General features: G+C 43.0%; 4 protein-coding genes across 4 annotated transcripts; 3 read left to right on the top strand and 1 right to left on the bottom strand.

Moving 5' to 3' along the window:
- Positions 1-4,452: 4,452 nt before the first annotated feature.
- LOC106568512 (uncharacterized protein DKFZp434B061-like) lies at positions 4,453-6,015 on the bottom strand. Its single transcript, XM_045692789.1, has one exon. The coding sequence runs from the start codon at positions 6,013-6,015 to the stop codon at positions 4,453-4,455; it is 1,563 nt and encodes a 520-aa protein (XP_045548745.1).
- A 17,061-nt stretch (positions 6,016-23,076) lies between these two features.
- sdad1 (SDA1 domain containing 1) lies at positions 23,077-43,845 on the top strand. The gene is given in 19 exon segments (NM_001140453.1): positions 23,077-23,253; positions 29,487-29,591; positions 29,903-30,001; positions 30,105-30,215; positions 30,339-30,511; positions 30,605-30,737; positions 30,838-30,939; positions 31,054-31,123; positions 31,236-31,339; positions 31,436-31,493; positions 32,734-32,869; positions 33,071-33,168; positions 33,341-33,417; positions 36,140-36,269; positions 36,469-36,566; positions 37,642-37,829; positions 43,168-43,252; positions 43,340-43,504; positions 43,612-43,845. Coding segments are annotated over 19 exon segments (2,082 nt in total). The 5' UTR covers positions 23,077-23,151; the 3' UTR covers positions 43,660-43,845.
- Positions 43,846-76,307: 32,462 nt separating this feature from the next.
- klhl8 (kelch-like family member 8) lies at positions 76,308-94,130 on the top strand. Its single transcript, XM_014138929.2, has 10 exons — positions 76,308-76,445; positions 82,832-83,072; positions 84,300-84,848; positions 85,792-85,978; positions 86,222-86,365; positions 88,782-88,893; positions 89,039-89,207; positions 90,166-90,325; positions 91,193-91,394; positions 91,653-94,130. The coding sequence occupies exons 2-10, from the start codon at positions 82,854-82,856 to the stop codon at positions 91,774-91,776; spliced, it is 1,866 nt and encodes a 621-aa protein (XP_013994404.1). The 5' UTR covers positions 76,308-76,445; positions 82,832-82,853; the 3' UTR covers positions 91,777-94,130.
- A 4,657-nt stretch (positions 94,131-98,787) lies between these two features.
- LOC106568508 (macrophage mannose receptor 1) lies at positions 98,788-133,748 on the top strand. The gene is made up of 49 exons (XM_014138928.2): positions 98,788-99,088; positions 100,725-100,870; positions 100,964-101,076; positions 101,357-101,490; positions 101,600-101,823; positions 112,859-112,974; positions 113,083-113,201; positions 115,411-115,546; positions 115,633-115,715; positions 115,928-116,047; positions 116,157-116,258; positions 116,401-116,559; positions 116,682-116,764; positions 116,881-117,025; positions 118,337-118,381; positions 118,618-118,785; positions 118,916-119,035; positions 119,626-119,736; positions 119,820-119,852; positions 120,394-120,528; positions 120,676-120,822; positions 122,070-122,204; positions 122,323-122,477; positions 122,683-122,827; positions 122,924-122,978; positions 123,186-123,252; positions 123,364-123,497; positions 123,609-123,652; positions 123,998-124,171; positions 124,316-124,470; positions 124,598-124,711; positions 124,899-125,014; positions 125,253-125,404; positions 125,497-125,702; positions 126,107-126,506; positions 126,638-126,807; positions 126,932-127,002; positions 127,104-127,204; positions 128,226-128,345; positions 128,439-128,576; positions 128,678-128,832; positions 129,003-129,102; positions 129,224-129,459; positions 129,589-129,775; positions 131,508-131,756; positions 132,720-132,902; positions 132,993-133,049; positions 133,158-133,303; positions 133,574-133,748. The coding sequence occupies exons 1-49, from the start codon at positions 99,046-99,048 to the stop codon at positions 133,616-133,618; spliced, it is 6,492 nt and encodes a 2,163-aa protein (XP_013994403.2). The 5' UTR covers positions 98,788-99,045; the 3' UTR covers positions 133,619-133,748.
- The last annotated feature ends 10,431 nt before the right edge of the window (positions 133,749-144,179 follow it).

Below are 144,179 nucleotides of genomic sequence, written 5' to 3'. Positions count from 1 at the left end.
TTAAAAAAATATATTTTTGCTTGGAGTATTATTATATTAATGATCGATTGACCTTTTAAAATCACCCAGCAGTATTATTTGCAGTGGGGGACATAACTTGGCAGGGGGTCTGGGGACCCTCTGCCATTGACGTGGGTGTAGGTGGCATGGAAGTCAGGCGCAGGAGAAACCAACTTGATGTAATTGGAGTGGTTTAATGAGATAAAAACAAACTCCAAAAAACAAGCGTACAAAAATAACATGGGTAACATAACCCGTCGCACACCTGTACATAATCCACGAAACACAATAACACCAAACAATCTCGGACAAGGACATGAGGGAAAACAGAGGGTTAAATACACAACGTCTAATGAATGGGATTGGAACCAGGTGTGTAGGAAAACAAGACAAAACCAATGGAACATGAAAAATGGATCAGTGATGGCTAGAAGACCGGTGACGTCGACCGCCGAGCACCACCCGAACGAGGAGGGGCATCGACCTCGGCAGAAGTCGTGACACCCTCCCATTTTTGGGGGCATCTAAAGAAAATGTTCAATAAGTATGGATTACCCATTTATTTGTCTCTGCCTGCAATTCGTCCTCCTTAAAGGTAGGCTATATCCTATAGGACTATGCTAAATGTAGCAAGTGTCGCTGTCATCATTCTTGCTGCTTCCAGTTCAATAGCCATACCTGTGAAATCAGGTGTGTGTGTGGTCTCAATCAAATAGAGTAGACTATGGCCTATGTATGCATAGGCGAAGAAGCACGGGGCAGTTGTCTTTCCAAGGAAATGAACTTCCTAAATAGGCCTATGATTAGGCTATAGATTACTACATTGCCCATAAATAGGCCTCCGTATTGATCACCCATATATCTTCCCACTCCTAAAACGAAAGGCTATAAAAATAGCTCAAGAGAAAGTGCAAGTCTCTCCAACTTTGCTCTCTTCAATCTACATCTAGCATATTGGCTGATATAGACCAGTAATACAATGTAAGGGCCATGTGAGAATCTCTACAAATTGAACCTATTATTTTTACGCATTTGATATTGCCCATAGGGGCGCAAAATTGCTGTGACCATGGCTGGCAAGTGAGCTACGTCACATACGCCTAAATTAACATTGCGGGACTGCGGTTGGTTTTGGGACCAGTTCTTGTGGGACTGCGGTTGGGTTTGGGACCAGTTCTTGCAGTAGCGGGTGGGAGTCGGACAGAAAGCCAGCAGGTGCTGGCAGGAGTGGGATGAAGAAATCGGTCCCGCGCAGACCTCTACTGTGCACCATGACAGTGACGCCTGTAACCTTAGAGCTGTTTATTACTGTGTCAGTGTGAAAGTAGGGAATTGGCTTAGGAAACTGACAGATCAATAATGTTACATTGCCATACTGACTAATACAACTGACATTGCACTGAAAAAAACCATCAGAATATCAATCTTCAATCGTTTGGCCGATGGTTTCATCGTTTGATTCAGGTCTAGTTTGATTGAGGCAAAGATAATAGCTATTGTAAGCCAACTTTTGGTCAGCTCTCTCTCTCTAATGGTACATCAACTGGTGAAAGCTTGCCAAGTTCATTTACTTCTGAAACTTAAAAAAAAACAAAGGCTACAAAACATGTCCATACAAACAACTGCTGTTAGATAGTAATAATAGCCGCCTCATATCGCTATCTGACAGATAACTAGAGGCTAGAGCTGACCTGGCTGTGATAGCTACTCACTAACGTACATTCACTAACGTACCATTCACCTCAGTCGAGGGGGATGAAACATTGGCTAACGTTACACGTCAGTTACAATATTAGTTCAGCACTGCGAATAAACACTCGTTTTTTTTCTTCTGTTAAGTGAAACAGCAGTTACCTTGCCAGCTACATCAGTCAACTAAAGAGTAGCCAGTTTCTGTTCTGCTTTCTTTTACAATTCGGTGAAAGAGTGCAACACATCCACACTATGCTCAACTCTCCCGTGCTGGTCCAGTTAGCCTTCCAGAAGCTTTGCCTTCACACAGCCTGTCAGCCCACTCTGTGGCGTCCGTATCGTCCTAAAACCAGTCGGATAAACACTCCAAACAGCCTATCCGACCGCTCGGAGACGTCCACATGGTCCTGAAGCACACCGTTGCCATGTTTTGTATCACATTACAATGATAAAACTGTGGGGGACAAAAATACAATTTCAGAATGTGGGGGGGGGGCATGTTCCCCCCCATCCCCAGTAAAATGTGCTCCCCTGGTCATAATGTACAGCTACTGTATACAGTGTTCATGTGCCTATGAACCTGACTTATACTGTTAGCACTGAGGCGGTGTGCCCTAGTAGGAAGTCCACTGTGTGCAGCAGCTCACCCTGCACTATCAGCTCCAATATAAATATCACTGTCATGTCTACTTCTGATAAGCCGCTCAGTAAAACAATGAAAACAATAAAGAATGACAAAAAAGTGCTAAAAATAGCCCACATTAACATATGTATTCTAAGAAACAAGGTTCATGAAATCGATAACTTAGTCAGTATGTAAATGTTCTGTTATTACTATCTCTGAAACTCACTTAGACATGATACAGTGTTGCAATGCATGGTTACAACATCTTCAGAAGAGACAGGAATGCCTTTGGTGGAGGTGTTGCCGTTTATTTTTAGAGTCATATTCCTTTAAAGCTTAGAGAGGATCTAATGTCAAATGCTGTTAAATTAATATGGCTAAAGGCTCACCTGGCTCACTCACCTGAAGCCCATTCTGGTGGGAAGCTGCTATAGACCACCAAGTGCTAACAGTCAGTACATGGATAATAAGGGTGAAATGCTTGATAATGTAGTTGATATTAACAGAGAGGTATATTTTCTGGATGACCTATATATTACCTGGTTTTAATCAAGCTGCACACTGAAAAAAAGCTTCAAACTGTAACCAGTGTCTGCAACCTGGTTCAGGCTTATAGTGGCCTGAGGGCACACACTTAATGTGTTGTGAAATCTGTTGTGAAATGTATTGTAATGTTTTTCAAATTGTATATACAGTAACTGCCTTAATTGTGCTGGACCCCAGGAAGAGTAGCTGCTTCCTTGGCAGGAACTAATGGAGATCCATAATAAATACAAACAGTTCAGCTAATCTGTCAGAGGAGGAATAGAGGGGGAGTGAGAGAATGAGAAAGGAGCAACCTGGAGTGGTGCCAATCCAGAAGCTAGGGTAGGACCAAACGAGGCCAACAAGCTATTGGCCAATAGCCCTAACATCTCATGTATGTAAGATTATGGAACGTTTGATCACAGAGAGACTAACCTACTTCCTGGATAGCAGGGGGTTAGTATCGCCACATCAGAGTGGGTTCAGGAAGGGGAGAGGAACTATATAGACCCAGTGTAGAAGAAGAGGTCAGGAAGGCCCTGGTGAACAAGGAGAAGGATGTGGCTGTCTTTTTTTATGTGGACAAGGTGTACGATATGATGTGGACGGAGGGGTTGCTAATCAACCCCATTACAATACAATACATACAATACACAATACATGTTTTGGGGGTAGGAGGAAGAATGTACAACTGGATGACTTCCTGTTTGGAAGGTCTTTCCAGGTGAGGGTGGGGAAGTCTATCAGGCAGTTACTTGCTGGATAACGGTACACCACAGGGGTGCGTGATTAGTCCTCTTTTGTTCTCAATCATGATAAATGATGTTTACTCTCAGGTACGGACGTAAATTGGAAGATCTCTATTTGCAGACAATGGTGTCTTATGGAAGACAAGAAGAAATGTACCATTAATGTCGTTATGCGTTCATGTCCAGAGGCTGTCCTGTTCCTGTTCCATGTCTGTTGCCTATTAAATGTTCACTCCCTGTACTTGCTTCTCGTCTACCAGCGCCAATCCTTACATAACTAAGGTGTACATCGTTTTTTTACGATCTAAAACCAGTCAGGATATTGACATAAGCATGTGTGTTTTTTGACAGTCATGATCATTTAGAAACTACTTACATTTTGCGTTGGCGGCTAGCTAACATTTGATGTGCATTTCTCTGCTTCAAAATGGATTTGAATCAAATTTTATTGGTCACATACACATGGTTAGCAGATGTTATTGCGAGTGTAGCGAAATGCTTGTGCTTCTAGTTCCGACAGTGCAGCAATATCAACAAGTAATCTAACAATTCCACAACAACTACCTTATACACACAAATCTAAGTAAAGGGATGGAATAAGAATATATACATATAAATATATGGATTAGCAATGACCGAGCGGCATAGGCAAGATGCAATAGATGGTATAAAATACAGTATATACATATGGGATGAGTAATGCAAGATATGTCAACATCATTATTAAAGTGGCATTAACAAAGTGACTAGTGATCCATTTGTTAGAGTTGCCAATGATTTCAAGTCTGTATGTAGGCAGCAGCCTCTCTGTGTTAGTGATGGCTGTTTAGCAGTTGGATGGCCTTGAGATAGAGTTATTTATCAGTCTCTCGTGATGGTTGGGGAACCCTGCATTAGGGTGATGGTTGGGGAACCCTGCATTAGGGTGATGGTTGGGGAACCCTGCATTAGGGTGATGGTTGGGGAACCCTGCATTAGGGTGATGGTTGAGGAACCCTGCATTAGGGTGATGGTTAGAGAACCCTGCATTAGGGTGATGGTTGAGGAACCCTGCATTAGGGTGATGGTTGAGGAACCCTGCATTAGGGTGATGGTTGGGGAACCCTGCATTAGGGTGATGGTTGGGGAACCCTGCATTAGGGTGATGGTTGAGGAACCCTGCATTAGGGTGATGGTTAGAGAACCCTGCATTAGGGTGATGGTTGAGGAACCCTGCATTAGGGTGATGGTTAGAGAACCCTGCATTAGGGTGATGGTTGAGGAACCCTGCATTAGGGTGATGGTTGGGGAACCCTGCATTAGGGTGATGGTTGGGGAACCCTGCATTAGGGTGATGGTTGGGGAACCCTGCATTAGGGTGATGGTTGGGGAACCCTGCATTAGGGTGATGGTTGGGGAACCCTGCATTAGGGTGATGGTTGGGGAACCCTGCATTAGGGTGATGGTTAGAGAACCCTGCATTAGGGTGATGGTTGGGGAACCCTGCATTAGGGTGATGGTTAGAGAACCCTGCATTAGGGTGATGGTTGGGGAACCCTGCATTAGGGTGATGGTTGGGGAACCCTGCATTAGGGTGATGGTTGGGGAACCCTGCATTAGGGTGATGGTTAGAGAACCCTGCATTAGGGTGATGGTTGGGGAACCCTGCATTAGGGTGATGGTTGGGGAACCCTGCATTAGGGTGATGGTTGGGGAACCCTGCATTAGGGTGATGGTTGGGGAACCCTGCATTAGGGTGATGGTTAGAGAACCCTGCATTAGGGTGATGGTTGGGGAACCCTGCATTAGGGTGATGGTTGGGGAACCCTGCATTAGGGTGATGGTTGGGGAACCCTGCATTAGGGTGATGGTTGAGGAACCCTGCATTAGGGTGATGGTTAGAGAACCCTGCATTAGGGTGATGGTTGGGGAACCCTGCATTAGGGTGATGGTTGGGGAACCCTGCATTAGGGTGATGGTTGGGGAACCCTGCATTAGGGTGATGGTTGAGGAACCCTGCATTAGGGTGATGGTTAGAGAACCCTGCATTAGGGTGATGGTTGGGGAACCCTGCATTAGGGTGATGGTTGGGGAACCCTGCATTAGGGTGATGGTTAGAGAACCCTGCATTAGGGTGATGGTTGAGGAACCCTGCATTAGGGTGATGGTTAGAGAATCCTGCATTAGGGTGATGGTTGGGGAACCCTGCATTAGGGTGATGGTTGGGGAACCCTGCATTAGGGTGATGGTTGGGGAACCCTGCATTAGGGTGATGGTTGGGGAACCCTGCATTAGGGTGATGGTTGGGGAACCCTGCATTAGGGTGATGGTTGGGGAACCCTGCATTAGGGTGATGGTTGGGGAACCCTGCATTAGGGTGATGGTTAGGGAACCCTGCATTAGGGTGATGGTTGAGGAACCCTGCATAAGGGTGATGGTTGACATGCACACAGCCAAATGAGGATTTGTTTAGTTGATTTCTTGACTCATTCATTTATGACTTGTCTTTTTTTTTTTACATCAACAGCTGATCTTGAGTCCTAGCAGAACCATATTCTGATGTACACCAGCAAGCGTTTTTCTTTTTCACCACCAGTCAATGAGGCCAGAACACTGCTGGCGGCACTAGATTACAACTTCCACAAGGACAGACCAGCCAGGCAGAACACAGGCGGAACCAAGATGTCAGCCCCCACTCTATTCGAAGTCAATAGGCTAGAGAAGGAAGTTTTGAACAACAGAACTTCAAGTCTGCCCCACGCATCTGTTTTTTAACTCACACATTGACGAAACACATGGTCTTTCTAAGTGAATATTTCCTGAATTGCTTACATTCTCTCTCCTTGCCTCCTTTTCAAAACCTATTGGAGAAGAGGGTCAGAGGGGTGTGACTCTGGACCTTCTTCTACCATAGGATTGAGGAGTAGGCAAGGACGTGGGATGCAATAAATATTTAGTTATTGAATATAAACAGGAACTTCTATGTGTATTTGCAGCGTACAGTATTGTAAACCGTCCAATCTCCTTTCTCTAAACCATTGAGGGAGATGATGCACAACCTTATTTTGTTCTGTTGTACTCTGAATGCAAGATCTGTGACCTTACAAATTGTCCTTGAATGTACATTTTTTTTGTATTTTATAACAACAACGCATACTCTCAAATGTTGTTCGTTTATAGCTGAAAAAGACTGTATTAAAAAAAAGCTAAATGTTTGAGTATCGACTCATTCAAGACTAAGAAGACATCTGGACCTCCAATGCAAGATTTTGAGGAAGCGGTTGGCATCTGATGACGGGATGCCAAGGAGAAGAACCCTAATTTAACGGCCGTCTGAATGAGTAGACCAAGGTGTAGCATGGAATATGTTCATCTTGTAGGTTTAATGAAAGAAGAATGAACACTTAAAAGTTTCAACCAAAAAAATGACAGCAGACAGTTCCGTCAGGTACATTACAACTAAACGGAAATTAACCACCCACAAAACCCAAAAGAAAACAGGCTACCTAGGTATGGCTCCCAATCAGCGACAACGATGTACAGCTGTCCCTGATTGAGAGCCATACCAGGCCAAAACAAAGAAATACAAAAACATAGAAAAAAGGACATAGAATGCCCACCCTAGTCACACCCTGGCCTAACCAACATAGAGAATAAAACCCTCTCTATGGCCACCCTCTCCTACCCACCTATTCCTCCACCAACAATTGAAGAACTTGTGCAATCACAAGTGAGAAGAGGCCTAGGTAAGTAAAAAAAAACTGATGGCAGGAATATCAGGTAGACCTGCATCCAACCTCGGAGTGAGTTATAACAAAGTCTGTAGGAGATGGATCCTATGCAGTCAATGAATAGTTGTCTTTTTATAATTTCACGTTATCAGTACACTAAACCTCCACATTCCTCATTCTTTCCCTCCCCCCAAGCGTTGGGTGAACCTCGAGACCATGCAGGAGCTCCAGAAACCTCCTACAGCTCAGCAACCTGGTGAGAAACCCAGGTAACAACCCATATACATACAAACCGCTTTACACCAAGTACATTACAATGACAGAATTTGAAAGAAACTGTTTCATTTAGTTTTTGCACTACATAATTCTTTGCCCCTCATAGTAACAATTACATTTATCTGTCGAAATACATCTCACGATTGACAGTAAATGCCCTGATGGGCCAAGACCCTGTGGCTGGACCTCTCTAAAGACCCTTCAATGTAAATAGTCTGGGTAACCATTTGATTAGCTGTTCAGGAGTCTTATGGCTTTGGGGGGTAGAAGCTGTTAAGGAGTCTTTTGGACCTAGACTTGGCGCTCCAGTGCCGCTTGCCGTGAGGTAGCAGAGAACAGTCAATGACTTTTTTGGGCTTTCCTCTGACACCGTCTAATATATAAGTCCTGGATAGCAGAAAGCTTTGCCCCAATGAGGTACTTTGTTATGAAGTATATGATTGTGATGTTTATATTGCAGTTTGTCTTCTTTTTAGAAGAATGTTAATTGTCAACTAGAAGGTCATTTTCCACAAAGACAAATTGTGGGACAGTGATTTTGTCTTTTTGCTTTATCCAAACCCCTCCGAGACACACAGACACAGAGAGTTTGGAACAACATGGTCAGATGTCTGGGATTTGAACCAGCAACCCACCTCTCTAACCTCTAGGCTACCTGCGACCCCTTGGTGGTTTGGTTTGATGTATACTTTTGTGATGTAATCTTGCAGTTTGACTCTCTATGTAGTGTTGAGAAGGGCTTCTATGACGGTGTCTTCCTGGCAAAAGACGATGATGTCATCTTTCGTCAAACATTTGTCCATACAAATACCAATCATGTAATTATTCTCTAAAGGAGAAGCTTTTAAAGGAGCTTCTAAAAATGCACCCCTCTCTTCTCCGTTATGCAGAAAGGATATTGTAATGCTTTTTTAAATAATACAATTAATACATTCAAAAAAATAATAATTCATTATGGCATTATAGCTCAAATGGGGAGGCCGCAGTCAGCCTGGTGCCGGCAATACTACCGAAGAGGAAGTAGAAGCAGGTAAATAGTTTTATATCCAGAGCTACTGTCATGACAAAGTACATGTCCAAGGCTGTGTATTATGATGTCATAACTAACGCTGAAGAAGGTTGAGGATTGGAACATAATTCCCTTAATAATGTTGAACTATTAAGTGGTCCTTTATATTTGAGCTCCAGCACATTTCAGTTAATAAGATAAACCTAATTACTCCTCTCCTTGACTGTCACTTTGCCACGGTGGAGAGGCTTGCAACCAAGCCGGCCAGGTCAAAGGGTAGGAGGCAGACAAAGCAGTCCATGGTCCTCCATGTTGGGCGTGGGGCTAACTACCCTACCCTGGAAGAAAAAAAACAGAAACATTGACCAATGGAAACCAAGTGAATTGCCCCAAAGCAGGACATTGTCTTGGACACATGTTACTGCTGAAGGGGGAGGCTGACGGTGAAGGACATTTACCTTTTGGGGCTCAACTGATGATATTATGTTATGTTATGTCTTTATGTTGATTGGTTAGACACACAGTAGAAACGTTATTAATGTGACGTATATGCAGGCAGTCAGGAAGCAGGTGCAGAAGGTCAGTTTAATAATGAAGAATGCAGATTAACAAACCACGAGCAGCGTATAGTAAGTGAACGAACACAAACCAATACTACCTGATGACTGAGGCTACTGAGGGCTAAATAAAGGGAAGGTAATCAAAGTGATGATGAAGTCCAGGTGTGTCCATAATGATTGGGAGCAGGTGTGTAATAATGGTTGCCAGGGACGGTGGTTAGCAGACTGACGACGCCGACCACTGAAGAGGGGGAGTGGGAGTAAGTGTGACAAATAGCTGACTGAAGATGTTTTTCCCAACAGTACTGACAGACATTATCACACTACTGGCAATGGGCTGGAATAAGAGGAAGTTTTCCAACATGTATTGCATGTTGGCAAAGAGATATGTGAAGGCATTTTTGGGGGAGGGGGGCTTTCATAATATATATTTTTTTTTATTAACCTGTATCTGCTTTATCATTCTTCTTTATCTATTTCTACATGTTTGATCGTCTGTCTGCAATCCTGGCTCAGCTTTTTTATAATTTTTACTAAGCATCTTGATGTAGGAAAACATTGAATTGTATTTTTTTCAGAATGACAAAAGACTGAAGGAGGAGACCAGCCTCCTTGAAGAAAAGCGGGCAGAGCTGGACATTAACGACGCTGTGCTTCAAGAGTGGGTTGCTGAGGTCCAGCAGTGGCCTGAAGGTATGTTAGGTTCTGAACAAATAGAGCAGAAACTCCAAACGGACAATCAGAAAAAGCTCAAACTAAGTTTATTCAACACACAACGCATATATTTATGTATTCCGACTCGGCAGAATCACCGCCTTGCATGTCTAAGTTAAACAATCCTCCTCTGTTGTTAGGCAGAAACACAGTATGTTCCTCTCACTGGTATTGTCATGGCCCCTCACCTTCTGAACCCATCCAGGGAAATGTAATTTACCTGATGACACGCTAGTGGAAAAGGAATGTCTCATTTCAGCGCATTTGTTGCCATGTTTCCTCTCCTCACCGCCTCTCCTCCGTTTCTTTCCGGTCCTCGACTATGGCGACATCATTAACAACTCAGAATGTTGGTTGAGGACCTCTTTACTGAGGAATGTGGTTGTTGTAGTTATAGTTTTTTGGTTTTTTTTGTATTTTCATGTAGTATTTTCTATGCTGCCGGGATTGTGGTTTTTGTGTTATTGTGATTTGCAAAAGATACCTTGGCCTCAATGGGACTGCTAATATAAATAAAGTTCTTATTAAATAAATGAATTACGCATTAACAGCTCTGTGTGTGTGTGTGTGTGTGTGTGTGTGTGTGTGTGTGTGTGTGTGTGTGTGTGTGTGTGTGTGTGTGTGTGTGTGTGTGTGTGTGTGTGTGTGTGTGTGTGTGTGTGTTTCAATTGATTATATAGTATGAAATTAATATTTGTATATGCAATAGTGTTGTTGCAGCACGCTATAAGCCATTACTGCCCCTTGCAACACTGTAAGTACAACAGCACCTTTCTAGAATGTCACTCGCCTAATCTAACAGTAGCCTATCACTCGTTTTTTTATGTTGGCCTTTAAATCAGTTAACAGTGTATGGAGGAAAATCTGATATTGAGTGGAATGTACTGTTGCCAACCCATATATTTCAGCAGTGCATTGTACCCCTACACCATCATTTCAAATGGTAGGACATAGGGACTCTTTCCATGTGTCCTACTGAAGCATACTGGCTGATGAAGGACAAAAACGTAGTATGATATTTACAGCAGAATATGATTTAATAGTTGCTTTACCAAAATTAATTGTCAATTGATATATACAAAAATATAGAATTTTACAGTACACAGTTCACAAACTATAGCCTACTAAGATAATCAGCATTGTGCCAGGTGCCTATCTATTAGTTGTGAGCAGTGGATTGGTCTGAACATGATTTTTTTCATTAAATCACAAGAAAATCAATCAAAAGGGAATATTACATTTTGAAAAGCAACTACTATAGCGAATATGTAGGCAAATTCCCACATCAGTGGACCTGCGTGAGGGGTATCAGGAAGAATGAGAGCGTTTTGAAGGGGCTGATACAGGGTTGTGCAGGGCTCCTGATACCGTTTGTTACAGGGATCAACATATTATATCGTTTATATTGCCGACGGACCTTCAAAATAAGGCTATGGGGCTATATGAGAAGTGCATCTTCATAGAGGAGTTTATTATAGGCCTATAATTGGCTAGGTGTAGCTATAGATTCAAATAGATATAGTCCTACGTGTATATCATCATAGTTTATATGTTGTGTATATATAGCCTGCCATGCTGTTATGTTTATTACGTACATTCGTTCTGTAGACTACTACTGTATCATATTGACATGCTGCTTGGGTTCTGTAGACTACTACTGTATCATATTGACATGCTGCTTGGGTTCTGTAGACTACTACTGTATCATATTGACATGCTGCTTGGGTTCTGTAGACTACTACTGTATCATATTGACATGCTGCTTGGGTTCTGTAGACTACTACTGTATCATATTGACATGCTGCTTGGGTTCTGTAGACTACTGCTGTATCATATTGACATGCTGCTTGGGTTCTGTAGACTACTACTGTGTCATATTGACATGCTGCTTGGGTTCTGTAGACTACTACTGTGTCATATTGACATGCTGCTTGGGTTCTGTAGACTACTACTGTATCATATTGACATGCTGCTTGGGTTCTGTAGACTACTACTGTGTCATATTGACATGCTGCTTGGGTTCTGTGGGCTACTACTGTATCATATTGACATGCTGCTTGGGTTCTGTAGGCTACTACTGTATCATATTGACATGCTGCTTGGGTTCTGTAGGCTACTACTGTATCATATTGACATGCTGCTTGGGTTCTGTAGGCTACTACTGTATCATGTATCATTCATATGTGGCATGTTTTGCGACAGGTGTGTTTATCTGCTTGGGTTCTGTGGGCTACTTAACAGAGGGATGTATTGTCTGAAGGTGAAAGCCAAATCATGGCCCAGCTGCTCTGTTTGGATAGGCAGAGAGAATTCAGTACATAATTATCTTTCTCATCAGAAATATGCTGTGCTGAACACCATGGTAAAAGAGGTGTGGTTATGTCCATTATGTGAATAATGGGTATAGGGGTTACGTGGCCATATAACAGGTTCAGAATGTTTAAATAATATATTTACGAGGTTCCCAAGGCTCCAATACCAATATAAAATAGTTTTTATAAACATTTATATGCATACACTTGTTTATGCCTTGAAGCTCTATACACCCCTAGAAAACCTTATATTTTAATAAGCCATGTCTCTTCATGGAATCCAAAATTATATATATTTTTTTGTTTTTTTTGTAGCTGAGACTTGTGGCTTGGCACAAAATATATTTGGGATGAATCAGACATTTTACGATCCCATACCCATTTTGTGGCCATTGGGTGCTCAGTAGCGCCCTCCAAAGGTACAATTTCTCCAAACTTTAATGATTTGTAAGTCAAGAACACATGAACATATCCCAACATTATTTGACAAGGGACCCTAATTAAACAATGAGGCTCCCACATTTCAAGATTAAATATTACGGACTGAAAAACACATTTTTAAAAGTGAAACACTTTAAACAGTGCTTCTACATCTGCATTGCTTGCTGTTTGGGGTTTTAGGCTGGTTTTCTGTACAGCACTTTGTGACATCAGCTGATGTAAGAAGGGCTGTATAAATACATTTGATTGATTGATTGAGTTGACATGTGCTGATGCAGCACAGCGTAATGTGGGCTCTATTGATCATAACCTGTAAAATGTACAATTTATTTCCTCTAATTGTAATAATAAGACAAGAGATTGTGAGCTTTACTAGCAAATGTCCCTGTTGCCAAAAATACGGGACATGTTCAGCAGGCCTCAACATTACAGAACGGTCACGTAGAAATGGTGTGTGTAGAGGCAATGGTGTCAGCGGTACAATCAAACTATAACACTTCATAATTGACCAGGAACATACCGATTTAAGTATGAATTTTATTGCCAACTAATGAATGTATCCTCTGTACATGCTGTAGTAGTTTATTGACCTGAGAATTGTTCATGTTATGGGACAAAATCTTAATATCTTAATTTAACTCTGGAGTTCCCTTTGGTCTCCACAGAATTGGGAAAATCTGGCTAGTTTTTTTTTGTCCCTTATGTGTGGAACAATAAACAGCATTCCTTGCAGTTTGATATTCTAGTGTCTTTCAGACATTTCACATTATTGATTGGAGACTTTTATAATACAGAATGCGATTGCTTTTCTTAAATATGTTTAATGTTGTGTATTTATGTGTATTATAGTGTGTTTTATTTGTATTAGTTATGTAGGGCTGTTGTGTTTTATTATAGTGTGTATTATTATAGTGTGTATTATTATAGTGTGTTTTATTTGTATTGGTTATGCAGGGCTGTTGTGTATTATTATAGTGTGTTTTATTTGTATTGGTTATGTAGGGCTGTTGTGTATTATTATTATTATACTGTGTTTTATTTGTAATGGTTATGCAGGGCTGTTGTGTATTATTATAGTGTGTTTTATTTGTATTGGTTATGTAGGGCTGTTGTGTATTATTATTATTATTATACTGTGTTTTATTTGTAATGGTTATGCAGGGATGTTGTGTATTATTATAGTATGTTTTATTTGTATTGGTTATGCAGGGATGTTGTGTATTATTATTATACTGTGTTTTATTTGTAATGGTTATGCAGGGATGTTGTGTATTATTATACTGTGTTTTATTTGTAATGGTTATGTAGGGCTGTTGTGTATTATTATAGTGTGTTTTATTTGTAATGGTTATGCAAGGATGTTGTATTTATGTACTGGGTTTTATTTGTAAACGTACACAGGGCTCTCTTGTAAATTTGTTTTCTCAATGTGACTCTCTGTTTAAATAAAGGTTAATAAAAGAATATAAGTAAATTCTACTAGGCCTAACCCTGATTGCAGACTAGCTTTGATATTAGATCTACACATGTAATAATATTGATAAACCAATATTAATTGGGTAGATTAGAACAATTGTAGTGTCATGGAGGAACATTTGGTTGTCCTCCCTGGTCCCATTCCATATTGACAGACTACATGTATGACATCTACCATTGTGTCCTCCTGGCTGTGCTGACTGCTGTTTCTGCTGCTTTCCTGATTCATTGAACAACTTGTAGATCTGTCATACTGCATGTTTATGCCATTAAACAATAATATAGGATTATATTGAATCCTAATAATTCTTAACAAATGTCTTCATAAAAGCACAGACCACACATTGGAAACTGAAGAGGAGAGAGCTCCTTCACAGGTATAGGGACAGGACTGGGCTTTAGGAGATGGTAGGTAGATGGACCCAGGTGCTCTGTCATTTTCTGCCACTGCAATGAAACCACCAACAACAATATTAACAAACCACATCAAGATAGGTCAAATGGAAGAATTCAAGAAATAACTTATGTTTAAAAAAAAAAAAAACCTGACTTACATAACTTACATACTTCTCTGTTTTGGGACACTTGTGCATATGGCAGAGGCTCATGCACAAATGGAGGTGTGAGGGGAAGAGACTAATTTGGGATTAAGGAAGAATCGAATAGTGGTTTTAGGTGCAGCACTTGACTTGGACTAAACAGAATTTAAAAAAATGTAGTATTTGCAACCGCTTGCTTTGTGGTTTTGTGTAAATGATGGAGTTTACTATACTGACTTTACTTCCTTGAAAATAACTAGGCGCAGTCAAATAGAGGTGACATACAGTTGAAGTCGGAAGTTTACATACACTTAGGTTGGAGTCGTTTAAAAACTAGTTTTTCAACCACTCCACACATTTTTGGTTAACAAACTATAGTTTTGGCAAGTCGGTTAGGACATCTACTTTGTGCATGACACAAGTAATTTTTGCATAAATTGTTTACAGACAGATTATTTCACTTATAATTCACTGTATCACAATTCCAGTGGGTCAGAAGTTTACATACACTAAGTTAACTGTGCCTTTAAACAGCTTGGAAAATTCCAGAAAATGATGTCATGGCTTTAGAAGCTTCTGATAGGCTAATTGACATCATTTGAGTCAATTGGAGGTGTACCTGTGGATGCATTTCAAGGCCTACCTTCAAACTCAGTGCCTCTTTTCTTGACATCATGGGAAAATCAAAATAAATCAGCCAAGACCTCATAAAAAGAACTGTAGACCTCCACAAGACTGGTTCATCCTTGGAAGCAATTTCCAAATGCCTGAAGGTACCACGTTCATCTGTACAAACAAGAGTACGCAAGTATAAACACCATGGGACCATGCAGCCGTCATACCGCTCAGGAAGGAGACGCGTTCTGTCTCCTAGAGATGAATGTACTTTGGTGCGAAAAGTGCAAATCAATCCCAGAACAACAGAAAAGGACCTTGTGAGGAAACAGGTACAAAAGTATCTATATCCACAGTAAAACAAGTCCTATATCGATATAACCTGAAATGCCGCTCAGCAAGGAAGAAGCCACTGCTCCAAAACCGCCATACAAAAGCCAGACTACAGTTTACAACTGCACATGGGGACAAAGATCGTACTTTTTGGAGAAATGTCCTATGGTCTGATGAAACAAAAATAGAACTGTTTGGCCTTAATGACCATCGTTATGTTTGGAGGAAAAAGGGGTATCTTGCAAGCCGAAGAACACCATCCCAACCGTGAAGCACGGGTGTGGCAGCATCATGCTGTGGGGGTGCTTTGCTGCAGGAGATACTGGTGCACTTCACAAAATAGATGGCATAATGAGAAGGAAAATTATGTGGATATATTGAAGCAACATCTCAAGACATCAGTCAGGAAGTTAAAGCTTGGTCGCAAATGGGTCTTCCAAATGGACAATGACCCCAAGCAAACTTCCAAAGTTGTGGCAAAATGGCTTAAGGACAACAAAGTCAAGGTATGGAGTGGCCATCACAAAGCCCTGACCTCAATCCTATAGAAAATTTGTGGGCAGAACTGAAAAAGCGTGTGCAAGCAAGGAGGCCTACAAACCTGACTCAGTTACACCAGCTTTGTCAAGAGGAATTGCCCAGAATTCACCCAAGTTATTGTGGGAAGCTCGTGGAAGGCTACCCGAAACATTTGACAAAGTTAAACAATTTAAAGGCAATGCTACCAAATACTAATTGAGTGTATGTAAACTTCTGACCTACTTGGAATGTGATGGAAAATATAGAAGCTGAAATAAATCATTTTCTCTACTATTATTCTGACATTTCACATTCTGAAAATAAAGTGGTGATCCTAACTGACCTAAAACAGGGAATTTTTACTCGGATTAAATGTCAGGAATTGTGAAAAACTGAGTTTAAATGTATTTGGCTAAGGTGTATGTACGACTTACGACTTCAACTGTATATTCTTACTGTTTACAGAAAATCAAAGAATTTCACCTGTTTATTACAGGTCCACATTCTCTCCCTACCCCTCTTCCTTAGCCTTGACCTAACCCTTAGATTTCTCTGAAGGGTCTGGATAGGTATAATCAGGAAAGTGGTGGAGCTTACACCGTATTGCTTACATCTTACACATAATACATACATTGAAGGGTTAGGGCCAAGGGAACGAGTTAGGGAGTGAAATGGGAATGGCTGATTCACAATGGGTAAAGCCCAAATTACACTGGGAGCTTTTTTTATACGTGTGTGAACAAGCATGCTTACGCTGGAAATAGAATGCATGGGAGTCAATGAAAGAAAACAGACAGGCTGTGAGTGTCAATGACATCATAAGTATATAGAAAGCGCAAATTAAAAAGCTATTTTTCTCACGATGCACTGCTGATAAAATGAGCTGATAAATTCTCTGAAAACAACTTTGTACATTGTTACCGAATCTGGAATTGTGAAGTGCAGGTTAACGTTAGCAGGCACAGCCACAAAGTCATAAAATCTGATTTAAACCTAACCCTAACCACACTGCTAACCCTAACCACACTGCTAACCCTAACCACACTGCTAACCCTAACCTTAAAATTGTCATGAATTTTTACAAAATAGCCAGCTGGCCTAGCTAAGATTAAATTGCTCAGTTCTGCCTCCAAGACAAGATTGATGACAATAAATGTCAACATGCTTGTGAAGTTCCAGTTAAAAAGTGTCTATTTAGCGTAAATAAGTTTAACTGCAAGCCAAAATTATATATAGTCGAGTGCTTATGAGGCAATGTATGAACGCAACGTTATTCTACATTTATAATCTGGATTGTGTTTTCGGAATGATATATCACATTTTCAATGTCATTTTCTTGACCTTATCACAGTTGTTATCACAGTTGTTGCTTACAGCTGAGGAATGGGGTAATTTCGGTAACTTGAGGTAACTTCGATTTCAAAAGAGAATACAACTCTTTATAAATGGCTTTTCCTGACAATTACGCTGACATACATTACGCTGTACATGTGAATTAACGCTTACTAATGTCGCACGTGGTTGACGCCTCTCAAGTGTTATTTCTGGTTAAGATTCAGCTTTCTCACTTGCCTGCCCTGATTGGATGATTCTTATATGGCATCATCTGTCATCACGGGCTCCTCCTCAGCTGCTTCCTCTATGGTGACCACGGTGTCGTGTCTTTAGTATCATTAAATGTGAAGACTGTTATTTTATCAAATCAATTCTCTGTAATTATTATTACGTGATTAAGCTAATCATGTAAAAATGTAATTAACTAGAATGTCGGGGCACCACGGAAAATCTTCAGATTACAAAGTTATAATTTTCCGAATATAACTCTTCAGGTATTTTAATATCTGATCAATTAGTCTTCTATTAATGAATTATTCTTTACCTCACGTTAGTCTCATTTCAAATGTCATAGAATTCTTGGTTACCTGCACGAACTCAGACTAAACCATGAATCATCCATACACCAATTGGCTTAATCATTTATTTACTAACTAACTAAATAATCACAGAAATGCATAAACAAACAAACAGTAGATATTGGTTACTAACAATGATAGGGAAAATCCCCAAGTGGGCTAAACCGATATGATGGCTTGGTGGACAAAGGGAAGGGGGTGTGTACTGAGAAAGGAGTGGGAAAGACAAAAGCTTCACCACACAGTGGATAATTATATTAATTTTAATGCTAATCCTTTGCAACACTCGCTCATTCGGGAATAATTGCAATCAATATATTTATTCCCATATGTCATTGCTGTCTTCTCTGTTGGAATCGTCGGTCTGTCTGCTGGAGAGTCAGTTCATCAGAGAATGGTTGTAGGTCTATCGGCGGCTCCTGATAGTGTCTGTTGTAATGGATACGTCAGGCGTCCATTGTTCTTAGAATAGATGTTTCGGCGGTTGTCGGTATTCGCATCCCAGGTTTACATAATTTCTAGCTGCAGACTAGTAATTAGGATCTAAGATTTGCTCTTATTCTGTAGGGATCGATAGTCTCAGAGTTGAACCATTTCCAGCCGTGTAATCAATGCTCCACGTGGTATGGATTTCTAGTCTTGGTACTCAAACCTGTGCCACCTCAGCTTACACCGAGGTATGCGTGGTCTGGTGAGGATTTCCTCAGGAGGGGGTTTTATTCGTAACAGTAGAAAAGGTGGTTCCATGACGCCAGATCATGTCTGTGCTCATGGGGGCATGGCCGCTAACTAGTTAAACTTTACGGGAATACAATTCTCTCAAAATTAAAGGTTAACATCACATTACATCATTTCACAAAGAGTTTCATCTTTACTCATTCATTTTATACAAAAATTAGATACAAACACCATAATTGAGAAATGTACACATTCAGAGATATAGTTATGTGTGTTTCCTGTCCTTCGTGAGGTCACCAAATGAAACACACTCAACATAACTGTCCCTTAAGTGTCCACGGACCCTTCCCACATTCTCACAAGTGGACATATAGTTTCATTTTCTCATTTTGGGGATTTAGGAGTTTGGCCACGTGAAATCCTTTGTTTACTCTGTGGTTTCTCTCTCTGCCTGAAAAGGGGAAGAGAGTCTCCGCCAGGAATTTAGGACCTGAGATAACAGAACCTGGGTGTAGGAGAGAGTGAGAGAGAGGGAAGCCACGATCTACACCCAGAAAGGGCCAGGTCATGACAATGGTCACCTGCTCCGCCATCACCACAGGCCCCTCAGCTGCTTCCTCCTCGTTAGCTGCTTCCTCCTCGTTAGCTGCTTCCTCCTCGTTAGCTGCTTCCTCCTCGTTAGCTGCTTCCTCCTCGTTAGCTGCTTCCTCCTCGTTTAGCTGCCTCCTCCTCGTTAGCTGCCTCACATGCCGATACTGAAACCATGCATACTATAAAGTAATACACTTTAGTGGTGGAAACAAATGTCATATTTCATTATCATACAATTACACATATAGCAAAAATTACGGTTACTGGCTCAACGTTCTAACCACTAGGATATATACAGGCAATCAATATATCGTTTTTTTATTAAGCCCTTTTTACATCAGCAGTTGTCAAAGTGCTTATACATATACCCAGCCTAAAACCCCAAAGAGCAAGCAATGGAGATGTAGAAGCACATTGGCTAGGAAAGATATCCTAGGATGGCAGGAACCTAGGAAGAAGAGAGAGGAGCCAGGCTCAGAGGGGTGGCCAGTCCTCTTCTGGCTGTGCCGGTGGAGATTAGAGTACAGCCATTTAGGCCAGATCATTCTTCAAGAAGTTTAAAAGTTCATCGATGACTGCCTTGTTGATAGTGTTGTTAAGAAGGCAGAGCAGCGCTTTATGGACAGAGTTCTCCCCATTTTAGTTACTGTTGTATCATGTTTTGACCATGACAGTTTATAATCCTGGGTTACTCCAAGCAGTTTAGTCACCTCAACTTGTTCAGGTAATTCAGAATTATATTACATATACATACACTCACACCAACATGTTGTTGAGCTGTATACTCACGGTCACTTTGTGCATCTCTCTTTCAGATCTGCCTTGCACTCCAACACTGCCCGGCAACCTCACCCAGAAGTGTATACACTTGGCCTATCAAGACTGACAAAGCAGAGATGGGAAGGAAAAATAAAACACAACAGTCTGTCTGTCTGTCTGTCTGTCTGTCTGTCTGTCTGTCTGTCTGTCTGTCTGTCTGTCTGTCTGTCTGTCTGTCTGTCTGTCTGTCTGTCTGTCTGTCTGTCTGTCTGTCTGTCTGTCTGTCTGTCTGTCTGTCTGTCTGTCTAGCCCAAATGAAAATAAAATGTAATTTCTTGTTTATTTTATGCATGCTCCATTTTATTTTAAGATTGGAGATATCTAGGCCTACATATCCATTATAAATATATACATAACTATTATTCTAAATATCTATCCAATGAAAATGTTATTTGATAATATTGTAATACAGTATTGTTTAATGTGAACAGTTTGAGGAAGAGAAAAATATGAGTTTAAAAACATGCTCCCCTCCCCCCAAACACACACAGTGGTGGAAAAAGTACCTACTTATCATACTTGAGTAAAAGTAAAGATATCTTAATAGAAAATGACTAAACACAAACAAAGCATTTGTGTTTAGTGAATTCACCAGATCAGAGGCAGTAGGGATTACCAGGGATGTTCTCTGTTTAGTGAATTCACCAGATCAGAGGCAGTAGGGATGACCAGGGATGTTCTCTGTTTAGTGAGTCCACCAGATCAGAGGCAGTAGGGATGATCTCTTGATAAGTGTGTGAATTGGACCGTTTTCTGTCCTGCTAAGCATTCAAAATGTAACGAGTAGTTTTGGGTGTCAGGGAAAATGTATGGAGTAAAAAGTACATCATTTTCTTTGGGAATGTAATGAAGTAACAGTTGTTAAAAAATATAAATAGTAAAGTAAAGATACCCAAATAAACTACTTAAGTAGTACTTTAAAGTATTTTTACTTAAGTACACACTAGACTCAATGTAAATAAATGTTAATAACTCGTTTATTTTATGTATGCTCCATTTTCTTAGAGGATTGTGTGAAATAAAGTACACTCACAGATAAAGCAAAGTCTTTGGTTTATTGGATTTTGCTCTGATTAAAATGAGTGACCAAAAGGAAGTCGGCAGACCTGCAACCCTCTGGGCGTGTGTGCAGGTTTGGTCATCTAGAGTTGAAACAGGGCCCCAACAGCCCTCACATATTTACAGGATTCCCAGGAGTGGCAGGCAAATATGTTTATTGTCCTGCAAAAATATTTTTTATGTACCAAGGCCATTCCCTGGCTACCCATCCACATTGCTCCAGCCAAACGGGGACATTTCTTCCCCACAATTAATTTATGTAGCGATTGATAGAGCAGAGGTATTCAATTCAGGGTAAGTCTTCAGGCAACCAAGGCCAATGAATAGAGAGAGGGATGACCTGGAGGGAATTCCAGACCTCAACTTTTTGTGAAGCAGAAAAGCAGAGATGGGTGACTGACGAGGAAAAATTAAACAACACGCACACACACACAGTATGTAACTAAATTGTAATTGTTTATTTTATATATGCTTTTAGGATTGGAGATATCTAGGCCTACAACGCTAGAGTGAAAATAAACATGAATAAACTGACAATTCTATAATGAATACATATTAGAATAATAATCCATAATAGTGACCAATAGTTCATGTATTGTGATTGTTTAGAGTTTTAATTAGTGAAGAAGTAGTGCCCCGGGGTTGTGATTGAACCATGTCTCAAAAGCAGCAGAAAAGGTCAAATAAGGTTACAGAAATCTCCGTTATGGCTATAGACGTCTGGCTGGCGCAAGGAGCTGGACAAAAGCAACACTTAAGTGTGTATTTTGATGTGATATGAAAGTAGAAGGCTTTATGTTTCTTTATGTTTCTAGGACCATATCGTAATTGAGAATTGATTCCACTACCTACATGTACAAATTACCTCGACTAACCTGTAACCCCACACATTGACTCGGTACCGGTACCCCCAGCATACAGCCTCGTTATTGATATTTTCTGCTTTAGTGTATTGTAGTAAATATTTTCTTAACTATTTCTTGAACTGCATGAGTACTGAGTACTGTTGGTTAAGGGCTTGTAATTCATGTTAGCAAATTATGTTATTCTTCAATAACACAAACTCCAAAGCAAATCAGGGGGAGTAAAATAGGTTTATTTGAGAAGGACAAATCAAGATGCTATGCTGGGAGGTAGATGTTCAGTCTCCCCTGTCCTCAGCTTTTCTCCACTGAACAAAGGAACAGGATTCCATTTAACCCCCCACCCTAGCCTGGGGTCGACCAATCACAAGTCCTTGCAGTACAACTGGCCAACGGCCAAATAACAAGTATCCTGCTCCCGACTCAATGTACAGAGCATAGCACACATCGCTCTGAGTTCAGGAGTCACATTCCACAGATTCTAAACAGATGTTGAACTGAAACCCAACACCTATTTACAATTACCTATTGACCATTACTACTCTAGTTTTCAGTCCTCTCATCCTCTCAGTTGTGTATTTATCTTCAAAATATTCTTATAGTATTCGGCGCATGTAACAAATAAAATTAGATTAGATTTGATCAACCTATTCAAATGACCTTGCGTGTACACCACCGACCACAATCCAAATCTAAATAAGGTTCAGGTGTGCAGCAGGGGGGTTTGGGGAGGGGGTGGTCTGCTCTGTCTGTTTCAATAGGCTAGAATCTGATGTATGCCATTAGCAATCGGTCGTAAATTTCATTTGGGTGTGGCTTATGATGATTTCCTATCTAGATGTTCAAAACAGTACTGTATTGCATATGGTTCTATATCATAATGTAACATTTTTTAAGTGGGTTATGTAAGGACCTTGATTTCAATATTCTTCTTTGTGCAACACGAGTGCCTACTGTTGGCAATATTTGATTTCCTCCGAATTCACTGGGTTTTGGCAACGCGTTTCATTGCCACTTCGTTTGTCCTTCGTTACGTTCCGTTGTGAGTCTGGAAAAAATGGCGATACACCAGTGAGCCACGTTGGTATTTTGATAACATTTTTATAATATAGATATTGCTTTTAACACCGAAAATGAATAAAATATTGTCGGGTCGACACAGCAACAAATTGCCAACCAATCTGCCGCAATTGCAGAACCTGATCAAGAGAGATCCACAGTCGTACACGGAAGAAGTGAGTGTATAAAACGTAGCTAGGTAACGCATGCCAACTAGCTAACGTTAGTTTGACTAATAAACAAACTTGTTGGCTAACTTGCTAGTTATCTGCTTTACATTTAACTAACATTAGAAAGCGAGCTATGTTGTGGGATCAATTAATGATGTCATGAATCATATAACTATATTGCTAACGTTAATTAGCTATACATTACTATATTGGATTGCATTACTATATAGCTAACGCTAGCTAGCCAGCTAGCTAAACTAGCTAACTAGTTATATCTTAGGCCAATTTTAGACACCATTTATTAATTATCTAATGTATTAATAAACTGTGTCTGATGGCTGTCAATAGCGACACAGCTTGCGAGATATCGCCCAACCCGTTGTTGTACATCTTTTAGCAGCATGTGTCCCGCGTTGGGCCGTATGTTTTCCGTAGACGGTTTTGACGTAGCCTCTGGATCTGCATGTCTTTGATTGATGTGCATTCCGGATAATATACTCGTGTCCCCCATGAACCGGCTCGTACATATAACGCATCCTCCATTCAGGCTTTAAAGGCATAGCTTTAATGGCGAGCCCCCGGGGGACGACGACAGGGAAAATGTGCACAATCTTAATAAAACACAATTTTCCATCACATTTTCGGAAAACTTAAGTTAAACACCCTTGGCTGAATGCGGCAATAGTGTGCAACTGCAGTCCGCAATTCGGGGTGTTCCTACAGTCGTGACCAAAAGTTATGAGAATGACACAAATATTAATTTTCACAAAGTCTGCTTCCTCAGTGTCTTTAGATATTTTTGGCTGATGTTACTATGGAATATGGAAGTATAATTACAAGCATTTCATAAGTGTCAAAGGCTTTTATTGACAATTACATGAAGTTGATGCAAAGAGTCAATATTTGCAGTGTTGACCCTTCTTTTTCAAGACCTCTGCAATCCGCCCTGGCATGCTGTCAATTAACTTCCTGACTGATGGCAGCCCATTCTTGCGTAATCAATGCTTGGAGTTTGTCAGAATTTGTGGGTTTTTGTTTGTCCACCTGCCTCTTGAGGATTGACCACAAGTTCTCAATGGGATTAAGGTCTGGGGAGTTTCCTGGCCATGGACCCAAAATATCAATGTTTTGTTCCCCGAGCCACTTAGTTATCACTTTTGCCTTATGGCAAGGTGCTCCATCATGCTGGAAAAGGCATTGTTCGTCACCAAACTGTTCCTGGATGGTTGGGAGAAGTTGCTCTCGGAGGATGTGTTGGTACCATTCTTTATTCATGGCTGTGTTCTTAGGCAAAATTGTGAGTGAGCCCACTCCCTTGGCTGAGAAGCAACCCCACACATGAATGGTCTCAGGATGCTTTACTGTTGGCATGACACAGGACTGATGGTAGCGCTCACCATGTCTTCTCTGGACAAGCTTTTTTCCAGATGCCCCAAACAATCAGAAAGGGGATTCATCAGAGAAAATGACTTTACCCCAGTAGTCCAATCCCTGTACCTTTTGCAGAATATCAGTCTGTCCCTGATGTTTTTCCTGGAGAGAAGTGGCTTCTTTGCTGCCCTTCTTGACACAAGGCCATCATCCAAAAGTCTTTGCCTCACTGTGTGTGCAGATGCACTCACACCTGCCTGTTGCCATTCCTGAGCAAGCGCTGTACTGGTGGTGCCCTGATCCTGCAGCTGAATTTTAAGAGATTTTATTTTACCAGGGAAGTTGACTGAGAACACATTCTCATTTACAGCAACAACCTGGGGAATAGTTACAGGGGAGAGGAGGGGGATGAATGAGCCAATTGTAAGCTGGGGATGATTAGGTGGCCGTGATGAGGAAAGGGTGCATCCTACTGGCCCTCCAACACCACTTCCAGCAGCATCTGGTCTCCCATCCAGGGACTGACCAGGACCAACCCTGCTTAGCTTCAGAAGCAAGCCAGCAGTGGGATGCAGGGTGGTTTGCTGCTGGCTGATAGATGGTCCTGGCGCTTGCTGGACCTTCTTGGGTGCCCTGAAGCCTTCTTCACAACAATTGAACCGCTCTCCTTGAAGTTCTAGATGATCCGATAAATGGTTGATTTAGGTGCAATCTTACTGGCAGCAACATCCTTGCATGTGAAGCCCTTTTTCTGCAAAGCAATGATGACGCACGTGTTTCCTTGCAGGTAACCATGCTTGACAGAGGAAGAACAATGATTCCAAGCACCACCCTCCTTTTGAAGCTTCCAGTCTGTTATTCGAACTCAATCAGCATGACAGAATGATCTCCAGCCTTGTCCTCGTCAACACTCACACCTGTGTTAACGAGAGAATCACTGACATGATGTCAGCTGGTCCTTTTGTGGCAGGGCTGAAATGCAGTGGAAATGTTTTTGGGGGATTCAGTTCATTTGCATGGCAAAGAGGGACTTTGCTATTAATTGCAATTCATCGGATCACTCTTCATAACATTCTGGAGTATATGCAAATTGCCATCATACAAATCTTATCAAATCTTTTGGCCACGACTGTACATGTGGACATTCCAGGAACACCCCCTCAAAAGTAGAGGTTGACCGATTATGATTTTTCAACACCGATACCGATTATTGGAGAACCCCCCCAAAAAAACCCGATGCCGATTAATCGGCCGATTTTTGTTATTTTTTTCCTTTTTATTTGTAATAATGACAATTACAACAATACTGAGTGAACACTTATTTTAACTTAATATAATACATCAATAAAATCAATTAAGCCTCAAATAAATAATGAAACATGTTCAATTTGGTTTCAATAATGCAAAAATAAAGTGTTGGAGAAGAAAGTAAAAGTGCATTATGTGCCATGTAAGAAAGCTAACATTTAAGTTCCTTGCTCAGAACATGAGAACATATGAAAGCTGGTGGTTCCTTTTAACATGAGTCTTCAATATTCCCAGGTAAGAAGTTTTAGGTTGTAGTTATTATAGGAATTATAGGACTATTTCTCTCTATACGATTTGTATTTCATATACCTTTGACTATTGGATGTTCTTATAGGCATTTTAGTATTGCCAGTGTAACAGTATAGCTTCTGTCCCTCTCCTCGCTCCTACCTGGGCTCAAACCAGGAACACACCGACAACAGCCACCCTCAAAGCAGCGTTACCCATGCAGAGCAAGGGGAAAAATTACTCCAAGTCTCAGAGCGAGTGATGTTTGAAAAGCTATTAGCGCGCACCCACTAACTAGCTAGCCATTTCACATCAGTTACACCAGCCTCACCTTGGGAGTTGACAGGCTTGAAGTCATAAACAGCGCAATTCATTGCGAAGAGCTGCTGGCAAAACGCAGTAAAGTGGTGTTTGAATGAATGCTTACGAGCCTGCTGCTGCCTACCATCGCTCAGTCAGACTGCTCTATCAAATCATAGACTAAATTATAACATAATAACACACAGAAATACGATCCTTAGGTCATTAATATGGTCGAATCCGGAAACTATCACGTTTATTCTTTCAGTGAAATACGGAACCGTTCTGTATTTTATTTAATGGGGGGCATCCATAAGTCTAAATATTCCTGTTACATCGCACAACCTACAATGTTATTTCATAGTTACGTAAAATTCTGGCAAATTAGTTCGCAACGAGCCAGGCGGCCCAAACTGTTGCATATACCCTGACTCTGCGTGCAATGAACGGAAGAGAAGTGACACAATTTCACCTGGTTAATATTGCCTGCTAACCTGGATTTCTTTTAGCTAAATATGCAGGTTTAAAAATATATACTTCTGTGTATTGATTTTAAGAAAGGCATTGATGTTTATGGTTAGGTACAGTCGTGCAATGATTGTGCTTTTTTTCGCAAATCGCTTTTATTAAATCATCCCCCGTTTGGCGAAGTCGGCTGTCTTTGTTAGGAAGAAATAGTCTTCACACAGTTTGCAACAAGCCAGGCGGCCCAAACTGCTGCATATACCCTGAATCTGTTTGCAAGAGGTGACACATTTTCCCTAGTTAAAATAAATTCATGTTAGCAGGCAATATTAACTAAATATGCAGGTTTAAAAATATATACTTGTATATTGATTTTAAGAAAGACATTGATGTTTATGGTTAGGTACACATCGGAGCAAAGACAGTCCTTTTTCGCGAATGCGAACCACATCGATTATATGCAACGCGTGACAGGCTAGATAAACTAGTAATATCATCAACCATGTGTAGTTAACCAGTGATTATGATTGATTTATTGTTTTTTAATGCTAGCTAGCAACTTACCTTGGCTTCTTACTGCATTCGCGTAACAGGCAGGCTCCTCGTGGAGTGCAATGTAAAGCAGGTGGTTAGAGCGTTGGACTAGTTAACCGTAAGGTTGCAAGATTGAATCCCCAAGCTGACAAGGTAAAAATCTGTCGTTCTGCCCCTGAACAAGGCAGTTAACCCACCGTTCCTAGGCCGTCATTGAAAATAAGAATGTGTTCTTAACTGACTTGCCTAGTTAAATAAAGGTCTAAAAAATATATATATAAAAAACTAATTCGGCAAATCGGTGGGCAAAAATACCAATTACCGATTGTTATGAAAACTTGAAATCGGCCCTAATTAATCGGCCATTCCGATTAATCGGTCGACCTCTACTCAAAAGACACTGTAATTTGCTCCCGCCTGCGGAACACATGCCCTCCGTTTATAACAGAATTGTGGGAAAACCGTTCCCTGCAGGCGGGCAAAGGACACTGTCTACTGGTCGCCCCCGCTAGCACAGCAGGCCAAGGCAACACCGTGTACTAGCTAGGTTGATCGTTGGGCTCCCAAGTGGCGCAGTGGTTTAAGACACTGCATGTCACTGCAGTACCTGGTTTGAATCTGCATCACATCTGGTCCCATAGGGTGGCGCACAATTGGCCCAGCGTCGTCCGGGTTTGGCCGTCATTGTAAATAAGAATTTGTTCTTAACTGACTTGCCTAGTTTAAATAAAGGTTAATTCAATTCAAATGTAATTAATTAAATATAAATAGTTAGCTAGCACACTGTCGCTCCCGGTTGCTGTGTACCAGAGTCCTCCTTAGAACTAGCTGGCTACGCTAGCACACAGTCCCTCGCTGTCGCCTGCCGAACACGCACAGTGCCCGACAGGCGGGGGGGAAGGACACTGTCTACTGGTGTAAGGCTACCGTTGTTGCTCCTGCCCCTCCTTCTGTGGTGGTTGTAACATGTAGGCTCAGCTTCCCCGAACAGTCCCATGTTGAACAAACTTCATGTCTACTTTACCTGTTGTCTGCTGATTTTGCCCCTATGTCAGAGGTAATCTGATACAAAATATCCACAGGGAAGCGTTATCAACATAACCTTCCATATGCTGGTCTGTATGTTGTTTTTATTTTCAATACTGACACAATTCGCACATGACAAACACTTAGACGAAATGGCAGAGCCTAACCGAACCACAGAGGCTAGTTCTGATGGAAACGTTATCATTTGCATCGCCAAGCAGTGCCCAAGAAAATATTAAATCCAATTATTTAATGCTACCACCCCCTCCAAATCAAAACAAACAGATTCTAATCACACACCTGTTGGTGTTTCACACCTGCTTGTCTGTCTAATCAGCCTCGCAATACATTCAGCAACATGCTGCTGCAGACAGGAAGTAGAATGGAGCGTGTGAGCGCAAACATTGACATCCATGTTTGGTTTTTATTTGGAGGGGGTGATGTTGGCATCAAACACTTGGATTTAATGCTGTCTTGGGAACTGCTCGTCGACGCAAACGACAATGTTTCCATCAGAACTATCTACCAATTACGGATACCTTCCAACGTGGGACACATGCTGACAAAACGGGTACAGCAACGAGTCGGGCAAAATACTCACAAGCTATCGCTATGGAATAAGCGAAGACTGAACATTACTGTTAAAATAACTGAACATACTGTATACGTGATGAAGACTTTCGTAGGCCTGGTTACATATTTTATACAGTCAGTGACTATTTAGCTAGCTATGTCATTGCTTAGTAGTAATACATCAGACTGTAATACCGCGCTGGTTATAAGGACGAAATCAGCGGACAACAAGTGGAGTAAATTCAGATTAAGTTTACTCAACATTCTTCTGATTTATAAAGGGACTGTTCAGAATTTTGGACCCTATATATTAGAGACGAGAGTGGACGCGTATCTAGTCCAAACTCTGAATCGGGAGAGGCTCGCTATGTCAGTTCCTGCTGATTTTGATTACGTATTTTTCACGAAGATCGTCTTTAATTTCTCATCTACAGTTCCTGCAACAATATCGACACTACCAGTCCAATGTCCAGATCTTCCAACTCCAGCCAGACAAACCCAACAAGGAGCTGTCAGACCTGGTCATGTTCCTCGCTCAGGTACGATCATCACTCTCAAATCTAGTCCTATAAATACTATGCCAAATTCATTATATTAATAATCATTTGTGTGTGTGTATATATATATATATATATATATTAAAACAGAAACGTAAATATAAATGTCACATGAGTACCGTTGCTATCTCAAATCAGGAAATGTCTGTAGGCCTGCTGTATTTCTGGATCTTATTGGAAAACCATAAGCTGTCCATTTATTTATAGATCGCCAACTGTAGACACAAGTACCCTGCTAAACGTTAATCCTGATGGGAAGCTATGAAGCTAAATCCACTATTGTCCTGTTCCAGGTTGGACACTGCTATCTGCAGCAACTTGCCTCCTTCCCTCAGGAGTTGTCGGAGCTCCTTATGAATCATCACACAGTCCTCGAGCCTGATCTACGGATGGTAAGAGAACATATCATCAACAGATATTTTCTCACCCTTGTCAGCTGTTAAAAATAGGTGTATTTAATGTGTTGTTTTTGTTGTGTGTTTGTCACTCGCTCAGACATTCTGCAAAGCCCTGATTCTGCTGAGGAACAAAGATCTGATTAACCCCACCGGTCTTCTCGAGCTGTTCTTTGAGTTGCTGCGCTGTCACGACAAGCTCCTCAGGAAGGTGAGCCCGGAGTGTGTCTGTCTCTCTGCACCCCGGTATTGTTATTCCATTTCTATGGTCTGTCTGTCTGCAGTGTGAGTCACGGTCTGCCTCTCGCTTAGTCTCCTGTTCATCTCTTCCCAGACGCTGTACTCGCACATTGTCCATGACATCAAAAACATCAACTCCAAACACAAGAACAACAAAGTCAACACAACATTACAGAACTTCATGTACACCATGCTGAGAGACAGCAATCCTCTAGCAGCCAAGATCTCGCTAGATGTCATGATTGAGTTGTACAAGAGGAACATCTGGTAAGTTACATGCCTTGGCTCTGTGCCTTGGTATCTTCAAAAACACGTCACCTGATATATATATCATTTTTGCTCCTTGTTTTCCGTTTACAGGAATGATGCCAAAACTGTTAACGTGATCACAACAGCATGTTTCTCCAAAGTCACAAAGATCCTCGTGGCAGGCATGAAGTTCTTCCTGGGCAAAGATGAAGATGAGAAGAGGGAGAGTGATTCTGAATCGGAGGCATGTGTACACCACATAGTGGAGGGGGGTGAACATTTTGATTTGATTGGAGGAGAGACTTCCTTGCTCTGTCAGGTCTAAGCCAGTCTCTTCTCTCCAGGAGGAAGGTCCGTCGGCTAGAGACCTGATGGTGAGGTACTCTACAGGGAGGAAGACATCGAAGAACAAGAAGAAGATGGAGAAGGCCATGAAGGTCCTTAAGGTACGCTGAGAGTCCTGTGTTTTGTATTATTTTACTGATAAGATAAGACTTTACCTGGCAATTGTTTTTGTTGGTTGGTTGTTCGTTAATGAATCTTAACTTGATGATTCACAGAAACATAAGAAGAAGAAGAAGGTAGAGGTTTTCAATTTCTCTGCCATCCACTTGATTCATGATCCTCAAGGTATGTATGGTCACCCTCAAAAGCACACGCTGATAAACTAAACTATATCTGGAACTTATTTTATGTCGCTCTACTCTGGTTTTCCTAAGAAATATGACATTGCTTTGCACAGATTTTTCAGAGAAGCTACTAAAGCAGTTGGAAGACTCTAACGAGCGTTTTGAGGTGAAGATCATGATGATGGAACTAATATCCCGACTGGTTGGGATTCATGAGGTAAGAAAATGATATGAAATTGTATGAACAGTGCAATTATTCTACAATGTAAAAACAAAATGGACATTCACGTTGTTATTTCTATTCTTCCCACAGCTCTTTCTCTTCAACTACTACCCCTTCGTTCAGCGGTTTATTCAGCCCCATCAAAGAGGTGAGCTCTAAGCAAGGGCACCTCTTGTAATTAAAACCTGCAAATCAAATTATGTCACATGCGCTGAATACAACCGCTGTAGGCCTTATCGTGAAATGCTTACTTACAAGCCCTTAACCAACAATGCAGTTTTAAGAAAATAGAGTTTAGAAAATATTTACTAAATAAACTAAAATAAAAAAATATATAAAGTAACACAATAAAATAACAATAATGGGGCTATATACCGGGGGTACTGGTGCTGAGTCAATGTGGGGGGTACAGGTTAGTCGAGTGAAGAGTGACTATGCATGGATAATAAACAGCGAATAGCAGAAGTGTAAAACAATGGGGGGTGGCCACCAAGGAACTTGAAACTGTTCAGCCCTCCTTTTCCAGTAGTCCACGATCATCATCTTTGTTTACGTTGAGGGGGAGGTTGTTGTCCTGGCAACACACTGCCAGGTCTCTGACCTCCTCCCTATAGGCTGTCTCGTTGTTGTCTGTGATCAGGCCTACCACTGTTGGGTCATCAGCAAATTGAATGATGGTGTTGGAGTCGTGCCTGGCCATGCAGTCATGGGTGAACAGGGAGTACAGGAGGGGACTGAGCACGCACCGCTGAGGGGCCCCTGTGTTGAGGATCAGCATGGCGGCTGTGTTGTTACCTACCCTTCACCACCTGGGGCCGGCCCGTCAGGAAGTCCAGGATCCAGTTGCAGAGGGAGGTGTTTAGTCCCAGGGTTCTTAGCTTAGTGATGAGCTTTGTGGGCACTGAGCTGTAGTCAATGAACATCATTCTCACATGGGTGTTCCTTTTGTCCATGTGGGAAAGGGCAGTGTGGAGTGTGATTGAGATTGCGTCATCCTTGGATCTATTGCGGCGGTATGCTAATTGGAGTGGGTCTAGTGTTTCCGGGATGATGGTGTTAATGTGAGCCATGACCAGCCTTTCAAAGCACTTCATGGCTACTGATGTGAGTGCTACTGGGCGGTAATCATTTAGGCAGGTTACCTTCACTTTCTTGGGCATAGGGACTATGGTGGTCTGCTTGAAACGTGTAGGTATTACCGACTCGGTCAGGGAGAGGTTGAAAATGTCAGTGAAGACTGTACAGCGGTTTTTTTCAGGCCCATCAAAGAGATATGTTCTAAGAAAGGGCTCAGCTTGTCATTAAAAACAAGCGTGCAATTAGTCATGTTGCGTTTTTAATAGAACTTGAGTTGAAAATAATATTTGTGTTATTTTTTTCTTCTCCAGAGGTCACCAAGATTCTCCTGTGTGCTGCCCAGTCCTCCCATCAACTAGTTCCACCTGAGATCATCCAGCCTGTCATCATGACCATAGCCAATAACTTTGTGACAGACAGAAACTCGGGAGAGGTGATGTGTGTTGGGTAAGGGAGTCACTCACACCTATGATTCCTCTGTAACCTGGTTGGATGGCCATTGTAAAGTCATTCACCTTCTGCATTGTGATTGTTACCATGGATACTGTATATAACACTGTTATATACAGTTGAGATTTGTACAGCATCAGTTATTGGTTAATAACATGGATATATAGAGTAACAGAGTGTGGGACTTGCTTTGTACAGCATCAATGCCATCAAGGAGGTGGCAGCTCGTTGTCCCCTAGCCATCACAGAAGAGCTGCTCCAGGACCTGGCTCAGTACAAGATGCACAAAGACAAGAGTAAGTAGTCTGTCCTTACAGGAAGCAGTCTGTCCTTACAGTAGTAGGCTAACATGTCTGTTTTGAATCTTTTTTCTCTTTAACCATGTGGCTACAAGAGATTATTCATCACGTGTCATAATTAAAACAATTCAAAGGGTTTCAATGAGGGTTATTAAAATGTCATTTTTAGATGTGATGATGTCTGCCAGAGGACTCATTCAGCTCTTCAGAAGCCTGGATCCAAAGATGCTGCATAAGAGAGACAGGGTATGTTGCTGAGACCAATGTAACACACATTTAAAATGATCTCAACATCGTCATGTTTTTCCCTCCCTCGTTCTAAGGCCCATAAACTGGGTGGTTCCTCTATGTGGAAGTCCTCTCAGGGCTGAGGTATGCTAGGCTCCTCCTCTATGTGGAAGTCCCCTCAGGGCTGAGGTATGCTAGGCTCCTCCTCTATGTGGAAGTCCTCTCAGGGCTGAGGTATGCTAGGCTCCTCCTCTATGTGGAAGTCCTCTCAGGGCTGAGGTATGCTAGGCTCCTCCTCTATGTGGAAGTCCCCTCAGGGCTGAGGTATGCTAGGCTCCTCCTCTATGTGGAAGTCCTCTCAGGGCTGAGGTATGCTAGGCTCCTCCTCTATGTGGAAGTCCCCTCAGGGCTGAGGTATGCTAGGCTCCTCCTCTATGTGGAAGTCCCCTCAGGGCTGAGGTATGCTAGGCTCCTCCTCTATGTGGAAGTCCCCTCAGGGCTGAGGTATGCTAGGCTCCTCCTCTATGTGGAAGTCCCCTCAGGGCTGAGGTATGCTAGGCTCCTCCTCTATGTGGAAGTCCCCTCAGGGCTGAGGTATGCTAGGCTCCTCTATGTGGAAGTCCCCTCAGGGCTGAGGTATGCTAGGCTCCTCCTCTATGTGGAAGTCCCCTCAGGGCTGAGGTATGCTAGGCTCCTCCTCTATGTGGAAGTCCCCTCAGGGCTGAGGTATGCTAGGCTCCTCCTCTATGTGGAAGTCCTCTCAGGGCTGAGGTATGCTAGGCTCCTCTATGTGGAAGTCCCCTCAGGGCTGAGGTATGCTAGGCTCCTCCTCTATGTGGAAGTCCCCTCAGGGCTGGGGTATGCTAGGCTCCTCCTCTATGTGGAAGTCCCCTCAGGGCTGAGGTATGCTAGGCTCCTCCTCTATGTGGAAGTCCCCTCAGGGCTGAGGTATGCTAGGCTCCTCCTCTATGTGGAAGTCCCCTCAGGGCTGAGGTATGCTAGGCTCCTCCTCTATGTGGAAGTCCTCTCAGGGCTGAGGTATGCTAGGCTCCTCCTCTATGTGGAAGTCCCCTCAGGGCTGAGGTATGCTAGGCTCCTCCTCTGTGTGGAAGTCCCCTCAGGGCTGAGGTATGCTAGGCTCCTCCTCTATGTGGAAGTCCCCTCAGGGCTGAGGTATGCTAGGCTCCTCCTCTATGTGGAAGTCCCCTCAGGGCTGAGGTATGCTAGGCTCCTCCTCTGTGTGGAAGTCCCCTCAGGGCTGAGGTATGCTAGGCTCCTCCTCTGTGTGGAAGTCCCCTCAGGGCTGAGGTATGCTAGGCTCCTCCTATGTGGAAGTCCCCTCAGGGCTGAGGTATGCTAGGCTCCTCCTCTATGTGGAAGTCCCCTCAGGGCTGAGGTATGCTAGGCTCCTCCTCTATGTGGAAGTCCCCTCAGGGCTGAGGTATGCTAGGCTCCTCCTCTATGTGGAAGTCCCCTCAGGGCTGAGGTATGCTAGGCTCCTCCTCTATGTGGAAGTCCCCTCAGGGCTGAGGTATGCTAGGCTCCTCCTCTATGTGGAAGTCCTCTCAGGGCTGAGGTATGCTAGGCTCCTCCTCTATGTGGAAGTCCCCTCTTGGCTGAGGTATGCTAGGCTCCTCCTCTATGTGGAAGTCCTCTCTGGGCTGAGGTATGCTAGGCTCCTCCTCTGTGTGGAAGTCCCCTCAGGGCTGAGGTATGCTAGGCTCCTCCTCTGTGTGGAAGTCCTCTCAGGGCTGAGGTATGCTAGGCTCCTCCTCAATGTGGAAGTCCTCTCAGGGCTGAGGTATGCTAGGCTCCTCCTCCTCTATGTGGAAGTCCTCTCAGGGCCGAGGTATGCTAGGCTCCTCCTCTATGTGGAAGTCCCCTCAGGGCTGAGGTATGCTAGGCTCCTCCTCTGTGTGGAAGTCCCCTCAGGGCTGAGGTATGCTACGCTCCTCCTCTGTGTGGAAGTCCCCTCAGGGCTGAGGTATGCTAGGCTCCTCCTCAATGTGGAAGTCCCCTCAGGGCTGAGGTATGCTAGGCTCCTCCTCTATGTGGAAGTCCCCTCAGGGCTGAGGTATGCTAGGCTCCTCCTCTATGTGGAGGTCATCTCAGGGCTGAGGTATGCTAGGCTCCTCCTCTATATGGAAGTCCTCTCAGGGCTGAGGTATGCTAGGCTCCACCTCCTCCTCAATGTGGAAGTCCTCTCAGGGCTGAGGTATGCTAGGCTCCTCCTCTGTGTGGAAGTCCCCTCAGGGCTGAGGTATGCTAGGCTCCTCCTCTGTGTGGAAGTCCCCTCAGGGCTGAGGTATGCTAGGCTCCTGCTCCTCTGTGTGGAAGTCCTCTCAGGGCTGAGGTATGCTAGGCTCCTCCTCCTCTGTGTGGAAGTCCCCTCAGGGCTGAGGTATGCTAGGCTCCTCCTCCTCTGTGTGGAAGTCCCCTCAGGGCTGAGGTATGCTAGGCTCCTCCTCCTCTGTGTGGAAGTCCCCTCAGGGCTGAGGTATGCTAGGCTCCTCCTCTGTGTGGAAGTCCCCTCAGGGCTGAGGTATGCTAGGTGGTTCCTCTGTGTGGAAGTCCCCTCAGGGCTGAGGTATGCTAGGTGGTTCCTCTGTGTGGAAGTCCCCTCAGGGCTGAGGTATGCTAGGCTCCTCCTCTATGTGGAAGTCCCCTCAGGGCTGAGGTGCTGTGAAATGTCATGGAGGCTGTGCTAACTGATAACTTAACCATTGCGTTGTTTTACTAGGGTCGACCCACAGAGTTGTCTACCGAGGCTAAGATCCAGGACTATGGCGAGATGGAGGCCAAGACCTACATCCCTGGAGCAGAGGTTCTGGAGGTGGAGGAGAAAGAGGAGGGAGAAGATGGGGATGGTGGTAAGGATTGGATCGTGTATAGTCATTATTATAGAACTGGAAACATCTACTTGTTTAGTTTTTGCTGCAAGGACCCTCATTTTGGATTTATCAAGGACTGTATTTCCAAGATAAAATAGATGATATTCTGTGTGGGAAAATAGGTTTAAATATCGATTGTTTGATCATTTCTTCCTCTGCATTTCCTCTTCATCTCTAGATGGCTGGGAGAGTGCCAGCAGTATCAGTGGTGATGATGATGATGACGGAGAATGGATCAATGTTCACCACTCCTCTGATGAAGACACCGCAGAAATGGTATGGTTCTGCATCAACCCCATGTCCATTAGGTCTTCTGGGATGGTGACCTGATTTTGAAAAGCTGGGCTGGCTCGTGTTCAATTGAGCAACACTGTAGCAAAACAATTTGAATCAGAAAACTAAAATGAGCACTTCTTATTGGACAGGTTCAGGTTGTCCCTCCCTGTTTCTGTCCGTTTTCTGCCATTTGGTGCTGAATGAACACTTCCCTGGTGCTTAGTGTTTCTGATTGGTGAAATAAGGTGTTTTTATTGGTGAATAACATGTTCTGATTGGTGAAATAAGGTGTTCTTATTGGTGAATAACATGTTCTGATTGGTGAATAAGGTGTTCTTATTGGTGAATAAGGTGTTCTTATTGGTGAATAACGTGTTCTTATTGGTGAATAAGGTGTTCTTATTGGTGAATAAGGTGTTCTTATTGGTGAATAAGGTGTTCTTATTGGTGAATAAGGTGTTCTTATTGGTGAATAACATGTTCTTATTGGTGAATAACATGTTCTTATTGGTGAATAAGGTGTTCTTATTGGTGAATAAGGTGTTCTTATTGGTGAATAAGGTGTTCTTATTGGTGAATAAGGTGTTCTTATTGGTGAATAAGGTGTTCTTATTGGTGAATAAGGTGTTCTTATTGGTGAATAAGGTGTTCTGATTGGTGAATAAGGTGTTCTTATTGGTGAATAAGGTGTTCTGATTGGTGAATAAGGTGTTCTTATTGGTGAATAAGGTGTTCTGATTGGTGAATAAGGTGTTCTGATTGGTGAATAAGGTGTTCTTATTGGTGAATAACGTGTTCTGATTGGTGAATAACATGTTCTGATTGGTGAATAACGTGTTCTGATTGGTGAATAAGGTGTTCTGATTGGTGAATAAGGTGTTCTTATTGGTGAATAACGTGTTCTGATTGGTGAATAAGGTGTTCTGATTGGTGAATAAGGTGTTCTGATTGGTGAATAAGGTGTTCTGATTGGTGAATAAGGTGTTCTGATTGGTGAATAACGTGTTCTTATTGGTGAATAACGTGTTCTGATTGGTGAATAACGTCTCCTCATTGGTAATTGTGTATCACCCAGGCTGAGAAGCTGAAGAGTATGGATCCAGAGGAGAGGAAGGCCAAGGCATCAGCGGTCAGCTCCAGTCGACTCCTCACTCAGGACGACTTCAAAAAGATCCGTCTGGCTCAGATGGCTAAAGAGGTCAACGCTGCCCCGGGCAAGGGACAGAAGAGGAAGATGGTTGAAGATGATGATGATGGTGAAAGGTCAGTCTTGTTTTTCTTGTTATTTTACCTCCAGCTCCTATGATTCATATAATTCAAAACAGGGCTGACTTTTTGTTACAGTGATGGTTGTGGATCCATGTTTTTCCTGATGGGAATATCTTATTTAAAATGCATTGATGCTGCATTTAGACGAAAGGCGCAAAAACCGTCATACCAGTTGGTATAACGGGACAGAAACCGTCATACCAGTTGGTATAACGGGACAGAAACCGTCATACCAGTTGGTATAACGGGACAAGAAGGCAAGGAAGGAGGGTGACGACAAAAGCAAGCCAGCACGACGGTATGCGTTGCTATGGTGATATCCGTAAACAAACAGTGCAAATGAACATCCGGTAGAAAACAACGCTACGGCAAAAGTTGTAATATTTTAACTCTGGCGGCAAGTCCCGTATACCGTGACGGCTAGGGCTAACCCCATTTAGTCGACCGGTCGATTGTTTGGTCGATAGTTGGTCGACCAAGATTTTTTGGAGTCGAGTAGTAGCAACAAAAAATGAAAACCGTGGTGACCAAGACACCTGTCTGAGTGGACTGATCCAGGCCGTGGGGATGGCACTGTCCATCACTCAGACATTTGCTACTGAAATTGTACATGGTTATATTACATAAGATCAATGGTGCAACACTAATAAAAATACTAATATTTTATAGCAAATGAGCTTTCTCCCGCGTTGGATAGCGGTTGCTGTCCGTGGTTCTGAAACATCAATAAGCTGTGGATTTGGTGCCTTTTTCCTAGACCATGTTGCTATGTGCATAATAGCAAAGTTACCTAGCATATTGGTGTTGAGAACAATGGGGTGGAGGCAGCAGCGGAGTTAGGAGATGAGAAAATAGCCTTGGCCTTAATTGTCTAAGAAAAGAGAGGAGAGGGGAAACCCCAACTTAATTAGGCCTATAATCAATAGCCTATAATCAATAGCCTATAATCAATAGCCTATTATCAATAGCCTAACTGTTAGGTGTGCCTGGCTTTATAAAGTGCATTCTGAAAGTATTCAGACCACTTCACTTTTCCCACATTTTGTTACGTAACAGCCTTATTCTAACATTGATCAAATAAATGTCTCATCAATCTACACACAATACCCCATAATAACAAAGTAAAATCAGGTTTTTAGACATTTTTGCAAATGTATTAAAAATAAATTACCTATCATATTTACATAAGTATTTACTCCCTTTACTCAGTACTTTGTTGAAGCACCTTTGGCAGCGATTACAGCCTTGGGTATGAAGCTACAAGCTTGGCACACCTGTATTTGGGGAGTTTCTCCCATTCTTCTCTACAGAGCCTCTCAAGCTCTGTCAGGTTGGATGGGGAGCGTCCCTGCACAGCTATTTTCAGGTCTCTCCAGAGATGTTCGATCGGGTTCAAGTCCGGGCTCTGGCTAGGCCACTTGAGGACATTCAGACTTGTCCTGAAGCCACTCATGCGTTGTCTTGGCTGTGTGCTTAGGGTTGTTGTCCTGTTGGAAGGTAAAGCTCCTGAGGTCCTGAGCACTCTGGAGCAGTTTTTCATCAAGGATCTCTGCTCTGTTCATCTTTCCGTCAATCCTGACTACTCTCCCTGCCGCTGAAAAACATCCCCACAACATGATGCTGCCACCACTATGCTTCACTGTATGGATGGTGGTCAGGTGATGAGCGGTGCCTGGTTTCCTCCAGACGTGACGAGTTAAATCTTGGTTTCATCAGACCAGAGAATCTTATTTCTCATGGTCAGAGTCCTTTAGCTGCCTTTTGCCAAACTCTAAGCGGGCTTTCATGTGCCTTTTACTGAGAAGTGGCTTCTACCATTAATGCCTGATTGGTGGAGTGCTGCAGAGATGGTTGTCCTTCTGGAAGGTTCTCCCATCTCCACAGAGGAACTCTGGAGCTCTGTCAGAGTGACCATCGGGTTCTTGGTCACCTCCCTGACCAAGGCCCTTCTCCCCCAATTGCTCAGTTTGGCCGGGCAGCCAGCTCTAGGAAGAGTCTTGGTGGTTCCAAACTTCTTCCATTTAAGAATGATGGAGGCCACTGTGTTCTTGAATACTGCAGAAATTTTTTGGTACCTTTCCCCAGATCTGTGCCTCGACACACAGTCATGTCTCAAAGCTCTATGGACAATTCCTTTGACCTCATGGTTTGGTTTTTGCTCTGACGTGCACTGTAATCTGTGAGACCTTATGGTGTACCTTTCCAAATCATGTCCAATCAGTAGAATTTACCACAGGTGGACTCCAATCAAGTTGTAGAAACATCTCAAGGATGATCAATGGAAACAGGATGCACCTGAGCTCAATTTAGAGTCTCATAGCAAAAGGTCTGAATACTTATGTAAATAAGGTATTTGTTTACATATATTTGCAAACATTTCTAAAAAAAACAGTTTTTGCTTCGTTATTATGGGGTATTGTGTGTAGATTGAGACATTTATTTTATCCATTTTTAGAACAAGGCTGTTACGTAACAAAACGTGTGAAAAGTGAAGGGGTCTGAATACTTTCCGAATGCACTGTATCTACAGAAATAAGACTGATCCTGCCTGTGTTGCCGGTGTTTGTTTAATAGCCTACTGATCCTGTGAGCTCCAAGCCTCACACAACCACAACATGTCAGATAAACAATTCCACAAATGTGTCTGTTTGTAATCTTTGCTTTGCTGGAACAGCCTCTCTGGAATTACTTATTTATTTAGTGTTGTTTACACTGTTCAAATTGTCTGAAATTATATTTATAATAATAACCTTCTTGATCTCCTTGTTATTATCATCATTATTATTATCATAAGTAAAATCATTATCATTAGTAGGCTTAGTATAGCAGTCTTGTATAACCACTATCGAGGTGTAGGCCTTAACTTCTCTAGGGTAGGGGGCAGTATTTTCACGGCCGGATGAAAAACGTACCCAAATTAAACTGCTTTACTGCTCGGGCCGAGGAACTAGAATATGCATATTATTAGTAGATTTGGATAGAAAACACTCTGAAGTTTCTAAAACTGTTTGAATGATGTCTGTGAGTATAACAGAACTCATATGGTAGGCAAAAACCTGAGAAAAATCTAACCAGGAAGTGAGAATTCTGGAGCTCCAGCCAAAATGCAACTGTTTGCGTATTTTCATTTTCCGAAAACTTAAACTGAGTTTACTTGACACTCTTTTTTTGCTCTGATAAGAAAGCTTTGATTTCCTACTGAATGGCCTAAAAGCATTCTGACATTGTTGTGCAGTAGTAGGTCATCAACAAGCCATTGGCCTCTCAAAAAGTTGATCCGTTTCATCATCGTTGTCATGACCTCAGAATACTATTTTCTCAGACTGGCACACAGGACAGATTGATAGATGATGCAGTGATATGATGTCAAGTCAAGGTGATACCTTCTTCCTATCATGGCTGGAGCTCCATCTGTGGTGATGAAGACCCCTGACTTCAGATCTCTCCCCCTTTTTGTCAGCATCTCTTCGACGGCATCATGGGATATCCTCTCCCTGTATGTGTGCTTCTAGATGTGTTAAGCCCAACAGCTCCTCACAGAATTCCTTCTTTGTTTGGTTATAAAATCTAACAAACACCAGAATCTGTGCATTATCAGTGTCGTCTGTTGATTCCTCCACAGCTAATGAAATGCTTTCTGAATAGCCTCTTTTTTAAGTTGTGAACTGAAATCTTTGGCTAATATTTCACTTCTCCTCATTGCTGTGGAATCTGACAGTGGGATCTGATCTTTTAACTTCAAACAACTTCACACACGCGTTCTTGTACCATCTCAGCGTCTGGAAACCCAAGGTATCCTCGGTGAGAACACTCCACTGCATGTTGTTGGTCTGTCGGGGTATTGACAAGGGCTTTGCTGGATCTCTCGTGTTGGGATTTGAGTTGCATTTTACATTTTACATTTTAGTCATTTAGCAGACGCTCTTATCCAGAGCGACTTACAGTAGTGGAGTTGGTTCATCTTGTTTGATCTGACCTCCATGTTCAGGGGATACGTCCGATCTAATTCACTATGTCTGGTGTCTTAATGACGCTTAACATTTGGCACTTTTCACCAGAGCTACAGACTCTCTGCATATCAGGCACATTGGTTTTGTGCTCGTTGAATAAATACTGTTCCTCCCACTCGTCTTTGAATATATGGTTTTCAGAGTCAACTTTTTTATTTTTTGTTGAACAAGCCATGTTAACAAAGATACAGGTAACGAAGCTCCTATCTGTGATATTTACAGTCGAACCGCGGTCAAATCTTTCTGATTCTTTCTGCCTGCTTGTACCAAGATTCCACAAAGGATGTTTGGATCAATGTGATTGGGTAAAACGCAGCCTCTTGTATTTGCATATAGTCACGCGATTGGATTAGACGGGGCGGTAGTAGAGGTGGCCGTTGCTTCGAGAAAGAGAAAAGGAGAGGTTGCTGAGTTAGAGGCCCCTGGACCCGGTTGATTTATTTTTAGACAGCTTTAAAACATATATTTTTTAAAGTGTGACTTTTCTATAAAAAAATGCTATTTTGTCCGGTCCAGATTGACCCTTCTCTGGGTCTGGACCCGGACCGCCAGTTGAGTTTGGTTGCCCTGTTGGTCACGTGCATGCCTTGCATACATGTGTCAAGTAAAGAGAACAAGGTTTTAGGGAATGTTTTTTTACCCCCTAAACAAATGAGGGATTTTGGGTAACAAAACTTTTCAGTCAGAAGTGGTTATGTATGTTACAGCTTCAGCAACACGGACAGCACAATAAACAGCACAATAAACACTGTTGATGTTCTCTGGTGGTCGTTGCAGCAGGGAGGAGAGGGAGTCAACGGGTGCAAGTTACAGTCACTCGCTGTCTTTTTTTCTCACACAGCACAGCAAGTCTGAGCCCAGCCTGGCACAAATCAATTGCGTTCAGACTCCCTTTAGTCTTCTGTGTGTCTTAATTATTTCATCAAACAGTGTGCTTAAAGCATCAGACAAGCTCAGTGCATATATATATAGTTGATTTGATTAAAACACAGGATGTGTCAATATAGGGGAAAAATACACTTTTTAGAATTTCGTCGAAAGAACACACGACTCTCGGGCGACCAAGATTTTTGATTTAGTCGCGGACAGCCCTAGTGGCGGCTGACGGCATTCACTGCCAGCCTCAATGGCATTTACCGTTGTGCTCTCATTGAAAACAATGAGATCCGGTTTGCTGTCTACCTCGTACCATCTAAATGCAGCATAAGTGTGATAAACAATCATGCAAACTGTTGAAAATATTTTAAGTGTGTGTGTGTGTGTGTGTGTGTGTGTGTGTGTGTGCGCGCATCTTAACTAATAATATGTCAAACCGTTTTCAGAGGGGAAATCCTTACCTTGAGAGACATTGAAAAGCTGCACAAGAAACCTAAGGCAGACAAGGAATCAAGACTGGCCACCGCACAGGTGACAATCTCAATCAAGAATGTGCTGAATTCTAATTATCGTATTCTTGGGATTTCAGCAGATCATGTGGCTTTGTTTTGATGGTAGGCTGGCCGCTCAGACAGGAAGGAGTTTGTGAAGAAGAGGAAGGAGAAGCTGAACCCGTTCGCTTCCACCAGCAACAAGGACAAGAAGAGGAACAAAGACTTCAGGATGATGAGACACAGTCGAAACGTACGGACCAAGAACAAGAGATCCTTCAGAGATAAACAGGTACATGAAGTTTTTTTTTTTGTGTTCAGCATAATTGGAAAATGTGTGTTTTTGTCAGTATTATTTATCTCGATGTTGTGTCTATTTCTCTCTCTCTCTCCATACAGATTGCTCTAAGAGATGCACTCATTAAGAGAAAGAAGCAATACAAATAGCAATGTCACTGTATGCCGTGGACTCTGATTCCTAAGGAAATGATGGCTTCCTTGAACTTGGGCTGTTATGAAGATGGGGAATGGTTCATTTTAACGTGGTCTGTTAAATCTTGCTGTCCTTTTTTTCTTAGGTAGTAGGCTGTAATCACACTGCCTTTTATTAAAAGATTTACCGTCAATCGTTTACCCCTTCTCCTATTTGCATTTTTGTTCAGTTTGCTTCATTTTTCCATACACCTTTTGATGTGAAGATTATGTTCCTGCCAACAAATGAAATGTAACTCCTCTAGATTGACATGATAGACAATAAATAAATGCAGACAGCATTTAAATGTCAAGATTTCCAGGACAAACACACATATATAATATACGGCCAGATCAGTCCACTTCATTACAATGTCACCTTCAACCCCTACAAGTAAAGACAGTTTTGAGTTGTTGTAATGCTTCTCTCAGCTGGAATTCATTCACACTTAACTGGTATTTAGAATTCAATCAAACATTCCTGTTCGTCTATTATGATGCACTTTTCTTTTACACTCGTAGAAGTCGCCCAGTTGGGCAGAGACTCGTAGAAGTCGCCCAGTCGGGCAGAGACTCGTAGAAGTCGCCCAGTCGGGCAGAGACTCGTAGAAGTCGCCCAGTCGGGCAGAGACTCGTAGAAGTCGCCCAGTCGGGCAGAGACTCGTAGAAGTCGCCCAGTCGGGCAGAGACTCGTAGAAGTCGCCCAGTCGGGCAGAGACTCGGAGAAGTCGCCCAGTCGGGCAGAGACTCGTAGAAGTCGCCCAGTCGGGCAGAGACTCGTAGAAGTCGCCCAGTCGGGCAGAGACTCGTAGAAGTCGCCCAGTCGGGCAGAGACTCGTAGAAGTCGCCCAGTCGGGCAGAGACTCGTAGAAGTCGCCCAGTCGGGCAGAGACTCGTAGAAGTCACCCAGTCGAAGTCACCCAGTCGGGCAGAGACTCGTAGAAGTCACCCAGTCGGGCAGAGACTCGTAGAAGTCACCCAGTCGGGCAGAGACTCGTAGAAGTCACCCAGTCGGGCAGAGACTCGTAGAAGTCACCCAGTCGGGCAGAGACTCGTAGAAGTCGCCCAGTCGGGCAGAGACTCGTAGAAGTCGCCCAGTCGGGCAGAGACTCGTAGAAGTCGCCCAGTCGGGCAGAGACTCGTAGAAGTCACCCAGTCGGGCAGAGACTCGTAGAAGTCACCCAGTCGGGCAGAGACTCGTAGAAGTCACCCAGTCGGGCAGAGACTCGTAGAAGTCACCCAGTCGGGCAGAGACTCGTAGAAGTCATCCAGTCGGGCAGAGACTCGTAGAAGTCACCCAGTTGGGCAGATGAGTTTCTTGCCAACTTCAGAGCAGAACAATATTACAGCGATATCCCAGGAGATGGATTTGTGTTTTGGATGACCATGACCCAAATGCACTTCAGCTCAGACGGATGGCCTGACATTCTCCTGTAGAATTCTCTGATACAGAGCAGAATTCATGGTTCCTTCTATTAAGGCAAGTCGTCCAGGTCCTGAGGCAGCAAAGCATCCCCAAACCATCAGACTACCACCACCATGCTTGACCGGTGGTATGAAGTTTTTACTGTGGAATTCAGTGTTTGGTTTTTGCAAGACATAATTGGATCCATCTTGTCCAAAAAGTTGGCTCAAGTTTGCCAAAAAGCACCTGGAAGATCAAGGCTCTTTGTAGAATGTTCTATGGACAGATGGGTCTTGCTGACCGAGGTAGTCTTGCCTCTGGGCTGTACCGTCGAGGCCATGGGCTATCCTGGTAGGGCTGCTGTACCAGTTTGGCGTCATGCCCCCTCACGGCCTACCTGCTGGTTCTGGGCTTCTCTGTACAGGCGGTGGCTATAAGCATCACGGGCTGCTGTCTTGGAGGAGTCATCGCCAACGTCATCAAATAATGGATGGATGGGGACATGGCCCTCCGGTTGTTGGGTTTACTTAGGTCCGCATCCCAAATGGCACCCTATTCCCTACATAGTGCACTACTTTTGACTAGGTCCCATAGGTCTCTGGTCAAAATGTAGTACACTATTAGATTTTAATTTTGTGAATTCTCAAATCAACTGTAAACAATACCTTGGTTCTAAAGGTAAACGTGATGTCATTCTGATGAGAGAAGATTCCACGGTAGCTCCATGAACATCTGGAAATGGGAAGGGACTTGATCCCAATGAATAATGCTCATTTACTTTAGTATAGTAATAAAGAGCTTATTAGAATAGGTTAGAATTGTGTTAGGTAGGTTAGATTCCAGCTGTTTACACATTTTGCTGGATAATGACTCGAAACAGTGCAGACGTTAAAACGGTCCAGTGTAAAGATTAACCCAGATGACGCTGATGGAATCGTCACATATATCCCATGATCCTCTAGTTCTCTGTGAACGTGTCTCGTCATTACAGGGTCATGGGCCGGTCATCCTGCTAGGCTAATCTTCTGTCTGTTGTTTTGGGTGTGTTATTTTGGGTCTGTTTTGTGTCTTGTTGTGGGTGTGTTGTTTTGGGTCTTGTTGTGGGTGTGTTGTTTTGTGTCTTGTTGTGGGTGTGTTGTTTTGTGTCTTGTTGTGGGTGTGTTGTTTTGTGTCTTGTTGTGGGTGTGTTGTTTTGTGTCTTGTTGTGGGTGTGTTGTTTTGTGTCTTGTTGTGGGTGTGTTGTTTTGTGTCTTGTTGTGGGTGTGTTGTTTTGGGTGTGTTGTTTTGGGTCTGTTTTGGGTGTGTTGTTGTGGGTGTTTTGTGTCTTGTTGTGGGTGTGTTGTTTTGTGTGTTTGTTGTTTTGTGTCTTGTTGTGGGTGTGTTGTTTTGGGTGTGTTGTTTTGGGTCTGTTTTGGGTGTGTTGTTTTGGGTCTGTTTTGTGTCTTGTTGTGGGTGTATTGTTGTGGGTGTGTTGTTTTGGGTGTGTTGTTTTGGGTCTGTTTTGTGTCTTGTTGTGGGTGTGTTGTTTTGTGTCTTGTTGTGGGTGTGTTGTTTTGTGTCTTGTTGTGGGTGTGTTGTTTTGTGTCTTGTTGTGGGTGTGTTGTTTTGTGTCTTGTTGTTTTGTGTGTGTTTTGTGTCTTGTTGTTTTGTGTTGTGTGTAGCATCACCATGACGAGTATCTCCACAGTAGGTGGTATGATGTCTCTGTGTCAGTAGGTGGTATGATGTGTCAGTAGGTGGTATGATGTCTCTGTGTCAGTAGGTGGTATGATATCTCTGTGTCAGTAGGTGGTATGATGTGTCAGTAGGTGGTATGATGTCTCTGTGTCAGTAGGTGGTATGATGTGTCAGTAGGTGGTATGATGTCTGTGTCAGTAGGTGGTATGATGTCTCTGTGTCAGTAGGTGGTATGATGTGTCAGTAGGTGGTATGATGTCTGTGTCAGTAGGTGGTATGATGTCTCTGTGTCAGTAGGTGGTATGATGTCTCTGTGTCAGTAGGTGGTATGATGTCTCTGTGTCAGTAGGTGTTATGATGTGTCTGTGTCAGTAGGTGGTATGATGTCTCTGTGTCAGTAGGTGGTATGATGTCTCTGTGTCAGTAGGTGGTATGATGTCTCTGTGTCAGTAGGTGGCATGATGTCTCTGTCAGTAGGTGGTATGATGTCTCTGTGTCAGTAGGTGGTATGATGTGTCAGTAGGTGGTATGATGTCTCTGTGTCAGTAGGTGGTATGATGTCTCTGTGTCAGTAGGTGGCATGATGTCTCTGTGTCAGTAGGTGGTATGATGTGTCAGTAGGTGGTATGATGTCTGTGTGTCAGTAGGTGGTATGATGTCTCTGTGTCAGTAGGTGGTATGATGTCTCTGTGTCAGTAGGTGGTATGATGTGTCAGTAGGTGGTATGATGTCTCTGTGTCAGTAGGTGGTATGATGTCTCTGTGTCAGTAGGTGGTATGATGTCTCTGTGTCAGTAGGTGGTATGATGTCTCTGTGTCAGTAGGTGGTATGATGTCTCTGTGTCAGTAGGTGGTGATGATGTCTCTGTGTCAGTAGGTGGTATGGACATGATGTCTCTGTGTCAGTAGGTGGTATGATGTCTCTGTGTCAGTAGGTGGCATGATGTCTCTGTGTCAGTAGGTGGTATGATGTCTCTGTGTCAGTAGGTGGTATGATGTCTCTGTGTCAGTAGGTGGTATGATGTCTCTGTGTCAGTAGGTGGTATGATGTCTTGTCAGTAGGTGGTATGATGTCTCTGTGTCAGTAGGTGGCATGACTGTGTCAGTAGGTGGCATGATGTCTCTGTGTCAGTAGGTGGCATGATGTCTCTGTGTCAGTAGGTGGTATGATGTGTCAGTAGGTGGTATGATGTGTCAGTAGGTGGTATGATGTCTGTGTGTCAGTAGGTGGTATGATGCCTCTGTGTCAGTAGGTGGTATGATGTCTCTGTGTCAGTAGGTGGTATGATGTGTCTGTGTCAGTAGGTGGTATGATGTCTCTGTGTCAGTAGGTGGTATGATGTCTCTGTCAGTAGGTGGTATGATGTCTCTGTGTCAGTAGGTGGTATGATGTCTCTGTGTCAGTAGGTGGTATGATTGTAGTAGGGGCATGATGTCTCTGTGTCAGTAGGTGGTATGGGCATGATGTCTCTGTGTCAGTAGGTGGTATGGGCAAGGCATGATGTCTCTGTGTCAGTAGGTGGTATGATGTCTCTGTGTCAGTAGGTGGTATGATGTCTCTGTGTCAGTAGGTGGTATGATGTCTCTGTGTCAGTAGGTGGTATGATGTCTCTGTGTCAGTAGGTGGTATGATGTGTCAGTAGGTGGTATGGACATGATGTCTCTGTGTCAGTAAGTGGCATGATGTCTCTGTGTCAGTAGGTGGTATGATGTCTCTGTGTCAGTAGGTGGTATGATGTCTCTGTGTCAGTAGGTGGTATGATGTGTCAGTAGGTGTATGTGTGTCAGTAGGTGGTATGATGTCTCTGTGTCAGTAGGTGGTATGATGCCTCTGTGTCAGTAGGTGGTATGATGTCTCTGTGTCAGTAGGTGGTATGATGTCTCTGTGTCAGTAGGTGGTATGATGTCTCTGTGTCAGTAGGTGGCATGATGTCTCTGTGTCAGTAGGTGGTATGATGTGTCAGTAGGTGGTATGATGTGTCAGTAGGTGGTATGATGTCTCTGTGTCAGTAGGTGGTATGATGCCTCTGTGTCAGTAGGTGGTATGATGTCTCTGTGTCAGTAGGTGGTATGATGTCTCTGTGTCAGTAGGTGGTATGATGTCTCTGTGTCAGTAGGTGGTATGATGTGTCAGTGTCAGTAGGTGGTATGATGTGTCTGTGTCAGTAGGTGGTATGATGTGTCAGTGTCAGTAGGTGGTATGATGTCTCTGTGTCAGTAGGTGGTATGATGTCTCTGTGTCAGTAGGTGGTATGATGTCTGTGTGTCAGTAGGTGGTATGATGTCTCTGTGTCAGTAGGTGGTATGATGTGTCAGTAGGTGGCATGATGTCTCTGTGTCAGTACGTGGTATGATGTGTCAGTAGGTGGTATGATGTCTCTGTGTCAGTAGGTGGTATGATGTGTCCGTAGGTGGCATGATGTCTCTGTGTCAGTAGGTGGCATGATGTCTCTGTGTCAGTAGGTGGTATGATGTGTCAGTAGGTGGTAGGACATGATGTCTCTGTGTCAGTAGGTGGCATGATGTCTCTGTGTCAGTAGGTGGCATGATGTCTCTGTGTCAGTAGGTGACATGATGTCTCTGTGTCAGTAGGTGGCAAGATGTCTGTGTCAGTAGGTGGTATGATGTGTCAGTAGGTGGCATGATGTGTCAGTAGGTGGTATGATGTCTCTGTGTCAGTAGGTGGTATGATGTCTCTGTGTCAGTAGGTGGTATGATGTCTCTGTGTCAGTAGGTGGTATGATGTCTCTGTGTCAGTAGGTGGTATGATGTGTCAGTAGGTGGTATGATGTCTCTGTGTCAGTAGGTGGCATGATGTCTCTGTGTCAGTAGGTGGTATGATGTGTCGTGTGTCAGTAGGTGGCATGATGTCTCTGTGTCAGTAGGTGGTATGAGTCTGTGTCAGTAGGTGGTATGAGTTTGTGTCAGTAGGTGGTATGATGTCTCTGTGTCAGTAGGTGGTATGATGTCTCTGTGTCAGTAGGTGGCATGATGTCTCTGTGTCAGTAGGTGGTATGATGTGTCAGTAGGTGGTATGATGTGTCAGTAGGTGGTATGATGTGTCAGTAGGTGGTATGATGTCTCTGTGTCAGTAGGTGGTATGATGTCTCTGTGTCAGTAGGTGGTATGATGTCTCTGTGTCAGTAGGTGGTATGATGTGTCTGTGTCAGTAGGTGGTATGATGTGTCAGTGTCAGTAGGTGGTATGATGTCTCTGTGTCAGTAGGTGGTATGATGTGTCAGTGTCAGTAGGTGGTATGATGTCTCTGTGTCAGTAGGTGGTATGATGTCTCTGTGTCAGTAGGTGGTATGATGTGTCAGTAGGTGGCATGATGTCTCTGTGTCAGTAGGTGGTATGATGTGTCAGTAGGTGGCATGATGTCTCTGTGTCAGTACGTGGTATGATGTGTCAGTAGGTGGTATGATGTCTCTGTGTCAGTAGGTGGTATGATGTGTCCGTAGGTGGCATGATGTCTCTGTGTCAGTAGGTGGCATGATGTCTCTGTGTCAGTAGGTGGTATGATGTGTCAGTAGGTGGTAAGGACATGATGTCTCTGTGTCAGTAGGTGGCATGATGTCTCTGTGTCAGTAGGTGGCATGATGTCTCTGTGTCAGTAGGTGGCATGATGTCTGTGTCAGTAGGTGGCATGATGTCTGTGTCAGTAGGTGGTATGATGTGTCAGTAGGTGGTATGATGTGTCAGTAGGTGGTATGAGTCTGTGTCAGTAGGTGGTATGATGTCTCTGTGTCAGTAGGTGGTATGATGTCTCTGTGTCAGTAGGTGGTATGATGTCTCTGTGTCAGTAGGTGGTATGATGTGTCAGTAGGTGGTATGATGTCTCTGTGTCAGTAGGTGGCATGATGTCTCTGTGTCCGTAGGTGGTATGATGTCTCTGTGTCAGTAGGTGGCATGATGTCTCTGTGTCAGTAGGTGGTATGATGTGTCAGTAGGTGGTATGATGTGTCAGTAGGTGGTATGATGTCTCTGTGTCAGTAGGTGGTATGATGCCTCTGTGTCAGTAGGTGGTATGATGTCTCTGTGTCAGTAGGTGGTATGATGTCTCTGTGTCAGTAGGTGGTATGATGTCTCTGTGACAGTAGGTGGTATGATGTCTCTGGGTCAGTAGGTGGTATGATGTGTCAGTGTCAGTAGGTGGTATGATGTCTCTGTGTCAGTAGGTGGTATGATGTCTCTGTGTCAGTAGGTGGTATGATGTGTCAGTAGGTGGCATGATGTCTCTGTGTCAGTAGGTGGTATGATGTGTCAGTAGGTGGCATGATGTCTCTGTGTCAGTACGTGGTATGATGTGTCAGTAGGTGGTATGATGTCTCTGTGTCAGTAGGTGGTATGATGTGTCAGTAGGTGGCATGATGTCTCTGTGTCCGTAGGTGGCATGATGTCTCTGTGTCAGTAGGTGGTATGATGTGTCAGTAGGTGGTATGGACATGATGTCTCTGTGTCAGTAGGTGGCATGATGTCTCTGTGTCAGTAGGTGACATGATGTCTCTGTGTCAGTAGGTGGCATGATGTCTGTGTCAGTAGGTGGTATGATGTGTCAGTAGGTGGCATGATGTCTGTGTCAGTAGGTGGTATGATGTGTCAGTAGGTGGTATGATGTGTCAGTAGGTGGTATGATGTCTCTGTGTCAGTAGGTGGTATGATGTCTCTGTGTCAGTAGGTGGTATGGACATGATGTCTCTGTGACAGTACGTCTACACACACGCCTGGGGTGGAGGCAGGCACCATCACAACACCATACTTTAATTTAGGTAATGACCGTTTCTGTTTTCCAGGCTGTTTCTTGATGTTTTCAATCTTCTCTGTCTTCGGTCTCACTCGCTCCCTTTTTCCTCTATCTGACTACTCAACCTTTTCCCTTGGAGAGAGTCGTTTGATAAACTCTGTAGGTCAGAGACTGTAATAAGAATCTTCAAATGCACTGGAATGTAATAAAAGTTTTACCAGTAGTCTAGGAGGAAAATAACCTCTCCCTCAACGTCAACAAAACAAAGGAGCTGATCGTGGATGACAGGAGACAGGAACGAGAGCACACCCCCATCCACGTCGACAGGGTAGCAGTGGAGAAGGTGAAAAGCTTCAAGTTCCTCAGCGTGCACATCACTGACAACCTGAAATGGCCCATCCACGTCGACAGGGTAGCAGTGGAGAAGGTGAAAAGCTTCAAGTTCCTCAGCGTGCACATCACAGACAACCTGAAATGGTCCATCCACACAGACAGTGTGGTGAAGAAGGTGCAACAGCATCTCTTCAACCTCAGGAGGCTGAAGAAATTTGGCTTGGCCCTTAACACCCTCACACACTTTTACAGATGCGCGATTGAGAGCATCCTGTTGGCCTGTATCACCGCCTGGTACTGCAATTGCACCGTCCGTGAACACAGGGATCTACAGAGGGTGGTGCAGTCTGCACAACACATAATTGAGGGCACACTGCCTGCCCTCCAGGAAATCTACAGCACCCGGTGTCACAGGAAGGCCAAGAAGATCATCAAGGACCTCCGCTACACCCGAGCCATGGCCTGTTCACCCTGCTACCATCTAGAAGATCATCAAGGACCTCAGCCACGGCCTGTTCACCCTGCTACCATCTAGAAGGCAGAGACAGTACAGGTGCATCAAAGCTGGGACCGAGAGACTGAAAAACGGTTATCTTCAGGCCATAATTGTCACAATGAGCCGGCCTCCACCCAGTACCCTGCCCTGAACCTTAGACAATGTCACTAGCCAGCTACCACCAAGTACTCTGCCCTGCAGCTTAGAGACTGCTGCCCTATGTTCCTAGTCATGTAACACTGGCCACTTTAATAATGTTTACATGCTGTTTTTAACCACTTCATATGTATAAACGGTATTCTAGTCAAGGCTCATCCTATATAACTACTGCTGTACACACCTTTCCTATTTGTACACTGTCCATACATGCCATTATATACTGTACATGTGTATATATATTTATATTTCGAACTCTGACATTGCTCGTTCTGACATTTTTTTAAAAATTTCTTGATCAAATAGCACACAACAACAACAAAAAAGGCTGAGATTAATTAGTTTTTGCTCACTTTAATACATTGTACAGGATGCAAAAAGGTGATTGACATTTCGACGTCAAGCTGTCGTCTACACTGACCTGACCTGTCCATTGCACTCATATTTATAGCCTAGTGGCCCAATGAGACACAACAATGTAAAAACTATTATAATGATAATGTTTCAATGTAAATAATCGCACAAAAATAATAAGCGCAATAGTGTGTCTCGTTAATCAATAGGCCATGTCAAAATATACATAGGTGATATTTCGGTGTCTGTGAATCCGGAAGTCAGAGACCCAAAACAATCAAGGCAATAATATAGGAATAAGGATAGTGAAAAATGATCCTTTAGACCCACAGTGTCTAAGGAGTGCTGCAGAATGCCTCTTTTTGTTTTAGTTTACGTACGATGTCACCTCTTGGTGAAATGTGGCCGTGTTATATGGCTACAAAGCGGAGGGAGGAAGGTGAGCCATGGTGGGAGGAAGGTGAGCCATGGTCGACTTAAAATGCAGTAGCATAGTCAGTGTTTTTATTGGGCTACAAATAGCAGCCTTATGTTCTGCGACGCTACATTTCAATGCTCGTTTAGATTGATCGATATAAGCTGCCCCGCACATGCATTTCAACATGTATATGACATTTGTGGTGCTACAAATATTGAAGATTTGTATTTTGTATTATTGAACTGTTCTCGGGTGGTAAACAACGTTAGTATTGGTCGTATTGTACACAGTGGCCAGACGTTGTAATTTCCATTGGGCTGGGAGCCAAGCGTCACGCTTCTTGGGTAGCTGCTTGCCGTGTGTAACGGAATCGGTTAGACGCTAGGGGCCAATGTTGTGAACTCTGGTAGATTTTGACCAGCTTTGAGAATGTTCCAGTGTTTTCAATACAATTCATTTGAAGCGTCCACCACATGAGCTCTACTCCGCGGAAAAACAAACGTTACGGCTTTGACGTCCAGTCTCCCCAGCACGGGTATAGACCTGTTAAATGACAATCTGACACTTATCATACCCGCGTGGTAGGAACCTGGTGTACTAAATCTATATCTGTACTACAGTTCCGTCCGAGGAATTTACCCATCGGTATGTTCCGCTTGAAGGTGTACGAGGTGTTTACTGTCTGCGCCTGAACGTTTATTCCTACTCTGCGATTTGCGGAAGATGCTAGACTCGGAACTTGTTTTCTTTATTTTTGTGGATTGTAAAATCCAAGAAGTCTATTTTCTCCCAAATCAAATTGTATTGGTCACATACACATGGTTAGCGGATGTTAATGAGAGTGTAGCGAAATGCTTGCGCTTCTAGTTCTGACAGTGCAGTAATATCAACAAGTAATCAAACCTAACAATTCCACAACAACTACCTTATACACACAAATCTAAATAGATGGAATATGTACATGTAAATATATTTACGAGGGATGGCCGAGCAGCATAGGCAAGATACAATAGATGGTATAAGATACAGTATATACATATGAGATGAGTAATGTAAGATATGTAAACATTATATAAAGTGCCGTTGTTTAAAGTGTCTAGTGATCCATTTATTAAAGTGGCTGGAGTTGAGTCAGTATGTTGGCAGCAGCCTCTGAGTTAGTGATGGCTGTTTAACAGTCTGATGGCCTTGAGATGGAAGCTGTTTTTCAGTCTCTCGGTCCCAGCTTTGATGCACCTGTACTGACCTCGCCTTCTGGATGATAGCGGGGTGAACAGGCAGTGGCTCGGGTGGTTGTTGTCTTTGATGATCTTTTTGGCCTTCCTGTGACATCGGGTGCTGTAGGTGTCCTGGAGGGCAGGTAGTTTGACCCCGGTGATGCGTTGTGCAGACCGCACCACCCTCTAGAGAGCCACAGCGGTTCAGGGCGGTGCAGTTGCCGTACCAGGTGGTGATACATTCCGACTTCTCTCTGCTGTGAATTTGAGATTGGGCTCAGATAAGTTAATATAAGAAATGAACTAGTAGCATTCCATACCCGTAGGATGTAGTCTATGTAGCTTTTCCAAAGGGCTACATTCTGGAAAAATCCTCAGTTTCCACCTCATTTTGTGGGTAGTGCGCACTTAGCCTGTCTTCTCTTGAGAGCCAGGTCTGCCTACAGCGGCCTTTCTCAATAGCAAGGCTATGCTCACTGAGTCTATACATAGTCAAAGCTGTCCTTAAGTTTGGGTCAGTCACAGTGGTCAGGTATTCTGCCACTGTGTACTCTCTGTTTAGGGCCAAATAGCATTCTAGTTTGTTCATTGTTTTGTTGTTAATTCTTTCCAATGTGTCAAGTAATTATCTTTTTGTTTTCTCATGATTTAGTTGGGTCTAATTGTGTTGCTGTCCTGGGGCTCTGTGGGGTCTGTTTGTGTTTGTGAACAGAGCCCCAGGACCAGCTTGCTTAGGGGACTCTTCTCCAGGTTAAACTCTCTGTGGGTGATGGCTTTTTTATGGAAGGTTTGGGAATCGCTTCCTTTTAGGTGGTTGTAGAATTTAACAGCTTTTTTCTGGATTTTGATAATTAGCGGGTATCTGCCTAATTCTGCTCTGCATGCATTATTTGGTGTTTCATGTTGTACACAGAGGATATTTTTGCACAATTCTGCATGCAGAGTCTCAATTTGGTGTTTGTCCCATTTTGTGAATTATTGGTTGGTGAGCGGACCCCAGACCTCACAACCATAGGTTCCTGGCACAGTGCTGTTCTCTACCGAGGTTCCTGGCACAGTGCTGTTCTCTACCGAGGTTCCTGGCACAGTGCTGTTCTCTACCGAGGTTCCTGGCACACTGCTGTTCTCTACCGAGGTTCCTGGCACACTGCTGTTCTCTACTGAGGTTCCTGGCACACTGCTGTTCTCTACAGAGGTTCCTGGCACAGTGCTGTTCTCTACAGAGGTTCCTGGCACAGTGCTGTTCTCTACCGAGGTTCCTGGCACAGTGTTGTTCTCTACCGAGGTTCCTGGCACAGTGTTGTTCTCTACCGAGGTTCCTGGCACAGTGCTGTTCTCTACAGAGGTTCCTGGCACAGTGCTGTTCTCTACCGAGGTTCCTGGCACAGTGCTGTTCTCTACCGAGGTTCCTGGCACAGTGTTGTTCTCTACAGAGGTTCCTGGCACAGTGCTGTTCTCTACAGAGGTTCCTGGCACAGTGCTGTTCTCTACAGATGTTCCTGGCACAGTGCTGTTCTCTACCGAGGTTCCTGGCACAGTGCTGTTCTCTACCGAGGTTCCTGGCACAGCGCTGTTCTCTACCGAGGTTCCTGGCACAGCGCTGTTCTCTACCGAGGTTCCTGGCACAGCGCTGTTCTCTACCGAGGTTCCTGGCACAGCGCTGTTCTCTACCGAGGTTCCTGGCACAGTGCTGTTCTCTACCGAGGTTCCTGGCACAGTGCTGTTCTCTACCGAGGTCCCTGGCACACAGACACCTCTATCATGGTCATCATAGGAGCCATTGAAGGTATCAGGGTAATCAATAATAAAGAGAGATTAGGATGTCTTCCAGAGTATGAGATGTTTTATTGACAAAGACGAGCAGAGACATGACAGGAGCCCGGGAGAAAACTCTCAAGTACATTTTCTCAAAGCCTTACTTCCTTGTTCATCTCTGTTTATACCTGGTTTTGCATCATAATGTGTCTCGCAATAATCAAATTCAACATATCACAACAGCTTGAGTTTCAATAAACCGGTAGACCATATTTGGCTAAGCTTTCCGGTGACAAACTTAACCATTACATTTTACCCTTATTTTACCAGGTAAGTTGACTGAGAACACATTCTCATTTACAGAAACGAAACTGGGGAGAGGAGATGAATGAGCCAATTGTAAGCTGGGGATGATTAGATGGCCATGATGGTACAGTATGAAGACCAGATTGGGAATTTATCCAGGACACTGGGGTTAACACCCCTACTCTTACAATAAGTGCCATGGGATCTTTAGTGACCACAGAGAGTCAGGACACCAGTTTAACATCCCATCTGAAAGACTACACCCTACACAGGGCAATGTCCCCACTGGGATACTTTTTTTTTTTTAGACCAGAGGAAAGGGTGCCTCCTACTGGCCTTCCCAACACCACTTCCAGCAGCATCTGGTCTCCCATCCAATGACTGACCAGGACCAACCCTGCTTAGCTTCACAAGCAAGCAAGCCAGCAGTGGTATGCAGGGTGGTATGCTGCTGACATCAGTGTTGTTGCCATGAAACCACAGATACAAGTAGCTTGTTAGCAGCTGGAGTCTACAACAGGGCCTTCTCTCTCGACCTTGGGAGGAAACACTCCCTAACTTAGACTAAGATTTAATCCGTTTCAGAAACCACCTGCAGGATGACCCCATATTCTATGATAAGTCAGAGAAAGTATTTTGTTTTTTCGAAGGCCCATTGGACATCACTGCTCACTGTCCATTTGAGCTTACAAACAAAACACAATGAGGCATATTTCTATATGTTGAGAATGACAAATCATTGTGGTCTATTGCTATATGTCTAGTGCAAGTCACAATGACTATGTCTAAGCCTTTATTATATTCAATGGCACGGGGGACCAAACACTGACCTTTGACTTTTCCAGACCCTTCACCATCTTCCCCCTGATAGGCTACAGCGCCCGGTTCATCACCGCTGTCATCGTCAGGCAGCCACGGCAGAAATCAGAATATCACCAAACACCCCGTCGTCTTTCTCGCGAAGATGATGAGTTATTCGATAACTGTGACGTAACAGCAGCCATGACAAGACGTCAGAAAATATTCATCCTATCGTTGTATTTGAATGACTCTGATATGGCCAACCCTTCTCATTATCCCTAAGGCAGTGAACTATGACAAGGCCACATGTCAAAAGGACCTGAAAACAACAACAGACATCTGCTTCTCCTTTACCTCTCCTGCCAGGTTGAGAATTTGTAGCATGACCATGGGATGCAGGCAGGTGCAGCTCCTCTGGGTTTATGTAATCTTCCTCCCACTGGGCAACAACTGGTTGAATCAATGTTGTTTCCACATCATTTCAACTAACAAACAAAAACATCTATGTGATGACGTTGAATCAACGTCGAAAACTGATTGGATTTGAAATCAGTAATCAGTGTCAGGGAATTTCGTCTTTTTTTCACCCAACTTTTAACCTAAATACAATGAAGGTGACATTTTTTAAATTTTTAATTTCATGTTTAATTCACGTTAGTTTACAACCCAACCAAATGTAAATCAAAACTTAGATGTTGAACTGACGTCTGTGACCAGTGGACTTCCTGTTGGGACCTAAGATGAACTATTTAATGAGCCAACTAATACATAATATTACTACTACACTGTTTTGTTCATTGTACTTCACTGCGTGATACAGATGGCCAGCGGTCCCAGTTACAAAGACACCACAACATCACATACCGTTATGAGGCTGCAGTTGCTGACCTCTTGGCTATATGATTTGGATGTTGACGTATGGCTGGTCCTGATGTTCACCTTCCCCCTCATGTACAGGGGCTTCCTGCTGCTCAACGGGCTTCCTGCTGCTCAACGGGCTTCCTGCTGCTGGCCACAAGTACAACAGGCAGTATCACACCTAGCCCCAATCCCAAATGATGGACCCCTAAACCCTACCGGCATATGCACTTGTGGAGATCTGAGAGGATTTGACGGGTGTAAGCAATATGGCTATAACTCCACCTTGTCCTCTGATAGGCTATGTGGAAGTTTCACCACCTATCAAATCCTCAGATCTGTGTAGGGCATAGGGGTCTGTTAATGAAATCCTGCATCAAGACGTATGTTCACTATACTAGAGGACTGACAGGGGGTGCTGTTCTGAAGCCACCGTCCGTCATGTGGATACTATAGTACACAGAAGTGTTCAAAATAACTTCTACGGTGCCTGTCAAAACTCAAAACACACAATTCTGTTTCTTTCTTTTAGTGCACTTTCTCATTCTAAGTAAGTTTATAATTTACAACGGCTGTATTTTTCCCATTACAGTGTATCAGAGCTATAAATGGACATGCCTACAGATGGTATCTGATGTCCCCTCTGGAGAGGACCTGCAGAACTTGCCCAGTGTCAATGGTGGAAATTGGGGAAGTCAATGTGGCATTAGAGAATGAACAAACTATCCCCACGACCATACAAACTAATGGAGCCATACTGGGGATACCCGATTCGAGGATGAAAGTGAAGTGTGGAATGAACAAAGCCATTTATACAGTCACCTCCAAAATAGATGAGAAGAAAAGACTACATCAGATAAATAATACAAATGCTGAGCTATATAGTCTTCAAATAATTTTAGTGGGAAATTGTATTATTTTAACTAATACAATTACTGAGAGAAAGAGAAAATAATTATATTTATCAAAATTATTGGCACCCCTGTTTTTAATACTCTGGCAAAACTCCCCTTGTGAGGATAAGGAATGATCCCTCAGAATGAAGAAGACAGTGTGAGGGATCATTCCTCCATACAGAATCTTTCCAGATCCCTGATACCTTTTCAGTCTGTGCTTAAAGGACTACCCTCTTCTATTCAAACCACAGGTTTTCAATGGAGTTCTAGTCCATTGAAAGTAATTAGCCTAGTTATTGTTTTATACTTTATCAATGTATTCTAGAAGTACAGACGTGATGTTTTTAATACACTGATTCTTCTAATATTAGTGTTGCATTTGAAAGTAATTTTTTTTTCAGAAAAATAAAGATGAAGAAAAAAAAACCTTAAACAGCATTTTTATACCTTGAGTGAAACAGAAGTATCAAAGCATTGTGTTTATATAATGGACATGAGGTCTACCGGTGCTCATGTGAGCCCTGATAAGAGGTCACTTTACTCAGGATTCCCCTTTTGGATCAACCTTGTTGCTACGGCAGAACAGATATCCTACTCTGTGGATGCTACTGTGAGGTCAAAGATATTGCATAACATCTCACCAGACGATTCTGCTGTATATGACCAGTTGAGTCGATTCTGCTGTATCTGACCAGTTGAGTCGATTCTGCTGTATCTGACCAGTTGAGTCGATTCTGCTGTATCTGACCAGTTGAGTCGATTCTGCTGTATCTGACCAGTTGAGTCGATTCTGCTGTATCTGACCAGTTGAGTCGATTCTGCTGTATCTGACCAGTTGAGTCGATACTGCTGTATATGACCAGTTGAGTCGATTCTGCTGAATCTGACCAGTTGAGTCGATTCTGCTGAATCTGACCAGTTGAGTCGATTCTGCTGTATCTGACCAGTTGAGTCGATTCTGCTGTATCTGACCAGTTGAGTCGATTCTGCTGTATCTGACCAGTTGAGTCGATTCTGCTGAATCTGACCAGTTGAGTCGATTCTGCTGAATCTGACCAGTTGAGTCGATTCTGCTGAATCTGACCAGTTGAGTCGATTCTGCTGAATCTGACCAGTTGAGTCGATTCTGCTGTATCTGACCAGTTGAGTCGATTCTGCTGTATATGACCAGTTGAGTCGATACTGCTGTATATGACCAGTTGAGTCGATACTGCTGTATATGACCAGTTGAGTCGATATGGTGCAAAGTTTTGCTTCCTTGTTCTGCTGAAAACACTATTATCCAGTTATTACTATATAAAATGGGCAATTATACATTGATCCAGTGATCCATGAAGGCTTAGGAATGACAAAGTTCAATCGAGTTTAGAATCAACTCTTAGCCCATGCTTACTAACAGATGTTGGTGAGTTTGTGAGAGAGAAGAGAGAGCTACTGTATTTACAGTGGTAGAGAAGAGAGAGCTGCTGTATTTAGTGGTAGAGAACAGAGCGCTGCTGTACTTACAGTGGTAGAGAACAGAGAGCTGCTGTACTTACAGTGGTAGAGAACAGAGAGCTGCTGTACTTACAGTGGTAGAGAACAGAGAGCTGCTGTATTTATAGTGGTAGAGAACAGAGCGCTGCTGTATTTAGTGGTAGAGAACAGAGCGCTGCTGTACTTAGTGGTAGAGAACAGAGCGCTGCTGTACTTACAGTGGTAGAGAACAGAGAGCTGCTGTACTTACAGTGGTAGAGAACAGAGAGCTGCTGTACTTAGTGGTAGAGAACAGAGCTGCTGTATTTACACTGGTAGAGAAGAGAGAGCTGCTGTATTTACAGTGGTAGAGAAGAGAGAGCTGCTGTACTTAGTGGTAGAGAACAGAGAGCTGCTGTATTTAGTGTTAGAGAACAGAGAGCTGCTGTACTAAGTGGTAGAGAACAGAGCGCTGCTGTACTTAGTGGTAGAGAACAGAGCGCTGCTGTACTTAGTGGTAGAGAACAGAGAGCTGCTGTACTTAGTGGTAGAGAACAGAGAGCTGCTGTACTTAGTGTTAGAGAGCTGCTGTATTTACAGTGGTAGAGAACAGAGAGCTGCTGTATTTATAGTGGTAGAGAACAGAGCGCTGCTGTATTTAGTGTTAGAGAACAGAGAGCTGCTGTACTTAGTGGTAGAGAACAGAGAGCTGCTGTACTTAGTGGTAGAGAACAGAGAGCTGCTGTATTTACAGTGGTAGAGAAGAGAGAGCTGCTGTATTTACAGTGGTAGAGAACAGAGAGCTGCTGTACTTAGTGGTAGAGAACAGAGAGCTGCTGTACTTAGTGGTAGAGAACAGAGAGCTGCTGTACTTAGTGGTAGAGAACAGAGCTGCTGTATTAAGTGGTAGAGAAGAGAGAGCTGCTGTATTTACAGTGGTAGAGAAGAGAGAGCTGCTGTACTTAGTGGTAGAGAACAGAGAGCTGCTGTATTTACAGTGGTAGAGAACAGAGAGCTACTGTATTTACAGTGGTAGAGAACAGAGAGCTGCTGTATTTACAGTGGTAGAGAAGAGAGAGCTACTGTACTTACAGTGGTAGAGAAGAGAGTGCTGGTGTACTTAGTGGTAGAGGCTTGTGTCGTGGAGCACCAGGGCAGTGGAGCCTGCCACCAGCAGAGCAGTGGTGACCCAGAACAGGGTGAGGACACATGGATTAGGCTGCATGTCTAACTGTGTTTAGTTTCTCTATGTCCACACTAGGAACGGCATGGTTGTGGCAGTATGTAACAAAGCAATACTCTATCTGTGATGATGCCTATAACAGGAAGAGGGAAAGTAAACTGTGTGAACAATACTGCTAACCAGTACTGTATTGTGCTGGCTCAGATATTTTCTTGTCACATTATCCTTTCCAGCACGGCTCTGTGGATACGTAAGCAGTACAGCCAGAGCCATTTTCTTACAGAGTTCAGACAACTCTTTGTTAGGGGTGCATATACAGTTGAAGTCGGAACTTTACATACTCTGAGGTTGGAGTCGATAAAACTCGTTTTTCAACCACTCCACAAATTTCTTGTTAACAAACTATAGTTTTTGCAAGTCGGTTAGGACATCTACTTTGTGCATGACACAAGGGATTTTTCCAACAATTGTTTACAGACAGATTATTTCACTTAGGATTCACTGTATCACAATTCCAGTGGGTCAGAAGTTTACATACACTAAGTTGACTGTGCCTTTAAACAGCTTGGAAAATTCCAGAAAATGACATCATGGCTTTAGAAGCTTCTGAGTCAATTGGAGGTGTACCTGTGGATGTATTTCAAGGCCTACCTTCAAACTCAGTGCCTCTTTGCTTGACATCATGGGAAAATCAAAATAAATCAGCCAAGACCTCAGAAAAAAACTTGTAGACCTCCACAAGTCTGGTTCATCCTTGGGAGCAATTTCCAAACACCTGAAGGTACCACGTTCATCTGTACAAACAATAGTGCCCAAGTATAAACACCATGGAGCCGTCATACCGCTCAGGAAGGAGACGCGTTCTGTCTCCTAGAGATGAACGTACTTTGGTGCGGAGTGCAAATCAATCCCAGATCAACAGCAAAGGACCTTGTGAAGATGCTGGAGGAAACCGGTACAAAAGTATCTATATCCACAGTAAAACGAGTCCTATATCGACATAACCTGAAAGGTCGCTCAGCAAGGAAGAAGCCACTCCTCCAAACCGCCATAAAATAGCCAGAATATGGTTTGCAACTGCACATGGGGACAAAGATCGTACTTTTTGGAGAAATGTCCTCTGATCTGATGAAACAAAAATAGAACTGTTCGGCCATAATGACCATCGTTATGTTTGGAGGAAAAAGGGGGAGGCTTGCAAGCCGAAGAACACCATCCCAACCGTGAAGCACGGGGGTGGCAGCATCATGTTGTGGGGGTGCTTTGCTGCAGGAAGGACTGGTGCACTTCACAAAATAGATGGCATCATGAGGAGGAAAATTATGTGGATATATTGAAGCAACATCTCAAGACATCAGTCAGGAAGTTAAAGCTTGGTCGCAAATGGGTCTTCCAAATGGACAATGACCCCAAGCACACTTCCAAAGTTGTGGCAAAATGGCTTAAGGACAACAAAGTCAAGGTATTGGAGTGGCTGTCACAAAGCCCTGACCTCAATTCTATAGAAAAGTTGTGGGCAGAACCGAAAAAGCGTGTGCGAGTAAGGAGGCCTACAAACCTGACTCAGTTACACCAGCTCTGTCAGGAGGAATGGGCCAAAATTCACCCAACTTATTGTGAGAAGCTTGTGGAAGGCTACCCGAAACGTTTGACCCAAGTTAAACAATATAAAGGCAATGCTACCCAAATACTAATTGAGTGTATGTAAACTTCTGACCCACTGGGAATGTGATGAAAGAAATAAAAGCTGAAATAAATAATTCTCTCAACTATTATTCTGACATGTCACATTCTTAAAATAAAGTGGTGATCCTAACTGACCTAAGACAGGGATTTTACAAGGATTAAATGTCAGGAATTGTGAAAAACTAAGTTTAAATGTATTTGGCTAAGGTGTATGTAAACTTCCGACTTCAACTGTATGTGTCAGAGACTAAACATACATATGAAAATATAACATCAACATAGGGGGCGGGGCTTTTTTCCCTCTTCCCTACAGAGATAAGATGTTCATAATTTGTTGCATGATTTTATTGGCTTAGATAGTTAAACTGAATGGCTTTCATATGACTCTATAAAGTATATCTTTAATTGCCTACATCGCACATTTTTCTGTAATGGGCCTCAGCATAGATTGTATAACACTATATTTTATACTTTTAACTGATGCACAACATTCTGTTATACAACTACTGTGCAATAAACAGACATGAGCATCACTGATTTTGTAATGGCTTCCCTAACATTTGATTGACTCAGCATACCAGTATGTAGGTGGACAAATAAGATCATATATTTTATTGATCCCCCCCCCCTAAGGGGAAATGCGATTGTGACACGTGCATAAGACTACTCTGGTCGGTCCCCAGAACAACTCCACAGAAACTGGGTTCCAATTCATTAAGGGCTTCACCTCTCTGGGACTGTCTGTCATCGGCTTCGGCACCTCTCTGTGTCATCATCAAACACAACTGTTTATTGAGTTCCAGCGTATCTAGCGTGCACTTTGAAAACATCACAGGCCCATCTCAGTACCTCACGTTTAACTGTTTAGTTTGAGTTCATTTGTCAACATCCTGGAGTATTTTGAACAAGTGTGAGCAGAGTCCCATGTCTGGAGTTATAGATTGCTTTCTGTGTGTGTGTGTGTGTTTCTGTGTTTTCTAAGGCATGGTCTTTCACTTGGTGTTCACCAACACTCTCCATCTAGGGTCTCTGATGGTCTATATGACCCAGGGCTGCCCAACCATCTGGATGCTCAGCTTACTGGACGGATTCCTGTTCAGCGCAGGTACCAGACCAGAACAGGGGGTTTCATTTAATAAGTAAACAATAACACTACAAAACACATAACAAAAGCAGTGTGTGTCATGTGACAGGCCTACTTCTAACCTGATTCTGTGATTGCATGTTTTGTAGAGAATCTCACCACTATACCAATCATAAAAACAATTGGACTTGGTATGGGATTCCTCTTTCTTATGGCATGTGCCACTGCAAGGTGATGTGTATTTCAGTAATAGATACTCCAAAACAAATCTGGGGTAAAAATACAGGTAATTGAGGTCTGATTTGTTTAATTTGACCTCATCAATCACATGGTAAATCACATCAATGTTTTATGTGTTTAAAATTAGTTTTTATAATACAATATGTATCGAGTTCTTTGATCTGCTGGAATCTGCCAACTTTTATTTTATGTTTATGATTACTGTAGGATGGTTGCATAATTCTTGACACATTAACATTATTTTATGGGATTCTAATGTTTTACTTCACATCAGACTTGGTTCTGACTGGATCAGCAAGATGTACCAAGCCCCACATTGAATTACATTGGAACTGGGCTTGCTACTGTGAGGTACATGCTTTACGATACAGTAAAATGTTGAAGAGGGTGAAACCTCTGATATTTATTACTGGTGTGTGTGTAGGCAAAGATATGGAGATTGTGCTCTTGACGGTAGGTTTAACATAAACGTCAGGCTTCTGTGCCATCATTAAGCTGTAATTATCCAATGTGTGTCCATACACTGTCGTCTGAAAGTCAAACAATAAATTAGAATTGCAACAATACAATGGCTTGACATCTTAGAATAAAGGACATATTCATTAGCAAATAACAAATCGGACAAACAGTTGTCATTTGCTATAACAGTCCCTCAAAAAACGAGATACAACTTAGCTAGCTAACCAGCCAATATTATGACAGGCAACATGTGGTTACTTAGGCTAGTGCCCTAAATGTTACAATAATGACAACTTCGTCAGGAAAAACATACGGAAACAATATACTGTACTCACAGAATTTACATTCACGCACAGTGAATAATTAACAGCTAGAAATAATCATGTTTGAAGCTGCCTCTCCTCTCCCCAGCCGCAGGCGGCCAGCTGAACCGGGAATGAATGAACAGCCTGGGAACCCGTGCTAACTGTGAAGTCGTCATTTAAAGGGACAGGCTTTCTCACAGTAAAACTTTAGAATTAAACGTTGATCCTCAAACAGCCGCCTGTCCCATTTAAATGCATTGGCACACACATTTTGGCAAATAAAAGCCTGTTTCAAATAAACGCTGGGTCTAAATTAATTTTACCCTAGCTTACCATGGACATAGATCTGAAGTTTGAAATCTGTGGTGTATGATAGGCAGCCTAGTCTTTGCAAGTCTGATCTGTGATGGATTTTTCTCAAGTAGGCAGCCATTTTAAATAAAAAATTGTTCTTAACTGACTTCCCTAGTTAAATAAAGGTAAAATAAAAAATGATGCATGAAAAATTTGCGAATTGACTGGAAACCGGGTGGTATATGCTCCTAACTGAGATGCTAGTGGACAATCAAATCAAATTTCAAATCAAATGTATTTATATAGCCCTTCTTACATCAGCTGATATCTCAAAGTGCTGTACAGAAACCCAGCCTAAAACCCCAAACAGCAAGCAATGCAGGTGTAGAAGCACGGTGGCTTGGAAAAACTCCCTAGAAAGGCCAAAACCTAGGAAGAAACCTAGAGAGGAACCAGGCTATGATGGAAAAGATGAGTGGCCGAGACCAAGGACAACTGTGGATAAATCAATTCAGGCTACAAGTGTAGGCCTAATGACAATAGCAGAATGTCCTTACAATACACCTGGATGTTTTATAACAGATGTCTCTTTCTATTCATCAAATTTCAGGTGCACTGTTGAGGGTTTGGATACTGAAATTATTCTGTGAGTGAACTCGTGTTTCTGTAAGTGGCTGCTCACTTGCTGCATTAGCAGGGCTAGTGTATGAATGTTCTCACATCACAATCATCCACATAAAGAACATGAGGAATGGTACAGCATTTCCAGGAGCCAGCCAGTACGGTACGATTGTCAGCTACTGCATAACTATTATAATCAAATAAAACTAATGAAAACATTCAGACTGATAAAGGTATCAATGCTAGTAATATCTTCATCATACTTAAGTTACATGAATCGTTGACCATTTGACACAAGTTGTGATTGTCTATTTGTTGTTTCCTCTCCAGATTTGGACTTCCTTTTCCCTTTCATGACAGGGATTAGTATTACCACCTCCATGGCATTCCTTTGGGTATTGTACGCTGAGGAAGAACAGGCCGTTTCTCCCATCAAAGTATGTATTACCAGCCACATCCTTATTCCAACGTCCTTAATAGCCCACGGCTAAACCACTCCACCAAAAGCAACCTTCAATGTGTGTTTCTCAGGTGTGTGTGTGTGTGTGTGTGTAGAAAGCAGAAAATACATATGTGTGATCTGAAAATGAAAATGGAGAAATAATTCTTCTTCTGTAGCTTTTATATCAGCAGGTATGCAGTTTGTCAGTCAGTGTGGCTTCTTCATCCTTGTTATTATCTTGGAACAGTTATGACGTACCCCATAGGATCAGCAGTGAGTATCATCAGAGAACTTGATATTTTTCTCATATTGTCACAGATAAAAATAGATAAGAATAACAGCTGACTGCCCTATATTCTCCATTATAACATACTGAATGTTTCCACAGGGGCCTGCATTAGTCTCTTTGATAATTAAGCTTATTCAACTACAAAAACAATATGGGTAACTAGGAATAGCCATTGATAACAAGAATCAATAATGAAGAATGTTCCCATATGAACTGATCCCATTGTGTTTGTGTTTGCTCTTTTGTTTTAGGAGACTAAAAACATCGTCCTACTGGCTGATGTGCTGGTTGATGTTTTGAGTGGCGTGACTCTTGTCACTCTGTCAAAGATAGAATGCATGTATTGAAATGTTATGAGACTATGTTTGATATACCGTAGCTACAGTATTTTGAGTTTGTTATTGTTAATGTGTTTTGGCCTGTGTTAATGGACTGTGGTGTGATTCATTGATAAAGTTCTTCAAATGATAACATGATATGATGAGTTTTAATATATATATTTATTTTTATTTTATTCATTTAATTTCTAATATTTTTTTCAACGTGACAATAGATAAATCACGTACAATAATTTGTGTACAATGTCAACATCTTTCATATGATGATGCCATAGGGTACCACAGTATGGGTCATAATACCCATAAAACCTAGCGATCAAACACGGAAATGAATCCAATCGTTTTTCCACTACTCATTTTTCCCATAGGGGATTTTTGAAACATTTAAAACAAGGGCTGTGTTACATGTAGGCTTACCCTGGCACGACGTTTTGATAACCGTATACATCTCTCTGACAAGGTGACTTTATAAATATATTTGCCTGTATTTACCACCCAAAATGGCATTCTAATTAACTGCTAACTTGGCTATCATACAGAACTTCAAATGCCTGTCTCAAGCTTCACATCATTCACCAGGGCCATGATGATCTGAAAGAGACTGCTCAGTCAAGGCAAAGGTGAGAATCTCTGTATTAAATATCTAGTGTTAGCTACATTTGGTAATGAATACATTGGCTACATTTGTTTAAACGGACAATTCTGTGAAATGTCTTCAGCAAGTTAAAAATGTACACAGTACTTATCTTGCGATCGAGATAGCTCATGGTTAGCTAGCTAGTTAGCACCATTAGCCTGGCTAGATGGCTACATTAGCCATCTATTTGTCTAGCCATTTAAATGCATGAGAATTTCATAAGCTATTTAAGCTTTCTATGGCTTTTATAAACCAACAGTCTATCATGGTAAGTAACTACTAGCTAACTTAGATGGTGAAGCTAGGCGTTCTTGATAATGTTTGTGTCTGTGGGTAGTTTACGTCAAGTAGCCTACTACTCGACTTGCAGCTACCCTAGCTAGCTGTAACGAGTGTCGTGTGTGGAGGACCAAGACGCAACAGGGAAGTGTCACGGCTGCCGTTGTGTAGAGGACCAAGGCGCAGCGGGTTGCGTGTTCATCATTATAATTTATTAAATAAACGTGAACACGGAAAACAAGAAACGACAGACCGACAGTTTCACAGGCTACAATAATAACAGCAGTGCGAAATACAACTACCCACAATTAACAACCCCAAACACATACCTATATATAGGACTCTCAATCAGAGGAAAATAGAAACACCTGCCTCCAATTGAGAATCCACACCCAAACCTAAACATAGAAAACCTAAACTAGACAGAACGTAGAAAATACAACCTAGAATATACCCAACACCCAGAACTAACAAATCACACACCCGAAACACAACCAACCACCCCAAACCAACCAAAACAAATACCCTCTGCCACGTCCTGACCAAACTACAATACAAATAATACCTAAACTGGTCAGGACGTGACAGGAAGTGTATACTCATCTTCTTTTTTTAATATTGAAGAAGGTGAAACAAGTATACAATTACAAAAACGACACTAACGGTTCTGTCATGTGAAGAACACAAAACAAAATACAACTACCCACAATCCACAATACAAACACACCCCTAATTATAGGACCTTCAATCAGAGGCAACGATAGACAGCTGCCTCCAACTGAAGGCCCCAACACCAATTAACTAAACATAGAAATACAAATGACTAGACAGAACATAGAAATAAACTAACATAGAACAATAACCAAAACCCTGGACTAATAAATCAAATACCCCTCTCTACATGGACACATACACACAACCACCCTGAACCACATAAAACAAATACCCCCTGCCACGTCCTGACCAAACTAAACACTAACAAATCACACCTTTACAGGTCAGAACGTGACACTAGCTGTATTATTTTGGCCTGGCTTTTTGAGAGGTTTCAGAGCATCTCTTGAGTCAAAAGTGTGCTTACTTTACCTCAGAAGACATAGATCTGTTTGTTTTTACCCTCTGGATAGCAGATCATTAGTATAGCTATTAGGCAAGTTTATGTAACCTTATTTAGTCCTTCCTGCTATAGTGTGTATTAAATGAATTGGTATTCACATGTTTGTTTTTGAGGTAGAACTACTGTCATGTTATTGATGCCAAATTGCTAACTTTATTTGGACCTTCTCTATTCCAGAACCAATGGGTGTGCCTGAGACTTATCACCACTCAACTAGGTCAGCTGTTTTAACCTGGAACATAATTCCACTGCTTTGGTATGTTTCAGTCATTGTAGGAAGTCCTGAAGAGCAGGAGTGTGTGAAGGATTTTGTCCCAGTCCAGCTCTAACACCCGACTTAAATAATCAACATGACGAATCACCACAATAGGCTATGATTTGTAATCAGGTATGGGCTGGTCTGGAACAAACGCTTATACACACTCCCACCATTCAGATCTGGAGATTTCCACCCGTGTAAGTAATTATTCTGTAAATGGGTACAAGTACTAGCCAGGCTAATGCTGCTAAACTTCCGACTTACAGTTGAAGTCGGAAGTTTACATACACTTTGGTTGGAGTCATTAAAACTCATTTTTCAACCACTTCACAAATTTCTTGTTAACAAACTATAGTTTTGCCAAGTTAGTTAGGACATCTACTTTGTGCATGACACAAGTAATTTTTCCAACAATTGTTTACAGACAGGTTATTTCACTTATAATTCACTGTGTCACAATTCCAGTGGGTCAGACGTGTACATACACAAACACCGAACCCAAACCGGTTGCGCGCGTGCACTATCGTGCATAAATGTATTATGTCCCCCTACACCAAACGCGAACCACGACACGCAGGTTAAAATATCAAAACAAACTCTGAACCGATGACATTAATTTGGGGACAGGTCGAAAAGCATTAAACATGTATGGCAATTTAGCTAGTTAGCTTGTCCTATTTAGCTAGCTTGCTGTTGCTAGCTAATTTGTCCTGGGATATAAACATTGAGTTGTTATTTTACCTGAAATGCACAAGGTCCTCTACTCCGACAATTAATCCACACATACAACGTTTCTAGTCATCTCTCCTCCTTCCAGGCTTTTTAATCTTTTAACTTATATGGTGATTGGCATCTACACTTTCATAGTATTACCACGACAACCGGCAAAACATTTCGTCTTTCAATCACCCACGTGGGTATAACCAATGAGGGGTTGGCACGTTGGTACCTGCTTCTATAAACCAATGAGATGGGAGCGGCAGGACTTGCAGCGCGATCTGCGTCAGAAATATAAATGATTTCTATTTTAGCCCTTTGCATCGCAGATGCTCGTTGGCGCGCGCGAGCAGTGTGGGTGCAATAATTGAATAACATGGATTTCTAAATTTATTTTGCGAAGCTCGCACACGCGACGTGTCCAGAATGGTCAGCATGTAAGTTGGCTGTGCCTTTAAACAGCTTGGAAAATTCCAGAAAATTATGTCATGGATTTAGAAGCTTCTGATAGACTAATTTACATTATTTTACTGAATTGGAGTTGTACCTGTGGATATATTTCAAGGCCTACCTTCAAACTCAGTGCCTCTTTGCTTGACATCATGGGAAAATCAAAAGAAATCAGCCAAGACCTCAGGCTCCGTAGATGGCACATGGCGCACCGGTCCCGAGCATACTACTCGCCAATGTCCAGTCTCTTGGGAATATGGTATACGACATCCGAGCAAGGGTTGCCTTCCAGAGAAACATCAGAGACTGTAACGTTCTTTGTTTCACGGAAACATGGCTCACTCGAGACACGCAATCAGAGTCGGTACAGCCACCTGGTTTCTTCACGCATCGCGCCGACAGAAACAAGCATCTTTCTGGTGAGAAAGAGAGCGGGGGTGTATGCCTTATGATTAACGAGACGTGGTGTGATCATAACAACATACAGGAACTCAAGGCCTTTTGTTCACCTGACTTAGAATTCCTCACAATCAAATGCCGACCGCATTATCTACCAAGAGAATTCTCTTCGATCATAATCACAGTCATGTATATTCCCCCCAAGCAGACACATCGCCGGCCCTAAACAAACTTTATTTGACTCTATGTAAACTGGAAACCACATATCCTGAGGCTGCATTTATTGTAGCTGGGGATTTTAACAAGGCTAATCTGAAAACAAGGCTCCCCAAATTCTATCAGCATATCGGTTGTGCTACCAGGGCTGGCAAAACCCTGGATCATTGTTATTCTAACTTCCGCGGCGCATATAAGGCACTCCCCCGCCCTCCTTTTGGAAAAGCTGACCATGATTGCATTTTGTTGCTCCCAGCCTATAGACAGAAACTAAAACAGGATGCACCCGTGCTCAGGTCTGTTCAACGCTGGTTCGACCAATCGGATTCCACGCTTCAAGATTGCTTCGATCACGTGGACTGGGATATATACCGCATAGCATCGAACAACAACATTGATGAATATGCTGATTCGGTGAGCGAGTTTTATTAGCAAGTGCATCGGTGATGTTGTACCCACAGCGTCTATTAAAACATTCCCCAACCAGAAACCGTGGATTGATGGCAGCATTCGCGCAAAACTGAAAGCACGAACCACTGCTTTTAATCAGGGCAAGGTGACCGGAAACATGACCGAATACAAACAGTGTAGCTATTCCCTCCACAAGGCAATCAAACAAGTTAAGCGTCAGTATAGAGACAAAGTAGAGTCGCAATTCACTCAGACACGAGAGGTATGTGGCAGGGTCTACAGTCAATCACGGACTACAAAAGAAAAATCAGCCCTGTCGCGGACCACAATGTCTTGCTCCCAGACAAACTAAACAACTTCTTTGCTCGATTTGAGGACAATATAGTGCCACTGACACGGCCCGCTACCAAAACCTGCGGGCTCTCCTTCACTGCAGCCAACGTGAGTAAAACATTTAAACGTGTTAACCCTTGCAAGGCTGCAGGCCCAGACAGCATCCCCAGCCACGTCCTCAGAGCATGCGCAGACCAGCTGGCTGGTGTGTTTACGGACATATTCAATCAATCCTTATCCCAGTCTGCTGTTCCCACAAACTTCTAGAGGGCCGCCATTGTTCCTGTTCCCAAGAAAGCTAAGGTAACTGAGCTAAATGACTACCACCCTGTAGCACTCACTTCTGTCATCATGAAGTGCTTTGAGAGACTAGTCAAGGACCATATCACCTCCACCCTACCTGACACCCTAGACCCACTCCAATTTGCTTACCGCCCCAATAGGTCCACAGATGACGCAATCGCAATCACACTGCACACTGCCCTAACCCATCTGTACAAGAGGAATACCTATGTAAGAATGCTGTTCAACGACTACAGCACAGCATTTAACACCATAGTACCCTCCAAACTCGTCATTAAGCTCGAAACCCTGGGTCTCGACCCTGCCCTGTGCAACTGGGTCCTGGACTTCCTGATGGGCCGCCCCCAGGTGGTGAGGGTAGGTAACAACATCTCCACCCCGCTGATCCTCAACACTGGGTCCCCACAAGGGTGCATTCTCAGCCCTCTCCTGTACTCCCTGTTCACCCACGACTGCGTGGCCATGCACGCCTCCAACTCAATCATCAAGTTTGCAGACGACACTACAGTGGTAGGCTTGATTACCAACAACGATGAGGCGGCCTACAGGGAGGAGGTGAGGGCCCTCGGAGTGTGGTGTCAGGAAAATAACCTCGCACTCAATGTCAATGTCTCGGCGTACACATCACGACAAACTGAAATGGTCCACCCACACAGACAGCGTGGTGAAGAAGTCGCAGCAGCGCCTCTTCAACCTCAGGAGGCGGAAGAAATTCGGCTTGTCACCAAAAACACTCACAAACTTTTACAGATGCACAATCGAGAGCATCCTGTCGGGCTGAATCACCGCCTGGTACGGCAACTGCTCCGCCCACAACCGTAAGGCTCTCCAGAGGGTAGTGAGGTCTGCACAACGCATCACCGGGGGCAAACTACCTGCCCTCCAGGACACCTACACCACCCGATGTCACAGGAAGGCCAAAAATATCATCAAGGACAACAACCACCCGAGCCACTGCCTGTTCACCCCGCTATCATCCAGATGGCGAGGTCAGTACAGGTGCATCAAAGTGGGGACCGAGAGACTGCACATGGGGACAAAAATCATACATTTTGGAGAAATGTCCTCTGGTCTGATGAAACAACAATAGAACTGTTTGGCCACAATGACCATCATTATGTTTGGAGGAAAAAGGGGGAGGCTTGCAAGCCGAAGAACACCATTTCAACGGTGAAGCACGGGGGTGGCAGCATCATGTTGTGAGGGTGCTTTGCTACCAGGAGGGACTGGTGCACTTCGCAAAATAGATGGCGTCATGAGGCAGGAAAATTTGGTGGATATATTGAAGCAACATCTCAAGACATCAGTCAGGAAGATAAAGCTTGGTCGCAAATGGGTCTTCCAAATGGACAATGACCCCAAGCATACTTCCAAAGTTGCGGCAAAATGGCTTAAGGACAACAAAATCCTATAGAAAATTTATGGGCAGAACTGAAAAAGCGTGTGCGAGCAAGGAGGCCTACAAACCTGACTCAGTTACCGCTCTGTCAGGAGGAATGGGCCAAAATTCTTGTGGAAGGCTACCTGAAACGTTTGACCCAAGTTCAACAATTTAAAAGCAATGCTACCAAATACAAATTGAGTGTATGTAAACTTCTGACCCACTGGGAATGTGATGAAAGAAATAAAAGCTGAAATAAATCATTCTCTCTACTATTATTCTGACATTTCACATTCTTAAAATAAAGTGATCCTAACTGACCTAAGACAGGGAATTTTTACTAGGATTAAATATCAGGGATTGTGAAAAACTGAGTTTAAATGTATTTAGCTAAGGTATGTAAACTTCTGACTTCAACTGTATATGGTATTGATAAAATGCATGATCCACTCTCAAGTTGAAGTTGTTGACTGATGCCAAGGCGGTGGCTGCTAATTAGAAGGGAGCAGCAGCGGATCAGAAGACTGCAGCCAAGGCAGCACTGGTCCACACCTGCCCTGTCTGTCGGGTGAGTAGTATTGGTTGGTACTGTTCCTCCCCATGTGTAGGCTATTGTACTGGCTTGTGTGCTACCGTCTTTCATATGTATAGTAGTTTGTTGCAATGTATTTCTTAGTGTAGTTTAATCTAAGCCACAGATTGCTAACTTCCTCCATTCTGTACTTGACCTTTATAGATGCAGACCCGAAGATATTCAAGCAGTACTTTGAGAGCGAGCATCCCAAGTCTCCAATGGTCCCAGTACTGGTTGATGTTCAGGCCTAAGTGACCAGTAACACGTTTTAAAAGTGTTGTGGTGTACTGTTTTTGCTACCTTTTTTGTCACCTGTGTAATGCTGTCCTCCTGCTTATTCTGGGGTTCAGACTGAATGCAGTGTTAAATGTGCTGCTCACTACAGAAAGCAGCAACATGACAAGAACGGTTGCTATAGCTGCTTTTAGGCATAGCTTCCTTGTTCTGAGTCCGTTAAGTGTGTTCCTCATTCTGTTGAAGTTGACCTAGTATTTTATATTAAATCTACCTGACGCATCCAGTTGTTTCTCAGTTTGTAACTCACCCACCCAAAAAGCACAATACACTGTTTGACGGAAGAATCTGATGGTAATAACAGTTCATATGGTGCTCTTCGATGTCCCAGGTTTGTGGCATTGATTAATAAATTATTTCATCTTTACTTAGAGTCAGATGGTTATATGTTATGTATGAAAGGCATATGTATTCATTGTTTACTATTTTGATTTCTTTAAAACAATGTGATTGTTGGAGTTCAGGTGATTGATGGGTGACTAGGTGCATTCTTGTCAAATATGCTTATTCGTTGATGAATATAGATACATTTATTGCAGAATGCATCTGGTTTTGAATCTGCAATAGAACATGTCAACAAGTTAGTTCTGAATTGATTTAATACAGCAGTACATTCTGACACCATTAAATTAAATAGATTTCACCTCCTTCATATAGAGATTATAAGGGATTAAATACAGACCTCCACTTGTACAGACAGGGATGGTATCAGTTGTTCTGGCTCAGGTTCAAGGAGGTATGCCATTCCACTGAATCTGCCCGGGAGATGGTTCCTTAGCCACTGAAGATCCTACTCTGCGGTCTCTAGGTACAGAGGCTTGTACTGTCCGTCCCGGTACAAGTCCTCCACTGACTGAACCTGGTTGGACACAGCTGGCTTCCTCCAATCACACTGGTAGAGTATTTGGGGATGTGGGAGGGTTTGTTAGAAGTTAGTAGGGAGGTATTTGTTTATTTGTTATTATTATTATTATTATTATTATTATATATATATATATATATATATATATATATAAACAATTTGCAGTACAGAATTTGGCAAACCATAATGATCGCACACTCCAGCACAGTAGGTGGCGGCATGCACCTAAAACGTTTGTTTGAGGACTGCCATTATAATATAAAAGACAAAGAAGATGAAACGGCAACATCTGTGCCAGAGCGAGAAAGGTGTAATTGCAGACCGCAATTAGGGCCGTTTTCTGTTATCAGCGTTTCTTGATATTAATTTACACCCATTGATACTCGCCATTGGTCCATTGACGTTTCTTTTGCTCGGGGACAGCTGTAGATACGCCTAACCTTAACCCTATTCTCCTAATCACGCCAATTATCCTAACTTGTTTTTTGTATTTTTTTGTTACTTATCCTAATTTGCTATGTAAACAAATAATCTGTGTCGAGAGAACATTAGTCTCATAACACCGGAACTGACCAATGGCAGGCACCGATGGTTATTTCCTGATATCAAGGAACGCCCACATCAAGAAACGCCCCGAATTGATGTCTGCGCAGAGCGAGTCGAATGGTTTAATTTCTGTGCCTGTAAATGAAAGTGGGATTGGATTTTTACAAGATGAGGTAACAGAAAAATAAATGTCTCTGTCTAATGTAGATTGGCTCAACGTGTACCATGTAGTAAATGTATAGCGAGGGTAACAGTAATTAGTTTCCTCAAACATCTTGCATGACTTCAGTAACGTTAATAGCTAATTTTCAGCTAGCTAGTTAACGTTCGCTAGCTTCTTGCTAGCCAATGAATTTGAACAGATTACTTGTTGTTAACTAGCAAAAATATAACTACACCAGTAAAGCTATTACTTATGATTGTTTATACTCCTACCGACACTTATACTCTAAGTTATAGTACCGCAAAGATATGAGAGACGTATAAATACCGCTACCTCTAGCTAGCTATTTACCCAGCTAACAGTCATTAGCAAGTGAGCTAGCATAACAACCGTACATCAAATCAAATTGTATTTGTCTCATGCGCCAAATACAACAGGTGTAGACGTTACAGTTAAATGCTTACTTACAAGCCCTTAACCAACAATGCAGTTTTAAGAAAATAAAATTAAGAGATAAGTATAACAAATAATTAAAGTAAATAACAATAGCGGGGCTATAATCAGGGGGTACCGGTACAGAGTCAATGTGCGGGGGCGCCAGTGTCGAGGTAATATGTACATGCATGTAGAGTTATTAAAGTGACTACGCATAGATAATAAAAGAGTAGCAGCAGCGTAGGGCTGGGCGGCAATGCAAATAGTCTGGGTAGTTATTTGATTAGCTGTTCAGGAGTCTTATGGGGTAGAAGCTGATTAGAAGGCTCTTGGACCTAGAATTGGCGCTCTAGTACTGCTTGCGGTAGCAGAGAGAACAGTTTATGACTAGGATGGCTGGAGTCTTTGACCATTTTTAGGGCCTTCCTCTGACACCGCCTGGTATAGAAGTCCTGGATTGCAGGAAGCTTGGCCCCAGTGATGTACTGGGTCGTACGCACAACCCTCTGTAGTGCAGGCCGAGCAGTTGCCATACCAGGCAGTGATGCAACCCGTCAGGATGCTCGATGGTGCAGCTGTAAAACCTTTTGAGGATCTGAGGACCCATGCCAAATCTTTTCAGACTCCTGAGGGGGAGTAGGTTTTGTTGTGCCCTCTTCATGACTGTCTTGGTGTGCTTGGACCATGTTTATTTGTTGGTGATGTGGACGCCAAGTAACTTGAAGCTCTCAACCCGCTCCACTACAGCCCCGTCGATCAGAATGGGGGCGTGCTCGGTCCTCCTTTTCTTGTAGTCCACAATCATCTCCTTTGTCTTGATCACGTTGTGGGAGAGGTTGTTGTCCTTGCACCATACGGTCAGGTCTCTGACCTCCTCCCTATAGGCTGTCTCGTTGTTGTCGGTGAGTTTAGTCCCAGGGTCCTTAAACTTAGTGATTAGCATTGAGGGCACTATGGCGTTGAACGCTGAGCTGTAGTCAATTAATAGCATTCTCACTTAGGTGTTCCTTTTGTCCAGGTGAGAAAGGGCAGTGTAGAGTGCAATAGAGATTGCATCATCTGTGGAGCTGTTGGTGTGGTATGCAAATTGGAGTGGGTCTAGGGTTTCTGGGATAATGGTGTTGTGAGCCATGACCAGCCTTTCAAAGCATTTCATGGCTACAGATGTGAGTGCTACGGGTCGGTAGTCATTTAGGCAGGTTACCTTCGTGTTCTTGGGCACAGGGACTATGGTGGTCTGCTTGAAACATGTTGATATTACAGACTCCGACAGGGAGGGGTTGAAAATGTCAGTGAAGACACTTGCCAGTTGGTCAGCACATGCTCGGAGTACACGTCCTGGTAATCCTTCTGGCTCTGCGGCCTTGTGAATGTTGACCTATTTAAAAGGTCTTACATCGGCTGCGGAGAGCGTGATCACACAGTCGTCCGGAACAGCTGATGTTCTCATGCATGTTTCAGTGTTACTTGCCTCGAAGCGAGCATGTAAGTGATTTAGCTTGTCTGGTAGGCTCGTGTCACTGGGCAATTATCGGCTGTGCTTCCCTTTGTAGTCTGTAATAGTTTGCAAGCCCTGCCACATCCGACGAGCATCGGAGCCGGTGTAGTACGATTCGATCTTAGTCATGTATTGACACTTTGTCTGTTTGATGGTTCGTCTGACACCATAGTGGGATTTCGTAAAAGCTTCCGGGTTAGAGTCCCGCTCCTTGAAAGCGGCAGCTCTACCCGTTATCTCAGTGCGGATGTTTCCTGTAATCCATGGCTTCTGGTTGGGGTATGTACGTACTAGAGGTCGACCGATTAATCGGCATGGCCGATTTCAAGTTTTCATAACAATCGGTAATTGGCATATTTGGACACGGATTACATTGCACTCCACGAGGAGTCTGCGTGGCAGGCTGACCACCTGTTACGCTACTGCAGCAAGGAGCCAAGTTAAGTTGCTAGCTAGCTTAAAACGTATCTTATAAGAAACAATCTATCTTAACATAATCACTAAACTACACATGGTTGATGATATTACTAGTTTAACTAGCTTTTCCTGCGTTGCAAATAATCAATTTCGGTGCCTGTTAATTTATCATCGAATCACAGCCTACTTCGCCAAACGGGTGATGATTTAACAAGCATATTTGTGAAAAAAAGCACTGTTATTGCACCAATGTACCTAACCGTAGGCATAGATGTTTTTCTTAAAATCAATACACAACTATATTTTTTTAAACCTGCATATTTAGTTAAAATAAATTCATGTTAGCAGGCATTTTAACTAGGGAAATTGTGTCACTTATCTTGCGTTCTGTGCAACAGAGTCAGGGTATATTCAGCAGTTGCCAAATGGAGGGGGAGTTAAGGTGGTCTACAATTTTTTTTCTCTCTCTGGTTGCACATTTAACATGCTGATAGAAATGAGGTAAAACTTATTTGTTTCCCTGCATTAAAGTCCCCGGCCACTAGGAGCGCCGCCTCTGGATGAGCGTTTTCCTGTTTGCCTATGGAGGTATACAGCTCGGTTTTAGTGCCTGCATCGGTCTGTGGTGGTATGGTGACAGATGAATACAGATAAACTCTCATCAGCTAGCTTGTGTCACCTATTTGGTTGAAAACATAAGCAGATGGCTAGTTAGCTAGTTGCCAAAGACTGGTTAGCATAGCAATCGTCCCTAAGTTAGCCAAGTGTAATTTACATTGTTGGTTGTCTAGCAAGTTAATTAGAATGTCAACATTGGCTACATTGTAGCACCTTCTACATGCCGGTTGTCCATAAACCCTGCTACAGGCACTGTAATTGCTCCATATCCAAATGCAGGCAGTTAATATAATGTATACTAGTAATATATATATTAGTATACCGATATCCAATATCTTTCTTGCCAAAAAAACAGATAACCGATATTTAACATTTTTGCGGCCTTTTAAGCATTCTGGTACAGTTAAATAGTTGACGCAGCGGTCTAAGGCACGGCATCTCAGTGCAAGAGGTGTCACTACAGTCCCTAGTTTGAATCCAGGCTGTATCACATCCGGCCGTGATTGGGAGTCCCATAGGGCGGTGCACAATTGGCCCAGCGTCGTCCGGGTTTTTGCCGGGGGTAGGCCGTCATTGTAAATAAGAATTTGTACTTAACTGACTTGCCTAGTTAAGTAAAGGTTACACACATACACACCACACTGACCAAAAAGTTATTTTGTTGGCATTTACATATGTCCCCATTACCAGTAAAACATAATCAAAACCTATTTCTTTCACTTGCTGTGCTGTTTGGTTGTTCATTTGTTCAGTCGTTTCATTCTCAACCAGAATTTCTATGTAACGCCGTTTGGGTCTTTGCATGTCAAAAAAGAGACGTCAAATAATCTTGTTGACCAATCAGGAACTGAATATGACTGCACGTCACATAATAATTTAATGCTTTCATAAATGTTTTACGTAGTTATTAAACATTGATTACACTATCACTCGTATTTCATATGTCACAATGATTCATCGATACGTCTGCTATGATGCTGGTGAAGTTGTCTCACACACCTACAGTGCTGGTCATAAAAAAAAGCTAGCTAGCTCATGGATGCAAACAATGTTCCTCCCCAAAAACATAGAAAAACGACATCATCTGTTTCAGTAGCTATAGTTAGCTAGCTATGGGTGACATGTCTGGTGAGTATGCAGTCCATTGAAGAGCTGGGACATTTTCAGCTTCCAGGAATTGTGTACAGATCCTTACAACAGGGCTGTGCATTATCATGCTGAAACATGAGGTGGTGGATGAATGACATGACAATTGGCCTCAGGATCTCGTCACGGTATCTCTGTGCATTCAAATTGCCATTGTGTTCATTGCCCGTATCTTATGCCAGCCCATAGCATACATAACCCCAGCCCCACCATGGGGCACTCTGTTCACAACGTTGACATCAGCAAATCCGCTCGCCCACACGACGCCATGCACGTGGTCTGCGGTTGTGAGGCCGATTGGACGTACTGCCAAATTCTCTAAAACGATGGCTTACGGTAGAGAACTGAACATTCAATTCTCTGACAACAGCTCTGGTTGACATTCCTGCAGTCAGCATGTCAATTCCATACTTCCTCAACTTGAGACGGCTGTGGCATTGTGTGACAAAACTGCACATTTGAGTGGCCTTTTATTGTCCCCAGCACAAGGGGCACCTGTGTAATGATCATGTTGTTTAATCAGCTTCTTGATATGCCACACCTGTCAGGTGGATGGATTATCTTGGCAAAGGAGAAATGCTTACCAACAGGGATGTAAACAAATTTTGTGCACAACATTTTTGAGAAATAAGCTTTTTGATGTATGGAACATTTTTGCGATCTTTATTTCAGCTCATGAAACATGGGAGCAACACTTTACATGTTGCGTTTATATTTTTGCTCAGTGTAGATACATGGGTTCTCATACTATACAGGAATGCTACGTTTTGGTTTGAAACAATTAGGTTTAATTTAATTAGTGAACAAAATGCACTGAACATTTGTTGCATGAACATTCATGTTCCATTCTAAATTAAAATCTGCTGCTGATGGCGCTCAATAGCTGGGCCTCTCTGGGCTGGGCCCCTCTGAGCTGGGCCCCTCTGGGCTGGGCCTGTCTGGGCTGGGCCTCTCTGAGCTGGGCCTCTCTACCACCCCACTACCACTATCAGATTAGTTTTTTTTGTCCCCCTCCACTGGTTCTGAAATCACCATCACCCACTCATTAACTTGTCATTTTTAACAGATGAAGTGTTTCAGCTTGTAATGTATCAATACTTATTCTTTACAAATGAGCTATGACATAGCCAGTGAATATATAGTACAACTTTGGATTTCACCCCCCCCCCATCTCAAAATCAAATGGTTTTGACCTTTTGGAAGCTTTTAGTCAGCTCATTTTGTCCTGCGGCTTTGGCACCTCGCAAAAAGTGATTCCCCGTTATGAAAATATCACTTTACCCTGTATATCTAAAAATGACCTTTTTATACACTGAACTACTAAAAAAAATATTGCTCATGGTGAACAATCAAAATAAAAATCTATTGTCAGCCTCATTCAGCAGCTGTAGCCAGATGAGTTGTCTCTGGAAGCTAACCTTTATTCTGGAAAAACACAATTTTCAACAGCGCATAGATAACAATAACCTAGCAAATTACACAGGTTGTCACTCAACTTTTATAAAGTCTAATATAGCGAGCAAAGCTGGGCACAGTGTGCAGTTTGACTAGGCTACTCCCTAGGGTTGTTCTGCATGCTCAATGACTCAATGCAGTTAAATGCTTAGTTTCGATACTGGAAGAGGGGACGCATCAGTTGTCACAAAATGAGTTATTTTCGGGAGGTAGAAACTAATATGAGCAACAACAACAAAAAAGTGAATCGGCTATTCATAACGTTTTGAATCGATTTTTCTCACCGATGCTACAATTTGGATCGGTTTGTGGTCTGCGGACTGATGCAGTCATATCTTAAACATTTGAATCTTAAACATTTGAATCAAGGACCGTTGTGTAATGGTGAATGTTACACCCCTACAATAGATGTCTTCTGTCCTTTAGAATAGTGACGAGGGGGGTGGTGAAGCCTTTGGCCACATTATCTCAGGGAGTCTATTCAGCAGCAGAAAGCTCACCAGAGAAGCCACATAATCTGTCGAATGTGGGTCGAAATGTGCTTTGCGATGCTCTGTTTTATAGGCTGTGCCATATCAGTTTGACAGCGAGAGAGAGAGAGGGAGCTCACACAGGGGCGTCTCTAGTTACAGCTCTCTACTCCCAACCGTGTCATCATACAGTTAGCCTCTTGTGAGAATTGGCTTGACCTGTTTTTTCCACTGAGTGTGGGACAGAGGGAACATTTGGTTGGCTGTAAATGTACAGGACTAGGCTACCCCCTCCCTTCCTTCTAACAAGCTCTCTGAATTTTCTCCCCTTCATCTTGCCCTTCTCTCTCCTCCCAGGTCTGACTCCCTGTAGACTGTGATGGCTCCAGGCGACATGGTGCCGGAGCATGCCAAGCAGCATAAGCTCAAGCAGGAGAAGGAGAACCGTCAGGGCACCACCACCACCACCACCAGGCCTGATGGAGACTCTGAGCCTGACGGATCTTTTGTCTTTGAGGCCCATGAGGCATGGAAGGACTTCCACGACTCCCTGAGGCAGTTCTACGAAGTGGGGGAGCTCTGTGATGTCACACTGAAGGTTGGTCTGGACATAGATGCGAGGGACAGGCAGAGTGGGGTTTTATAGTGTTCACAATGCTCAGCCACTAGCTCTTTGGCTACTAGCTATTTGTGAAATGGGTAAAGCATAGAGATGATATTAAATTACTAGAGGGGTTGAGATGTCATTAATACTCAAAGTTCCAGAATGGAGTGAAAATGGCTGCCATATTGGTCAGGGAGAAATCCAAACCAGTCTAATTAGAATGTGTATTTAATTATTTTATTTTACCATTATTTAACTAGGCAAGTCAGTTAAGAACAAATTCTTATTTTCAATTACGGCCTAGGAACAGTGGGTTAACTGCCTTGTTCAGGGGCAGAATGACAGATTTTTACCTTGTCAGCTCAGGGATTCGATCCAGCAACCTTTCGGTTACTCGCCCAATGCTCTAACCACTAGGCTACCTGCCGCCCCAGCGGCTACCTGCCGCCCCCAGTAGCCAATGGCAGTAGAGGCTTAATCCTGATTTGACTTATGCAGGAAAATAAAAGTAAGGCATGTGGTATCATAAATTGTTTAATTATTGTCAACCTAAAATAGTCATAATTATAAATACAGTTTATTCGGGTTTTACACACTTTCTGTATAAATAGCCTCTAAAATATATGTAAATGTCTACTTTTTAGTTTTCTTGGAAAGCTGTGAGTACTATTATGATAAAATATTAGTACTTGCATTTACAACTTGTCTAAGTCCGATCATCAACTGAAGTATGACTGTGGATGGACTGCATTTTTTTTAATGGAATGTTGGCATATTGGCCTTTTAAAATGAATCATCTATGGAATCATTCCTCTAAAACTGTCTGGCTAGCTAACAAACATATAGTGCAGAAAATTATTCAAAATTCATTATTTTACAATGTCTTATCAAAGCGCTGGCAAATCATGGTTGACCAACTCCCTGACCAAAATGGCTGCCCTTTATCCCAACATAAGAAGGTTCATGTCTACTCTGGTATTCTAATTCCTAATTCTATTTGTCTAATTCCTAATTCTATTTGTCTCCAAGGCAAAAAATAATAGCCTTATGTCTGTTTTTGTGAAGTTTGGTGGAAACCAGTTAGGCTTATTTAAAATATATATATAATAAATAAAAGACACAAATGAACCAACAAAACCTTTTGTGGCTGAATAGTTCAGGGAATGAATAACGTGTGAGCTTGTGTTAACTCTTTCTCTCCTTTTCTCTCCCTGTGTTCAGGTGGGCAGCAGGCTGATACCATGCCACAAGCTGGTGCTGGCCTGTGTCATCCCTTACTTCAGGGCCATGTTCCTGTCTGAGATGTCCGAGGCCAAACAGGACCTGATTGAGATCAAGGACTTTGACGGAGACGCCATCCACGACCTGGTGCGTTTCGCCTACTCCTCTCGTCTGACCCTGACAGTGGACAACGTGCAGCCCCTCCTCTACGCAGCCTGTATACTGCAGGTAGAGTTGGTAGCCAGAGCCTGCTGTGAGTACATGAAGGCCCACTTCCACCCCTCTAACTGCCTGGCTGTCCGCACCTTTGCCGAGAGCCACAACCGCGTCGACCTAATGGACATGGCGGATCGCTACGCTTGCGAGCACTTCCGGGAAGTGGTGGACTGTGAGGACTTCCCGTGCGTGTCGCCTCCTCACCTGAGAACCCTGTTGTCCTCCAGTGATCTGAACATTCACTCTGAGACTCAGGTGTACACCGCTGCTGTCAAGTGGCTGAAGAATAACCCTCAACACCACGATGCCTGGCTGCAGCAGATCATGACCCAGGTAGGTCTGAAAGACTGTGTTTACACAGGCAGCCCAATTCTAATATTTAGTTTTCGCCACTATTTGGTCTTTTGTCTAATTGCATTAGATTTTTACACATCTGATTGGTCATAAGACCATGTAGTGTAAACGCTGCCTTAGTCACACAGCTTGGGCTGGTTGGGGAGATTTGGGTATTTTGTTTAATTTATGCTTGTAGGTGCTGTGTGTAGTATGTTGTGTTTGTGGAACATTTTCCTCATCAATACTTAGTTGTAGTTCTGTGTAGTGTTTGACACTGTGTGTGTGTGTGTGTGTGTGTGTGTGTGTAGTGTTTGACTGTGTGTGTGTAGTGTTTGACTGTGTGTGTGTAGTGTTTGACTGTGTGTGTGTGTGTGTGTGTGTGTAGTGTGACACTGTGTGTGTGTAGTGTTTGACTGTGTGTGTGTTTGTGTGTGTCGTGTTTGACTGTGTGTGTGTAGTGTTTGACTGTGTGTAGTGTTTGACTGTGTGTAGTGTTTGAGTGTGTGTGTGTGTGTAGTGTTTGACTGTGTGTGTGTGTGTAGTGTTTGACTGTGTGTGTGTGTGTAGTGTTTGACTGTGTGTGTGTAGTGTTTGACTGTGTAGTGTTTGACTGTGTGTAGTGTTTGAGTGTGTGTTTGAGTGTGTGTGTGTGTGTAGTGTTTGAGTGTGTGTAGTGTTTGACTGTGTGTGTAGTGTTTGACTGTGTGTGTAGTGTTTGACTGTGTGTCTGTGTGTAGTGTTTGACTGTGTGTGTGTGTGTGTGTGTAGTGTTTGACTGTGTGTGTGTGTGTGTGGGTAGTGTTTGACTGTGTGTGTGTGTGTGGGTAGTGTTTGACTGTGTGTGTGTGGGTAGTGTTTGACTGTGTGTGTGTGGGTAGTGTTTGACTGTGTGCTGTGCAGTGTGTGTTGACTGTGTGCTGTGTATCCATACCTCCTGTAGGTGCGTCTCCCCTTGCTCCCAGTAGACTTCCTGACGGCCACTGTGGCCAAAGAGGAGATGATCAGAGGGAACCTGAGCTGCAGAGATCTGCTGGATGAGGCCAGAAACTATCACCTGCACCTTAGCAACAACGTTGTCCCGGACTTTGAGTATTCTGTCAGAACAACGCCTAGGAAACACACTGCAGGTAACAGACTGGCAGCTTGTCCAACTAATCGTCAATCAGCTATGTGATAGCGTTGAGGACATTGCAGAACAGTGATAAAGGAAAAATCTTAATTTTATATATTATACGAGCCTGACAAATAACTAAACCCTAAATGGTTGATTGATTCCTCAGGGTGGATATTAATGTGTTGAGCTTGGCATTGCAGAGTGTGGTGTTTTTATTTTTACCTGCTCTAACCTCTGACCTCTGCCTCATCTTCAGGTGTGTTGTTCTGTGTGGGTGGGCGGGGTGGTTCTGGTGACCCGTTCCGCAGCATCGAGTGTTACTCCATCAGCAAGAACAGCTGGTTCTTTGGACCTGAGATGAACAGTAGGAGACGACACGTTGGAGTCATCTCTGTAGGAGGTGAGAGATGGATGGAGAGAGGTGGAGAATGGAGAGGGAGGGGGGAAATAGAAAATGGATAGAGAGCCAGAACTCCAAAACTGGTCTTAGGTGCTGTTTTTCCCCCTGTACTCACTGAATGCTTTGCAGATTAAGGATGGAGAATAGATGTGTGTTGGGAGAGCAGCCATCATAATAATAATAAGAATTAGGTTTATGTTACGAACCCAATAACTAGGCTATGGATATTGTTGCACTCCCTAGTTACATGGTCTGCAACCTGAATGAATGTGTGCATTTATGTGACAAATCCATGTGCCCAAGGAGACAGCAATCTTACCTTTGTCCAGGGCCAGCCATCTCTCTTAACTTCTTTGTTTTTTGTTTTAACCTTTTATTTATCTAGACGAGTCAGTTAAGAACAAATTCTTATATACAATAACGGCCTATCGGGGAACAGTGGGTTAACTGCCTTGTTCAGGGTCAGAACGACAGATTTTTAGACAGAATCATTGTTCTTCCTCTGTCAAACATGTGCCGTTATCATTGCTTTGCACAAAAAGGGCTTCACAGGCAAGGATATTGCTGCCAATAAGACTGCACCTAAATCAAACATTTATCAGGTCATCAAGAAATTCAAGGAGAGCGGTTCAATTGTTGTGAAGAAGGCTTCAGGGTGCCCAAGAAAGTCCAGCAAGCGCCAGGACCGTCTCCTAAAGTTGATTCAGCTGCGGGATCGGGGCACCACCAGTACAGAGCTTGCTCAGGAATGGCACCAGGCAGGTGTGAGTTCATCTGCACACACAGTGAGGCGAAGACTTTTGGAGGATGGCCTTGTGTCAAGAAGGGCAGCAAAGAAGCCACTTCTCTCCAGGAAAAACATCAGGGACAGACTGATATTCTGCAAAAGGTACAGGGATTGGACTGCTGAGGACTGGGGTAAAGTCATTTTCTCTGATGAATCCCCTTTCCGATTGTTTGGGGCATCCTGAAAAAAGCTTGTCCGGAGAAGACAATGTGAGCGCTACCATCAGTCCTGTGTCATGCCAACAGTAAAGCATCCTGAGACCATTCATGTGTGGGGTTGCTTCTCAGCCAAGGGAGTGGGCTCACTCACAATTTTGCCTAAGAACACAGCCATGAATAAAGAATGGTACCAACACATCCTCCGAGAGCAACTTCTCCCAAACATCCAGGAACAGTTTGGTGATGAACAATGCCTTTTTCAGCCCGATGGAGCACCTTGCCATAAGGCAAAAGTGATAACTAAGTGGCTCGGGGAACAAAACATCGATATTTTGGGTCCATGGCCAGGAAATTCCCCAGACCTTAATCCCATTGAGAACTTGTGGTCAGTCCTCAAGAGGCGGGTGGACAAACAAAAACCCACAAATTCTGACAAACTCCAAGCATTGATTACGCAAGAATGGGCTGCCATCAGTCAGGAAGTTAATTGACAGCATGCCAGGGCGGATTGCAGAGGTCTTGAAAAAGAAGGGTCAACACTGCAAATATTGAGTCTTTGCATCAACTTCATGTAATTGTCAATAAAAGCCTTTGACATTTATGAAATGCTTGTAATTATACTTCAGTATCCCATAGTAACATCTGACAAAAATATCTAAAGACCCTGAAGCAGCAGACTTTATGAAAATTTATATTTGTGTCATTCTCAACTTTTGGCCACGACTATATAGTTAAATGACTAAAACCAGATATAAAGTATGTAGAAAAGATAATGGACCTATATATTTTAAAATAAGATCATCTTTGAGAACTAACAACCACCAGAATAATAACTAGACAGGAAGAATAAAAACATCCCAAAATGGCATGGGATCCCCATTGATTTTATTATGTTTGAATCACTCAGATAGCATAAGCCATGGCAAAATGTGTGGAATTGCAGAAAATGTGCTTTAAAGTAATTGTCCAGTGTTTCCAGATTTCTATGAAATATGACCTATAATTACTTACAATATGAGTGAAATGGTTTTCCTGACAAAAAATGTTAAGCATGTTAAAAATCAGCTTTTCTGTGTTTTGAATGGTGTGGGCGTATACCGTCATAAAACATATGAATACGAGTAGACTGCTGATTGGCCAGCTCATCCTCCTCAGGAATATGACATCATACTCAATGAGGAAATAGCAAGCATTTTTGAGACATACATTTTTTTTCTTCTCCAATTTATGTTTTGGCCACAAATACAAGTATAGAATGAGTCCACAACATTATTTGGGTATGAGCTAACAGAATATTAACTTTTTAAGAGTGATATTTTCACTGGACAGTTACTTTAAAACTGCACATTTTCTCTCCGCCTCATGGCAAAACGTGTAGAATTAAAACTGTTAAAAGTTGTGGAGTTGTCCATATTTAGAATGTCAGGTTGTCTATGGTCTCGTAGTCCTAACGTTGCTCTGGTGTCCTCAGGTAAAGTGTATGCAGTAGGGGGGCATGATGGTAGTGAACACCTGGGCAACATGGAGATGTTTGATCCTCTCACTAACAAGTGGATGATGAAGGCTTCCATGAACACTAAGAGGTATGTCATGTCTGGGGGGGGGGGGAGGCAATTCTCTAATGAGTTTTGTTTCAGAAATGTCGTTTTACAGCCGTCCATAAAGATCCCTAATTATACTCACTCTGATATACTGCCCTATTGTCAATGCTGTCCTGTATGTGTGTAGAAGGGGCATAGCTCTGGCAGCTCTGGGAGGTCCTATCTACGCCATCGGAGGTCTAGATGACAACTCGTGCTTCAACGACGTGGAGAGATACGATATCGAGAGCGACCGCTGGACTGCTGTGGCGTCCATGAACACACCCAGAGGAGGGGTGGGCTCTGTGGCCTTAGGGGTAAGAACAGCATGGCTACATGACTGCACTGAACATACAGTATTATATAGAGCCTTCTGAAAGTATTCACACCCCTTGACTTTTTCCACATTTCGTTGTGTTCCAGACAGATTTTGAGATTTTGTGTCAGTGGCCTACACACAATACCCCATAATGTCAAAGTGGATTTATGTTTTGAGATTTTTTTTCTTTCAAATTATTTAAAAGTTTAAATGTCTTGAGTCAATAAGTATTCAACCCCTTTGTTATGGCAAGCCTAGATAAGTTCAGGAGTAAACATTTCCTTAACAAGTCACATAATAAGTTGCATGGACTCACTCTGGGAATCTCACTGGGCCCAGGGAGGTTTTACACCCCCCGGTAAGACCAGGGAGGTTTTACACCCCCCCGCTAAGACCAGGGAGGTTTTACACCCCCCCGCTAAGACCAGGGAGGTTTTACACCCCCCCGCTAAGACCAGGGAGGTTTTACACCCCCCCGCTAAGACCAGGGAGGTTTTACACCCCCCCGCTAAGACCAGGGAGGTTTTACACCCCCCCCGCTAAGACCATGGAGGTTTTACCCCCCCCCCCCACGCTAAGACCAGGGAGGTTTTCCAATGTCTCTCAAAGAAGGGCACCGTATTGGTAGACATTGAATATCCCTTTGAGCATTAGCCAATGGTGACTTTAAAACAGTTAGAGTTTAATGGCTGTGAATAGAGAAACTTAATTTTAACACTCAACAGGTGACATTACCCTCACGAAATATTAAGTTACACCATTCAGTAAAGAGATTTTATTCCCTGTGCTGTTTGTGTGATTGAAGTCTGACCATGTCCGTGGGCAATAATAATCAGTAACAGGAACACACCTCAAATGTTGTACTTCTTGAATTGCTAAGCCTCAGTAGCAGCACCTAATTCAGTCCACAAGCACTGAGAATGACTTGTTTAACCCTCTCCTTCCTGTCCTGTCAGAGTCATGTGTACGCTGTGGGAGGTAACGACGGTGTGGCCTCTCTGTCCAGTGTGGAGAGGTTTGACCCCCACCTCAACAAGTGGACAGAGGTCAGGGAGATGGGCCAGAGACGAGCAGGGAATGGAGTCAGTGAGCTGAACGGGTGCCTCTATGTCGTGGGTAAGAACACTGCACAGTACTACTCAATTGACATGTTAATCATTTACAACAGTGTTTCCCAAACCAGGTCCCGGGGACCCCAGGGGGGGCACGTTATGGGTTTTTGCTCTAGCACTACACAGCTGATTCAAATAATCAAAGCTTAATGATGAGTTGATTATTTGAATCGGCTGTGTAGTGCTAGGGGCCAATCCCAAAACGTGCACTCCTTGGGGTCCCCGGGACCTGGTTTGGGAAACACTGATTTAGACGATGTGATTGACTTACAGTAAGTGAATTCAACTAAACGAGGTGAGACAACCACATATCACTGTCACGTTGTATTTCTTATCAGTGTTTACCACCCAGCCTACTGGCTGCTATTTAACATGGGTCACATGCTTCTCACACACCCAAACACAAGGAGTTCGCTTGTAAACATGAGACAGAACAGAGAAAAGGTCATGTTTTGTCAAATTGGTTACTGATTTAAACGTGATCCGTAAGGGTGGGGTGATGTTATCAGCTGAATTTGTAGAGTCCTCTAAGGCTGTTTCACAGCTCTGGCATGACCTTTAGCTGATCCTAGTTGAAATGAGTCAGCATTGCTGTGTTTGTGGAGGAGGTTAAGCTGCTGATTATCTCAGTCTACCATAAGCATTGACCTTGCTGGGCAGAGGAGTGGATCTTTATTGCCTGCTGCTTCACTGACCGGGTTACGCTATTCATATCTCATCTTGCACTGATTGAGCCATTATCCTACAGTATGTACACACTTTACTTTATTCGGGACACGGCGTATACAAGCCTTCAACTCTGTAATTGCTCATTTATAGTTTGTTAGTCAGTGCTCCACCGAGGTGTTACTGAACTCCCGTCTTCCGGCAGGCGGTTTTGATGACAACTCCCCGCTGAGTTCTGTGGAACGTTTTGACCCCCGTCTTTGCCGCTGGAACTACGTCTCTGAGCTGACCACGCCCCGAGGCGGAGTGGGCGTGGCCACGGTCATGGGTCGAGTGTTCGCAGTCGGCGGTCACAATGGGAACATTTATCTTAACACAGTGGAGGCCTTCGACCCCCGTATGAACAGGTGAGACACGGAGAGGAGGGAGAGGGAGGGAGGGGGAGAGAGAGAGCAGGGTTACAGTTCAGGTTCAAGGAAGAGGTTGTACTATGTAAGTTTAAACAAGCACACCAAGTATTTCACCCAGGTGTGGTATGCTCAAGGCTCTAGCACAGATGGATAACTGTTTTCTACTTAAAGAGGGTCTAGTCTTTTTAGGTCTGGTGAGTTAACTGACGCTTTATCATAATACATAACCACCTGGTCTGACTGTGTGTTCCTCAGATGGGAGCTGGTGGGGTCTGTCTCCCACTGCCGGGCCGGAGCAGGAGTGGCCGTCTGTTCCACTCACATCAGCCAGATCAGAGACGTGGGCCAGGGCTCCAGCAACGTGGTCGACTGCATGTGACCGCTGTCTGACCACAGGCTGACCCGGAAAACTGCACAAGATCAGACGTGCACAGAACAGAACCCATTCCCACTCACAACCACAAGCACTCAATCACACTGCACGGACACTGACTAGGAGCAGCTGTCCTTAAAGCAGCACTTCCCTTTAGCACTGACTGTAATGTAACCAGTCTCACTACGTAGGGTGGTGTGCATTGTTATTATTCAGCTGAAGACACTTCTCTGACTGAACCTTATCAGTGGAGAACTGATCTACAAACAATCAATATATTTTCTCTTTTTTGTGATGTTTACAGATGCAATTCAGTGATTTGGTGTATTTTGAAAAAGTGATTGATTTTCTTTGCGTTTTGACTGCTTTGGAACTTTATCAAAGGAAAATGGCTGACAGATAGTTGAGCTTTAGACGTCTCCTTAGACAGGCCTTGCATATCAACTTTTTTTAAGAGATCAACCAGTTAGTACCTTTGCTCTGTCAGATCTCACTTTCACAATCATCACTGTCTGAACTGAGAGATCTTCCTAGGTTTCCCAGCGAGTCTCTCACATATAAAACCAGTATGAGAGAGAGAGAGAGAGAGAGAGAGAGAACTGTGAAGTATGTACAGTATCTGGAGGATGGACAGTATCTGGAGGATGGACAGCATCTGGAGGATGGACAGCATCTGGAGGATGGACAGCATCTGGAGGATGGACAGCATCTGGAGGATGGAAAGCTGTGAAGTAAAGACTCTGTGAACAGAACAGTGTTTGGGATAAAAAATAAATAAAAAAATCTGTTGACATTCTATTGACTCGCACATAGACAATGTTTATTTTTTTAGGATTTCAGGGCTTTCATTCAGATCTATCCGCTGTAGGCTCCGTGATGCTGAAACCGCTTTTGTGTTAGCATTAGCTAGCTGTAGCCTGTATTTGCGTTTTGAACAATCATTCCTAACAGACTGATTCTAATTGAGATAGATTAAACTATGGCGGTCTTTGGCAGAGTTGGACTAAATTGTGAAGCAATAAGAGGTTGATGCATGTCTTTGTTACCAGACTGAACGTGTGCAGTTTTGAAATGACTGAGGGACTAGTGATAACTCTCAGGACAGACAGTCTAGGGTCTTAGCAGAATGCTAACCCTCATATTCTCTGTGTTCTACTCAAAGATAGCTGGGCTGTCAGTAAACAAGTGTGCTTTCAGACGTGTGAAGAGATTAATCCTCTATCTGCCAAATGGTTCCGATTGTATATTTTTATATTTGGGCGTTTTTATGAAATCAGTGCTTATCTTTGGTGTTGTTCTTTACTGTCTTGTCTTGGACTTGTTGTTGTGCACTATCTTCCTGTAGTCGTCAGGGGTTTCACTATATTTTGTCCTATGGAAATGTTTATGCTATTTTCAAAATGTTTTGACAGTGAGTGTCTGATCTTTTTTTTTGAGAAGGTTTTTCCTCAACCTTATTTTCTTGTGACTCCTGGTCAATTCAAGGCCTTTCAGGTAATTCTGGATTTGATTTGTAAGACTGTTGTTGGTCAACAGATTGACCCAAGACTTTGATTTAGAAATACACATGTTTGAAGAGATGATATGCATTAGGAAAACATGCTCTTTCCATGACATAGACCGACCAGGTGAATCCAGGTTAAAGCTATGATCCCTTATTAATGTCACTTGTTAAATCCACTTAAATCAGTGTAGATGAAGGGGAGGAGACTGGTTAAAGAAAGATTTTTGAGACATAGATTGTGTATGGGTGCCATTCAGAGGGTGAATGGGCAAGACAAAAGATTTAATGGGGCAAGCCGGAAGTGCCTTTGAACGGGGTATGGTAGTAGGTACCAGGTGCACCGGTTTGAGTGTCAAGAGCTGCAACGCTGCTGGGTTTTTCACGCTCAACAGTTTCCGTGTGTATCAAGTATGGCCCATCACCCAAAGGACATCCAGTCAACTTGACACAACTTTAGGAAGCATTGGAGTCAACATGGGCCAGCATCCCTGTGGAACACTTTGGACACCTTGTAGAGTCCATGCCCCTGACGAATTGAGGCCGTCTGATGGTCCTTAATGTTCTGTACACTCCATTATATGCATATTTGCTGTTGTACCCTCCATTAAGGGAATATTGAATTGTTGCACCATTGGTTTGTTGTATTCTACAATAGAACTGTAATACCTCTGGTGTGTCATACTGTATGCCAGGGGTGTGTACTGACTTGCCAACCGTAATATAGAACGTGTCAGTTCATGCTTTTGTAAATGTGTTGCTATTGGTTCAGATGAATGCTGTGTCTTGCATTGTATTTTATACAGCTAAAATCTTCATTTTGTTGACGTTACTATAATAAATCTGTCATTATCCATGATATGGCTCCAAAATGTCATTATTTGTTTTACTTTTTTGGATTGTGTATTTAAGTTAACATGTTCTTATGGTCTGTATCAGCAGTGGCGTAAAGTACTTAAGTAAAAGTACTTGAAAGTACTACTAAGTAGTTTTTTGGGGTATCGATACTTTACTATTTTTACTTCACTATATTCCTAAAGAAAATTATGTACTTTTTACTCCATACATTTTCACTGACACCCAAAAGTACTCGTTACATTTTAAAAGCTTAGCAGGACAGGACAGGAAAACTGGAAGGAAAGGCGGCCAAAGGAAGTGTTGGCTTTGGGGATGACTAGTGCAATATACCTGCTGGAGCGCGTGCTACAGGTGGGTGTTGCTATGGTGACCAGTGAGCTGAGACGAGGCGGGACTTTACCTAGCAAAGACTTATAGATGACCTGGAGCCAGTGGGTTTGGCGACGGATATGTAATGAGGGCCAGCCAACGAGAGCATACAGGTCGCAGTGGTGGATAGTATATGGGGCTTTAGTGACAGACTACATCCAGTTTGCTGAGTAGAGTGTTGAGGGCTATTTTGTAAATGACATCACCGAAGTCAAGGATCTGCATGAGTGAAGGAGGCTTTGTTGCGAAATAGGAACCCAATTCTAGATTTCATTTTGGATTGGAGATGCTTAAAGTGAGTCTGGAAGGAGAGTTTACAGTCTAACCAGACACCTAGGTATTTGTAGTTGTCCACATATTCTAGGTCAGAACCGTCCAGAGTAGTGATGCTATTTGGGCGTTAGGGTGCGGGCAGCAATCGGTTGAAGAGCATGTACTTAGTTTTACTAGCATTTAAAAGCAGTTAGAAGCCACAGAAGGAGAGTTGTATGGCGTTGAAAGCTCATTTGGAGGTTTGTTAGCACAGTGTCCAAAGAAGGGCCAGATATATACAGAATGGTGTCGTCTGCGTAGAGGTGGATCAGAGAATCACCAGCAGCAAGAGCGACATCATTGATATATACAGAGAAGAGAGTCGGCCCGAGAATTGAACCCTGTGGCACACCCATAGAGATTGCCAGAGGTCCGAACAACAGGCCCTCCGGTTTGGGAAAGTTGCTGCAGGGGGTGCTGAGATGTTGGCCAGGGTAGGAGTAGCCAGGTGGAAAGCATGGCCAGCCGTGGAAAAATGCTTATTGAAATGATCGATTATCGTAGATTTATCGGTGGTGACTGTGTTTCCTATCCTCTGTGCAGTGGGCAGCTGGGAGGAGGTGCTCTTATTCTCCATGGACTTTAGTGTCCCAAACCTTTTTGGAATTTGTGCAACCGGAAGCAAATTTCTGTTTGAAAAAGCTAGCATTAGCTTTCCTAACTGACTGAGTATATTCGTTCCTGACTTCCCTGAAAAGTTGCATATTGCGGGGGCTATTCGATGCTAATGCAGAACGCCATCGGATGTTTTTGTGCTGGTCAAGGGCAGTCAAGTCTGGGGTGAACCAAGGGCTATATCTGTTTTTAGTTCAAAATTGTTTGAATGAGGCATGCTTATTTAAGATGGTGAGGAAGGCACTTTTAAAGAATAACCAGGCATCCTCTACTGACGGGATGAGGTCAATATTCTTCCAGGATACCCAGGCCAGGTCGATTAAAAAGGCCTGCTCGCAGAAGTGTTTTAGGGAGCGTTTCACAGTGATGAGGGGTGGTTGTTTGACCGCGGACCCAGTACACACGCAGGCTTTGAGACAGTGATCGCTGAGATCCTGGTTGAAGACAGCAGAGGTGTATTAAGAGGGCAGGTTGGTCAGGATGATATCTAAGAGGGTGCCCATGGTTACGGATTTAGGGTTGTAGCAGGGTTGTAGCAGCCTTTACATTTTCTTCTATTCTTCTGTCTTATTGGATCATGTTGTCAGGCATGGTTTATCTGATAGATGTTATTTCTATGTAAAATATTCTGTAACAAGTGTTGTTTTTGTGCTCAATGGTGGATCTATTCATAATTATTCATTTGGGGGAAAAAATCATTTGGAAGAGTCAGCTTTTTAAACCAACATGGCTCAGTTTAAATTGTTTTTACATTGTAGTAAAACAAAATCTCATTTGATATGGTTCCTTGATGATTTGTGTGAGATTGAGGGCATCTAGCTTAGATTGTAGGACTGCCGGGGTGTTAAGCGTGTCCCAGTTTAGGTCACCTAACAGTACAAACTCTGAAGCTAGATGGGGGGCGATCAATTCACATATGGTGTCCAGGGCACAAATGGGGGCCGAGGGGGGTCTATAACAAGAGGCAACGGTGAGCGACTTGTTTCTGGAAAGGTGGATTTTTAAAAGGTGAAGCTCGAATTGTTTGGGCACAGACCTGAATAGTATGACAGAACTCTGCAGGCTATCTCTGCAGTAGATTGCAACTCCGCCCCCTTTGGCAGTTCTATCTTGTTGGAAAATGTTATAGTTAGGGATGGAAATTTCAGGATTTTTGGTGGCCTAGCCAGGATTCAGACATGGCTAGGACATCCGGGTTGGCGGAGTGTGCTAAAGCAGTGAATAAAACAAACTTAGTGAGGAGGCTTCTAATGTTAACATGCATGAAACCAATGCTTTTACGGTTACAGAAGTCAACAATTGAGAGTGCCTGGGGAATGGGAGTGATGCTAGGGGCTGCAGGGCCTGGATTAACCTCTACATCACCAGAGGAACAGAGGAGGAGTAGGATAAGGGTACGGCTAAAGGCTAAAATAACTGTTAGTCTAGTGCGTTCGGAACAGAGAGTAAAAGGAGCAGGTTTCTGGGTGCGGAAGAATAGATTCAAGGCATAATGTACAAGGGAATGGTAGGATGTGAGTACAGTGGAGGTAAGCCTAGGCATTGAGTGACGATAAGAGAGGTTTTGTCTCCAGAGGCACAATTTAAGCCAGGTGTGGTCACCGCATGTGTGGGGGGTGGAACATAAGGGCTAGCTAAGGCATATTGAGCAGGGCTGGAGGCTCTACAGTGAAATAAGACAAAAAATGACTAACCAAAACAGCAATGGACAAGGCATATTGACATTAGGGAGAGGCATTTGTAGCTGAATGATCACACTCTTATCAAGAGAACATCCCTGGTCATCCCTACTGCCTCTGATCTGGTGGACTCACTAAATACATGCTTTGTTTGTAAATGATGTCAGTGTTGGAGCGTGCCCCCCTGTCTATTCATTTAAAAAAAGAAAATGGTGCTGTCTGGTTTGCTTAATATAAGGAATTTGAAAAGATTTTTACTTTTGATACTTAAGTTTATTTTAGCAATTGCAATGACTTGATACTTAAGTATATTTAAAACCAAATACTTTTAGACTTTTACTCAAGTAGAATTTTACTGGGTGACTTGCATCATTTTCTACTAAGGTATCTTTACTTTTACTCAAGTATGACACTATGGTACGTTTTCCACCACTGTGTATCAGTGAACAATATAACTTCGATTCAGATGAAGGTACAGATTCAACCGTTTTATGTTTTATGTATGTATATTAGGATTCTATGCTTTTATTGTTATGCTGATGGTTTTGCTGCTCCACCAACTCACCCTACATAAATCAAGGCCTCGATTTAATCAGCTCAAGCGATAAGCGACACGCTGATGCTTTGGCCGTGTTGGAGGTGTCAAATAGGTGAGCAGCTGCTCTTCACCACGAAGACAAATCGTCCTACTCGCGTTAGAAGTTCAGAACGAGAAAGTGTGGGCTATATGGAAATAATGACGCTGAAATTGAAAAATCCTTAAATTAAATAACGAGGGGTTCTATCATCATTTGACACAATATCAATTATGAAATCTCAAAGTCCAAAAGATGTTTTATGATTCTCCTAAAACCCACATACTTTTAGTCTGTAAACATTATATCACCGAAACTGCCTTGAATGGTTACTTTTTAACTTTTTACTCAGACCCGCAAGTGTTAGAACTTGTAAACAAGGCTAAACGACGCTAAAGCGGGTCTGAGTAAAAAGTGTAGCAAATGCTCAAAAGGATACTCAATGACTGCTTTTTTTTGCGAGGCATTGGAAAACCTCCCTGGTCTTTGTGGTTGAATCTGTGTTTGAAATTCACTGCTTACAGATAATTGTATGTGTGGGGTAAAGAGATGAGGTAATCATAAAAAAATAATGTTAAATACTATTACTGCATATAGAGTGAGTCTGTGCAACTTATTATGTGACTTGTTAAGCACATTTTTACTCATTAACTTATTTAGGCTTTCCATAACAAAGGGTTTGAATACTTATTCACTCAAGACATTTCAGATTTTCATTTTTAATTAATTTGTAAAATAAAATTTTTAAAACATAATTCTACTTTGACATTATGGGGTATTGTGTACGAAAACAAAAAAACAAAAAAAAAATGTATGAAATGAAATGTATGTATTCACTACTGTATGTCGCTCTGGATAAGAGCGTCTGCTAAATGACTAAAATGTAAAAATGTAAAATGTGTATAGGCCAGTAACAAAAAAAGTATATCAATTCCATTTTAAATTCTGTCTGTAAATGTCAATGGGTGTTAATACTTTCTGAAGGCACTGTAGAATACATTTACAACAGATTGACGAATAACGTTTCTATAAATAGTGAAAAGAACAGGTCCTAGTATCGACCCCTGCGGAGCACCTTCATGTACTTAAAGAAATGTGGACTTAACCCCACCAACAAATAGGCCACTTTTAGTGATGGCTTGGCATCACAGCTCAGGTCAAGTGTTTGTCATCCCTGGTTTACTGCCCCTCAATCTTTGGACCTTGGGCTGGTTCTTAAAAGAAGAGAAACTTTGCCAGGATGTTCAAAGTTGTGTTGAGTTGCAGCAGGTACATACCCATTTCTGGAGACTACTCCTTTAGGATGCATTAGACCCTGAGAACTAAACCAAGACTACGTATTGATCTGCTGGATAAAACACATAGCATGCTGCTACTGCTTTTGACTCTCTGTAGTCTGCTCAGTTGTGGTAAGTATAATCATTATTTTATATCCAAAATGATCTTTCTGTAGAACCTAAATTCATCTAGTTTAATATCAAGTTCACATTGCTATAATTTACATGGAATACTTACGCTGCCCTACGTATTTATTTGGACAGTGAAGCTAAAACCTTACATTTGGCTCTATGCTCCAGCATTTCGGATTTGAGATCAAATGTTTCATGAGGCAACAGTACAGAATGTCACCTTTTATTTGACGGTATTTTCCTACAAATCTGTTTTTACTGTTTAGAAATCAAAAGCACTTTATGTATTGAGTCCCCTTCATTTGAAGGTGGCATAAGTATTTGGACAGATTCAGTTATATGTGCTTTAAAGAAGTCAAAAGTGTAATATTTTGTCCTATTTTCCTAGCACGCAATGATTACATCAAGCTTGTGACTCAAACTTGTTGGATGCATCTGCTGTTTGTTTTTGGTTGTGTTTCAGATTATTTTGTGCCCAATAAAAATGAATGGTAAATAATGTATTGTGACATTTTGGAGTCACTTTTATTGTAAATAACAATATAATATGTTTCTTATTACTTCTACATTAATGTGGATGATACCATGATTACGGATAATCCTGAATGAATCGTGTGTAATGATGAGTGAGAAAGTTACCCAGGTATAAATATCATACCCCCAAAAAATACTAATCTCCCCTGTTATTGTATTGGTGAGAGATTAGCATGTCTTGGGGGTATGATATAAAATGCTAACCTCCCCTGTTATTGTAATGGTGAGAGGTTAGCATGTCTTGGGGGTATGATATAAAATGCTAACCTCCCCTGTTATTGTAATGGTGAGAGGTTAGCATGTCTTGGGGGTATGATATAAAATGCTAACCTCCCCTGTTATTGTAATGGTGAGAGGTTAGCATGTCTTGGGGGTATGATATAAAATGCTAACCTCCCCTGTTATTGTAATGGTGAGAGGTTAGCATGTCTTGGGGGTATGATATAAAATGCTAACCTCCCCTGTTATTGTAATGGTGAGAGGTTAGCATGTCTTGGAGGATTTGATCTTTGTGCCTCCGTTACTTTCTCACTCATCATTTATACACGATTCATTCAGGATTTTCCGTAATCATGGTAGCATCCACATTAACGTTAAAGTTTATGTTGGAAGGAGGGCACGATGCCCTTTCAACCTTGGCACGAAGAGGTTGTGGAATGTTTCCTCATCTAACCCAATAGAAATAAGGATAAAAATAACAACATTAGGAATAGCCATGATAAGTTACGATCAGTTATACTGGACTGAAGTAATTTATTTTTTCTTCTTGTTGTGTAATTAAGAAATAATGCACAAGGTCGTGTCTGGACACAGCCCTTAGCTGTGGTATATTGGCCATATACCACAAACCCCAGAGGTTCCTTATTGCTATTATAAACTGGTTACCAACGTAATTAGAGCAGGAAAAATACATGTTTTGTCATACCCGCGGTATACGGTCTGATATACCACGGCTGTCAGCCAATCAGCATTCAGGGACCGAACCACCCAGTTTATAAATTTCCATACATCTTATTGTATTTGCTTTGTTATTTTCCCATAAACTGAACTATGATCAGTTAGACCTGCAGCTAAACACTCCTATTGATTGTTGTGTTCTCAGCCTTCAGTCAGTGTGAGGAGGGATGGAGGGCCTATGAGGACAAGTGTTACTACTTCTCTACCGACAGAAAGTCCTGGGATGATGCCCGCACAGACTGTGTGGGACGGGGGAGCCATTTGATGAGCATCCTGGACATTCATGAGAGGGTGAGTTTCTGGGTTTGAGATGCGTTCTATTGTAGTCTAGTTCATAACTACTGTATATGACTCTGTACTGCGACCTCTGCTCTCTCCTGGTAGACATGGGTACGGACTCAGGTTGGTACAGAGATTTTCTGGATCGGTCTGAATGACATTGCTGCTGAGGGAGTGTGGGAGTGGACTGACGGGAGCACCTTCCTCCCCTTCTTAGCGTACGTAGCCATCTTATGATCTTCAATGATCTGACACTATATTAAAACACATCAGCAAATTATGGCTCCATGAAATGAACCATTTGGTTGGGGGTAATCAAGTGCTGTTAACCATTGACTTGTATCACTCTATAGTAGCTTTTGTTGTGTGAAGGTTGTTGGTGATTGGTTGATGGGCACCATACTTCCCAGGATGGTTGGGTATCAAGCCATCATTTGACCACATGATTGTTAATATTCACCTCTGATTTTCTCATGTGTGCTTGTGCACTCTACACAGATACTGGAAACCAGGGAATCCTGACAACTGGGAGGACAACGAGGATTGTGGGGAGGTGGTGGGGGGAGAGAAAGGACAATGGAATGATGACGTCTGCACTAGCCTGCGGAAATATATATGCAAGCGCCCCAACCGTAGGTTTAACTGGCCAATCAACATTTGCCGTTGCCTGTTGTCTACAATAATACTTATGGGACCTAAGAAGGTGAATGACATAAGGACACATTTCACTCCTTTCCTCAGCTAATCCTCCAACAATGTGCGACACAGCCAACGGATGGCGCCAGTATGGATCCAACTGCTACAAGCTAAAGACAGACACCAGGAAGAGCTGGTTGGGAGCCAGACACGACTGTGTTAGAGATGGGGCGGACCTGGTGTCCATCGCATCAGCGGAAGAGGAGCAGTACATCACAGGACGACTGGACGATTCCTTCTTTGACCTTTGGCTTGGCTACACCACTCTGGTAATCAAAACATACAGTATATGACCCATCCAAAAGCTATCAGACCCAGCCCCCAAAATCAATATATTCAGTACAATCCAGGATTAATTAATGAAAGAAAATGTAATCCTTAGACAGATATCATTTCAATGTACATTACCCACTGGGCACACACTGGTTGAATCACCGTTGTTTCAACATCATTTGTCAAGGGACTGTGACGTGGAATCAACGTGGAAAATACATTGTATTTGGAAAAAGTCCATACCACCAGTATTGTTCTCATCTAATTTCAACCAGCGTTGTAAACTTTGAAAATAGGGTAAAACATGAACTTAAATACTTAACCTGACTAACAGGTTGTTACATAAATCTAATTTCAACATAATCATCAGAACTATGCATACGTTGAAATTGCATTGAATATTTCATATAGAATAATTCAATATTGGGTGGTTAAAATTGTTGAATTTAATTGCACAGATTTTATATGACGTTGTTTCAAAGTTGATAGTAATGGTATGTGTGAATCAATGTCATTGTTACAACATCATGCCATGAACCTAAATGAAGAGTTTAGGCCTTATATTGAAATAAAATGTGACATCACAGTCCTGAACAGTGACTCCTACTGGTATGTGAGAGGTAATGCTCTTCAGTGAGAATAAGTCTCCCATCCAGATGCCTACGTACCCTGCTTAACTTTGGCAACAAGCTGTGTACAATTCAGCTGAGCTATCATGTCAACACTGGTCAACGCTGGTCAGCTTCAATACTAATTTGTGTAGACTACCTTTTTATTTATTTATTTAACTAGGCAAGCCAGTTAAGAACAAATTCTTATTTACAATGACTGCCAAACCCGGACGACGCTGGGCCAATTGTGCACCGCCCTATGGGACTCCCAGTCACGGCCGGTTGTGATACAGCCTGGATTCGAACCAGGGTGTCTGTAGTGACGCCTCAAGCACTGATATCAAATCAAATTTTATTTGTCACATGGGCCGAATACAACCTTACAGTGAAATGCTTACTTACAAACCCTTAACCAACAACGCAGTTTTAAGAGAATACCTAAAAAAGTAAGAGATAGAATAAGAAATAATTAAATAGCAGTAGTAAATAACAACAACGGGGCTATATACAGGGGGTACCGGTACAGCATCAATGAGCGGGGGCACCGGTGTCGAGGTAATTGAGATAATATGTACATGTAGGTAGAGTTCTTAAAGTGACGATGCATAGATAATAACAGAGAGTAGCAGCAGTGTAGAAGAGGGGCGGGGGGGGGGACAATGCAAATAGTCTGGGAAGCCATTTGATTAGAAGTTCAGGAGTCTTATGTAGTCTGGGTAGCCATTTGATTAGAGGTTCAGAAGTCTTATGGCTTGGGGGTAGAAGATGTTTAGAAGCCTCTTGGACCTGGACTTAGCGCTCCGGTACCACTTGCCGTGCGGTAGCAGAGAGAACAGTTTATGACTACAGTGGCTGGAGTCTTGACAATCTTTAGGGCCTTCCTCTGACACCGCCAGTTATAGAGGTCCTGGATGGCAGGAAGCTTGGCCACGGTGATGTACTGTAGTGCCTTGCGGTCGGAGGCCGAGCAGTTGCCATACCAGGCAGTGATGCAACCCGTCAGGATGCTCTCGATGGTGCAGCTGCAAAACCTTTTGAGGACCTGAGGACCCATGCCAAATCTTTTCAGTCTCCTTACGGGGAATAGGTTTTGTCGTGCCCTCTTCACGACTGTCTTGGTGTGCTTGAACCAGGTTTGTTTGTTGGTGATGTGGACGCCAAGGAACTTGAAGCTCTCAACCTGCTCCACTACAGCTCCGTCGATGAGAATGGGGGTGTGCTCGGTCCTCCTTTTCCTGTAGTCCACAATAATCTCCTTTGTCTTGATCACGTTGAGAGAGAGGTTGTTGTCCTTGCACCACACGGCCAGGTCTCTGACCTCCTCCCTATAGGCTGTCTCATCGTAACTTGTCGGTGATCAGGCCCACCACCGTTGTGCCATCGGCAAACTTAATGATGGTGTTGGAGTCGTGCCTGGCTGTGCAGTCATGAGTGAACAGGGAGTACAGGAGGACTCTGAGCGCGCACCCCTGGGGGACCCCCGTGTTGAGGATCAGCGTGGCGGATGTGTTATTACCTACCCTTACCACCTGGGGGCGGCCTGTCAGGAAGTCCAGGATCCAGTTGCAGAGGGGGGTGTTTAGTCCAAGGGTCCTTAGCTTGGTGATGAGCTTTGAGGGCACTATGGTGTTGAACGCTGAGCTGTAGTCAATGAATAGCATTCTAACATAGGTGTTCCTTTTGTCCAGGTGTGAAAGGGCAGTGTGAAGTGCAATAGAGATTGCATCATCTGTTGATCTGTTGTATGCAAATTGGGGTGGGTCTAGGGTTTCTGGGATAATGGTGTTGCTGTGAGCCATGACCAGCCTTTCGAAGCACTTCATGGCTACAGACGTGAGTGCTACGCGTCGGTAGTCATTTAGGCAGGTTACCTTAGTGTTCTTGGGCACAGGGACTATGGTGGTCTGCTTGAAACATGTTGGTATTACAGACTCAGACAGGGAGAGTTTGAAAATTTCAGTGAAGACACCTGCCAGTTGGTCAACACATGCTCGGATTACACGTCCTGGTAATCCGTCCGTCTGAATGTTGACCTATTTTAAGGTCTTACTCACATCGGCTGCGGAGAGCGTGATCACTCAGTCGTCCGGAACTGCTGATGCTCTCATGCATGTTTCAGTGTTACTTGCCTCGAGGTGAGCATAGAAGTTATTTATCTCGTCTGGTAGGCTCGTGTCACTAGGCAGCTCTTGTCTGTGCTTCCCTTTGTAGTCTGTTATAGTTTGCAAGCCCTGCCACATCCGACGAGCGTCGGAGCTGGTGTAGTACGATTCGATCTTAGTCCTGTATTAATGCTTTGCCTGTTTGATGGTTCGTCAGAGGGCATAGCAATATTTCTTATAAGCTTCCGGGTTAGAGTCCCGCTCCTTGAAAGCTGCAGCTCTACCGTTTAGCTCAGTGCGAATGTTGCCTGTAATCCATGGCTTCTGGTTGGGGTATGTACGTACAGTCACTTTGGGAAAATGTCATCGATGCACTTATTGATGAATAGAGTGACTGATCTGGTGTACTCCTCAATGCCATTGGAAGAATCCTAGAACATATTCCAGTCTGTGCTATCAAAGCAGTCCTGTAGTTTAGCATTTGCTTCATCTGACCACTTTTTAATAGACCGAGTCACTGGTGCTTCCTGCTTTAATTTTTGCTTGTAAGCAGGAATCAGGAGGATAGAATTATGGTCAGATTTGCCAAATGGAGAGCGAGGGAGAGCTTTGTACGCGTCTCTGTGTGTGGTGTAAAGGTGGTCTAGAGTTTTTTCCCCCTCTGTTTGCACATTTAACATGCTGATAGAAATGAGGTAAAACTGATTTAAGTTCCCCTGCAATAAAGTCCCCGGCCAATAGGAGTGCCACCTCTGGATGAGCGTTTTCCTGTTTGCTTATGGCGGTATACAGCACATTAAGTGTGGTTTTAGTGCCAGCATCGGTCTGTGGTGGTATGTAGACAGCTGCAAAACATACAGATGAAAAGTCTCTAGGTTGATAGTGTGGTCTACAGCTTATCATGAGATACTCTACCTCAGGCGAGCAAAACCTCAAGACTTCCTTAGATATCGTGCACCGGCTGTTGTTTACAAAGATACATAGGCCCCCGCCCCATTTTTTACCAGAGGCTGCTGTTCTGTCCTGCCGATAGAGTGTATATCCCGCCATCTGTATGTTATTCATGTCGTCGTTCAGCCACGACTCGGTGAAACATAAGATATTACAGTTTTTAATGTCCCGTTGGTGGGATATACATGCTTTCAGTTCGTCCCATTTATTTTCCAGCGATTGAACGTTAGCTAACAGTACAGACGGCAAAGGCAGATAGCCACTCATCGCCTGATCCTCACAAGGCACCCTGTTATCTTTCCGCGAAATCTCAGTTTCTTTCTCCAGCGAATGACGGGGATGAGGGCCTGTTCAGGGTTCTCGGAGTATATCCTACCTATCCGACTCATTAAAGAAAAATTCTTTGTCCAATTCGAGGTGAGTAATCGCTGTTCTGATGTCCAAAAGCTCATTTCGGTCATAATAGACGGTAGCAGCAACGTTATGTACAAAATAAGTTACAAACAATACGAAAAAACAAACAAAATAGCACAGTTTTTTAAGAGCCAATAAAACTGCAGCCATCCTCTCCGGCACTATCTTTTCTTTTGCCTTAGACCGCTACGCCACTTGGGAGTCTAAGTAACATTGAATAGTTCAAAGTAACTCCTCTAACTTTTCGTACAAAAGTTTTATGCAAAAGTACATTTTGAATGAATTTGAATTTGGGTTTATATAGGCTTAATTGACATGTGATTTGACAAGTAGATGTCCTAACTTACTTGCCAAATCTATAGTTTGTTAACAAGACATTTGTGGAGTGGTTGAAAAATGAGTTTTAATGTCTCCAACCTAAGTGTGTGTAAACTCTCAACTTCAACTTTATCTGCTGCAGAGAGACAAGAAAGAGCATGAGAAGAGGAGTTTTGATCATTCAGGGAAATAGAAGTGCTGAAAACATGTTGACTCACTATTTAAAAAGAAGATGGAGAAGAAGCTATAGGATGAAAAATACTGGAGTTTTAGCACAGGTACAGCCAACTAGCGCCAGCTAACGCTAACTAGCACGTACAGTGGGGAGAACAAGTATTTGATACACTGCCGATTTTCCAGGTTTTCCTACTTACAAAGCATGTAGAGGTCTGTAATTTTTATCATAGGTACACTTCAACTGTGAGAGGACGGAATCTAAAACAAACATCCAGAAAATCACATTGTATGATTTTTAAGCAATTCATTTGCATTTTATTGCATGACATAAGTGTTTGATACATCAGAAAAGCAGAAATTAATATTTAGTACAGAAACCTTTGTTTGCAATTACAGAGATCATACGTTTCCTGTAGTTCTTGACCAGGTTTGCACACACTGCATCAGGGATTTTGGCCCACTCCTCCATACAGACCTACTCCAGATCCTTCAGATTTCGGGGCTGTCGCTGGGCAATACGGACTTTCAGCTCCCTCCAAAGATTTTCTATTGGGTTCAGGTCTGGAGACTGGCTAGGCCACTCCAGGACCTTGAGATGCTTCTTACGGAGCCACTCCTTAGTTGCCCTGGCTGTGTGTTTCGGGTCGTTGTCATGCTGGAAGACCCAGCCACGACCCATCTTCAATGCTCTTACTGAGGGAAGGAGGTTGTTGGCCAAGATCTCGCGATACATGGCCCCATCCATCCTCCCCTCAATACGGTGCAGTCGTCCTGTCCCCTTTGCAGAAAAGCATCCCCAAAGAATGATGTTTCCACCTCCATGCTTCACGGTTGGGATGGTGTTCCTGGGGTTGTACTCATCCTTCTTCTTCCTCCAAACACGGCGAGTGGAGTTTAGACCAAAAAGCTCTATTTTTGTCTCATCAGACCACATGACCTTCTCCCATTCCTCCTCTGGATCATCCAGATGGTCATTGGCAAACTTCAGACGAGCCTGGACATGCGCTGGCTTGAGCAGGGGGACCTTGCGTGTGCTGCAGGATTTTAATCCATGACGGCATAGTGTGTTACTAATGGTTTTCTTTGAGACTGTGGTCCCAGCTCTCTTCAGGTCATTGACCAGGTCCTGCCGTGTAGTTCTGGGCTGATCCCTCACCTTCCTCATGATCATTGATGCCCCACGAGGTGAAATCTTGCATGGAGCCCCAGACCGAGGGTGATTGACCGTCATCTTGAACTTCTTCCATTTTCTAATAATTGCGCCAACAGTTGTTGCCTTCTCACCAAGCTGCTTGCCTATTGTCCTGTAGCCCATCCCAGCCTTGTGTAGGTCTACAATTTTATCCCTGATGTCCTTACACAGCTCTCTGGTCTTGGCCATTGTGGAGAGGTTGGAGTCTGTTTGATTGAGTGTGTGGACAGGTGTCTTTTATAGAGGTATCGAGTTCAAACAGGTGCAGTTAATACAGGTAATGAGTGGAGAACAGGAGGGCTTCTTAAAGAAAAACTAACAGGTCTGTGAGAGCCGGAATTCTTACTGGTTGGTAGGTGATCAAATACTAATGTCATGCAATAAAATGCTAATTAATTACTTAAAAATCATACAATGTGATTTTCTGGATTTTTGTTTTAGATTCCGTCTCTCACAGTTGAAGTGTACCGCTGATAAAAATTACAGACCTCTACATGGTTTGTAAGTAGGAAAACCTGCAAAATCGGCAGTGTATCAAATACTTGTTCTCCCCACTGTATATATATAAACAAATCAATACTTGGGAGTCAAATATTAATATGATATCGTCTCTGAAATAGTATTACGATAAGTAATCAATTTCCCCACATCACTAATAGTATATACAGTGCATTCGGAAAGTATTCAGACCCCTTGACTTTTTTCCACATTTTGTTAGTTTACAGCCTTATTCTAGAATATATATATTTTTTAATCCCTACACACAATACCCCATAATACACACAATACCCCATAATGACAAAACAGGTTTTTAGCCATTTTTGAAAATTTATAACAAATAAAAACTTAAATATGACATTAACTTAAGTACTCAGAACCTTTACTCAGTACTTTGTTGAAGCACCTTTGGCAGCTATTACAGCCTTGAGTCTTCTTGGGTATGTTGCTACAAGCTTGGCACACCTCTATTTGGGGAGTTTCTCCCATTCTGAGCGCTCTGGAGAAGGTTTTCATCAAGGATCTCTCTGTACTTTGCTCCCCGTTCCTCTTTCCCTCAATCCTGACTAGTCCCCCAGTCCCCGCCGCTGAAAAACATCCCCACAGCATGATGCTGCCACCACCATGCTTCACAGTGGGGATGGTGCCAGGTTTCCTACAACCGTGAAGCTAGGAAGAGTCTTTGTGGTTCTAAACTTTGTCCGAATGATGGAGGTCACTGTGTGGACCTTCAATACTGCAGACATTTTTCGGTACCCTTCCTCAGATCTGTGCCTTGGACAATGGACAATTCCTTTGACCTCATGGCTTGGTTTTTGCTCTGACATGCACTGTCAACTGTGGGACCTTATATAGACAGGTGTGTGCTTTTCCAAATCCTGTCCAATCAATTGAATTTACCACAGGTGGACTCTAATCAAGTTGTAGAAATGTCTCAAGGATGATCAATGGAAACAGGATGCACCTGAGCTCAATTTCGAGTCTCATAGCAAAGAGTCTGAATACTTATGTAAATAAGGTATTTCTGTTTTTGATTATGTTTTATACATTTGCAAAAACTTCTAAAAACCTGTTTTCGCTTTGTCATTATGGGGTATTGTGTGTAGATTGATGAGGAAAAATGTAATTTAATCAATTTCAGAATAACGCTGTAATGTAACAAAATGTGAAAAAAGGGAAGGGGCGTGAATACTTTCTGAATGCACCGTATATATATATATATATATATATATATATATATATATATATACAGTACCAGTCAAAACTTTGGACACACCTACTCATTCAAGGGTTTTTCTTTATTTTTACTATTTTCTACATTGTAGTTTCTTCAACAGAACTTTGAAAGTTTCTTCAAGTGCAGTTGCAAAAACCATTAAGCGCTATGATGAAACTGGCTCTCCTGAGGAACGCGACAGGAAAGGAAGATCCAGAGTTACCTCTGCTGCAGAGGATACGTTCATTAGAGTTACCAGCCTCAGAAATTCCAGCCAGTTCAAGTAACAGTCACATTTCAACATCAACTGTTCAGAGGAGACTGCGTGAGTCAGGCCTTCATGGTCAAATTGCTGCAAAGAAACCACTACTAAAGGACACCAATAAGAAGACGAGACTTGCTTGGGCCAAGAAACACGAGCAATGGACATTAGACCGGTGGAAATCTTTGTCCTTTGGTCTGGAGTCCAAATTTGAGATTTTTGGTTCCAACCGCCATGTCTTTGCGAGACGCAGAGTAGGTGAACAGATGATCTCCACATGTGTGGTTCCCACCGTGAAGCATGGAGGAAGAGGTGTGATGGTGTGGGGGTGCTTTGCTGGTGACACTTAACCAGTATGGCTACCACAGCATTCTGCAGCGATACGCCATCCCTTCTGGTTTGCGCTTAGTGGGACTATCATTTGTTTTTCAAAAGGACAATGACCCAACACACCTCCAAGATGTGTAAGGGCTATTTGACCAAGAAGGAGAGTGATGGAGTGCTGCATCAGATTACCTGGCCTCCACAATCACCCAACCTCAACCCAATTGAAATGGTTTGGGAGGAGTTGGACCACAGAGTGAAGGAAAAGCAGCCAACAAGTGCTCAGCATATGTGGCGACTCCTTCAAGACTGTGGGAAAAGCATTCCAGGTGAAGCTAGTTTTGAGAAAGCCATGAGTGTGCAGAGCTGTCATCAAGTCAAAGGGTGGCTACTTTGAAGAATCTCAAATATAAAATATATTTTGATTTGTTTAGCACCTTTTTGGTTACTACATGTTTCCATATGTGTTATTCCATAGTTTTGATGTCTTCACTATTATTCTACAATATAGAAAATAGTAAAAAATAAATAAATGAGTAGGTGTGTCCAAACATTTGACTGGTACTGTATATATTATGAATAACATTTGTAAAATACAATATTTAATGGTAAAAGTGTATTATTAAGATCATGAATTAGTATTGAAGCTGACCGGTGTTGACATGATAGCTCAGTTGAATCGAACACAGCTTGTTGCCAAAGCTAAGCAGCGTTCATAGAGGCAGGCATCTGGATGGTAGACTTATTCTCACTGAAGTGCATTTATCCTCACATACCAGTAGGAGTCACTGTTCAGGCAGGAGTCCTTGGACTGTGGGTTCAACCTTTATTTCAATATACACTATATATCCAAAAGTATGTTGACGCCCCTTCAAAATGGTGGATTTGACTATTTCAGCCACACCCATTGCTGACAGGTGTATAAAATCGAGCATACAGCCATGCAATCTCCATAGACAAAGATTGGCAATAGAATGGCCTTTCTGAAAAGCTCATTGACTTTCAATGTGGCACCTTCATAGGATGCCACCTCTCCAGCAAGTCATTTTGTCAAATTTCTTCCCTGCTAGAGCTGCCCTGGTAGCTGTAAGTGCTGTTTTTGTGAAGTGGAAACATCAGGGGTCTGGTGTAGCTGTTGGTAGAGCATGGTGTTTGTAATGCTGGGGTTGTGAGTACGATTCCCACAGGGGACAAGTATGCAAATATATGCACGTACTACTTACTGTAAGTTGTTCTGGATAACAGTGTCTGCTAAATGACGTAAATGACTAGGAGCAACAATGGCTTTCAATGTGGCGCCTTCATAGGATGCCACCGTTCCAACAATAATTTCGTCAAATTTCTGCCCTGCTAGAGTGGTAGGCCACATGAGTGCTGAAGTGTGTAACAAAATGTCTATCTTTGGTTGCAACACTCACTACTGAATTTCAAACTGCCTCTGGATACAATGTCAGCACAAGAACTGTTTGTCAGGAGATTCATGAAATGGGTTTCCATGGTCAAGCAGCTGCACACAAGCTTAAGATCCCCATGTGCAACACCAAGTGTTGGCTGGAGTGGTGTAAAGCTTGCCACCGTTGGCTTGCCTAGTTAAATAAAGGTAAAACAAACAACAACAACAAAAATTAGATGCTGGAGCAGTGGAAATGTGTTCTCTTGATGCTTCACTGTCTGATGGATGAATCTGGCTTTGGCGGTTGCCAAGAGATCCCTGAATGCATAGTACCAACTCTAAAGATTGGTGGAGGATGAATAATGGTGTGGGGCTGTTTGTCATGGTTCCAGTGAAGGGAAATCTTAATGCTACAGCATACAATGACATTCTAGATGATTCTGTGCTTCCAAATTTGTGGCAACAGTTTGCAGAAGGTCCTTTTCTGTTTCAATATGACAATGCCCCTATGCGCAAAGCCAGGTCCATACAGAAGTGTTTTTTTGAGATTGGTGTGGAAGAACTTGACTGGTCTGCCCTGACCTCAACCCCATCGAACACCTTTGGGATGAATTGGAACACCGACTGCGAGCCAGGCCCAATTGCTCAACATCAGTGCCCAACCTCACTAATGCTCTTGTGGCAGAATGGAAGCAAATCCCCGCAGCAATGTTCCAACATCTAGTAGAAAGCCTTCCCAGAAGAGTGGAGGCTGTTATAGCAGCAAAGGGGGGGACCAACTCCATATTAATGCCCATGATTTTGGAATGAGATGTTCCACGAGCCGGTGTCCACATACTTTTGATCATGTAGTGTAACGCTTTATTTAGGTTGAAGGCATGATGTTGAAACAATGACGTTGATTCAAACAACCATTTTACGATCAACATTGAAACGAGGTCAAATAACATATGTCTTATGAAATATACAATTCTACGTAATTTCAACAACCCAATATATATCGAATATAGGATGACAAATATTTGTTATGTTTCTATGTGGAACGTATACGTATGTAACCGATGTGAAATGGCTAGCTAGTTAGCGGTGGTGCGCACTAATAGCGTTTCAATCAGTGACGTCACTCGCTCTGCGACCTTAAGCAGTTGTTCCCCATGATCTGCAAGGAGCGCGGCTTTTGTGGCGCGATGGGTAACAATGCTTCGCGGGGTGTCAGTTGTTGATGTGCGCAGAGGGTTCCTGGTTCGAGCCCAGGTTGGGGCAAAGAGAGGGACGGAACCTATACTGTTACACATAGTTCTGATGATTATGTTGAAATTAGATTGATGTAACAACCTGTTAGTCAGGTTAAGTCAATGTATTTCAGTTGAAGGTTTACCCTAATGAATTGATTACAACGCCGGTTGAAATGAAATGAGTAGAGTAATGGTTCATTTCTTTTTTCAAATAAAATGTATTTTCTACGTTGATCCCTCTTCACAATACATAGACAAATTCAGTTGAAACAACATTGATTCAACCAGTGTGTGCTAGCTAAGTGTATTCTGAAACTTACCCCTTTTTTTTTTCACAGAAATGCACAACAATATCATGTGAGGTTGAAATTGACAGCACTCAGTTCAGCTGGTCTGATGCTTCTCCTGAGGGCTACACCAACTGGGCAACTGATCCTGTGCAGCCAGATCTCAGGTTAGGACAGCACATGTGGGGTGACAGATCTATATAATCAACTGTATCACAGTGATTGTGGAGGGTTTATTCTAGCTTCGTAGTCAAAATATGTTCTCTTCCCGACAGTGAAAAGCAGAACGGGATTTGTGTCGCAGTGGTCAAGGAGGCAGGACAGGACTTTGGGAAGTGGAAGTCACATATATGCCGTCATGAGCGTCCTTACATGTGCAAAAGAGGACTCAACAGTAAGCTCAGATCTTCAGAAAACATTACTGGATAAATAACCATGTGAATTATGTGGTATTAGCTGAAATTACTGTGACATGACATGCGATCTTGATTCAACTTAATACGCTGATAATTATTATATGGTTTGATATGGTCCAATTTAATTATCTCAAGGCAATTCAATATAACGCAACAATGCAGATAAAAGTGGTCACTGCTCAATAGAACTCTGTGTCGCTGCTCGGCTACTGAGGCTCCTGAGTGAAAACATGGGCTTTTTCTAAATGAAATCTGCTCAATACAAAACTAAATAGGGAGTAAAATATATATTTATTTACAAAGCTAAAAGACTGAATTTCAATATCCATCCTCCGTGAAGAAACGGCCCCTCTCAACGTAGATTGATCGCGGTTATATGCAATGAAAGCCAATGATCTGTATGGGAAAATGACGAAGGTATGAAGTTGATTTTGATTTGTCCAACCAGCGGAAACACTTCCAAAATGGTACCACCTCACAACACCAAATATGGAAGAGATACTGCCAAGAGCAGCGCTGTCTAGACGAGCAACGATCACAGCAAATTCATGTTCTTATTTCATCAACACTGTCAAGTGCACGTATATTAGCTAAGGTGACAATATTATAGAGAACAATCTAATGATTAATTATATGTAATTTATAATAACACAGGACAATATGTAATTTATAATAACATAGGGCAAAGAAAACAACGTTTTGACATTGATTTCGTAGCACCCTCTTGAACTGCCCGTGTTTCGCTACATTGTACAGCAGTAATATAGAGTGATATACAATATCAAACAAGATAATATAAATCATAATATATAAATCACTCTATACACTGGTACAGAGCAGAGTGAATGCTCTATACCAGTGGTCACCAACCTTTTTTGAGTCAAGATCACTTTGAATCAAAATACAGATTTTTTTTTTTAAACATTACTTAAAAAAACGTAAGCCTATGCATCATTAACACATTAAAAACAGTACTCTAGCAATGAGGTTTGTGCAGTAAGCTAATATAGCTAATTCATTATCACTGCATATTGGGCTTTGCTTGAATTGCCCTGCTAATGCATTGTTGTTCGGGCCATTTAAAAAAATTATATTTAAACATTTGAGGTAGGCTTTATGATCACCCCGGTAATAGATCTGTTGTTGTATTACTTATGAAGCACAGCTGAGTGAGCATACATTTAAATCATTTGCTTTTTATTTTTATTTTTATTTTACTGGGCTGATGGTGCCTGCATCTGATGGTCAGTCTCAGCGGAGGGAGAGAGCAGCAGACTGAGGGTCAGTCTCAGCAGAGGGAGAGAGCAGCAGACTGATGGTCAGTCTCAGCGGAGGGAGAGAGCAGCAGACTGATGGTCAGTCTCAGCAGAGGGAGAGAGCGGCAGACTGAGGGTCAGTCTCAGCAGAGGGAGAGAGCAGCAGACTGATGGTCAGTCTCAGCAGAGGGAGAGAGCAGCAGACTGAGGGTCAGTCTCAGCGGAGGGAGAGAGCAGCAGACTGATGGTCAGTCTCAGCGGAGGGAGAGAGCAGCAGACTGAGGGTCAGTCTCAGCAGAGGGAGAGAGCAGCAGACTGAGGGTCTGTCTCTCATCATCCCTCTGGTCTCCCTTCCCTCCACTGACATCTTCCAGATGATGGTGAAACTCGAGTCGCACCGCATTAATGCACAAATTCATGTTGTCACTCCTATGAACAGAGAATGTGAAATATTCCTCGATATTAAAAAATACCCAAGCCGCTAATAATAACAACAACGCCAGCCTATAGATACACTTTCCTACTCGTTCATTACAGCTGCAGTGCTGGTTGTAGCGCTGAGTGGAAATAGGAAGGATGCGCATTTTACGACTTATAAAAGTGTTGAATACAAAGTGTTGACAGTGCTGAGTAAGAACTTAAACATAAACTCAGTCATAAAAACAGCAGCTCTTTGCTGTATTCGTATGACAGTCTCTCTCTCTAGTCGTTGTTTTAAACGTTCTGAAATCTCACAGTATCAACTTCGCCGTAGCTTTCTCTGATGCTGCTACGTTACAGCAGACACTGCCATCTGAGCCATCTGATTGGCCAGCGGTAGACCTATAGTGCACTTGATTTGCTCTCTGGGCCCGCCCGGGTAGGCAGGTTTTGTGATGGACTGGTTGGTGACCACTGCTCTCTGTACTGTGTTGTGTTTTCCTCTGAAAAGCAATTTGCCCTCCTGGTTGGATCAGCTTCAGTGGGAACTGTTACTGGGTGGTCAGCAACAAGATGTTCCTGACCAGCTGGCATGAGGCTCAACAGAAGTGTTCAAGTGAGGGGGCTAACCTGGTGACAATTAAGACGTAAGAAACAACACATGATTTACTGAACATAATGATTGATAAGAAAATGAAAAACATTTTCTAATTCGTATCACTTGTTGTTTTAGTCAAGAGGAGCAATACTTCATCAACACTCATCTGCCAGAACTTAATCAAGGGGAAGTGCCTGATGTCTGGATTGGTGTTGCAGGTATATCAGACGTACAGATTTAACCACTAGCATTATTTGGCCAATATCTTATGAGCTTTTCACTGTAATCTGTGACACTTGACCGATTTGGCATTGACGTGCACTGCTGGTTGCATCTTTGTAAAGAGAGACTGCAGAATATTTACTAAAACTCAAATTTTAAATCAATGAAAAGACCAAGTCTACAATTTCCTGATTTGTGATGTCACTAGATGAGGACCAGGATGGTACATTCAGATGGGTGGACAAAACAGATATTACGTTCTCCAATTGGAAACCTAGCTTTCCCAAGAACACAGTAAACCTCTGGGACTGTGGTCAAATCTACACCGGTAAGGGCATGTGGTCTGTACTACACTTATCACTTAATCAATCAACAAACTCTCTGGATCATAGACCAAGAAAGGTACAGAACTTTGTTTTATTGTTTTTGTCTTACAGGAGATTTCTCTGGAAAATGGGAAACAACCAATTGCTTCAAAAACCTGGGATACATTTGTAAAATGGTGGGGGGTCAAAATGTTAAGCCTACCTCTGTTCCAGGTTAGTGGAACAACTGTGGCTGACAACTGGAAGCCCTTTGTTTGTATTCCTATAAATCACGTCAATGCAAACTAATATGTTCTTTATTCTATCAATATATTGTTTGACATATAACCTAATACTTTACATTGTGTTGGTGTAGATTCTCATTGTGATGCTGGATTTCTTCTCTATGGAGACTACTGCTATCACTTTGAGACTGAAATGGTGAAAAATTGGCAAGATGCAGAGAGTTACTGTGCCAGTCAAGGAGGCCACCTGGCAAGTTTTCATACTCAAGAGGAACTAAGCTTCATTACTAGTGAGTGGTTGACTAAATGTAAAAAACAAAAACAACATAAAACATCTATATTTTGTACAAATAACAGGTAGTATTTTCTTTTCTTAAAAATATTCTATTCCATTGGAAATGTTATTTTGCAGCTCATATGCCCGCACCATCCTGGGTTGGTCTTAGTGACAGTAGGACAGAAGGAGTGTGGGTCTGGTCGGATGGGACTCCATCCGTGAGTGACAAATATGCCATTGATTAAAAGTTTGTGGGCCCAATCTTTTATGGTATACACATTTGAGAGAGTCTAGCTTAAATTAACATTCAGTTTGGCTTCACTCTCTCTTCCAGGACTTTCTACCATGGGCGCCCAACCAGCCTGATAACTGGCAGGGCAATGAGGATTGTTCCAATATTAGGGGATTCAACCACCACGAAGCAGGGCTACTCAACGATGAGTTCTGTACCTCCACATTAGAATTTGTCTGCAGAAAAGGTATGATTTGTCCTTTCACCATTTCCCATTGAGGGAATGTTCTTTGTAAAATAAATATACATACAGTGCATTCGGAAAGTATTCAGACCCCTTGACATTTTCCACATTTTGTTTCTTTACAGCCTTATTCTAAAATTGATCAAATTAGTTTTTCCCCTGATCAATCTACACACCATACCACCCACAAAACAAAAACAGATTTTTTGAAATTTTTGCGAATGTATTAAAAATAAAATATCACATTTACATGTATTACAAGTATTCAAACCCTTTACTCAGTACCTTGTTGAAGCACCTTTGGCAGCGATTACATCCTCGAGTCTTCTTGGGTATGACGCTACGCTGCACAGCTATTTTCGGGTCTCTCCAGAGATGTTCCATCGGGTTCAAGTCCGGGCTCTGCCTAGGCCACTCAAGGACATTCAGAGACTTGTCCCGAAGCCACTCCTGTGTTTTCTTGATTGTGTGCTTAGGCGTTTTGTCCTGTTGCAAGGTGAATCTTTGCCCCAGTCTGAGGTCCTGAGCACTCTGGAGCAGGTTTTCATCAAGGATCTCTCTGTACTTTGCTCCATTCATCTTTGCCTCGATCCTGACTAGTCTCCCAGTTCATGCCGCTGAAAAACATCCCCACAGCATGATGCTGCCACCTCCATGCTTCACCGTAGGGATGGTGCCAGGTTTCCTCCAGACGTGACACTTGGCATTCAGGCAAAATTGTTCAATCTTAGTTTCATCACACCAGAGAATCTTATTTCTCATGGTCTGAGAATCTTTAGGGGCCTATTGGCCAACTCCAAGCGGGCTGTCATTTGCCTTTAACTGAGGAGCTGCTGCCATCTGGCCACTCTACCATAAAGGCCTGATTTGGTGGAGTGCTGCAGAGATGGTTGTCCTTCTGGAAGGTTCTCTCATCTCCACAGAGTAACTCTGGAGTTCTGTCAGAGTGACCATCAGGTTCTTGGTCACCTTCCTGACCAAGGCCCTTCTCCCGCGATTGCTCAGTTTGGCCGGACGGTCAGCTCTAGGAAGAGTCTTGGTGGTTCCAAACTTCTTCCATTTAACAATGATGGAGGCCACTGTGTTCTTGGGGACCTTCAATGCTGCAGAAATGTTTTGGTGCCCTTCCCCTGTAGCTTGCTGAGTTTTTTGTTGTTGTATGTAATCAATTTTAGGTCTGTAACGTAACAAAATTTGGAAAAAGTCAAGGGGTCTGAATACTTTCCGAAGGCACTGTATATTGGCTCACTGTTCAAAAGTAAATGCCTGTTGACCACAGAATGTTCATCACTCAACTGTCTTTCTAATCCTCAGAAAAAGGTCAAGGACCCCCACTCATACCTCCCACATCGGGGCCAGGTAAAAGGAGCAGCTTCTCTCCTCAGTTTACCATTCTTTGCCTCTCAAAAATCTCTCACTTGCAATTTCCAACAAGAAATCAGTTTGACAGTTGGCCATTTTAACCACACACATTTATTTTTGTGCAGTTAAAATGCAAAACAAACAGGTTTATTTTTTTCAGAGTGTGTCGTAAGACAGGGCTGTAGTCTAAGCCCTAACCTATTCCAAAAGATATCATCCGATTTTTCCTGCAGATTGGAATGAGAAGTGTGGCTCTTGGATGTCAGACCCGTTCAATGAATACTGCTACCTGTTTAACTACCTGTCCATGAGGAACTGGGCTGATGCACGTGCCGACTGCGTAAACCAGAGAGGGGACCTTCTCAGCATCACCGAGCCCTTTGAGCAGGCCTTCATTCAATGTACAGATGGGTTAAAAAGTGCTATTAATCTTCTCAGTAAAACAAAAAAATAAAAGTACTACAACAATGTTGTTTATTCACAATGGCAATTCAAATGATTAGTACTGTGATGTGTTGTGTTTATGAACAGCGAAAGTCCAGCTGATTCCTACGGGGGTCTCCGTGTGGATGGGCGGACATGACTCCATTACAGAGGGTGGTTGGGAGTGGACTGATGGCTCTCCTTTCAGATACATCCACTGGAACGCAGGTAATAGTCCTAATGCTTTCAGATACATCAAATCAATTCAAATTGTATATATCACATGCGCCGAATACAACCTTACAGTGGAATGCTTATTTACAATCACTTAACCAACCATGCAGTTTTAAGAAAAATGAGAGATACAAAAAAACGGAAAAAAAAAAGTAAGACATTAAAATAACAATAATGAGGCTATATACAGGAGGTACCGGTACCTAGTCAATGTGCAGGGGTACAGGTTAGTTGAGATAATTGAGGTAATATGTACATGTAGGTAGGGGTAAAGTGTCTATGCATAGATAATAGATAATAAACAGGGAATAACAGCAGCGTAAAAAAAGGGCGGGGGGGGTCAATGCAAATAGTCCGGGTAACCATTTGATTAGCTGTTCAGCAGTCTTATGGCTTATCCATAAGTCTTATCCATAAGGCTTATCCAGCAGTCTTATGGCTTATCCACTTGAACACAGGTAATGCTTATTTTTTTATTTTGGTATATTTTTTTGCATGTATTTTAGAGGGGTGACTCCCCCGAGTGGCGAGGTGGTACAAATACCATGCATCACATTTCTCTACCTCCTCTTTGCCCCACTCAGGCAACCCAGATAACTATGGAGGAGAGGATTGCCTTTCCATGCTTATCAACACCGGCTACTGGAACGATGACAACTGTGATTACAATAGAGGATACATATGCAAGCGTAGAGGTGACCTGGTCCTGTACAGATGGTTGTGTTTTTGAACATTTTTAAATGTTATTTTTAAACCCTACTTCCATGGTTTCTTTCAGGAAACACACCAGTTTCTCCTCCACCCCACGATGGTAAGATAAATGAACCCTGCTCTTATAGATAAATCATTTATTTAACTAGACAAGTCAGTTAAGAACAAGTTCTTATTTTCAATGACAGCCTACGGGGGAACAGTGGGTTAACTGCCTTGTTCAGGGGGCAGAACGACAGATTTTTACTTTGTCAGCTCAGGGATTCAATCTTGCAACCTTTACGGTTACTAGTCCAACGCTCTAACCACTAGGCTACCTGGCACCCCAATAAACTTGGCGAGGAGGGTTTGACCTGTAGTAGAGTTAGATAAAACCACGTCGTCCATCAGAACAGCCACATTATTCAATGGTAGTTTTAAACAATTTCCCTTGTTCACAGTAATCTCAGATGCCTCTACTGTTAGAAGTGAGTTAGAAAGCTCTCTACCTGGGATGGTCAAGGCTGGAATAAACTGTGGACTTTTAATGCCTATGTTTACTATTGCCTTTTTTTAAATCTGATTTAAGAGTCTGGAAGACTCCTTTTTCACTGTCTTTGAAACCTGTTGACCGTGTTTGTACGGGTTGTGATCTCCTGTAGGGTTTGAAACTGCTTACATCTGTGAGGACTCCAGTGCTGTCCTCCACTGTGATACCAACAGTGTCATCAACATTCAGTCAGCTTTCTTTGGCCGCAAGAGTGACAAGATCTGCCCCCACCAGGAAGGAGCTTCAGGTTCAGAACAAATTGCTTTTACCTCTGAAACTCAAATAGGTTATAGCTATGAGAGCAACTAACTCCTAATGGAATATTATTTATGTGTTGGGCTTAATACAGTGCTTCAGACAGCCATGTTACTAACGCATTGGTTATCCCTATCAGGAACATGCACTGTAGATGGCATCCTGCCTTTGGTACGAAAGGCGTGTGACAACCGACCTTTCTGCTTCTTGTATGCCTATACTGAAACTGACCCCTGCCCTTCAATCTCCAAATACCTGGAAGTGGTGTACAGCTGTGAGCAAAATGGTAGGCAACCAGACCCAACCCCCACCAGACCCAACCAGACCCTAACCAGACCCAACCAGACCCAACCAGACCCTAACCAGACCCAACCCCCACCAGACCCAACCAGACCCAACCCCCACCAGACCCAACCAGACCCTAACCAGACCCAACCCCTACCAGACCCAACCAGACCCTAACCAGACCCAACCCCCACCAGACCCAACCCCCACCAGACCCAACCCTAACCAGACTCAACCCCCACCAGACCCAACCCCCACCAGAGCTTAACCAGACCCAACCCTAACCAGACTCAACCCCCACCAGACCCAACCAGACCCTAACCAGACCCAACCCCCACCAGACCCAACCAGACCCAACCAGACCCAACCCCCACCAGACCCAACCAGACCCTAACCAGACCCAACCCCCACCAGACCCAACCAGACCCAACCCCCACCAGACCCAACCAGACCCTAACCAGACCCAACCCCCACCAGACCCAACCAGACCCTAACCAGACCCAACCCCAACCAGACCCCAACCAGACCCAACCCCCACCAGACCCAACCCCAACCAGACCCAACCCTAACCAGACTCAACCAGACCTTAACCAGACCCAACCCCCACCAGACCCAACCCCCACCAGACCCAACCCCAACCAGACCCAACCCCACCAGACCCAACCCCAACCAGACCCAACCCCCACCAGACCCAACCAGACCCAACCAGACCTAACCAGACCCTACCCAGACCCAACCCCAACCCCACCAGACCCAAACCCCACCAGACCCAACCAGACCCAACCCCAACCAGACCCTAACTAGACCCAACCCCCACCAGACTCAACCAGACCTAACCAGACCCTAACCAGACCCAACCCCCACCAGACTCAACCAGACCCTAACCAGACCCAACCCCAACCAGACTCAACCAGACCCCAACCAGACCCTAACCAGACCCAACCCTAACCAGACTCAACCAGACCCAACCCCAACCAGACACAATCCCAACCAGACCCAACCCCAACCAGACCCAACCCCAACCAGACACAACCCAACCAGACCCAACCCAACTAGACCCAACCCAATCCAATCCAACCCCCACCCGACCCAGACCCAACCCCAACCTTAACCAGATCTAATCCCCACCAGACCGAACCCCCACCAAACCCAACCCCCCAAAAAACTGAAACCATGAATCACTGTTACATTATTTTACTGCACTTATTTACATGATGTGCCTCTTGTGGTCGTGTTTTGATCTTTCAGTGTGTCTGAGGGGACTGGGTGTGGAGGATGGTAACGTCACTGACTCCATGCTGTCCGCCTCGTCTTCACAGAGTTCACATGGTCCGAACGGAGCTCGTCTGAAAGGTGGCTCTTGCTGGATGCCATCAAATCCCTGTACGTTCCACCTGGCACCTCCTCCTTCATCTCACATTTGGTATTTGTGAAAGAATTAGATTTTTCCAGAAATTAACTTCAATCACGTTCATTTCCCTCTCCACTGACATCACCACAGTAAACTCCTGGATCCAGGTGAACCTGGGTGAGGCCAAAAAGATCACAGGTGTTGTGATCCAGGGGTGTCCTGGTGCAGATCACTGGGTGACTAAATTCAAGATCCAGCACAGTATGGATGGAAGCAAATGGACTGACTACAAAGACGATGGAGGGGTAAATCACATCAAACATTCACGGCTGGATTCCCAGGCACAGTTTATGCCTAGTCCTAGACTAAAAAGCAGTCTAAAACCAGGCTCAATATGTGTCTGGGAAGCCAGCCCACAATTTGTAGGTCTTTGGTCCAATGCACCATATTGGGATAGCTGGATTATAAACTCCAGATCATAATTGCACTTTGTTCTTCCTATTTGTCCAGGTATTCACAGGCTGTATGGACAGAAACACTCCAGAGACACAGCTTCTGGGCACTCCTGTCTCTGCCCAGTATGTCAGGATTCTTCCCCAGGAATTCAACGGACAGACTGGTCTTCGCTTTGACATCCTGGGATGTATACCTGACTGTAGGCGAAAACTGTTTTGCTAACCTTTTAGCATTTCTTTGTTGAGAAATGTTTTGTGTCCACTCAGAATACAGAGAGAGGTGTTTTTTTTCACAGATGCTGTGTCCTGTGATGCAAAGCCCAACTTTAACTTTGCAAATGATCGTATGACGTAAGTCCCTTCAACTTCTGCCCTCTACTCCAAAATGCCTGCTCAGTTGCCTAGGTCCTGACCACTACGCCAAGATCCTGATGACTACTGTGTCAAGTTATTTGGGGTCTGAGCTGAGCAGGCAGTGTGAAGTAGAGGCAAAATAGGATTTTAATAAGACATGAATGGAAAATACATGAAGCTAATTTCACATTGTGTATCTTTCAGTGTACACTGCCCAGCAGGATGTGCGCAACTACCATATACTGTTTTTGGCTCTATCGTATATCGTGGGGTGAGTGAATTAAGTGATTTAACCATCAACTCCCAATGATTCAACAGAAAATTTGGAGTGAGGAATGTGAGGATATTGATGTATGTTGATATGTGCTTGCATTACACGAAGGACTCCAACATCTGTGCAGCTGGTATCCATGCAGGAGTAATCCTGAATGATATCGGAGGAGACTGTACTATGTTGAAAGAACCAGGCCAGAACTTCTACAGCGGTTCCACCAAGAACGGCATCACATCCAGGCAGTGAGTGTCTCATTATTGCATGGCACTGTCTACACTAAATTAATGAATGAATTAATTACGAACCCAAACCATGCAGCCAATACCAACATAGTAACCTTTGACCTTCAACAGGTATGATGGGAACTATCAAATATCATACCAGTTTGCAGAGGAAGGTATGTTAGACTAGACTACACCAATGCTCAGACATCAATCACGTAACCTAAGGACACTAATATGGGCTCCTGGGTGACGCAGCGGTCTAAGACACTGCATCTCAGTGCTAGAGGTGTCACTACAGACCCTGGTTCGATCCCGGGCTGTATCACAACTGGCTGTGATCGGGAGTCCCATAGGGCGGCGCACAATTGGCCCAGCGTCGTCCGGGTTTTGGCCGGTGTAGGCCGTCATTGTAAATACTAATTTGTTCTTAACTGACTTGCCTAGTTAAATAAAGAAAATGTTATTGAATGTGCTGTAGGCTACATGTTGTCTCAACTCCTACTTTGATTCCTTTGCAGAGTTGAGATGCTCGGGGCCTGACTGGTATGAATTTGGGGAGTTCTGCTACAAGCCCTATGGAGATAAAAAGACATGGCATGCAGCCCGTGGAGAGTGCAGGAAGCTGGGAGCTGACCTGGTGTCCATTCAGTCCATGACAGAACAGAGCTGGCTGGAGAGCTACCTTTACTCCGGTAAGAGTCCACCTGGTCCGTATGGGAAAGTATGGATCTCTATGGGTCCGTATGGGGAAGTATGGGTCCGTATGGGGGAACATAAACGCTGCTTATTGTTGGAAAGCTTAGCTGACGACTTCTTTTGATATGTCTTCCTTGTAGCCACCAATGATGTGTGGATTGGGCTGAATGATCTGGGCTTCTCAGGCCTGTTCTCCTGGTCAGACAACCACTGGGTCACTTTCACCTACTGGTCACCAGGAGAACCCAACAACCATCAAGGCTTCAATGAGGACTGTGTGGAGATGTTTTATCAGGTAACACGGTTAGCTTGGGCTCACATGCTTAACTCTTCACTATTACCCCTATACTCTTAACCTTACTGTTATCGTCACTTTAACCTGACGCTTGTCCAACCAACGGTTTTATGTTCCTTTATTACAGACTGGTAGATGGAATGATGTCCCCTGCACAGAACTGAACACTTATATATGCAAGATGTCCAAAGCCCACTACCCGCTTCCCTCCGTCATGCCCACTGTGTACGGATGCACACAGGTGAGTGCTTGTCCTGTTGTACCTGTACCTGTCTATAGCTATCCCTCTGCAGCACCACATCAGTGTGTGTGTGTGTGTGTGTGTGTGTGTGTGTGTGTGTGTGTGTGTGTGTGTGTGTGTGTGTGTGTGTGTGTGTGTGTGTGTGTGTGTGTGTGTGTGTGTGTGTGTGTGTGTGTGTGTGTCATAGGGCTGGGACGCCTATGGCTATTCCTGTTACTGGATGGAAGAGACCGCCAGAAGCTGGGCAGACGCCAAGGCTTTCTGTGAGCAGCAAAACAGCAAACTTCTACACATTGGGGACATGTGAGTGTGATTACCTCAGCATCTCACAAGAAGTGTTTATGTGTATGTTGTGGCAGATACAGATCATCAGTCTGGTGTACTTCAATCTGTTGGACACCGGCTGGTCCATTTTATTTTTATCCAAAAGGGGCATCACATTCAAGACCAACAAACCCTTCGAATCTTGGCATGCCTCAAGATGTCTATAATGCTGGTCTTTGATTGGTGTTGAATATAATATCTGTGATGTCTTTCCCAGTTATGAACAGTCCCACTTCACGGTGAAACTGGCTGGATACACTGGTTTGTGGTGGATTGGACTGAGGGCCAGTGGTGATTCAGGAGGGGTGGATTACATCTGGGATAATGGAGCACCTCTCACCTTCACACACTGGGATCGAAACCAGCCAGGTACAGTCATTTTACACCCATTAACGAATCTGAAGTATTTTCATGTTAGTATATCAGTTGAATTGTTTACCATTGTCTTTGTGATCCTCCAGATAACCATGCGGGAACCTGCGTTGGCATGACTACGGGCCTTACTGGTGGGTTCTGGGATGACAAGCCATGCACTGAGGTGTTCCCATTCGTGTGTGAGACACCAAGGCCTGACATCACCCCGCCCACTAAACCTCCAACTCCTCCCCCTTCACCGGACTGTGCGGACGGTTGGACGGCTGAGCGACACTTCAGGAACTGCTACAAGGTAAAGATATAGACTAGCTTCATCTGAACTGATACAGGCTAAAGATACAGACTAGCTTCATCTGAACTGATACAGGCTAAAGATACAGACTAGCTTCATCTGAACTGATACAGGCTAAAGATACAGACTAGCTTCATCTGAACTGCTGAACTAGTACAGGGTAAAGATACAGACTAGCTTCATCTGAACTGATACAGGCTAAAGATACAGACTAGCTTCATCTGAACTGATACAGGCTAAAGATACAGACTAGCTTCAGCTGAACTAATACAGGGTAAAGATACAGACTAGCTTCATCTGAACTGATACAGGGTAAAGAGCCTCAAACACTATATGAACTGAAGAAACAACAACATAGCGTTAACTGAAGTGCTACAGGTTGAATCTCTAAATGTTTGTTGTAGCTCTTCATGGTGGACTTCTCCAAGAAGAAGAGCTGGTCCGCAGCCCGTGAAGACTGTACCTCCAGGGGGGCAGACCTTGTCAGTATCCATAACATGGAGGAAGAGAACTTCCTGTCCACGCACACCAAGGGGAAGTCCAAGTGGATCGGTCTGCAACACAACCCTATAGATGGAGGTTACCACTGGAGTGACGCTACTCCTGTGAGCCACACCAACTGGGGACATGGGGAGCCCAACAACCATGAGGGTCGTGAGGACTGTGTAGAGATGGTGAGCAACTCAAATGGAACGTCCTCTTGGTGGAACGATCTCAACTGTGATGCCCATCAGGACTGGATCTGCATGATCTCCAAGGGGAAGAAACCCATCGTTCCTCCAGTACCTCCTCCTCCTGTTCCAGGTAACCAGCGTAGTGCACCTCTGATCGCACCGTTAAACCATAAGATAGCACCATAGAGTCATGATCATTGATTTGTTCTAGAAGTTTCTATGACCTGTATGACCCTGAGAATTGGCTTGTATCTTTTCCAGCACCTGACTGCGGTACCAACGCTGTCTGGAGGAAGAACAATGGCATCTGCTACTACTACAATGACACCGACATAGTAGACTTCCAGACAGCTATGTCCCGCTGCTACGATGAGAAGGCTCAACTGGTCTCCATCTTAAACAAAGATGAACAGGCGTACATCAACACGATGGTGTGATATGCTTGTCCAAGCAGACCTTTGTTGTTGTTTGTTTGTTTTGTTTATCGGTTGTGCAGGAGATGTTACAAACATCTCAGTGGGCGGCTCCTCTCAGTAACGTTTCTTGACGTTGCAGATTGGGACGGGACGGGCTGAATCATCATGGATTGGAATGCTTGTGTTTGGGATCGCAGCAGACCAATACCAGTATGTCTTTTTTTTTGTATTGATACTACCCATACTGTTGTATAATATGGTGTGGGACATTGTCAAGACTGCTAACCACCGATCTCTGTTCCCCTACCCAGGTGGGTGGACAGGTCTCCTGTCACATATGTTTTCTGGGGTCTGGGAGAGCCTAATAATGCCAATGGGGAGGAACAGTGTGTCCAGATGAACAGACATCAAGGTACTGATGTAAACAGGTTGAATTTTCTGAGAATTTTTTTAAAATAAAAATAGAAATAAAAAATATTCAACTCCCATCCAACAATTTTGGTCGCATATTTTGCTGTGCGACCTGACATTACGGTGCCTACAACAAGAATCAACCAGATAATAATGATTAGTCTTCATTGTACTGTTGTTTTCCAGTGCCTTAGAGATAAAAGTGCGCACAGATTCGTTACTGTTGTTGTTTCATCATTACTACAGCGATAAACGGATTGTCAGGTAAAAAGATAATGTATGACCCATATATTGCCGACTCAATGTTTTCTTTTCTTCCTATCGTGAATTGTCTATACGTTCGTTAAACCATTTCGCAGGCTGTACCAAAACCCCTCGCGGGAATTTGTTGACACCTTGTTCAGTCATGTAAATTCATTAGCTAGCTAGCAAACTTAATTAGCAGCATATCCAAACATTTGAGGAAAGAAAGGAAAAGGGATACTTCTTCAGAAGATCAATAATCATATCATTGCAGTGAACTTGACGCTCTTAAAGAGACAGTGTAGAATTCTCAATTGGATGCATCTCAATACACGATGTAGAAACCTACTATTCCACAAATGACTGGAATGTCAATGACAGGTTTTTGTATCAACATTTTAGATTTTTATAAGAAACAATGGCTTTTTACGGGGTTAAGGCACGAAAGTAGCTAGAACTTTATATAGGCCTAATATAGGCTGTATCTCAATCAATTTAAAAAATCTTATTTTCTGGTGCTTTTATGTAACCAGAATGAGTTCATAAAACACAGGCTTGATTTAGAAATGCATGAAAAAGACACTTGAAATATCTCAATAAAATAGAATAACTTTTCTGTTGTGCTCCTAACTTTTCTGTTGTGCTCCTAACTTTTCTGTTGTGCTCCGAACTTTTATGTTGTACTTCTAACTTTTTTATTTTGGGAGCACCATTCTACCACTGAAAATGGTTCATTTAGAGCCCTGTGTCCAACATATTCTGCATCTTGTGTCTCGTAGGTAATTGGAATGATGTCAACTGCGCCCGTACCAATGCAGGTTACCTGTGTAAGAAATACCCTGGTGAAGACCACACTCCTCCTCCTCCCACCCAACCCTGGACGGGATACTGCCCAGCGGGTACAGCAGACACATCCCCATTAATACTACAGGTGCTGATTGTGAAATGATCCCCTAAACACTAGTAGTAACCAGTGTCTTTGTCTGTTCTAGATTGGATGCTGTTCCGAAACAAGTGCTTCATGTTCCAAGGGCACAAGCACGGGAAGAAAGCCAACTGGGACTCTGCTCGGAGTTGGTGCCAAAGTAAAGGAGCAGAATTAGCTGTCATCGACAATCAATATGAGAACGGTAAGCTACAGAAGAAAGTCTAGCTTTAGAGATCCAGTCGATCAAAGTTCCTTTGACTTTTTACATGGTGGTTTTATATTTGAATGGCCTCTGTTCTCCAGACTTTGTGTCCAGCTATCTAAGGGATCTGAAGCTGCCAACATGGATTGGCTTGACAGACAGCCTGGTGGAGGGAGGGTTTGGCTGGAGTGATGGTGTGAGTCCAGTGTTGTACACCAACTGGGCCGACAAGGAACCCAACAACAATGGAGGACGGGTGAGAATAATGCACAGCTCCAACATACTTCAGATGAGGGTTTTTTTGAAGGTCACCATGAATGTCAAAGATTCTAAGGTTTTTCCACTCATAGACTGGATCGGTTTAAAACGAGATAATAAGCTACAAGTTTCACAAAGATTAGACTTTGACCTATTTCCTCCCCCCAGGAGCACTGCACCGCCATTACCCATAACTACTTGGTGAGTGGACGCTGGAATGATGACTTGTGCACTGAGGAGCATAGCTGGGTCTGCTCCATGAAGAAATGTTAGTGCTGACAATTTTTTTTTAAAACAAACGTTTTTTTTTTTTTGCACACAACTCACTCTTTGTAGCTTAATGATTTTTGTGACCTTTTGTTAAAAGTTCTATAATTTAATTCCGACAGCAAGCAGTATGGCTCCGCCAGCTCCAACTCAAAACCCCTGCCCCTCTGGTTACGTCTCCTGGTATAAGAACTGCTACAAGCTGGTGGAGGAACCGAAGACATGGGAGGCAGCTCAGGTGGCCTGTGAGCAGGAAGGTGGTAACTTGGCCAGCGTAGACATGAGCTACGACCAGGCCTTTGTGGCTGGGGCTATACTCCAGGGCAAAGCAGACGCATGGATTGGATTAAGACGCAAGGTACTAGCCCAATCCTCTTTATAGAATTGAACTGGCATTAATCACAACGAAGATCATTTGAAGTTGTCATTTGTTTGATTACGGTAAGTGGACAGGGTGCTCTTGGTTGATGGTTTGTTGTATCTGCAGGTTGATAGCAGTTCATATACATGGACAGACGGCTGGCCAGTGTTCTTCACTCACTGGGGACCTGGGGAGCCTAGTAACCACAAAGCAGAGGGCTGTGTGAGCATGCATGCAGACCCTATCTTCCACGGAACATGGAACGACACCGATTGTAATTCTGCTAAGGCCTACATCTGCAAGACCTCCTCAGGTAGGAGCTACAGAGCCTTCAGAAAGTATTCATATCCCTTGACTTATTCCACATTTTGTTGTGTTACAGCCTGAATTCAAAAATGGATGAAATATTTTTTTAAATCTCACCCATCTACACACAATACCCCATAATGACAAAGTGAAAACATGTTTTTAGAAATGTTTGCAAATGTATTGATAATGAAAAACAGAAATATCTAATTTACATAAGTATTCACACCCCTCCGTCAATACATGTTAGAATCACCTTTGGCAGCGATTACAGCTGTGAGTCTTTCTGAGTAAGTCTCTAAGAGCTTTGCACACCTGGATTGTACAATATTTTCACATTATTCTTAAAAAATTCTTCAAGTTGGTTGTTGATCACTGCTAGACAGCCATTTTTAAGTCTTACCATAGATTATCAAGGTGATTTAAATCAAAACTGTAACTAGGCCGCTAAGGAACATTCAGTGTTGTCTTGGTAAACAACTCCAGGTTATATGTAGCCTTGAGTTTTAGGTTATTGTCCTGCTGAAAGGTGAATTTGTCTCCCAGTGTCTGTTGGAAAGAATGAAACAAAGTTTTCCACTAGGATTTTGCCTTTGCTTAGCTCTATTTCGTTTATTTATATCTATTTTTTTTTCTTCCCCCTAGTCCTTGCCGATGACAAGCATACCCAGGTTTGCCCCAAACATAATGCTTTGTATTAGGACATAAAGCTAATTTGTTTGCCAATTTTTTTTCAGTTTTACTTTAGTGCCTTATTGCAAACAGGATGCATGTTTTAGAATATTTTTATTTAAACATTTTCTTCATTTGTAAAACTTTCTTAAAAGAGAATTCCACTTTGATATTATGGGGTATTGTGCGTAGGCCAGTGACACAAAATAGAAATATTTGTAAAGTCGGAAGGCACTTTACATCTCCACTGCAGCATAACCCCCTAAGGTCTATGTCCACGCCCCTGCGGAAATCTGATTTGCATAACGAAAACATCCCCATTAAAATCTGTCTCTCAATCCACTGCATCCACCTATGTTGCTCTTCTGCATCTGCGGTAAAATGTGACAGAGCTAGAGAGGTGTTTGTCAGACCATGAGACATCCCGAAAAAGATGAGACTCTCACGAACACAATGGTGTTCTCCGTTTTGTTCTACGACCCCCACAATCGTTTTGGGACTCGTCTGAATTTGGTCTGCCAACTTCTGTCTGAAGCTTCCCAAAGAGTTTGGGATACACACTAATATGTTTAGTTCCAAAAATAAGAGGTTAGATAGTTATAAAAATTATAAAAAAGATTTTAAAAAAGTTTCCTGATTTTTCTTATATCTCTGAGATATTGGACAAACACTTCAGAACAAACTTCCTTTAGATTATTCTTTGGGGACTATCTGTTGTTCAATGTAGTGAACCTGTTATTCAATGCGTTTGTATGGGCTAATAGCAGTAAGGGCAAATAAAATGTTTAATCAGAAACATTTTTTATATATTTTTTGGATTCTTCAAAGGGGTATTAAAATTCTAAATCAAATAGCAAAATTATCCTTGGTATGACCTTCTTAAAACAATTCCATATAGCTTAGTAGAACGCCCTCCCCCGTCTTAGACAGGGCTTAGACTCTTATGGGATAAGCAAACTAATTTAACTAGCCCACTCTTGACAAGTGTACTATATTTTCCACAGGTTTCCGATAATTGCAGATGTCACCTGTTAAAATACTAAATGTTTATATTCCTCTCTCCTCAGAGTCTCCTCCTCCAACCCCAGCCCCCGGAGATGGGAAATGCCTTTTTGGCTGGGTTCCCTTTGGTCGCTACTGCTACTTTGTATACAACGGGCCCCAGGGAATCTCCTGGCCAGAGGCAAGACACTACTGTCAAACAGTGAGAGGAGACCTGGCGTCCATCCACAGTAGAGCAGACGTGGAGTTCATCTTGAAAATGAATTACACCCGAGTACACAATGTCTGGATCGGCCTGACCAGGGACAACAACTGTAAGTGGGTCGTTCCACGAAACCGTGCCTTTTGCATTCCTTCATTATTTGAAGTAGAAATAAAAACCTGTTATATTAACTGAAGTGCCCTTTAAAATAGACCCATGGAGAATTCAATATATCAGATTTTTTAATATGAATAAAGTCTTGCTAAAGTGCCAAAATTCAGCATTTTGACAGGTCCCTCCACCAGCCCTGTGTCACTTCTAGGAAGATTTCAAACCGCTTAATCCATACATTTCTCTATTGTAAAGACCTAGTTATTGTGTTGCTTTGACAAAGTCATTTCTGGAGATGATTATTTATTTAATGTGATTAGTGATTCATTTACATCTGTCACTCATTTTAAGGTCAACCCTGTTACGTGACCTGAACTCTCATTTTAATGTGGTGAAACTATTCTTTTACATATTTGGTTCAATAGAAACATTAAACATCTAATAGTCAAATCATAGCGTAAAAGCAAGTGAAATGGTTCTACTCTTTTTTTGCCATTTTCTGGTGTTTTGTGGTGAAAAACTGAGCGGGTCGAGTATAACACGTCAACCCCGTTACCCATAGATAGACAGGCTAGAAATGTTTGAGCAATTACATTTTTTTTGGTGAAGCTTGCATTCAATTGCCAATCCCTGTTGCACACAACCAGCTTCCATTCCCCCTATCACGAGAGGATTTATGGCTGATTTAAGATGACAGAGTTACGGTTAACCGTGTTACTTTATTTGGCACTTAATAGACACTTACTATAGTATTCCTTTAATTAACCTCTTGAGATAGGAAAACTTGTTTTTTTATTAAGTTGAACATGTGCTCTTCATTACAGACTTTTAAACCAAAAGTTACACTTCTCAAAAGGCATCGAATTGGTGGAACGACCCAAGTCCCATTGTGCACTGACTTTTCACTGTGTTGTTTTCTCACCTAAGTGTCGAACATTATACTAATATATATAACTGTTTCCAGTTGGCTGGAGTTGGACAGACATGCAGCCCTTGGCTTTCCTAAACTGGGCGCCTAACGAGCCCAACGAAGCCTTCCACCAAGGAGACGTTGGAGGAGAGAACTGTGTCGAGATGTACCCTGACGGACAATGGAATGATAACAACTGTATGCAGAAGAGAGGATATGCCTGTCGCCACCGCCAATGTGAGTACTCCGTATAACTGATACCGACAGGCACAGGGTCCATTGATGCAGTATTTTCAGATGTAAATGCCACTGTTATTTCTCCTGCAGACTACACCACAGATGGTGGTGGTATAGTCATTCCCACTGATGCTCCCCAGGCTAGCAGTAAGTTTGCTATACTAGTTGTAACATTTAAAAAAAATAAGCATAGCTCTTTCCCGAAAACCATAGATCATAAAAATATTCATTCATATTTTGTCCTTTGTTAAACAGGTGCAGGACTGATAGCTGGGGCTGTGATTGGGGCCATTGTTGTCTTCACCTTGATATTTGGACTGCTATATTACGTCTTCAGCATCAGGGGAGTCAAGCTGAGTGACGTCAGCTTCCCAACAAGAACGGGAAGGAGCGTTGATGTGGTAAGTGAAGCTTATGCTTAAGAAACCACGGTTGCTATAAAATATGTACATGATGGTAACAGAGCACCAGAGAGGAAATAGCACTTAGCTATAAACAAAGCAAATAACAACAGGGATAATAGACATCCTTGCCTAGTTCCTCTTATCTTTATTGAGATAAGGGGCGATGTTCATGTGAGGAGGTTTACAGGGATTCATGAACACTCTCCAAATGTTCAAATTTAAGAATGAATCTTCCCTCAAATGACACGATTTGTTCTTATATTGCAGCCTGCTTTTAACAACCCCAACTTTGGAGGAGAATCGGAAACATGAAACATGGGATTTGGATCAGTTTTTGTATATTTGTAATGAACCATGATTGCCACAGTTTCTCTTGTATAAGAAATCACCATGTCAATAACTTAGGTCTGTTTAAATAAAGCATGAATACAACAATCTCTAAGAACTGTTTTTGAGACATTCATTTTTGAGAGAATATATTTTCTATTAATCTCTTTAATTCTTATAAGTCGGCAACATATAATATTTTAATTTCAAATGTTTATACTTTTTTAGGTTTATGCTTGTCTGTGGTAGTATATATATCGCACTACATTAGTAATAAAATCACTTTTCTGAATACCAAACAAACTGGGCTACAAAGACCAACGGAGATTTAATATATCTGCCAAATGGTCAAGCTATTTTACGATAATGTATGGAATATTATTATTTACTGTTGTATTTAATGTATTCATAATGCACTATTTTCTAAAAGAGGTTTGAATTTTTTTTTAATTTAATTTTTTATACTATTTCAAATGTGTCTGTGACTGAAAATATCGTAGTTATATTTTCCCCTGATTTACTTTTGTTATATCATCCTATCATCTGATTTTACTTTTGTTTTATAAATGTTTTGTTATCATTTCACCTCATAATTCAGTTTGCTTGTGTTAGACTGCTATTACACGGTCCCTAAGTCCAGAACAGACTGTGGGAGTCACACAGTTCGACATAGAGCCATGACTACATGAAACTCTATTCCACATCAAGTAACTGACGCTAAGCAGTAAAATTAGATTTAAAAAACACCTTATGGAACAGCGGGGACTGTGAAGCAACACAAACACACGGATTTAGTACTGTAGATATGTGGTAGTGGTGGAGTAGGGGCCTGAGGCCCCACAGTATTCTTCTAACTGTTATGGTAAAGCAATATATATATTTTTTCACCTTTATTTAACTAGGCAAGTCAGTTTAAGAAAAAAAATCTTATTTTCAATGACAGCCTAGGAATAGTGGGTTAACTGCCTTGTTCAGGGGCAGAATGACAGTTTTTTTACCTTGTCAGCTCAGAGATTTGATCTTGCAACCTCTCCATTACTAGTTCCAACACTCTAACCACTAGTCTACCTGCCTTGATATATTCAGCGTTTCACTGCTTGTATAGTGACTTGCCAATTTTTATGTTTTGTAAATTCATACAGTGTATGCTATAGCTTGTGTTGTGCTTTTATTATTTGTTTGAATGTTATTAAAGTAGACTACGTGGCCACCCTTCAAATTAGTGGATTTGACTATTTCAGCCACACCCGTTGTTGATAAGGTGTATACAATCGAGCACACAGCCATTCTTTCTCCATAGACAAGCATTGGCAGTATAACGGCCTTACCGAAGAGCTCAGTGACATTCAACATGGCACCGTCATAGGATGCCACCCTTCCAGCAAGTCAGTTCGTCACATTTATACCCTACTAGAGCTTCCCCAGGTCAACTGTAAGTGCTGTTATTGTGAAGTGAAAATATCTCGGAGCAACAACGGCTCAGCTGTGAAGTGGTAGGCCACACAAGCTCAAGGATCGGGACCGCCGAGTGCTGAAGCGCGTATAAATCGTCTGTGCTCAGTTGGAGCACTCACTACCAAGTTTCAAACTGCCTCTGGAAGCAACGTCAGCACAATAACTGTTGGTCGGGAGCTTTATAAAATGGGTTTCCATGGCCGAGCAGCCGCACGCAAGCCTAAGATCAACCATGCGCAATGCCAAGCTTTGGTTGGAGTGGTGTAAAGCTTGCCGCCATTGGACTCTGGAGCAGTGGAAACACATTCTCTGGATTTGATGAATCCCACTTCACCATCTGGCAGTCTGACGGATGAATCCAGGAGAACGCTACCTGGCCAAATGCGAAGTGCCAAGTGTAAAGTTTGGTGAAGGAGGAATAATGGTCTGGGGCTGTTTTTCATGATTCGGGCTAGGCCCCTTAGTTCCAGTGAACAGAAATCTTAATGCTACAGCATACAATGACATTCTAGACGATTCTGTACTTCCAACTTTGTGGTAACAGTTTGGGGAAGACCCTTTCCTGTTGCAGCATGACAATGCCCCATGTAGTGTATTTGTGGATTCTGGGATTAATTTACTTCTACCTGATACATTTTATCAAGGTTTTCGATTTCGTTTTTTGGAAAAGGTCAAGGTAAATTAATCCATGAAAATAATATAATTTAATATGTCTTAAATTACCCAATTTTCATGAATTTGATGATATAAGCTTGAAGCCCATTCAAAAACAGTACGGGACCTGACCCAGGAAGAAGACTTTTTTAGGGTATATAACGTCACCCAGGACCTTCTAATTAGCAGGTTTTGTATGGGTGGAGTTTTAGCTTGCCAGGTGACATCACTAGATGGTATAAATGAATAGACCAATAACAAAGAGAGTTCCAAACTAGAGGGCAGCATTCCAGAAAGAACTTTCGGATGAAAATGTTTTTTCTCCTGCAAATGATTTAGAAGCCTTCCTGCTTTGTATGCGTTAGCTTACCTGTTGTATTAAACACTCCTATTTCTGGCATTATTCTCACACTCAGCATTCGCTGCTTCAAGTTCAGTAGCCCACCGCTCCTCTCCTAGTTAGAGATATACAGTACATTCGGAAAGTATTCAGACCCCTCGACTTTTTCCACATTTTGTTAAGTTACAGCCTTATTCTAAAATGGATTAAATTAAAAAAAATACCCTCATCAATCTACAAACAATACCCCATAATGCAAAAGCAAAAACAGGTTTTTAGAATTTTTTGCTAATGTATGTACAAATAAAACACAGAAATACCTTATTTACATAAGTATTCAGACCCTATACTATGAGACTCAAAATTGAGCTCAGGTGCATCCTGTTTCCATTGATCATCCCTGTTTCTACAACTTGATTGGAGTCCACCCACAGTTGACAATGCAAGGCAGAGCAAAAACCAAGTCATGAGGTCGAAGGAATTGTCCATATAGCTCTGAGACAGGATTGTGTCGAGGCACAGATCTAGGGAAGGGTTCATTTCTGCAGCATTGAAGGTCCTCATGAACACAGTGGCCTCCATCAACCTCTACAGGATCGGTGGGTCCCCCACTGGACGGTTGAGCTAACGTAGGCTAATGTGATTAGCATGAGGTTGTAAGTAACAAGAAAAATTCCCAGGACATAGACATATCTGATATTGGCAGAACGCTTCAATTCTTGTTAATCTAACTACACTGTCCAATTTACAGTAGCCATTACAGTGAAATAATACCATGCTATTGTTTGAGGAGAGTGCACAGTTATGAGCTTGAACATGTATTAATAAACTAATTAGGCACATTTGGGCAGTCTTGATACAACATTTTGAACAGAAATGCAATGGTTCATTGCATCAGTCTAAAACTTTGCACATACACTGCTGCCATCTAGTGGCCAAAATCTAAATTGAGCCTGGGCTGGAATAAAACATTATGGTCTTTCTCGTGCATTTCAAAGATGGTACAAAAAAATGCCAAAATACCAGATCTAATGTGTTATATTCTCCTACATTCATTTAACATTTCCTCAAACTTCAAAGTATTTCCTTTCAAATGGTATCAAGAATATGCATATCCTTGCTTCAGGTCCTGAGCTACAGGCAGTTCGATTTGGGTATGTCATTTTAGGCAAAAATGTAAAAAAAGGGGAAACACCAAGACTCTTCCAAGAGTCCGGCCAAACAGCAATCAGGGGAGAAGGGTCTTGGTCAGGGAGAAGGGTCTTGGTCGGGGAGAAGGGCCTTGGTCAGGGAGAAGGGCCTTGGTCAGGGAGAAGGGCCTTGGTCAGGGAGAAGGGTCTTGGTCAGGGAGAAGGGCCTTGGTCAGGGAGAAGGGTCTTGGTCAGGGAGAAGTGCCTTGGTCAGGGAGAAGGGCCTTGGTCAGGGAGAAGGGTCTTGGTCAGGGAGAAGGGCCTTGGTCAGGGAGAAGGGCCTTGGTCAGGGAGAAGGGCCTTGGTCAGGGAGAAGGGCCTTGGTCAGGGAGAAGGGTCTTGGTCAGGGAGAAGGGCCTTGGTCAGGGAGAAGGGCCTTGGTCAGGGAGAAGGGTCTTGGTCAGGGAGAAGGGTCTTGGTCAGGGAGAAGGGCCTTGGTCAGGGAGAAGGGTCTTGGTCAGGGAGAAGGGCCTTGGTCAGGGAGAAGGGTCTTGGTCAGGGAGAAGGGTCTTGGTCAGGGAGAAGGGCCTTGGTCAGGGAGAAGGGCCTTGGTCAGGGAGAAGGGCCTTGGTCAGGGACCTACCTTACCTGACACCCTAGAGACCCACTTCCCTTTGCTTACCGCCCCAATAGATCCACAGACGATGCAATCGCCATCGCACTGCACACTGCCCTATCCCATCTGGACAAGAGGAATACCTATGTAAGAATGCTGTTCATTGACAATAGTTCAGCATTCATCACCATAGTACCCTCCAAGCTCATCATTAAGCTCGAGGCCCTGGGTCTGAACCCCGCCCTGTGCAACTGGGTCCTGGACTTCCTGATGGGCCACCCCCAGGTGGTGAAGGTAGGACACAGCACCTCCACTTTGCTGATCCTCAACACAGGGGCCCCACAAGGGTGCGTGCTTAGCCGCCTCCAGTACTCTCTGTTCACCCATGACTGCGTGGCCACGCACGCCTCCAACTCAATCATCATGTTTGCAGACGACACAACAGTAGTAGGCCTGATTACAAACAATGACAAGACAGCCTACAGGGAGGAGGTGAGGACCTTGGGGGCGTGGTGCCAGGAAAATAACGTCTCACTCAATGTCGACAAAACAAGGGAGTTGATTGTGGACTTCAGGAAACAGCAGAGGGAGCACGCCCCTATCCACATCGACGGGACAGCAGTAGAGCAGGTGGAAAGCTTCAAGGTCCTCGGCGTACACGTCACTGCCGATCTGAAATGGTCCACCCACACAGTGTGGTGAAGAAGGCGCAACAGCGGCAGTGATACAGCCGGTCAGTGATACAGCCTGACAGGATACTCCCCACCTGAGCCACTGCCTGTTTTTATTTTATTTTATTTAATCTTTATTTAATTAGGCAAGTCAGTTAAGGACAAATTATTATTTACAATGACGGTCTACCCGGACGACCCTGTGCCAATTGTTCACCCCGTTATCATCCAGAAGGCAAGGTCAGTACAGGTGCGTCAAAGCTGGGAACGAGAGACTAAAAAACATCTATCTCAAGTACATCAGACTGTTAAATAGCCATCACTAGGCGGCTTCCACCCAGTTATGTAAACCTGCACCTTAGAGGCTGCTGCCCCATATACATAGACTTGAAATCACTGGCCACTTTAATAATGGAAAACTAGTCACTTTAATAATGTTTGCATATTTTTGCTTTACTCATCTCATATGTATATACTGTATTCTATTCTACTGTATTTTAGTCTATGCCACTCCAACATTGCTTATCCTAATATTTATATATTGCTTAATTCCATTATTTTACTTTTAGGTTTGTGTGTATTGTGTGTATTGTTGTGAATTGTTAGATGTTACTGCACCGTTGGAGCTAGAAGCACAAGCATTTCGCTACACCTGCAATACCATCTGCTAAACATGTGTATGTGACTAATAACATTTGATTTGAACCTGATGGTCCCACTGACAGAGCTCAAGAGTTTGTTCTTAACAAAACACCAGTCTCAACGTCAACAGTGGAGAGGCGACTCCTGGATGCTGGCCTTCTAGGCAGAGTTCCTCTGTCCAGTGTCTGTGTTCTTTTGCCCATCTTAATCTTTTATTTTTATTGGCCAGTCTGAGATATGGCTTTTTCTTTGGAACTCTGCCTAGAAGGCCAGCATCCCGGAGTCGTCTCTTCACCGTTGACGTTGAGACTGTTTTTTTGCAGGTACTATTTAATGAAGCTGCCAGTTGAGGACTTGTGAGCCGTCTGTTTCTCAAACTAGATACTATAATGTACTTGTCCTCTTGTTCAGTTGTGCACTGGGGCCTCCCACTCCACTTTCTATTCTGGTTAGAGCCAGTTTGCGCTGTTCTGTGAAGGGAGTAGTACACAGCGTTGTACGAGATCTTCAGTTTCTTGGCAATTTCTCACATGGAATAACCTTCATTTCTCAGAACAAGAATAGACTGACGAGTTTCAGAAGAAAGTTATTTGTTTCTGGCCATTTTGAGCCTGTAATCGAACCCACAAATGCTGATGCTCCAGATACTCAACTAGTCTAAAGAAGGCCAGTTTTATTGCTTCTTTAATCAGGACAACAGCTTTCAGCTGTGCTAACATAATTGCAAAAGGGTTTTCTAATGATCAATTAGCCTTTTAAAATGATAAACTTGTATTAGCTAACACAACGTGCCATTGGAACACAGTTGATGGTTGCTGATATTGGGCCTCTGTATGTGTAACCGATGTGAAATGGCTAGTTAGTTAGCGGTGGTGTAACCGATGTGAAATGGCTAGTTAGTTAGCGGTGGTGCGCACTAATAGCGTTTCAATCAGTGACGTCACTCGCTCTGAGACCTGAAGTGGTTGTTCCCCTTGCGTTGCAAGGGCCGCGGCTTTTGTGGCGCGATGGGTAACAATGCTTTGTGGGTGTCAGTTGTTGATGTGTGCAAGGGTCCCTGGTTCGAGCCCAGGTTGGGGCGAAGAGAGGGACGGAACCTACACTGTTACATATGCCTATGTAGATATTCCATAAAAAATCTGCAGTTTCCAGCTACATTAGTCATATACAACATTAACAATGTCTACACTGTATTTCTGATCAATTTTATGTTATTTTAATGGACAAAAAAAAAAGCTTTTAATTCAAAAACAAAGAAATGTCTAAGTGACTACAAACGTTTGAACAGTAGTGTAGTTCAAGAGAAAGTGCAAGTGTCCACTCATCTTTCTTGCGGCTTCAAGTTCAGTAGCCTCCCTCTTTTCTACTATAGGGCGTAAAATTGCTTGGACCATGGCTGCCAAGCAAACTGCGTCACGACTAAAATAAAATTTGCTGTACTGCGGTTGTGTTCGGGACCAGTTGTTGTGGGCGCCGGATAGGACAAAAAACCAGCGGGAACAGATGACTGCTGTATGAAAAACTGTGTGAGCGGGATGAAGAAATCCCATTAAAGCCCATCCACTGCTTAATTGGTGCCCTTCCCATCACCACTCACATAATTCGCTTTTTTGCTTAAAAAAAAAAAAAAAAGTTTATTTTTGACCATTTTAATAATGGAAAACTATTACAGTAAGATATTTAGGTTAATGATTTGATATTAAGATATTGGCTGGATTGGGCCTTTTAGAGCCTAGCTATCTAACGTTAGTAGCTAGCTAGTTTATAAGACATGGGTGACTAGAGTTCTTAATCCCCCATCGATTAGGGATGGCCTTTTAGCTGTAGTCCCAGAGAGATCCTATTGAATTACTATCATGAATTAGTATTCTAATTCCTAATTCTATGTGTAGCCCCCTATCCAAACGTCTAATATGCTAGCTAGCTCAGCAGTAGGAAACGTTACTCAAGTCACGAGCTGGTGGTGGTATCGCCGGGGTATCACAGATACGCTTGGTATCATCGTAGTAACGTTAATTGTATTGGGATGGGAAGCTGTTGAGGCAAAAAATGCACTGAACGGTTTACATGGTGATTGTGGATCCTTGTCTAACTGTTCATATTTCATTTAATACAGTGCGCATATTAACGGGGGATTACATTTTTTTTAATAATAATATATAAATATAGGACAAAACACATCAAGACATGAGACAACACTACATAAAGAGAGACCTAAGACAACAACATTGCAAGGCAGCAACACATGGCAACACAGCATGGTAGCAACACAACATGGTAGCAGCACAACATGATACAAACATTATTGGGCGCAGACAACAGCACAAAGGGCAAGAAGGTAGAGACAACAATACATCACGCAAAGCAACCACAAGTGTCAGTAAGTGTGTCCATGACTGAGTCTTTGAATGAAGAGATTGAGATAAAACTGTCCAGTTTGAGTGTTTGTTGCAGCTCGTTCCAGTCGCTAGCTGCAGCGAACTGAAAAGAGGAGCGACCCAGGGATGTGTGTGCTTTGGGGAACTTTAACAGAATGTGACTGGCAGAACTGGTGTTGTATGTGGAGGATGAGGGCTGCAGTAGATATCTCAGATAGTGGGGAGTGAGGCCTAAGAGGGTTTTATAAATAAGCATCAACCAGTGGGTCTTGCGACAGGTATACAGAGATGACCAGTTTATAGAGGAGTATAGAGTGCAGTGATGTGTCCTATAAGGAGCATTGGTGGCAAATCTGATGGCCGAATGGTAAAGAACATCTAGCCGCTCAAGAGCACCCTTGCCTGCCGATCTATAAATTATGTCTCCGTAATCAAGCATGGGTAGGATGGTCATCTGAATCAGGGTTAGTTTGGCAGCTGGGGTGAAAGAGGAGCGATTACGATAGAGGAAACCAAGTCTAGATTTAACTTTAGCCTGCAGCTTTGATATGTGCTGAGAGAAGGACAGTGTACCGTCTAGCCATACTCCCAAGTACTTGTATAAGGTGACTACCTCAAGCTCTAAACCCTCAGAGGTAGTAATCACACCTGTGGGGAGAGGGGCATTCTTCTTACCAAACCACAATACCTTAGTTTTGGAGGTGTCCAGAACAAGGTTAAGGGCAGAGAAAGCTTGTTGGACACTAAGAAAGCTTTGATGTTTAACACAAAATCCGGGGAGGGGCCAGCTGAGTATAAGACTATCATCTGCATATAAATTGATGAGAGAGCTTCCTACTGCCTGAGCTATGTTATTGATGTAAATTGAGAAGAGCGTGGGGCCTAGGATCGAGCCTTGGGGTACTCCCTTGGTGACAGGAAGTGGCTGAGACAGCAGATTTTGACTTTATACACTACACTCTTTGAGAGAGGTAGTTAGCAAACCAGGCCAAAGACCCCTCAGAGACACCAATACTCCTTAGCTGGCCCAAAATAATGGATTGGTCCACTGCAGGTATTCTCAAACTGGGGTATGCGTACCTCCAGGGGTACGCGCAATGCTGTGATTCACATTTAAAAATATATATATCTTTTTTTACTTCACATTTTCAAACAGTCGATTTGTATTTTCCAACAGGGTTATACATTTGGGTAAGGTGTTTTTCTCGCCTGAGTAGCCTTGTTTCACTGCCAAAAATAAAATTAAACCATCTATTGTTTAGCGAAATAACAACACAATGTCTAATACAGGTAGCCTAGTCAAATAATTAACATCCAATCACATTAACTGTTACTCTCTCACGGGAATTCCGTATGTAGCCAAACGTAGCTGCTGCTCATGTTGATATCTGTACTGATGGTGCTAAAGCCATGACAGGGAGACATAGTGGAGTGGTAACGTGGGTGCCAGCAGTTGTTCCCGACGCCACTTGGGTCCACTGCAGCATCCACCGAGAGGCTCTTGCTGCCAAGGGAATGACTGACAGCTTGAAAGACATTTTGGACACTACAGTGAAAATGGTTAACTTTGTTAAAGCAAGGCCACTGAACTCTCTTGTATTTTCTGCACTATGCAATGATATGGGCAGCGACCATGTAACGCTTTTACAACATACATGAGTGCGCTGGTTATCAAGGGGCAAAGTATTGACACTTAAAAAAAAGTGAGACAAGCTTAAGGTTTTCTTTACTGACCATAATTTTCACTTGTCTGACCGCTTGCATGACGACGACTTTCTCACACGACTGGCCTGTCTGGGTGATGTTTTTCTCGCCTGAATGATCTGAATCTAGGATTACAGGGACTCAGCAACTATATTTAATGTGTGGGACAAAATTGAGGCTATGATTAAGAAGTTGGAGCTTTTCTCTGTCTGCATTAACATGGACAACACACAGGTCATTCCATCATTGTATTATTTTTTGTGTGCAAATGAACTCAAGCTTACGGACAATGTTAAATGTGATATAGTGAAGCACCTGAGTGAGTTGGGTGCGCAATTACGCAGGTACTTCCCCGAAACGGATGACACAAATTCATTTGTTATCCCTTTTATGCCCTGCCTCCAGTCCACTTACCGATATCTGAACAAGAGAGCCTCATCGAAATTGCAACAAGCGGTTATGTGGAAATTGAATTTAAACAGAAGCCACTGTCAAATTTCTGGATTGGGCTGCGCTCAGAGTATCCTGCCTTGGCAAATCGGGCTGTTAAGACACTGATGCTCTTTGCAACCATGCACCTATGTGAGAGTGGATTCTCAGCTGTCACTAGCAGGAAAACTAAATACAGGCACAGACTGTGTGAGGAAAATGATTTAAGACAGACTCTCTCCAGTACAACCCAACATTGCAGAATTATATGCATCCTTTTAAGCACACCCTTCTCATTAACCTGTGGTGAGTTACTCACAATTTTCAAGGAACAAATAAGGTTTATATGGTAAGATGGTTAAACAAAGAGCAAGATTGATTATTCTATTATTATTTGTGCCCTGGTCCTATAAGAGCTCTTTGTCACTTCCCACGAGCCGGGTTGTGACAAAAACTCACTCATGTTTAATAAATGTATCGCATAGTGTGTGTGTGTGGCAGGCTTACAGTGATGGCAAAAAAAACAT

Source organism: Salmo salar, chromosome ssa13 (genome assembly GCF_905237065.1).
Source record: "Salmo salar chromosome ssa13, Ssal_v3.1, whole genome shotgun sequence".
Lineage (NCBI taxonomy): Eukaryota > Metazoa > Chordata > Actinopteri > Salmoniformes > Salmonidae > Salmo > Salmo salar.
This window is presented reverse-complemented; position numbering and strand designations above follow the sequence as displayed.

Coding starts and splice junctions, on each gene's coding strand:
- LOC106568512 (XM_045692789.1), bottom strand. CDS start 6,015: ATGTCAACCATCACCCTTATGCAGGGTTCCTCAACCATCACCCTAATG.
- klhl8 (XM_014138929.2), top strand. CDS start 82,854: ATGGCTCCAGGCGACATGGTGCCGGAGCATGCCAAGCAGCATAAGCTC. Junction 85,979..86,221: donor GCCTAGGAAACACACTGCAG/GTAACAGACTGG, acceptor CCTCATCTTCAG/GTGTGTTGTTCTGTGTGGGT. Junction 88,894..89,038: donor GCTTCCATGAACACTAAGAG/GTATGTCATGTC, acceptor GTATGTGTGTAG/AAGGGGCATAGCTCTGGCAG.
- LOC106568508 (XM_014138928.2), top strand. CDS start 99,046: ATGCTGCTACTGCTTTTGACTCTCTGTAGTCTGCTCAGTTGTG. Junction 116,259..116,400: donor TAAGCCTACCTCTGTTCCAG/GTTAGTGGAACA, acceptor GTGTTGGTGTAG/ATTCTCATTGTGATGCTGGA. Junction 126,507..126,637: donor ACCTCCTCCTCCTGTTCCAG/GTAACCAGCGTA, acceptor TATCTTTTCCAG/CACCTGACTGCGGTACCAAC.